Raw genomic sequence first — 144179 nt, 5'->3', positions numbered from 1 at the left:
AGCTGTGACCAAACCGCTGAGGCTCCAAGTGGGAGCTCTACATTCCGAGCTGCTATCGTTTTTTGGTCTTGTCCTAGGCCGTTAACCCCGTGCTGCTTGGCCTGCCTTGGCTCCGACTACAGTCCTGGATTGGAACTCTGGAGAGATTCTCCAGTGGGGTCCCGAGTGTTACAACCGTTGCCTCGGACAGATTAGCTCGGCTCAGCCTCCCCTGCCTCGGTCCTTGGCAGGATTGCATGGTCATTATGCGGCATTTTCGGACGTCTTCAGCAAGAGGGAGGCGGAGACGCTGCCCCCACACCGGGCGTTTGACTGTCCTCTCGACCTGATTCCTGGTGCATCCCTTCCCTGTGGTAGGGTATATCCTCTCTCCTTACCAGAGACTCTAACATAGGCAGACATTGACAAAGAGAACTTAGAGCGGGGCTTTATACGGAAGTCTTCCTCCCCGGTAGGAGCTGGGTTCTTCTTCGTCAAGAAAAAGGATGGTTCTCTGCGTCCCTGTATCGACAACCGGAGTCTCAACCAGATCACGATGAAAAATAAATATCCGTTGCCATTGATCTCTGAACTATTTGATCGTATACATGGTGCCAAGATTTTTTCCAAACTAGACCTGTGTGGGGCTTACAACCTAATCCGGATTCGCCAGGGTGATGAATGGAAGACTGCATTTAACACCCGTGACGGACACTATGAATGACTAGTAATGCCCTTCGGTTTGTGTAATGCTCCCGCGGTCTTCCAGGAGTTCGTTAATGACATCTTCCTTGACCTCCTCTATGTTTGTGTAGTAGTCTATCCTGATGACATCTTGATTTTTTTCTCCAGATCCTATAACTCATCAGAGACATGTCCGTCAAGTTTTGCTGCGGTTAAGGGAGAAGTGCGTGTTTGAGAGAGATGCTCTACCCTTCCTGGGCTACATCGTCTCGAATCGAGGCCTCAAGATGGATCCTGAAAAGGTAAAGTCCGTCCTGGAATGGCCACGCCCTCAAGGCTTGAGGGCCATACAGCGCTTTCTGGGATTCACCAATTTTTACAGACCAGTCATCCCAAACTTCTCCTCACTGACATCTCCTATTTCTAACCTCACCAAGAAGGGAATGAACGCCAAGGTGTGGAATCCTGAGGCAGAGTCTGCATTCAATATCCTGAAGAGTGCCTTCACGTCAGCCTCTATCCTCCATCATCCAGATGTTTCTCTACAGTTCTCACTGGAGGTGGACGCCTCCTCTGTCAGTGCTGGTGCACTCCTGTTCCAGAGAGGTTCCAAGGTCAACTCAATGATATGTGTATATTTCTTGAAGCTCTTTTCTTCCGCAAAACGCAACTACTCGATTGGGGATCAGGAGTTACTGGCGATCAAATTGGCTCTGGAGGAGTGGAGACATCTACTAGAGGGCACAGCTCATTCCATCCTAATTTTTACGGACCACAAGAATCTCACCTATCTCCAGACGGCCCAACGGCTGAACCCTCGTCAGGCTAGGTGGTCGCTGTTCTTTACCAGGTTCCAGTTTGAGCTCCATTATCGCCCGGCTGACAAAAATGTGTCCAGGTCTTTCGAGACAGAAGACAAAATGGAAATTCCACAGAACATTATTGATCAATCTTGCATTGTCTCTGTCAACCCCCTGCAAGTTGGGGACATTCCTTCAGGGAGGACTTTTGTGCGCCTGGCTGACAGAGGGAGAATCCTCCGCTGGGGACACTCCTCTAGACTGGCAGGTCACGCGGGTACTCTTAAGACCCGAGATCTGATTGCTCGTCATTTCTGGTGGCCCACGCTGCCCAAGGCCATTATGGACTTCCTGCTCAGTGTGTGCAGCTAACAAGGTCGCTCTCTCCAGACCTGCTGGCCTTCTCCAGCCATTGCTGTGCCCGATGCTCCCTGGCAACATATAGCTATGGACTTTATCCCTGACCTGCCTCTCTCTGTTGGATGCAGTACTGTCTGGGTGGTGGTGGATCGATTTTCGAAGATGGCCCACTTCGTTCCTCTGACCGGTCTTCCTTCTGCTCCTCAACTGGCCAAGCTTTTCATCCAACACATCTTCCGCCTGCACGGCTTGCCACAGCATATTGTGTCTGATCGGGGGGTTCAGTTCACATCGAAGTTCTGGAGAGCCCTCTGTGGACTCCTAGGTGTAAAGTTGGACTTTTCCTCTGCCTACCATCCTCAGTCCAATGGTCCGGTCGAGAGGATCAATCAGATCTTGGAGAACTACCTACGCCACTTCATCTCTAAGCAACATGATGACAGGGTGCAGTTGCTCCCGTGGGCTGAATTCTCATACAATAATCACACCAGCGAGTCCTCAAGGAATACACCGTTCTTTATTGTCTATGGCCAACACCCACAAATTCCTCTCCCGGTTCCTGATACGTCCGAGGTACCAGCACTGCTTTTAGGGACTTTCTGCAGATCTGGCAACAGACTCGATCCTCCATCCTGCTGGCGGTCAACCGCATGAAACGGAAGGCGGACACAAGGAAAGAGAACCTTCTCAATTTCTCCCTGGCACGAAGGTCTGGCTGTCCTCTAGGAATATTCGACTGAGGGTGCCATTGTGCAAATTAGCTCCCAGGTTCCTCGGACCCTTTGAGATCCTGCAGCAGATCAACCCTGTCACCTACAAGCTTCGGCTGCATCCTACCCTCAAGAGCCCCAACTCCTTCCATGTCTCTCTCCTGAAACCTGTGGTTCTGAACCGCTTTACCAAGACTCCTAGCCCTGTGGTTGCCTCCAGCGGTCCTTCAGACACCTTCGAGGTTAAGGAGATCTTGGACACCCATAAAGTAGGAGGAAAGACTTTTTATTTGGTGGATTGGAGGGGGTTTGGTCCTGAAGAGAGGTCCTGGGAGCCAGAGAACCTCAATGCTCCTACCCTTCTGGAGAAGTTTCTCTCTCGCTCTAGCCTCAAGAAAAGGGGGCGTAAGAGGGGGGATACTGTCATGTCCATGGCCCGTCAGGCTCACTCACCTCCTGACTGCCGCAGTCATGGTTCTGCGAGTGCTGGCCCCAGTCTCCTCCTCAGGAAACGCCAGCGCTCACTTACGCTCGTCTCGGCCGGGTCCTGTAGGGTGCGCGCGCACGCTCATGCCCGCTCTAAAAAGGGCAGCGTGTGCTCCGGACTTTAATGTAAAATTTGGCCATGAGTACCATGGACTATAAGAAGGGCCCAGCCCCTTCCTCCCATGCCTGAGTGTTGTTGTCGTACCCAAAGTTTGTCTATGCAAATGGTCTCCTAGTGTTTTCCAGTTCCCAGTGTTTCTCGTACATGTATCCTGTATCCCGTGCTATCCTGGTCAAGTGCCGTGCTGAGCTGTAGTCGTGCTGTGCTGCATACCACGCCTGTCCTGCTACACCACGCCTGACGTCTGCCTGCTGCCTAGTCACAGCTGAGCCTGCCTTGCTACTGTCCGAGATGCCACAGGTGACCTGCACCCTGTTGGCCAGCTGCCATACCGTCAAGGCGGTACGGCCCAGTGGGTCCACGAACCCAACGTGACAATATATATATATATATATAAAACTCTGTATTATGTTATTGTGAACAGTTTTTAAGTAGGTTTTTATTAAAAAATGGTGTTCATTTTTGAGGTACAGCGTCTATGTATCCTGAAAACATAGAAGCTGTATCTTGCTAACAAAGCCGAATTAGTCAGGTCAGCGGGACTGACGGCTTTGGTAAGCACCGGTTCTGTGTGTCTAGCTATTATTGCTCACATTTAAGTTCATGAACTTAGATGTGATCGATAACAGCTTATATAGCCTTTAAAGATGAATAAGGGAATGATGTACTCTACCAGGTTTACACTGGTAAATGAATGAAGACAATGATAAGAACATGAACTTATTAACAGGAGTTTTGTTTAGATTGTAAAACTATCAGAGCTGCTGCCAACTGAAACTGTCTCAGCTTTATCTCTATCCTGTATCACCTTGAAGAAGAAAACTGATGACTCCCTTTCATGACAGAAACTGATCAACAGTTGGTATCCTCAATAGGTCAGTGAACTCTAAAGCCCAGTTCACACAAAAACGCTCCAAATCTACGTCCATTAATTTCAATGAAAGCTAGGGGCATTTTTTTCCAGGGTGTTATTTATCCGGTCACGGAAAAAAAAAAAACATGCCATATCTTGGAGCGGTTTCCCCTGACATCACATTCCGGTCCAGGAGGATCTCCTGACGTCACTGTGTATGAACAGTGACATTAGGGGGTCCTCCAGCAGAGGAATCTCTGGCCAAAGCATCGGCAACGCTCTGGCTGGGGATTCCACTCCTAGAGGGAGCCCCAATGGAGCTATCTACTGGGGGTGTCTGTCCACAAGGGGTGTGTTTGGCATTATCTACCGAGGGCACTGTGGCAGCATCTACAGAGGGCACTGTGGCAGCATCTACAGAGGGCACTGTGGCAGCATCTACAGAGGGCACTGTGGCAGCATCTATAGAGGGCACTGTAGCAGCTTCTACAGAGGGCACTGTAGCAGCATCTACAGAGGGCACTGTGGCATTATCTACAGGGGGCACTGTGGCATTATCTACAGAGCGCACTGTGGCATTATCTACAGAGGGCACTGTGGCATTATCTACAGAGGGCACTGTGGCACTATCTACTGAGGGCACTGTGGCATTATCTACCGAGGGCAATGTGGCTGTAATGCCGGGGTAGGGAGACAGACAGGTGAGCCCTACTTGCAACGGCCCGTCCTAGGTGACGGCGTACAACAGGGCGACGGTCCCTACGCTCAATAAGTGCACGACAGACAAGGGTACACAGAAGCTAGGGAAATGGGGCAGTTGCCCACGGCAGCACCATGAGCAACGAGAGTAGTGAACGAGCCGAGTCAAACCAGGAGTGTACGAGGTACCAAACGAAGAGCAGGAGAGTAGTGAACGAGCCGAGTCAAACCAGGAGTGTACGAGGTACCAAACGCAGAGCAGGAGAGTAGTGAACGAGCCAAGTCAAACCAGGAGTGTACGAGGTACCAAACGCAGAGCAGGAGAGTAGTCAGTAAATCCAGGGTCAAAATGTAGCAGAGGACAAATAGTTCAAGCAGCAGCAGCAGAGCCAGGAAACAGGCAGAATCACAGGCACTGGAGGAGAAGGAAGTGAAGGTATAAATAGACAGAGGGCGGGAGCTAGCTCCGTCTGGCCAGGCTGTGATAGGCTCTCCCACTCCTAAGCCTCCCAGCCTGACTGGTAGAAGATGGAGTCACTCTCTTAGACTTAGGAGCAGGTGCAGACTGATTACCCATGGGCGTCGACACAGAAGCTGTGTCTGGCAGATCCTTTACAGTGGCATTATCTACCGAGGGCACTGTGGCATTATCTACAGAGGCCACTGTGGCATTATCTACAGAGGGCACTGTGGCAGTATCTACAGAGGGCACTGTGGCAGTATCTACAGAGGGCACTGTGGCAGTATCTACAGAGGGCTCTGTGGCACGATCTAAAAAGGGGCTGCCTAATTTTGACATTTGTGTGTCTGCCAAACACTGCCAACTGAGCTGCCGGACTGCATTTAGCGACACTTAAACTGTAAAACTGGCTTGTTGAAATAAGCACGTGGAGAACTCTCACAAATTTCCGTTAAGTTTAAACCTAGCGCTATTATTATAGTAATGTAGAAATGTAGTATTGTTATAGTAGTTCAAATAACTAATTAATTAACAATAATTTTGTAATGTATCAAATTTGAAAGTAATGCGGCCCGCCAACTTCACATTTTTTCTATATATGGCCCACTTACCCGGCCGATTTTGAGATCCCTGCTCTATATCATTAATAAATAAGATGAATAATAGTGGTCCCAGTACTGAATCCTGTGGTACACCACCTATAACCAGGGACCACTCAGAGTAGGAATCATTTACAACTCTCTGGATACGGTCCTTGAGCCAATTCTCAATCCAATTACAAACTATACTGTAATTTACCCATTAGACGTCTATGAGGGACAGTGTCAAATGCCTTTGCAAAGTCCAAAAACACTATATCCACAGCGGCCCCTCTGTTGGGGGTTCTGCTCACCTCTTCATAAAAAGAAATCAGGTTGGTTTGACAGCTTCTGTCCTTAGTAAAACCGTGCTGGCTGTCACTTATAATACTATTTATTGTCACATAATCCTTTATATGGTCCCTCATTAGCCCCTCAAACATTTTCCCCACAATGGATGTTAAGCTTACTGGTCTAATCATGGGCCGTGTACATTCATTTCAATGTGCCCAGGCCGCAAAATGCGGCCATAATAAGACATGTCCTATCTTTTTGCAGTCCAGGCTCCCGGCCAATATACGGACCGTGGAAACCACGGTCGCGTGCATGGGCCCATAGAAATGATTAGGACCGCAAAAACACATTGGTGTGCATGAGGCCTAAGGCCTCTTCCAGATGAGCATATTTTGCATCCTTATTCCATATTAACCTAGGCATATAAAATATGTGCGTATCTTACGCAGAATTCACTACTTTAATAACACCCATGGAGAGTGATTAAAATACAGTTGCAAGTGTATTTGGTCAGTATGTCATCCGTATTGAATCCAGTTTTTGAAGGGGCTGTCTTATGCCATTACATTTCCTCCCAAGAAGACAGCTCATCAGTAATACGGATCTAAAATACTAAAGAAATACGGATGACATAGTGATGCAATATATCAGCCGTAATACCTCCATATTACAGATCCGTATTACGGACTTTTCCAAATACGCTTATCTGAAAGAGGCCTATATGCTAAGAGTTTGCCACAAGATTTGAAAAACTGGTAAGCCTCAAAAATAGGAAGACCAAAATAGAGTTTTTAAGAAAAAGATCCAAAACAACATCTATACGGACAGACGATCAACTTGTGCCAGAGTCATGAAAAGAGAACAGTATGGAGAAGGGAATAAAAGGCTCATGATCCAAAGCAGACCACATCATCTGTCAAACATGGTGAAGGTAGTGCTATGGTTTGGGCAAGTATTGTCGGCGAGTTCCAGACATCAGTCATTGACTGCAAAGAGTGTGCAACCAAGCATTAAAAATGACAATTTAATTATTTTACTTTTACAATAGACAAGTTTTCCTCTTTATTCCATGGATGCCTATTTTCTCTGCCCTCCCAACTGGGTTGTGATTCGCCAGCAACTAAGGGTTTCGCTTTTAGTGAAATTTAGGTGAATCTATTCTCTCATTGTATTCTATGGACTGGTAAATATGCAAATTGGCGAATCTGGCTAAATTATTTTTATATCTCTAGACCTGATGGCATACACACACTTAGGGTATGTTCACACGGCCTCTTTTCGGCCGTTTTTCGGGCCGTAAACGGCCGAAAAATCGAAGGCAGAACGCCTCCAAACATCTCCCCATTTATGCGTAATAACACGGCCGTGAAAAAGAAGTGCAGGACACTTCTTGGGACGTTTTTGGAGCCGTTTTCCATAGACTCTATTAAAAAAAGCTCCAAAAACAGCCGTAAAAAAACGCAGCGAAAATCGCGAGTGGCTTAAAAAACGTCTGAAAATCAGGAGCTGTTTTCCCTTGAAAACAGCTCCGTATTTTGAGACGTTTTTGCTCACTGCGTGTAAACATACCCTTACAGTTAGGTCCAGAATTATTTGGACAGTGACATAAGTTTTGGCATTTTAGCTGTTTACCAAAAACATATTGAATATACGGTTAGATAATCAATATGGGCTTAATGTGCAGACTCTCAGCTTTAATTTGAGGGTATTCACATCCTAATTTGAGGAAGGGTTCAGGAATTACAGCTCTTTAATATGTAGCTGCCTCTTTTTAAAGGGGGTATTAGGACAATTATCTCAAAAGCTATTTAATGGGCTATTCCCTCGTTAATCAATCATCAATTAAGCAGGTAAACGGTCTGGAGTTGATGCCAGGTGTGGCATTTGCATTTGGAAGCTGTTGCCAATGCAAGTGAAACAGACCATCGGTAGGCTGAAAAAAAATTAAGAAATCCATCAGAGAGATAGCACAAATGTTAGGAGTGGCCAAATCAACAGTTTGGTACATTCTTAAAAAAAAAAAAAAGAGCTCACTAGTGATCTCGTGAACTACAAAAGGCCTGGACGTCCACGGAAGACAACAGTGGTGGATGATCGCAGAATCCTTTCCATGGTGAAGAAAAACCCATTCACAACATCTACCCAAGTGAAGAACACTCTCCTGGAAGTAGGTGTATCAGTATCTAGCTCTACCATAAAGAGAAGACTTCATGAGGGCAAATACAGAGGGTTCACCACAAGGTGCAAACCATTAACCAGCCTCAAAAATAGAAAGGCCAGATTAGACTTTGCCAAACAACATGTAAAGAAGCCAGCCCAGTTCTGGACCAGCATTCTTTGGACAGATGAAACTAAGATCAACCTGTTCCAGTATGATGGGAGGAAGAAAGTATGGAGAAGGCTTGAACCGGCTCATGATCCAAAGCACACCACATCCTCTGTAAAACATGGTGGAGGCAGTGTGATGGCATGGGCATGCATGGATGCTAAAGGCACTGGGTCGCTAGTGTTTATTGATGATGTGACGGAAGACAGAAGCAGCCGGATGCATTCGAAAGTGTTCAGGGATATACTTTCTGCTCAGATTCAACTAAATGCAGCAAGGTTGATTGGAGGTCGCTTCACAGTACAGATAGACAATGGCCCAAAACATACTGTGAAAGCAACCCAGGAGTTTTTTAAAGGGAATGTGTCACGAAAATTATTTTTTTTATATATTGCTTTTAGTATGGTATTAAAATTAATTTTATTTATTTGTGTTCTTGTGTTGTACTTTTTTCTTTTTTCTTACTTTTACTTCTCTATGGGGGCTGACATTTTTTTTTTCATCTCTGTATGTGTCGATTAACGACACATACAGAGATGGAATACGGCACATACATCCCCATAGAGAATGCGAACGGGAGCCGTTCCATTCACTATAGCGTATGCCGTCTGTGTGGGAACGGCTCATGTGCCCCTCCCACACAGACCAAAAGGAAGGTCTTTGGCAGAGCGACATCCGGTGCCATTTTCATGTGGGCTGGAAGCCGCGGCCGAACAGTAAGATGACTACTTCCGGTCGCGGCTTCCGGCCATATGTTCAAGGCAGCGAAAACGCAAGGTGTAGGAGCGGAGGCGGCAGCAGGAGTAGGTAAGTTATGTTCGTGTATCTGCTGTGTGTATTACGTTTGTGTATGTTTGTGTTATACTGTCTGATTACCACAGTATCTAATCCTCCTACACTGTGCATTTGCTCAGAAAATGGCGACACACAGTGTAGGAGGTTTGAAGATTCAACCCCCTCCTTATCCTGGCACTAGCCAGGATAAGGGAGGGGGGATTGTGTGAGGACACTAGAGCGAGTGTGTCTACCCCAAATTTGCAGCATAAAGCAATGAGGTTTATTTACCACATTGCCAATGCTGCAATTTCGGGAATTGCTCCCTCTAGTGACCAGCACATGGAAATGTTATAAATTAGAATCTAATTTATAATATTTCCTGACTTGTGAAAAAATTAAAAAAAATAAAACAATGTGTAATCATTTATATACTAACTGTTTAACTGAAAAAAAATATATATATAATTTCTAGCGACACATTCCCTTTAAGGTAAAGCAGTGGAATATTCTGCAATAGCCAAGTCAATCACCAGATCGACTGGTCACTCAACCTGATCGAGCTGCATTTTACTTGCTTAAGGGTATGTTCACACGGCCAAATTTCAGACGTATACGAGGCGTATTATGCCTCATTTTACGTCTGAAAATATGGCTCCAATACGTCGGCAAACATCTGCCCATTCATTTGAATGGGTTTGCCGACGTACTGTGCAGACGACCTATTATTTACGCGTCGTCGTTTGACAGCTGTCAAACGACGACTCGTAAAAATACAGCCTCGTCAAAAGAAGTGCAGGACACTTCTTTCAGACGTTTTTGGAGCTGTTTTCTCATAGACTCCAATGAAAACAGCTCCAAAAACGGACGTAAAAAACGCTGCGAAAACGGCGCGAAAAACGCCGCGAAAAATGCGAGTTGGTAAAAACACGTCTGAAAAGCAGGGTCTGTTTACCCTTGAAAACAGCTCTGGATTTTCAGACGTTTTGGTTGACTACGTGTGAACATACCCTTAGACAAAACTTAAGGCAGAAAGACCCACAAACAAGCAAAAACTGAAGACAGCTGCAGTACAGTTCGGGCAAAGCATCACAAAGGAGGAAACCCAGCGTTTGGTGATGTCCATGGGTTCCAGACTTCAGGCAGTCATTGCCTGCAAAGGATTCTCTACAAAGTATTTAAAAAAACAAACATTTTATTTATGGTAATGTTAATTTGTCCAATTACTGAAATGAGGAGGCTGTGTAGAAAAATGGATGCTGTTTCTAAACGTTTCACAGGATATTTTTGTTCAACCCCTTGAATTAAACCTGAAAGTCTACACTTCAATTATATCTCAGTTGTTTCATTTCAAATCCAATGTGGTGGCATGCAGAGCCCAAATCATGAAGATTGTGTCACTGTCCAAATAATTCTGGACCGAACTGTATGCTATATAAGTTCTGGCAACAACACACACACAACAAAGTCTTGAGGTCTAAGCAGTCTTCAGGGCCTACACCTAACGCCCCTGGTAAGGGGCTTTCCAGAAAGCAGCTGCAAGACGTGTCACTTTAAGGGTACGAACATACACAGTGTAAACACTGCAGATTTTCTGCAAAGGATTAATTGCGGAAAGCAGTAGCAGCACTGTGGGAGAGATTTCAACAAATCTCGTCCCTACACTGCGTAAAAATTCCACCGAAAAAAAACGCACAAAAATTGACCTGCGGTCTTCTGTTGTGGGTTTTTCCATTGAATTCATAGGGGTGCTTAAACCCGCAACAAAGTGTTGTGTGTTGCGATATTTGCGGTGGAATCACATTGATTCCGCTGCAAAAAACGCAAGTAAGAAAAAATAAAAATAAAGTTATACTTACCCAGAGTTCCCTGCTTCTTCTCCAGTCCGGCCTCCCTGGATGATGTTGCATGGCATGTGACCGCTGCAGCCAATCACAGGCTGCAGCGGTCATATGGCCTGCCTTGTCACCCAGGGAGGCTGGAGCGAACATCAGAGGAGGGAGGGGGGAAGTATGTGCGATAATTTACGCAGCGGAATTTACGCCCGAAAAAACGCACCACAGTGTGGTGTGGGTTTTCGGACATTTCCTGTGGTGTTCAGGGCGGATACACTGCGCAGCTTGACACAGTGTATCCACCCTGAATACGCTGTGTGTGTTCGTACCCTTACAGTAGGGATGGCATTTGATCTCATTTTATCCTTGGCAGGGGCCAAAGCAGACAACAAATTATACCCAGAATATAAAATGCTCCAGTGCCAAGTAGGGGCGTCGTTAGCACCAAGCACCCTGGATTTTTTGGCTAGTGCGCTGAATCTCCAGCAAGTGCTTATAATAAAGTTGAAAACAGTGGCTCCATGCCCAGCGTTCAACTAGCTACAGCACTGCCAGGGACGTTAAATCTGCCTGTTGTGCACCAGGTATATCTGGCAGTGTTTTTGTTCAGACAGAAATCGGAATGAAAGTTCGTGACATCAGCACAGGTTCTGGGTGAGAAGAGCTGCAAATACTCTCATCGGGCTATGCTGAGAAGTGTAGAGAAGGATTATCCCTTCAGTACCCCTCACCTATCCTGTGTACACTTCAGCTCTCAGCCAACAGTCTTTGGGTGTTTTCCAGAGCTGAGTTCCATCTTCTTACCAGAGTCTCTGCCTGTCCACTCTCTGCCTGTGATCATATAAGCCCTTATTCACACGAGCGTATTTCATGTCCATGTGCTGTTCGTTTTTTTCACGGACACCATACGGACCTATGAAAATCAATGGGGCTATTCAGACATGCGTTGTTTTTCACGCAGCGTGTGTCCGTTGCGGTGGTAATATATGGTCATGGTGTGGAGTTATTATTTAGTAACAGTATGGAGATATTATTCATTCACTATGTGGTCATGGGGTGACGGTATTTTTCAGTAACAGTATAGTGGTATTATTCAGTCATTATGTGTTGGTAATATGTGGTCATGGTGTGGTGATATTATTCAATAACAGTATGGTGGTATTATTCAGTCACTGTAAGGGTATGTTCACACGAGGTCATTACGTCCGTAATTGACGGACGTATTTCGGCCGCAAGTACCGGACCGAACATAGTGCAGGGAGCCGGGCTCCTAGCATCATAGTTATGTACGACGCTAGGAGTCCCTGCCTCGCTGCCGGACAACTGTCCTGTACTGTAATCATGTTTTCAGTACGGGACAGTTGTCCGGCAGCGAGGCAGGGACTCCTAGCGTCGTACATAACTAAGATGCTAGGAGCCCGGCTCCCTGCACTGTGTTCGGTCCGGTACTTGCGGTCGAAATACGTCCGTCAATTACGGACGTAATGACCTCGTGTGAACATACCCTAATGGTCGCGGTTGCGGACCGCAGCTTCCCATTACCTGCTGACGGCCGCAACCGCAGACCTCCTTCCTGTGGCTGACGTCTCCTTCCCCAGAGACGTCAGCGCATCCGGCCGCTCTGTCCTGCAATGTCCACGAGGGGGCGTGCGCGTGCTGTTTCCCAGCCTTAAAGGGCCAGCGCGCATATGTAATTAATTAATAAATTATTTACCAGACCACCCTGGACAATGAAAAGGGCCCTGCCCTTTCACTCCTTGCCTGAGCGTTGTTGTAGTCTTCCCATGTTTGTATTGCAAATGGTCCCTTAGTGTTATCCTGCTCCCAGTGTTCCCGTGCCCTACTTCCTGTGTCCTGCATCCCGTGCTGTGTTTTGTTCCTGAGCCTGTCTAGTGTTGGAGTCGTGTTGTGCCACCTGCTGTTATACGCCACATCTGGTGTCATCTGCCACACCTGATATCATCCGCCACGTCTGGCACAACCTGCCACATCTAGCCCCATCCGTACTAAAGCCTCTGCCATTGTCTGGACTATCTCAGGTACCCTTGTGCTATGAACTCTTTTTATAGACTTTTGCATAGACTGTGACTTGGCCAGCTGCCTCTCCGCTACGGCAGAGCAGCCTAGTGGGTCCACATACCCCTAGATCGTGACAGTCACTATTTGGTGGTAATATGTGATCATAATCTATCCATCTACTTGAAGGCATATGTCTTGGGGCTTGTGCCCCTGATCTTTTAAGACCTTAGCAATGCCTTTGGCACCAAGGTTTTTTGAGACAGGAATAATAATAGGGGTTCTTTGGGAGTGGACATTTTTTAGCGGCTCTTCCATGGTAAAAAGGTTGGGAATGAGTCATCACCACCAGAAACCCCTGTCCCAGACTATCAGATAAATTCCCTTTAAGGCTGGATTCACACATGGTGTATTTTTCCGCCGTGTATTTTTTATGGTTTTGGCCATAGCAAATCCTCCGCAAAATCTGCATGTGTTACATGCAGATTTTGATGACAGGAAGTCCACTGCAAATCCTCGGATTCGCTGCGGCCAAATTTACGGTGGAAACATACGCCACGTGTGGATCCAGTCTAATTTGGTAAAGGGCTATTCTTGTTACATGTTGGATCAGCAAAATTTCTAGACTATTGAGTACAAACTAAGGGTATGTGCACACACACTAATTACGTCCGTAATTGACGGACGTATTTCGGCCGCAAGTACCGGACCGAACACAGTGCAGGGAGCCGGGCTCCTAGCATCATAGTTATGTACGATGCTAGGAGTCCCTGCCTCGCTGCAGGACAACTGTCCCGTACTGAAAACATGATTACAGTACGGGAGAGTTGTCCTGCAGCGAGGCAGGGACTCCTAGCATCGTACATAAGTATGATGCTAGGAGCCCGGCTCCCTGCACTGTGTTCGGTCCGGGACTTGCGGCCGAAATACGTCCGTCAATTACGGACGTAATTAGTGTGTGTGCACATACCCTAAGAGTAATAATAATGATATCTGGCCAAGATGGGGAAATGCCATAAAACAATCAAAGGCCCATTACTCACCTGATAAATGCTCTGGCGTTCCATCGCTGCAGCCAATCACTGGTCTCAGTGGTATATTGCGGCAGACCGCTGAGTCCAGTCATTGGATGGCAAGATCACGTGGGGATCACTGCAGGACAGTAAACAAAGAGCGGCAGGAGCACCGGAGCGGCTGTACTGGAACGTCAGGGGATTTATCAGGTAAGCAATGCGTCTTTTATTGTTTTATTTACAACTAAAAGGTAGAAATTATCACAGTAATAAAAATATAATATTACTAGCAATAAGTAATAATATGTGTAGAAATAATCATAATAATAAGTAACAATAATGATACTATTAATAAATAAGTAATATTAATAATAAGTAATCATAATAATCAAAATAATAATAATACTAGTAGAGTTAATAATAAGCACTATTGAGAATAATACTAGAAGTAATAATCAGCACTATTGAGAATAATACTAGAAGTAATAATAAGCACTATTGAGAATAATACTAGAAGTAATAATAAGCACTATTGAGAATAATAATAATACTATAAATAAATAGCAGTAATGATTCCTGTGCAGCAGAGCTGAGAGCAGATCATGTGACGTCACACATATACTGAGGGGAATTCCTGATTTTGGAACAGGAAGGATCAGCAACTAAAGTCTAATAACAAACTAGTCTGTGGGAGTATTGGCGGGAAGGAGCCGCTGATATATACGTATGTGCCAGAAAAGACTACACTGAGGTGAAATAAACAAGCGCAGGGTACATACTTTTTTTTTTTTTAGCTGTCACCATTGAAAGCCTGTGCCCCGTCCCTTACGCCTGTCCGGGAAACTGCCTTCCACATAGCACTGGAGGGAGGCGTCAGTCATGTGACTGGAATGGGCGGGCTCCAGGCGGTGTGAAATACCAGACAGCAGTGTGGAGATTAGTCGTATCGCACGGATAAGGATAAGGACGGTGTCTGAGGTAACGTGTTTGGAGTTTATCACAACAACATACAGGTAAGCAGAGTAGCATGCTGGATGTGTGCGCTAGTCATGGCTGACAGACCGCCTGCCTGTATACAGCTGCTATGTCTACGCTGCAAGGAATGGGGCTTTAGTGCTAAGCTTAGGACACGGCTGTTCTTGTTCCTTTCAGTTTTCTGTAAACTCCCTGCTGCCATTGTAATCTGAGCTAAATCATTTCATAGAAAAGCTTTTCTACTGCGGTCATATAGTGGGAGCTGATTTGAACAGAAAATCCCATTATGGAAAATATTGGGATTTATTTATTAGAGCCTTGTTACAACTACGCATTATGTGCCCACCTATTGATTTCGGAGGGCTTTTGATTGTCAGGAGACACTTATGGGGTTACCATCTATTCCACCCAAAAATACTGGCCCGTTTTAGGGTGTATTTACACGTGCCGGCTTTCTGGTATTTTTTGCAGCAGTTTTGAGTAAAAACTGTACAAAATTCGCAGTGTGAATACACCCCAAAATGGGTAAAATGAGGATGTGGTTTTGGGGGCAAGACTCTCTATGCTGGGTGTGACTTGTCACTTAGGTCTTGGGACCTCAGACAATGGGGGAATCTATCAAGACTGACGGTACATACGCCACTCCTTAATCTAAAGAGCGCTGGGGTAAGGCACGACTAATTTATTAAGAGGTACATCTCTGGCCGCAAGTAGAAGTCTATGCTAGTTACGAGCTGGTGTCGGTTTCTGGCGCAAATTATAGTTAATTTTTCTGGCTGTTGGTGCCCCCCCCCCCCATTTCACCTATTCGACCAGCAATACCTGGTGGTAGTGGGTGAAAAATCATTTCTATATAACCTATAATTGTCTTCTTAGTCGTCTCTGTAGATTTAGTATTCCGTTTTTTTAGTGTTCCCACACCGTATGCTAATGAGCAGAAAAGAGTCAAATCCTCATTCAAGTCTTTCCGAGTTTCCCCCGCCTCCTTACTTTTGATTGACAGCTCCTCGCCACACAAATTCCCGCGCTTGTGCATTGATGTCCTATTCTGGTGTGTGCGCACAAAGGGACACCGGATTATTACAATAAAAAGCATGAAATGTTTGCAGACCGTTATTTAAATTCAGAGGAGGAGCCTAGGAGAGGGGAAAACGGCAATGAACTATTGATAGCAGCGACCAGTGAGGGATAAGTAAAGTTCAATAGGTGAAATGCTGGTGACGGGTTCCCTTTAACCAAATTTTATGATTCGGCATTCCTAAGGCAATATATATAGTGTGAAAACAGAACCGCCAGGGTGCTCTTAAAGAGACCCCCCCCTGCCTCTTTCGACCGTGTCTGCATCCCCAGGACGCGGATACAGTTTAATACTATTGCTGTGTTAGGGGTAGTAAGGGGGGGGGGGTGCTATTGCTGTGCAGGGACCCGTCTATCTGTGGCAGGGGGTTGAGCCCACAGCTCATGAATACGCCGGACAAAAGGTAGCGCAGTGCCACGTTGTGTATCTTGGATTTAACCTGTATTCTGGGTGGTTTTTAGCTTTTATAAACATGTACATTTGCTTATTTACAAAGTGTATCTACCCTTGTAAATGGCTAAATGTAGAACTTTTCTATACGTTTCTATTACTGCCCTCTTCGTGTTGACATTTACTGTAGTTTCTTCTGTCACTCGGTTCATTATTGTAGTGTTCAATTCAGTGATGAGGTAGTTTCTGGCTTTACTTTCTCTTGAACGTGCATTTCAGTTTGGTTGCATCATGTGTGGGAATTTCCTAGCCGCTTTCTATAGGGTGGGAGGCATCCGTGACCCCCCCCCCCCCCCCCCCCCCCACAGAACAGCTGACAGTTGTACTCTGAAGATGTTCTGTAAACACCTAGGAGCAGAGACTAAATTACATCGCTGGTCATAACTTAGGTAGTTACCCCTGCATAAAGGTGCCACGTTGGCATGCCTAGAAAAAGTGGTAACGTTACATCTTCTGCTGTATATAGACTGACTGTATTAACCAGAAGATTATGGAACCTTTTAAGTGTGAAGTGAACATTTTTTTTTTTTGTGGATGTTTGTAGAAATGAATCTATCTGAAGCCGCTATTTCTCAAGGCACCCTCCGTGGCAACACCACCGGAGGTAGGACTCCGCTTCTAAGGCCCCACACAGTGTTTTTTTTTTTAAATATATACGGCCGACATTGCCTCCTATTGATTTCAATGGGAGGTGGATGCGTTTTTTTCCTGCTCGTGGGAAAAAGAAGCGACGTGCCCTATCTTGAGGCGTTTTCCGCCTCAAAAAACCCATTGAGATTAATGGGAGACGGGAAAAAACTCAGCAACTGGCCGTGGCGGTTTTTGACGCGTTTTATGGAAAAAAAACGCCTGTGGTTTTTTCCTTTTGCCTGTTGAAGAAAGAGGTAAAAAAAAAAAAAAAAAAAAAAAAAAGGCGGCAAAAATGCATTAAACGCCTGTGGTGCAAAACCACTTAAAAAAAAAAACAAAACAAACCACTAAGCATTTTCTGCCAGCAAAAAAACTCTGTGAACAGGATCTAAGGGCCGGTTCACCGTTTTTTGACGGGGAAAACGCGTCTAAAAACGGCCGAAAATGCCTCCCATTGATTTTCAATGGGAGGCGTTTTGGAAAAACCGTCTCGCGGGAAAAAGATTTGACATGCCCTATCTTTGGGTGTTTACGTCTGACCTCCCATCGACATCAATGGGAGGCAGAGAGAGTATTTCGTGGCGTTTTTTGCCTGCGGCGCTCAATGGCCGCAGGCGACATACGCCACGAAAATCGGCGTGCAGGCAGAGAAAATCTGCCTCACAATTCCAAACAGAGTTTTGAGACAGATTTTCCTCCTGCAAAAAACTGTGTGAACATAGCCTAATAAGGAAAGCAAAAAGCACAAGAGGTTAATTAGCCCCTCCCCACCATTCCTCTGTGTCTAGTTTTTTTGGCAACAAGAGGACACTACTGTGGCAGGGATGGTTAGTGATAACTAAAGATCCACCAGGCAGCAGTAGGGTTTTTGGGTCTTACCTGCTCGCTTGGGCTGCTCCCATTCTCTCTTGGTCCGGGACATGTGACAACTTCGGGATTAGCAGATGTTCTCCATGCTAATCCCGGTCATCTGGTTTAAAGGTTTCCTGGACAGAGGGTCTCTGTCTCAAGGTAGGAGCTTTGCCACTGCCAGCTGTTGTATTGTCAAGAGTCCTTCGGGATGGATAGTCTGGCCCTGAAACTGGTTCTTCTGAACCTAGCGTGGCCTCTGGACCTGTAAATTTGTTCCGGGGGGGGGGGGGGGCATTCCTTTGTACACTATGTGGGCTTATTATTGTTGACATTATCTTTTTATGTGTAGGCGGAAAAAGAGCTTCCTCCCAAAACTTTTTTTTTTTTTAAAAAAGCCCAATGTTGTAAAGGTACTATTTGCACAAAAAAGTTCTCCTCGAGTAAGGTGTTATGTCAGATATGTAGGGAAGTGCGTCCATCTTCACTGTGATGGTTGCACTTCCCTGATGGATATCTATCCCTCTCTCTCTCATTCTGAGTTCTTACTTAAGGGCTTATTTAGACGAACGTGATATACGTCCTTGCAATGCGCGTGATTTTCACGCGCCTCGGACGGATCTATATTAGTCTATGGGGCCGTGCAGACTGTCCGTGAGTTTCACGCAGCGTGTGTCCGCTGCGTAAAACTCACGACATGTCTGTTATGTGTGCGTTGTTCGCGCATCACGCACCCATTGAAGTCAATGGGTGTGTGAAAATCACGCCCAGCACACGGAAGCACTTCCGTGTGATTCGCGCAAAAAGCAGTAAAAAGTATGAATGAAAACAGAAAATCCTGAGGTTTGCAGTTCAACAAGGTCAAAAAAATGTATCCTTAGCAATTCAATGTGTTCCATGTCAACAAGAATTTTTACCAAGGTAATGGCAGAATTGGTGGCCCATCTCAAAAATTTAGGGATAAATGACATCCCGTATCTGGACGACCTCCTTCTATTAGCTCCATCTTCCGATATTTACAAATGACGTATACTACACCCGTCTAAGGGTATGTTCACACGGCCTATTTACGGACGTAATTCGCTCGTTTTTGCCCCGAATTACGTCTGAAAATAGCGCTGACAAACATCTGCCCATTGAAAGCAATGGGCAGACGTTTATCTGTTCACACGAGGCATATATTTACGCGCCGCTGTCACTTCTTTGGCCGTAATTGGAGCCGTTATTCATTCACTTCAATGAATAGCAGCGCCAATTACGGCCGTAGTTGACGCGGCGTTCAAGCGCCTGCACATGCCGTTACGGCTAAAATTACGGGGATGTTTTCAGGCTGAAACATCCCCGTAATTTCAGCCGTAACGGACGCCCTCGTGTGAACATACCCTAACACTCCAGAATTGAGGCTGGGTCATCGAGGAAAAGTCCAATGTGACTCCAGAGAGACCATGTGTTTTTTTTGATACCCACAAACAAATGTCTTTTCTACCCCAAGACAAAAAAATTGGAGAGGGTAAAAATGTCCTATTTCAGGGGTCAAAGGCAATGTCTGTATTGGGGTCAATGACCTCTTGTATTCAAGCAGTTCCATGGTCTCGGGCCCATTCCAGAAATCTCCAGACCTTGATCCTGTCAAAATGGAACAGACCTGGTTAGTGGACATAAACAGAGGAAGAATGCTGGGGATGGGCTATTTAACCTCTTGTGCTTTTTGCTGTGCCCATTAGAGGCAGGATCCTACCTCCTGTTGTGCTGTCATGGAGGGTTTAACCCGTTAGTGACCGCCAATACGCCTTTTAACGGCGGCCACTAACGGGCTTTATTCTGATGCATATGCCTTTCCACGGCACTGCATCAGGATAAAGTAAACAGAGCAGGGAGCGTCAAATCTCCCTGCTCTCCGCTGCTAGAGGCAGCTGAGGGCTGGGGGCGTCCCTGCTCTGCCGGGTGAGATCAATATTAGTATCGATCTCACCCGTTTAACCCCTCCGATGCGGTGCACAATAGCATGCACCGCATCTGAGTGGTTTTGGAGAGAGGGAGGGAACTCCCTCTCTCTCCCACCGACACCCGGCGATACGATCGCCGAGTGTCTGTGTCTCTAATGTCACCCGGGGGCCTAATAAAGGCCCCCAGGTCTGCCTGGAGCGAATGCCTGCTAGATCATGCTGGAGGCATGACCTAGCAGATGGCTGTCCGTTTTAAACGGACAGGCAGTAATACACTGCAATACAAAAGTATTGCAGTTTATTATAATAGCGATCGGAGAATCGCATATTAAAGTCCCCTAGTGGGACTAGTAAAAAAGTTTAATAAAGTTAATAAAAAAAAAAAAAGAAAAACCCAGCTTTTCCCCTTACAAAATGCTTTACTATTAAAAAAAACAAAATAAAGTAAAAAAGTTACACATATTTGGTATCGCCGCGTCCGTAACGACCCCGACTGTAAATCTATTACATTATTTAACCCGCACGGTGAATGCCGTAAAAAATGTAATAAAAAACTATAGAAAAATTGCGGTTTTCTGTGAATCCTGACTTAAAAAAAATGTGATAAAAAGTGATCAAAAAGTCGCATCTACTTCAAAATGGTACCAATAAAAACTACAAGTCTTCCTGCAAAAAAAAAGCCCTCACACAACCACATCGGCGAAAAAATAAAAACGTTACGGCTCTTCAAATATGGAGACAAAAAAACAAATTTTGGAAAAAAAAGCGTTTTTATTGTGTAAAAGTAGTAAAACATACAAAAACTATACAAATTTGGTATCGTTGCAATCGTAACAACCCGCTGAATAAAGTTATTGTTATTTATATCACACGGTAAACGGCGTAGATTTAAGATGCGAAAAAGAGTGGCGAAATTTCAGGGTTTACCCCCCCCCCCCCCCCCCCCCCCAAAAACAAAGTTAATAAAAGTTAATCTCAATAAATAATGTCCCCCAAAATGGTGCTATTAAAAAATACAACTTGTCCCGCAAAAAACAAGACATTATACAGCTGTTAACGCAAAAATAAAATGGTTATAGCTCTTGGAATGCGACGATGGAAAAACGTAAAAAATGGCTTGGTCATTAAGGTTTAAAATAGGCTGGTCATTAAGGGGTTAAATTACCAGTAAATCTAATCCTATTTTTGTAGCAGAGGAACCTGCTATACCACCTGCAATGCTATTGTGTAGTGTAGCTGTTGGCATTCTTTTGCAGCAGTGGCTTTTAACCCCTTCAGGACACAGCCTGTTTTGGCCTTCAGGACGCAGCCAATTTTTTCAAATCTGACATGTTTCACTTTATGTGGTAATAACTTCGGAATGCTTTTACCGATCAAAGCGATTCTGAGATTGTTTTCTCGTGACACATTGGACTTTATGTTACTGGCAAAATTTGCTCGATACATTAAGTATTTAATTGTGAAAAACACCAAAATTTAGCGAAAAATTGCAAAAATTAGCATTTTTCTAGATTTATATGTATCTGCTTGTAAGACAGATGGTAATACCACACAAAATTGTTGCTAATTAACATCCCCCATATGTCTACTTTAGATTGGCATTGTTTTTTGAACATCCTTTTATTTTTCTATGACATCACAAGGCTTCGAACTTTAGCAGCAATTTCTCACATTTTCAAGAAAATTTCAAAAGGCTATTTTTACAGGGGCCAGTTCAGTTGTGAAGTGGATTTTAGGGCCTTATATATTAGAAACCCTCTAAGTCACCCCATTTTAAAAACTTCACCCCTAAAAGTATTCAAAACAGCATTTAGAAAGTTTCTTAACCCTTTAGATGTTTCACAGGAATTAAGGCAAAGTAGATGTGAAATTTTCAAATTTCTTTTTTTTTTTTTGCAGAAATTAATTATTCATCTATTTTTTTTTTTTGTAACACAGAAGGTTTTAACAGAGAAATGCAACTCAATATCTATTGCCCAGATTCTGCAGTTTTTATAAATACCCCACATGTGGCCCTAGTGCACTTATTGACTGAAGCACAGGCCTCAGAAACAAAGGAACACCTAGAGGATTTTGGGGCCTCCTTTTTTTATTAGAAAATATTTTAGGCACCATGTCGGGTCTGAAAGGCTCTTGCGGCGCCAAAACAGTGGAAATCCCCCAAAAGTGACCCCATTTCGGAAACTATACCCCTTGAGGAAATCATCTAGGGGTATAGTGAGCATTTTGACCCCGCAGGTTTTTTGGAGAAATTATTGGAAGTAGGCCGTGAAAATGAAAATCTACATTCTTTCAAAGAAAATGTAGGTTTAGCTAATTTTTTCTAATTTCCACAAGGGCTAAAAGGAGAAAATGCACCACTACATTTGTAAAGCAATTTCTCCCGAGTAAAACAATACCGCACATGTGGTAATAAACTGTTGTTTGGACACACGGCAGGGCTTAGAAGGGAAAGAGCGACATTTGGTTTTTGCAGCTCAAATTTAGCAGGAATGGTTTGCGGAGACCACGTCGCATTTGCAAAGCCCCTAAGGGACCAAAACAGTGAAAACACCAAAAAAGTGACTCCATTTAGGAAACGACACCCCTTGAAGAATCCATCTAGGGGTGTAGTGAGCATTTTGAACCCACAGGGGTTTCATAGATTTAATTAGAATTGGGCAGTGAAGATAAAAAAAATACTTTTTTTCCAATAAGACATAGCTTTAGCTCAAAATTTTTCATTTTCTCAACAAATAAAGGAATAAAGAAAAAACAACATTTGTAAAGCAACTTCTCTGGAGTACGGCAATACCCCATTTGTGGTCATAAACTGCTGTTTGGGCACACGGCAAGGATTTGAAGAGAAGGAGCGCCATTTGGCTTTTGGAGCACAGATTTTGCTGGATTGGTTTCTTGACACCATGTCACTATTGCAAAGCTCCTAAGGTGTCAGTACAGTGGAAACTCCCCAAAAGTGATTCCATTCACAAAACTACACCCCTTGAGGAATTCATCTAGGGGTGTAGTGAGCATTTTGACCCCACAGGTGGTTCATAGATTTTATTAGAATTGGGCAGTGAAAATTAAAAACAAAACTTTTTCTTCAATAAGACGTAGTTTTAGCTGAAAATGTTTCATTTTCTCAACAAATAAATGAAAAAAAGCACCACAACACTTGTAAAGCAACTTCTCCTGTGTACGGCAATACCACATATGTGGTCATAAACTGCTGTTTGGGCACACAGTAGGGCTCAGAAGGGAAGGAGCGCCATTTGGCTTTTGGAGTATAGATTTTGCTGGATTGGTTTCTGGGCGCTATGTCGCATTTGCAAAGTCCCTCTGGGACCAAAACAGTGGATTCCCCCCAGAAGTGACCCCATTTTGGAAACTACACCCCTCAAGGTATTCACTTAGGGGTGTAGTGAGCATATTAACACCACAGGTGATTGGCAGAAATTGGTGTGCACTCGATGTTGCAGAGTGAAAATTTGATTTTTTTCTATAGATATGCCAATATGTGGCGCCCAGCTTGTGCCACTGGAGACACACACCCCAAAAATTGTTAAAAGGGTTCTCCCGGGTATGGCGATGCCATATATGTGGAAGTAAACTGCTGTTTGGGCACACTGTAGGGTTCAGAAGGGAGGTAGCGCCATTTGGCTTTTGGAGTGTGGATTTTGCTTGTAGTAGTCTTGTATTGAGTCTTACTGGTGTTTCCGTTTATAATGTGGGGGTACATGTAAGCCGGGCGGAGTATATAAGGGGCATAGTCAGGTGGTATAATAATGGGGTAAACAAAAACAATAAAATAATTCATAGATGTGTGTTACGCTGTGACACAATCCTTTCTGCACAGGCCGGTGTCGCACTGATAAACTGTGTCCTTTCTTATGCCCCTTTTGGTCCGCACTCCGCACCTTTGCAGTTTGAGGAATTTTGCTGAGAAGTGTTGTCCTGGTATAATACGGGCACCCTCGCTTTCAGCAGATATGTTTGGGCCCTCCCCTTCCTGGATCCCTAATTTTAGGGGCCTTGATAATTCGCCACTTGAAACAGAAGAAATGTTCCCCTCTGATCTGCACAACTGCATATTTTTATTTCCTGGCTTATTGGAGCCTTAACTAATTTTATTTTTCATAGACGTAGTGGTATGAGGGCTGTTTTTTTTGCGGGACGAGCTGTAGCTTGTATTGGTACCATTTTGGGGTACATGCAACTTTTTGATCACATGTTATCCTTTTTTTTTGGGAGGCAAGGTGACCAAAAAAACAGCAATTCTGACATTATTTTTTAAATTCTTTTTATACAGCGTTCACCACGCGTTATAAATTACATGTTACCTTTATTCTGCGGGTCAGTCAGATTCCGGTGATACCTAATTTATGGAACTTTTTTTATGTTTTACAACTTTTTGCACAATAAAATAACCTTTGTAAAGAGAATGGATTTTTTCTGTCGCCAAGTTGTGAGAGCCATAACGGTTTTAATTTTTTCGTTGACGGAGCTGTATGAGGGCTTATTTTTAGCGAGACGAGTTATAGTTTTTATAGGTACCATTTTTGGGTACATGCGACTTTTTGATCACTTTTTATTTCAATTTTTGGAAGACAAAGTGACCAAAAAATAGCAATTATGTCAGTATTTTTTAGTTGTTTTTTTTACGGCGTTCACTGTGCGGAATAAATAACATAATATTTTTATAGTTAAGGTCGTTACGGTCGCAGCGATACCAAATCTATATGGCTTTATTTTTTTCAATAATAAATGACTTCATAAAGGAAAGGGCGATTGTGTTTTGTGTTATTATTTGAAACTTTTATTGTATTTTTACAACTTATTTTTACTTTTTTTTACACTTTTCTTTAGTCCCATAGGGGACTTGAAGGTCCAACTGTTTGTTTGATGTTCTAATACATTGCACTACCCATGGAGTGCAATGTATTAGAACTGTCAGTTGTTCACTGACAGCAAGCCGATCAGGCTCCGCCTCCGGGCGGGGCCTAATCGGCTAACGTAATGGCAGATAGGAAGCCTTTGTTAGGCTTCCGTTTGCCATAGCAATCGGCCCCCGCTATCGCGTAGCGGGGTGCCGATGTTGCTATAAGAACTTAAATGCGGCGGTCACTATTGACTGCCGCAATTAAGGGGTTAATCGGTTCGGATCACCGCTGTGATCCGACCCGATGTTTTCCCCCAGTACTAAGGCTGCTAGTAGCAGCCTGTACTGGGCGATGCTGGGTTGCGGGGAGCGTCTGTGTGCTCTGTTAGGAGCACACGTGGATTAACGGGCTGCAGGCACAACGACCAGCTTTGCAACCCGTTAATCTACGTGGGGTGGTCGTGAAGGGGTTAAAGGACCATTAACCTCTTCACACCTAACCACTTTTGGCCCTCAGGAATATTTTTAGGCCGTACCGCTTTATTTTGACTCAGAAATAACTGTATGGGCTGTTTTTTGTTCTTTTCTTTGTTTTGGCTGTATTAGGACCTGTTCACACTGAGTTGTTGTTTTTTTTTTGTTTTCAGGCAGAAAAAAAACTCTGCTTCCGAACTCCTTCAGGAATTTTTGAGGCAGGTTTTGACTTACCTGTGCTGTTTTTTTTGCAGCGTTTTTCGCTCGTGACCACTGAAGCTAATGCATGCCAAACGCTTGTGAAGAAACGAGCGCTGCAGGCTTTTACTGCCTCCCATTGATTTAAATGGGGGGGGTCAGAGGTGGAAACTGTGGCAAGAAAGGATATGCTGCATTTCCTGGAGGGGAAAAAAAACGCATCTGCCTCCCATTGAAATCAATGGGGGGCGGCTTCGACTGTTGGGTGCTGATTCCGACGTGGTTTCTGTATCAAAATCCGCACCAAAAAACGGAGAGAACAGGGCCTATTTATTTTATAGTATTTTTACATTCGCATTATATTTTTACTAAATTCATAATCTAGACAAAATAGTTTTTTTTTGTTTTTTATATATATATATATATATATATATATATATATATATATATATATATATATAGTTTTTCTTTCTTTTTTACACCATTCACCTATTATGAAGTCTTATACATTTATTGTTGTACTGATTTTCATGGGGGTACCAATATGTTTATTGTGGGATGCCTGGTATTTTTAATAGCACCATATTAATGTATTGTATCTATCTAATCTCCAACAAAATGAAACTAAACGCGTATACAGGTGCAAGGAAGCCTAAAACTGCAAACCATACAATATCCAAAAATAGCGACTGCACTCTGAACACTAATGCCACCTAAAGTGTGTGTGTCTGTCTTGTTTTTGATTTCTTTGTTTTTCCATCCTCAAAAAAAAAAAAGACTGCCATTCCATCCAAAGTGACCCTGCCAGTGGTGGATTAAGTAGGCCCTGGGCTGTTACCCAAACTTGGGGGGGCCTACCTTTTTGTGTGAGCATTAACAAATGGGTGTTAGGGTATGTTCACACGCACTGTTTTCAGACGTAGTTCGGGCGTTTTACACCTGGAATTCCGCCTGAAAAAAAACGCTCTATTACGCCTACCAACATCTGCCCATTGCTTTCAATGGGTTTTTATGATGTTCTGTTCCCACGAGGTGTAATTTTACGCGTCGCTGTCAAAAGACCGTGTAAAAAGACGCCCGCGAAAAAGCTCATGTCACTTCTTGGGATGTTCTTGGAGCTGTTTTTCATTGACTCCATTGAAAAACGGCCCCAAAAACGTCCATGAAAAACACGAGTTGCTACAAAAAACGTCTGAAAATCAGGAGCTGTTTCCACCTGAAAACAGCTCCATATTTTCAGACGTATTTTGCGAAGCCATGTGAACATAGCCCTTTGACAATGTGAATCGTAAGGGTGTGTCCCTACTTACTGACAGTCTCCAACCATCGCTGACCGTAACACGTTGTGCAGGGACACGTCTTCCTGACAAGGGGATTATTAACACCCATTTGTCTATCAGTCCTGGACTGCTCAAAGACATTATCTGGAATACAAGGATTTCCTATAACAAACGTGTCAGGAGAGGTGACAAATACTCTATAAATCCTGTGACTCACAGGTGAGTCAGATTCTAGTATTTTATTTTTTATTTTTTTTTCCTCTTCTCTTCTCCATCCGGTCCAGACCTCCATGATCACTTCTCCCGGCCATGACCCATCTCTGCAGAATTTGCCACTCCGATGTCTTCGGCTCCTCACTCTTACAACATTGCCACACCTATAAAGGAAGATAAAATTATCATGGTGCCACTAAATATAATTGTCAAACACTGTAAAGTAAAGCACCACATACACCGTGCCCCCTGTACATAGTGCAACACACAGCCCCAGTAGATGGCGCCACACAACCCCTGTAGATTCCACACAGCCCCTTTGTAGATGGTGCCACACACAGGCCCTCCCTCCCTTGTATATAGTGTTACACGACTCCCCAAAAAAAAAAAAGTATTATATTTACCTTGCCACGTACCCGCGACAGACTGGGCACTGCACGTCCTCCGGCCGGGATGCCTGCGCAGACCAGCGTGACGTCATCACGCTGGCCTGCGCTGGGAGTCTTCCCAGCGCCTTCTAGGCCTGCAGCCTATAGTGTTTGTTTGTATCTGCATCCCGAGGACGCTGATAAAAGTGTATGTGGCTGTCACTAGCACCGGGCCCCCTCTGGCGCTAGCGACGCCACCGGGCATGAGGGGGGCCCTGGCAGCCTTAGGCCCCGGGCAACTGCCCTAATGATCCGCAACTGGACCCCACAAAAAAAAGTATACTGCGCTGTATTCATGTGTTTTTTTTTTTTTTTAACGTGGGAGCCCATGTGTGAAAGACGCCAATGTATGGCATCCCTCCGAGATATACGTTAAACGTATACCTTGGGGAACTTCCCCAGGGCTGAAATCTCCAGCAAGAGCATCCAGTGATTCCGACTCATATATAGGGAGTGACGTCAGGGACTTCAGGAGCGGAATTCCCGGCCATGCTTCTGATTCTCTGGCTGGGAAAACCCATGATATCACTGTCTATGTATGAACAGTAATGTCAGGGACTTCCCTGGGCACAGTGCTTCAAGTACTGCTGTGCCTGGGAAGTTCAAACCAATACAGTGGGATACTGTGCTACCTTTCAGAGGTATACGTTTGGACTTCTCTAGGCAAGGCTCTGTAAGCTATATAAATCAGTAGCAGCAGAACAAAAATCTACTTTGCTAGAATGTATCGATGGAGTCCAGGCTATTTAGGCCCCATGCACACGAACGTGCTTTTGCGGCCGCAATTCCCCCGAAAATCCATGGGAGAATTGCGGCCCCATTCTTATGGGGCCATGCACACGACCGTGGTTTTCACCGTCCGTGCATGGCCCGGGAGCCTGGACCTCAGAAAGAACAGGCAAGTCTTATTTACGGCCATGTTCTGCGGTCCAGGCTCACTGAAAATAATGGCCGCAGCCATGTGCATGGCCCGCGATTTGCGGGCGGCTCGCGGCTGACGGTCCGCTGCCGGCCGACCCGAAAATCCCGGCCGTGCACATGGCTACGGTCGTGTGCATGAGGCCTTAGCTCAAGCTGTCTGCACTGGATACAATTGTATCCACCTCTAAGTGGAGAGCAGGACTAGCTACAGTAAGGCTGGGTTCACACGACCATGTTACGTCCGTAATGGACGGAACGTATTTCGGCAGCAAGTCCCGGGCCGAACACACTGCAGGGAGCCGGGCTCCTAGCATCATAGTTATGTACGATGCTAGGAGTCCCTGCCTCGCTGTAGGACAACTGTCCCGTAATGTAATCATGTTGTCAGTACGGGACAGTAGTTCCACGGAGAGGCAGGGACTCCTAGCATCGTACATAAGTATGTGGCTAGGAGCCGGCTACCTGCAGTGTGTGCGGTCCGGGACTTGCGGCCGAAATACGTTCCGTCCATTACGGACGTAATATGGTCGTGTGAACCCAGCCTAATGCCTTATTCACACGACAGGGTCCCGTCCGACCCCAGTGTCGGACGTTTTTCCCGGCCGGTTTGCATGTTTTGCATCTGTGCCGGGCATATCTGGACAGTGACATCAGGGGCAACTCCTGAAGGGGAATCCCCATGTGGCCGGTGATTCCACTTCAGGAAAAGCCCCTGTCGTCCATTTATGGACACTGAACGTTACTGGCTTCGCCTGGTGTGGAATCCCCAGTCAGAGTGTTCGGGGATTCCGCTTCAGGAGTTTCCCCTGATGTCACTGCCCAGATATGGACAGACATCAAGCGCTCTGTCCAGGAGCGGAATCCCCGAACACATGGGGATTCCGCTCCTTCAGGGAGCTAAAGTGGGGCTAGCACATAGCAGAGCAGGGAGATACCTCCCTGCTCTGCTATAGTGGCGTCGCTACAGTAGTAGCAGCCGCAGCAACTGCTAGCGGCGCCGTCTGCCATGGAAGATATTGCCGGGCCAGGGCGCTTTTAAAACCAGCAGGGGAAGCGAGCCAGCGCAGTGCTCCCTTCCACCTGCTGTACACCCCAGCCCTGCCACACAGTGTATATACTTACTTCCAGCGTACAGCCATTCGTCCGAATGGCATAAACTCCTCCTCCTCACATGCACTCTTCGCTGTGAGGAGGGAGCGAGTGACGGAATACATGGCCATCACTCGGGACACATTCCGGTGGCGGCCGGGTAAACGGCCGAAAATAGGACACGTCCCATTTTTTGATGGCCAGGTTTCCCGGGTCGTCAAAAAATCGGTCGTGTGAATAGCCCTATTAAGGGTCTACTGTTCCTACTGCAGCCGGGTGACGGCTATTTTATGAACGGCCGTCACCCGGCCGGGAAACCCTGTCGTGTGAATAAGGGTTTAGACTGAAAATGCAACAAAAACATACAATGTGAACCCAAACGCATCTAAAAAAAAAAAACAACTCTTCGTCTGGTTCTTCAATAAATGGCCTCTCATGGCCCAACAGTTAAACACAAGCTTATGATCAAAATTTGCAATGCCAAGTGTCGACTGAACTGGTGTAAAGCCCGCTACCAATAAACTCTAGCGGTGGAAGCGTTCTCTGAAGTGATGGATGCCTACTAGAATAAATAGTTCCTTCTGTAAAAATTTGGTGGGGTAGGGATAATGGTTTGGGGCTGTCTTTTTAGGATTTGGGACTCAGCCTTACACTTCACTGGAAAGGAGATGTTCACACGGGGTATTTTGCCGAGTTTTTTGACGCGGAAACCGCGTCGCAAAACTCGGCAGAAGCGGCCCGAGAACGCCTCCCATTGATTTCAATGGGAGGCGTCGGCGTCTTTTTCCCGCGAGCAGTAAAACTGCCTCGCGGGAAAAAGAAGCGACATGCCCTATCTTCGGGCGCTTCCGCCTCCGACCTCCCATTGACTTCAATGGGAGGCAGGAGAAAGCGTATTTCTCGCTGTTTTATGCCCGCGGCGCTCAATGGCCGCGGGCGAAAAACGGCGCGATAATTGCCGCGAAAATCGGCGTGCAGGGAGAGGAATATCTGCCTCAAAGTTCCAAACGGAATTTTGAGGCAGATATTCCTCCCCCAAAATACTCCGTGTGAACATAGCCTAAAGGGGTTGTCTGGTTTTAGCAAATGAATGTTTTTTTGTATCCTTAAAGTTATACAATTTTACCAAATATTTTCTGTATTAATTCCTCACGGTTTTCAAGATCTCTGACTATTCCTACTGAATAACTGGCAATTATTACTTCCAGTGGCTAAAATTTGGTCCATGGTCATGTCATGGACACACGTGCTGGGATTGTTAGAAGACACAGCTCAAACACCTACTATAACAAATGGTTTCATCACCTGTGTGGACATCACAGGACCATGGACAGAATTTTATCCACTGGAAGTAAACCATGAATGTTCCTACTGAATAACAAATAAGCAGAGATCTTGACAACCGTGACTCATTAATACAGAAAATTATATTAGAAAATTGTAAAGCTTTTTTAATTCTACAAAAAATAATAATTTGATAAAACCAGACCACCCCTTTAGCGCACAGGATACAAAGACTTTTTAGACAATTGTATGCTCCCAACTTTGTGGCAACACTAATTGGCGAAGGCCAATCCTGTTCCAGTTTGACTGCCCTTGTATATAAAGTAAGGTCCATATGGACATGGTTGGGTGAGTCTGGAGTGGAGGAACTAGTGGCCTGCACAGAGCCTTAAACCCCATCAAACACCACTGGGATGACATGCAACGCCAATTGTGAGCCAGACCTTCTCGTCCAAATCCGATGCCTGGCCTCGCAAATGCTCTTATGGCTGATTGGGCACAAATTACCACATACACACACAAATCTTGTGGAAAGCCTTTCCAGAACAGTGGAAGCTGTTACAACCACAAAAGGGGCCCATATCTATATTCATACCCATGAGTTTGGAATGGGATATCCCACAATCCGATATAGGTGTGATAGTCAGGTGTCCACATACTCTTTGCAGAGTGTATGTACCAGTTTGTTACCTCTGGATGTAGACGAGTGTTCTCATTCACTGACAGCAAACAGACAAATTTAAAACGTTCAGAAATTTTAAAATGTCTTAAGTCAATGTTCTTTTCCAGCTCAAGCACGGCTCAGGTACACAATAGGAGGGTAAACCTTGCATCTATTCTATTCATTGAGTGAGCTAAAACTTCACATGTTATGGGTGAATAAAGGACCCACTTTATCTCCAGGAAATCTGGAGTGTTGCCTTATCCATTTAATCTGTCTTGGATTTCCAGGTTATCTTCCAAACAGCAAACTGATCAATTTTATAGGAAGCCAATTCATTTATGTGTGTGTGTTGCAGCGCTATATAAGCAATTGGAAATAAGTCAAATGGATTTAAAAAAGGGCAGCTTCAGAGAGCTTTCACGATGCCCATCAGCATGTTGCGACTCACTCTGCTATCCCCTTGATGAGCACCATTAACCGCACCAGTATTCCGTAACTTTTTTTTTTTTGCGGTACTCGGAAGTGTGAGGGCTTATTCTTTTGAGGGCAGAGTTGCATTTTTAGTAGCACCATTTTTTTTTTTTTTATTTTTTTTTATTTTTTTTTGTGGGGTGGAGATAATGGGGGGGAAAAAAATCAGCTATTTATTTTTGTCTTAAATTTTGTTTATCGTGTTGTGTACAGTGCATTTGGAAGTCTTCGTACCCTTTTACTTTTTTCACGTTTTATGTTGAGGCCTTGTGCTAAAATAAAATGAAAGGTGTTGTGTTTTGGTTTTTTTCCCCCCATTTTGCACTCCATACCCCATAATGACGAAGTGAAAACAGAATTTAAAAGTTTGCAAATTTTATTAAAAATGAAACACAAATTTCGCATGGACATGTGTATTAAGACACTTTGCTATGACACTTGAAACTTGGCTCCGGGGGCCTCCTATTTCTCTAGATCATTTTTTTAAAATGTTTCTACACCATGATTGGCATCCACCTGCAGGGAATTCATTTGATCGGATGTGATTTGGATCAACACACCCCTGTCTATATAAGGTCTCACAGCTGACTACGCATATCCGAGCAAAAAAACAAGTCAAGAGGAGGAAATAATTGCTTGTAAAGCTCAGACAGGATTGTGTGGAGGCACAGATCTGAAGAAGGGAACTTTCAGTGCAGCAGACTTTTTTTTTTTTTTTTTTTTTTTTTTAACCCAAGAGCACAGTGGCCTCCATAATTCCTAAATGGAAGAAGTTTGGAACAACCAGGACTCTTCCTTGAGCTGGCCGCCCCACTAAACTAAGTAATGGGGGAGCCTTGGTGAGCTCCAAAGATTCTGTGTGCAGATGGGAGAAACTTCCAGAAGGTGCACAATCACTGCAGCACTCCACCAATCTGGGCTTTACGGCAGAGTGGCCAGGAAGAAGCCTCTCCTCGGTAAAAGACAAATATAGAAGCCTGCCTCGAGTTTGCAAAAAAAGCACCTAAGGGAGTCTGACTGAGAAACAAGATTGATATTTTGGCCTTCGTTCTAAGAGTCATGTCTGGAGGAAACCAGGCACTGCTCATCACCAGCCCAATACCATCCCTACAGTGATGCATGGTGGTGGCAGCATCCTGCTGTGGGGGGTGTTTAAGCGACCTGGGACAGAGAGACTGCTCCATTCATCTTCCCCCTCCTCAACCCCGACTAAAGTAGGGTGATTTTCTAAATGAAAGCGCCTGATCCAGAGTGCTCTGGGCTGCAGGGTGATCCTCCAACAAGACAATGACCCTAAGCACACCGCCAAGACAACATAGGAGTGGCATAAGGACAACTCAGAATGTCCTTGAGTGGCCCAGCTAGAACCCTGACTTTAATCCAATTGAACATCTCTGGAGAGACCTGAAAATGGCTGTCCACCGACTGTCACCATCCAGACAGACAGAGCTTGAGAGGATCTGCAGAGAAGAATGGCAGAAAATTCCCAAGTCCAGGTGTGCAAACCTTGTGGCATCATACCCAAGAAGACTGGAGGTTATTGCTGCCAAAGGTACTTCACCTAAGTACTGAGTAAAGCGTCTGAATACTTATGTCAATACAATATTTTAGTTTTTTCCTTTTTCAATAACTTGGTAAAGATAACTGACCTTCTGTTTTGACTTGGTCATTATGGGATATTGAGTGCAGAATGATGGGGGGGAAAAAACTTGAATTTTATTTTAACACAAGGCCTCAACATAACTAAATTGTGTTTTTGTGTTGCCATATTTTAAGAGCCAAAACATTTTTATTTTTCTGTCGAGGTAGCTGTAGGAGGGTTTATATTTTGCTGGGCGACTTGTAGTATTTATTGGGAGCATTTTAGGGTTAATGTGACTTTTCGATCGCTTCTTGTGTTATTTTTTTTTTTTTTTTAGAAGATTGAAAACAGCAATTCTAGAATCTTATTTTTCACTGCAGATCAAATGATATCAGTTTGAGGGTATGTGCACACGAGAACTGTCTTTTACGTCTGAAAAGACAGTTTTCAGGAGAAACCAGCTGCGTCGTTTCAGACGTAATTGCTCCTCCTCGTATTATGCGAGGCGTCTGACGCTCGTAATCTTGAGCTGCTCTTCATTGAATGCAATGAACGGCTCAAATTACGTTGCAAAGAAGTGTCCTGCACTTTGACGAGGCAGTCAATTTACGCTTCGTCGTTTGACAGCTGTCAAACAACAACACGTAAATGACAGGTCGTCGGCACAGTGCGTCGGCAAACCCATTCAAATGAATGGGCAGATGTTTGCCGACGTATTGGAGCCGTATTTTCAGACGTAAAACGAGGCATAATACGCCTTGTTTACTTCTGAAAATAGGTCGTGTGAACCCAGCCTGACCGTTCGGGTCGGTACGGTTGCGTCGATACCAATTATATGTAGCTGTTTTTGTCTTTCATAAATCGTTTTGTAAAAAAAGAAAAAAGTTCATGATACTTTTTTTTCTTTTGGTATTCAAACAAATACATCTGACATTGCTCAAACATGATGTGAACAATGCATTTTATTTTTTGCTTATATCGTTACAAAAGATGTTAGCCAAATCTTGCGTGATTGATTTATTCCATGTTAATATCTATGAACTGTTGTACTGTTATCACTGGGACGAATATTCCACTCCATAAAACAACTTTATGTAGTCACCCAATGATAAAACAAATAATGTTATTTATATTTATCTGTTCCCCCGTAGTAATGGCCTCCGGAGGTGTGGACCTTGATGTGGACACAGAGCAGACACTCACATGTTTGCAAATGAAAATGTACCATCCTCATCAGCATGACAGAAGAATCTTCAGTGCCATTGATTTGTGCAAAAGACAAGAGATCAACGCGGAGGAAGTAGTTTTATTTGGGCGGGACATTAATTTCTGCAAATTCAAGTTGCTACATAACAAAGTCTCTCGGCTGCAATTCGCTTTGCAGTTCTTCAAACCATTGAATAGTTCCACAACATCCTTTGAGATAAAAAACCTCAGCAGGAAAACTAAGCTTTATGTTGATGGATTGGAACTGAGCTACCTCAATAAGGTTGACCTTCCACCCAAGTGCATAATTCGTTTTGGTGAATTTCATGTGTTGATGGAGAATGAAGTGGGAGAGTCTGAGAACAAATTTGCAATTTACTGTGAAGTGTCTCACTTTTCTCTTCTACAAGAAATAGGCCATCCAGTGATGCAATCCATTCCTGAAAATGGCCCCATTAATGATGCATACTATCAACCTTTAACTATCCCATCAACTCCTCCTCCAGTGGAAGTTGATGAGAACGATGGATAAGAAAACTATTACCAATCTGTATTAATATTTACACATGTGAAGAGCTGGAGAAATAAGAGTAGTTTGGACGCTTTGGGGTAAAAGCCATACTTTACTGATTTATTTCAGAAGTCTTTATGAGCTACTGTATCCACGGATGATGTTATATGGACTAGATCAACTTGGAGTCATCTAACAGGATTAAACTATTTAGAAAACATCATTGCACCACCTTTTAATAATCCTGCTTTTGTGGGTAGGCAGAATTAGGGGGTCCTAACTGTTTAGGTCCTGTTTGCTACATCTCCCACACCTATAGCTACTCCAATTTTACCTAATGAAACGGTAAGGCGTCATGCACACGACCATAGTTTTGCGGCCGTATACTATCCGCGATTGCGGATAGAGTAAAACACATGCTTTCCTATGGGCCAATGCACACGGCTGTGGTTTCCACGGTTTGCATTGGCCGGAGCCCAGACAGCATAAAAAAAAATAGGACCTGTCATTATACGGTCCTCGTTTGCGGTCTGGACTCATTGAAATAGTGTGTGTGGACTGTCTGTGGATGACACTCCACGGCCTATCTGTGCCGTAATCACAACTACGGACGTCTGCAGGAGGCCTAAAACTGATTTTCAAAATTAATTTATATAACTTTTTTTAAAAATACTTTCTACTACGTTTTCTACATGTAAACTAAGATTATACTACCATGTAATATTTTACTTTTCGCTTCGCTATTAAATGTTTTTTTTAATTTCAGATATATTTTCGTTGACTTTTTTTTTTAAATTTTATTCCGTAAATTAGAAACCAACCACACAAAAAGACGCCTTACAAACCCCCTTTGTTCTTTTGAAACCTACATTTTTCACTTCAGTAAACCAATCTGCTGTTATCAAACAAATATTTGTACTTTACCCTTAAATGGTCGCCCCTGCTTTCTAACACCTTAGATGTTGTGGTCACTTCACTGTATTAAGTGGATTGCGCAGTCAAGTGTCGGCTGTACCATACAACCGACACCTGCGACGTATGGAGGCTCAGCCCATGAGTTTGCTCCATACTTCACCTACCCGGCTATGACGTAAGCAGGGCTGCCATCAGGAATTTCTGGGCCCCATACAGCCAAGATGTCTGGGGGCCCCCCTCCCCTCCATTACCGAGGGTGGGCAATGGAAAGTGTGGCACTCACTTTTGTACGTTTTATATGAATTAACTGATTTTGGTGCTGATATCAATTACAGTGCATGAAACCATGGAGCAGGCAGTGACCGGTTAATGCTCTGGATTTTGCTCTATTTAGCCAAAATGTATCTGACTGTATGGCATACAGTGGGATATGTCGACTGGGGAATGGCACAGGGGAAACTCCTGAAGTCACTGTCCATGAACAGGGTTGGAGCATTCTACTAGCGCTCTGCCCAGGGACTATGGTGCTGTTCCTGATGTCCATGTACGTGAAGTGACGGCCGAAGCTTTGCAAAGCCTGAGTACACAGCCGGAGCGTCGGCAACGTGTAGAGCTAGAGCGGCCAGGGATTCCGGCCCTGGAAAATGCCCGGACTTAACTTTTACGTATATGGACAGTGAAGTCAGGAGCTTTCCCAGGGACAGTCTACTACGCTTCAAAAATAAAGTATACCGACGTCCTACCAACCTGACGTAGGCTAAAAGGACGTAATGAAGCCCTGTGAATTACCGTCTACGTTGTTCATAGTGTATGTTCGGAGATTTCCTGACACGATAAACTTAAGGCAACAACATGATGTGAAGGGAGGGGGAAGCGCTTGTGCGGATGTAAGAAGCCTTAAAGAGGCTCTGTCACCAGATTTTGCAACCCCTATCTGCTATTGCAGCAGAGAGGCGCTGCAATGTAGATTACAGTAACGTTTTTTATTTTTAAAAAAAAGAGCATTTTTGGCCAAGTTATGACCATTTTTGTATTTATGCAAATGAGGCTTGCAAAAGTCCAACTGGGCGTGTATTATGTGCATACATCGGGGCGGTTTTACTACTTTTGCTAGCTGGGCGTTCTGACGAAGTATCATCCACTTCTCTTCAGAACGCCCAGCTTCTGGCAGTGCAGACACACAGCGTGTTCTCGAGAGATCATGCTGTGACGTCACTCACTTCCTGCCCCAGGTCCTGCATCGTGTCGGACGAGCGAGGACACATCGGCACCAGAGGCTACAGTTGATTCTGCAGCAGCATCGGCGTTTGCAGGTAAGTCGATGTAACTACTTACCTGCAAACGCTGATGCTGCTGCAGAATCAACTGTAGCCTCTGGTGCCGATGTGGCCGACACGATACAGGACCTGTGGCAGGAAGTGAGTGACGTCACAGCGTGATCTCTCGAACACGCTGTGTGTCTGCACTGCCAGAAGCTGGGCGTTCTGAAGAGAAGTGGATGATACTTCTCATCAGAACGCCCAGCTAGTAAAAGAAGTAAACACGCCCCGATGTAACACACATAATACACGCCCAGTTGGACTTTAGCAAGCCTCATTTGCATAAATACAAAAATGGTCATAGCTTGGCCAAAAATGCTCGTTTTTTAAAAATAAAAACGTTACTCTTATCTACATTGCAGCGCCGATCTGCTGCAATAGCAGATAGGGGTTGCAAAATCTGGTGACAGAGCCTCTTTAAGGGAGGGGGAAGCGCTTGTGAGGATGTAAGGAGCACGAATGATCCGTTTCTTACGTTGCCATTAAAGTTCAATGGTTTTTTTTTTTCAACAGCAAAAATCTGAGGCTTTCCCTTTGATTTCTGATGCAGATGTGTCACAAGCGTGCAGCAGATCTGCATGATAATAAGGCCCTGGTCACAGGTTTTTTTGCAGCGGAAACCGCATTGGAAACTGCGTAAAGAAAACAGCTGAGATCGGCGGTGATTTCAACGGAAGGTGAAGGCTGGAGGCAGAGCTTCAAAGATGGCAGACTTGGGGCCTTTGAATAGGCCCCCAGGCTACTATAACAACCGTTGTTAAAATCTGATTGTGGGGGGAGGGGATGCAATGGCTTGTTTCAGGATGTGCCCCCTGATTCTAACACCTTAATTGACGCGATTGACCGACATTTAAGGTGTTTAAACGGGCAGAAACAAAGTGATCTTTGATTCCAACCGTTGCAGTGAGGTATCGGCCGTCACCTGCTGTGTATGGAGCGAACTCCGCTCGTGATCTCGCTCTATACTTCCCCCTACATATCTAACCCTTATCGTGTACAGTTATGTGATATTGTGTTAGGGTTATAAATCAGCAGCAGGTCCTAAATTCTATGCACATTCTTTTTCTGCTGCATGTGCATGGGGTTTTGACAAACCCCCATTCACATGAGTTAGGGCTTATTCAGACTAATGTGTTAATCGTCCGTGTGAAGGATGGTTTTTTTTTGCTCCATGCCCACTTCAGTCTTTTCCTTCAGGGTGCTATCCGGTTTTGGCACTGATCGCACCCTGAACCCATTCATTTCAATGGGCCCATGCACACTTCAGTTATTTAAACGGATCCGTTGTTCCATCAAAAGTAGAGCATATCCTACATTGGTCAGTGATTCAGTGACCGTGTGGCCCATAGAAGTCAATGGGTCAGTCAGAAAAACTGATGGCACACGGAAGGCTGCCGTGTGCTGTCCGTTTTTTGACGGATCCGTTGCCATAGCAACGGATCCGGTTTTTTGACGGATCCGTTGCCATAGCAACGGCTGGGTGAGCCAAAGTTCACAGGCTACAGTACACATTCATTCCTGAAGATGGATGTGGAGAGACTCATAGCATTGGTGTATGATCACCCAGAACTGTGGGATACGCGGGCAGAATGCTACCCCGACCGCTATAAAAAGGACACCAAGTGGGAGGAACTTGCCAAGGAGCTTTTGATGCACAGATGGCAGCAGGGAACTAGTGCCCAGCGTCACAAGATAAGTAAATGCACACATTTCACTCCAAAAACACCAAAGCAAGCCAAGCAGAGTAATCTGAAACTGTTCTCTATGCTCTGAAAGCTACAGAAAACCGCACCAAAAACTTCTTGTAACCTTTCTATGGGTGTTTCCTGGGACATGTGACAAGTTCAAATGAAGTTTACCTTCCGTTTTATAAACGGAAGCACAACATCCGTGTAAAACGGAAACACGGAACGGAAAAGGAGTGCACACGGAAACAAAAACGGACACACGGATTCTTCAAAAATGGCTGATAAAATGGTGATGGAAGTGTGCATGAGGCCTAAGGGTATGTTCACATGGCAGACAAAAAAGGCTGTAAAATACAGAGCTGTTTTTCAGCCGTTTTTTTATGCATCAGGCGTTTTTAACGGCCATTTTTGGAGCTGTTTTTCTATTGACAATGAAAAACAGCTCCAAAACCGGATCAAGTAGTGACATGCACTTCTGCTTTACAGAGAATTTTTTTTCACACACAGTTTTTAGAAATGGCCGCGTAAAAAAAAGCGCCCCCTTAGGGAACGAAACGCTGTTTTTCCCCATTGAAATCAATAGGGAGGCGTTCAGCCGCCCCGTATTTTCACCTCATTTACGGCCCGAAAAATGTCTGAAAATAAGCCATGTGAACATACCCTTAGTGTACAAACTTCAGAGAAGTATATATGGTCTAAAGCAGGCTGCAAGAGCATGGAATGTTAAAATAATTGAAGTGCTTTCAGAAGAGTAAGGCCGACCCCTGCTTATACACAGAGACTGACAGACAGATGGATTTGTGTGCTTATATATGTGGATGATCTTCTAGTCTGTTTTGAGCAAGAAGGAGATGAAACAAAAACACTACAAACTCTAAATGGAGAATTTTGAGCGCAAAGATCTTGGAAACATAAATCATTACCTCGGTATTCAAATTGAAAAAGAGAGGAAGACGGCCGCTTTCTTCTGGAACAAGATTCAAGAAATGATCTACATTTTTGGCCTTAAGGATGCAAAACCAGTAAAGTCTTCTATGGAAACCAACTACTTGAAGGAGATGACCAGCCGAGGTACTTTACTACCAAATAACAGTCAGTACAGGAAGGCAATAGGAAAATTGCTATATGTTACCACTACTACAAGGCCTGACATTGCAGCAGCAGTAGGAATCTTATGTAGAAAGGTCTCAATGCCAAGTCAGATGGACTGGAATGCTGTAAAAAGAGTCATACGTTATTTAAAGGGAACCTTGCATTTCAAACTAAGGTTACCCGCAAGTAATAAATGTAACATGACTGGAAAACCAGAAACCAGAGGTAGACTACGCTATTGCTTCCGGTAAAACGACTGGTCCGGTGCACAACAGACACAAACGGAAACCATGGGCACCGGATCCGTCACCATTGAAATCAAACGGTGATGGAAACGGAAACTTTGGTTTCAGTTTGTGTCTGTTCAGGGTCCCGTTCTGATGGAATGCTCAGACGGAACCCCAATGCAGATGTGAACAGAGCCTAACACTTTCATCAACAGAGTATGTTGCAGCAGCAGCAGCACAGACAAGTCAAGAGGTTATATGGCTGAGACAACTGTTGGCAGATTTGGGTGAACAACAGTCAGAACCAACCAAGGTTGCCTTGCACAGATGGAAAGAACCAAGCATATTGATGTGAAGTTCCATTTTCTGAAGGATGTTCAAGAACAAGGACTCCTGGACTTGCAGTACTGCCCAACTGAAGACATGATCGCAGATATATTCACAAAGCCTCTGAACGCTGAAAGACATTCCAGACTGGTGAAGAAGCTGGGACTTATGGATTAAGGCTTAGCTGTTGAGAAGGGGTGTTGGCATATTACATCTGCAGCTTAATGCTGGAGGAACTATCTCTGACAGTAGATGGCGCTGTGTTAACCATTAGTTATTATCCATGTGTAGCTCCTCTGGTGATGATGTGTAGGTTCTCTCTTGTATTCTCCATTTTGATGTTGTTACTGATAATGATGCCATTTGTCCCAAGTAAAAAACAGTTTTATTCTCCCACAATGTCGAAGTGCTGTTGAAAGCTGCAAATACTGCAATAAGACACTTAAAATAATAAAAATAAATCCTAGGACACCTTTCCTTTAAGGCTGGGTTCACACGACCATGTTACGTCCGTAATGTACGGAACGTATTTCGGCCGGAAGACCCAGACCGAATACAGTGCAGGGAGCCGGGCTCCTAGCATCATAGTGATGTACGATGCTAGGAGTACCTGCCTCGCTGCAGGACAACTGTCCCGTACTGTAATCATGATTACAGTACGGGACAGTAGTTCCACGCAGAGGCAGGGACTCTTAGCGTCGTACATCACTATGATGCCAGGAGCCCGGCTCCCTGCACTGTGTTCGGTCCGGGTCTTCCGGCCGAAATACGTTCCGTACATTACGGACGTAACATGGTCGTGTGAACCCAGCCTAACAATGGAGAAGATGCAGTGCTCCATCTTTGTACTGATCAGTGGGGACCCAGGTTGTCCAGCAATCGCACTCTCAAGGCCAATACAAATATGTCTGCAAGTACATAGTACTCATATAATGCTGTTAATCATTGGGCAATGAGAATACTTCATATCTGATATGCTCAGTTTTCACATATACGGTTTGGTTAAAGTGTCACTCTCATATACATTTTATTTTTTTATTAGATAGATTTATACCTTTATAATATAGTATGTTAACAAGTTTGGCCTCTGTACCTATTTTATTCCTCTCTAACCCCAGTTTGTTAACTGGCATTATCCTAGTAAACAAATAATCTGAGGGACGTGGTCAAGAAAAATCTGTATACCCAACTCCGTTTATGTGCAGACGCATTTCCTCCTGTCCTCCTATGTGTGCACGCTCCCATGAGTTCCCCAAAGTACTCTCTGCTTGTACAGACAGTACTTGAAATAATTTCGGCTGCACTCGTCTTATTTGACGTCATCTGCAGAGGCATCTAGTTCCACTGAGGATTACAGTAATAGCCAGCCTTAAATTAGTCATTGCAGTACGCGTTTCCAATTCAGCCGCACTGAACTACGGGCAGTACTGGCACACAACGTACGAGAGTGATCCTGCCTCCTCAGCCATGCTACAGTATCGCTTTTGAATGGAGAAAACAACTCATAGGCAGGACAAAAACTGAAAAAAAACAAAACATTAAAGGTAAAGAAACTGCATAGGATTGATTGTAATGGCATTGTAGCACAATTGTTTTTTGTTTTTTTAAGTTTAAATAAATAAGTACACTTTAAAAGTATTTTTCTTAAATGGGCACTAACTTTTCAAAAAAGTATGCTGATCTAACAGTATAACCGATATAAAACAACTTTGTAATTTACTGTCTAAATTTAATTGTTTTATCCATACAAATTCTGTAAAAAGTTACTGCCAATAGGTGTCTCCCTTCATGTAATCTGCTGTCAAACTCCTGTTGTCAAGAATTGGTTGTCCCTGGTTACAGAGCAGTATTGACCACTGCAGAAGTTGCGTGTATCTCTTCACTTCCTGCTATAACTTTCTATGGAGGGGGGGGGGGGGGGGCAGGGAGAGTGAATCAACAATACATGCTGCATGTAAGTCTATGGAGGGGGCAGGGGGAGGAAGCAGGAACAGCGAGCAGGGAGAAACACATAGACATGATGGTAAGCTTTCTATGTCACCCGAGTGCTAGATTCTCACCCACAATGCTGTATAATTTCCTCCATGCTTTATACACAGCATTCCAAATTATTATGCAAATGTTATTTTTCGCTGATTTTCCTAAATAGTCGATGCAAATGACAGTCAGTATAATCTTCAAGCCATCAACCGTTGGAGTATAATGCAAATTTTATTAAACAAATCTAATAACTGATTTTTTTTTAGAAGTAAAAAACTCAAAATGCACTTTTTCACATTATTATGCACAACAGAGATCAAAACATTTTAAAGGTTGTAAAAAGAGAACTAAAATGGTAATTTGTTGAATTTGCAGCATCAGGAGGTCATATTTACATCAATCAAAAGCTCTTTCAATAAAAAACAACTTAAAGGGGTTGTCCCAAGTTGATAAATGTAGCTAGTTAGCTCCCCCATGTAAAAATAAGAAGAATTCTAATTACCTGTCCGTCGTCCAGCGATGTCGTTTTCTTGATATCGTTGATTGAAGTTGCGGTCGGTCCCTCTTTGTATCCTGCTCGTTGCCTAGGTTCCCGGCCACCGCTATTTACCCTTAGCGGTGGCCGCGCATGCGTAATGACATCCTCTGCGCCCTGAGCAGAGGATGTCATTTGCTCGTGAACGCACATCTCGGCGCATGCGCAGAAGATGCAGTGGAAGGCACCCGTCGCAAGGAGAAGTCTGCGCTCTGCTAAAGGTAAGTGTGTATATGTTTGTGTGTGTGTGTGTCTGTGTGTATATATGGGTGTGTGTGTGTGTGTGTGTGTGTGTGTGTGTGTGTGTTTATGTGTGAGTGTATATATGGGTGTATTTGTGTGTATGTGTATATGTATGTGTGTGTGTTTGTGTATATGTTTGTGTGTATATGTGTGTGTGTGTGTGTGTGTGTGTGTGTGTGTGTGTGTGTTTTTGTATGTGTGGGTGTGTTTGTGTACATGTTTGTGTGTATATGTGTGTGTTTGTGTATATATGGGTGTGTTTGTGCATATGTGTATAGGTTTGTGTGTATGTTTGTGTGTGTTTTTGTATACGTGTGTGTTTGTGTATATATGGGTGTATTTGTGTATATATGGGCGTGTTTGTGTATATTTGGGTGTGTGTGTATATATGGGTGTGTGTGTATATATGGGTGTGTTTGTGTATATGTGTGTGTTTTTGTATATGTGTGGGTTTGTGTATATATGGGTGTGTTTGTGTACATATGTTTGTGTGTATGTTTGTGTGTATATGTGTGTTTGTGTATATATGGGTGTGTTTGTGCATATGTGTATAGGTTTGTGTGTATGTTTGTGTGTGTTTTTGTATACGTGTTTGTGTATATATGGGCATGTTTGTGTATATGTTTGTGTGTGTGTGTGTGTGTGTGTGTCTGTTTTTGTGTTTTATATGGGTGTGTTTGTGTGTATATGTGTATATATTTGTGTGTATATATGGGTGTGTTTGTGCATATGTGTATAGGTTTGTGTGTGTTTTTGTATACGTGTTTGTGTATATATGGGTGTGTTTGTGTTTGTGTATATGTTTGTGTGTGTGTTTTTGTATATGTGGGTTTGTGTTTGTGTATATATGGGTGTGTTTGTGTACATATGTTTGTGTGTATATGTTTGTGTATATATGGGTGTGTTTGTGCATGTGTATAGGTTTGTGTGTGTTTTTGTATACGTGTGTGTTTTTGTATACGTGTGTGTTTGTGTATATATGGGCGTGTTTGTGTATATATGGGCGTGTTTGTGTATATATCGGTGTGTTTGTGTATATGTTTGTGTGTGTGTGTGTGTATTTGGGTGTGTTTGTGTACGTATGTTTGTGTATATGTGTGTGTGTGTGTGTGTGTATATATGGGTGTGTTTGTGCATATGTGTATGTTTGTGTGTATATGTTTGTGTATTTTTGTATATGTATAATTGTGTGTTTGTGTACATGTGTTTGTGTATAGGTTTGTGTGTATATGTGTTTTTTGGAGTTTGTGTGTGTGTTTGTGTGAATATGGGTGTGTTTGTATGTGTATGTTTGTGTGTTTTTGTATATTTGTGTGTTTTTGTATATGTGTGTGTTTGTGTATATGTTTGTGTGTATGTGTTTGTGTATATATGGGTGTTTGTGTGTATGTGTTTATGTAATATATGTGTTTGTGTATATGTTTGTGTGTGGTTGTTTGTGTGTGTGTAGGTGAGTATAAGTATCGGTATTGTTCACATTGATAACTTTTTTTTATGTTGTTGCAGATTTTGATGTACCAATTGGACTACGTCTTCGATTCGTTGGACTACTGCGTAGATCGACGTTTTTTGAAAATTTTAATAAAATGGTTAACGAGGGTTTTGTTGGGGATTTCTTATTTCAATAAAAAAAAATTGTCTTTGTATTTTTTTTTTCAAACTTTATTAGTGCCTAGATAATGGCAGTTGGCTGATTGACAGCGTCCATTATAAAGGCGGTACTTAGTGTTAGCCGGTGCAGAGGCTAGCACTAACCACCCATTATTACCCCGGTACCCACCACCACCAGGGGTACCGGGAAGAGCTTGGTACGATCCAGTACCCGACCATCTGTTATGATGGTCGGGTACTGGGGCGGCCGTAGGCTGGTATTATGAGGCTGGGAAGGTCCAAAAACAGTGGACCTTCCCACCCTTGTAATGCTAGGCTGCTGCTGCTGTGTTGTATCGGGCTGGTTATAAAAATGTGGGGGACCCCCACGTCGTTTTTTTTTTTAAATTTAACAATAGACGTTGGGTCACCCACATTTTTAATAACCAGCCATATACAAGGCCGCAGCAGCCTGGCATTACACGGGTGGGAGGGGCCACTGGTTTAGTACATTCCCAGGCTAATAACACTGTTTGTGGCTGGTTATGATAAATTGGGTGGAACCCCATGTCTTTTTAATAAAAATAATAAATAAAAAAATGACGTGGGGTCCCCCCCATTTTTATAACCAGCCAGATACAACACAGCAGCAGCAGCCTAGCATTACAAGGGTGGGAAGGTCCACTGTTTTTGGCCCTTCCCAGCCTCATAATACCAGCCTGCGGCCGCCCCAGGGCCCGACCATAACAACAGATGGTCGGGTACTGGATCGTACCAAGCTCCTCCCGGCACCCCTGGTGGTGGTGGGTACCGGGGTAATAATGGTGTTTAGTGTTAGCCTCTGTACCGGCTAACACTAAGCCTCCCCTTAATAGGACCTTGTCACTCAGACAGCGGCCATTACTAAAGTGATAGTAATAAAACTTGAAAATAAAACACAAAGATATAGATAAAATATTTTATTGAAATAAAGCACCCCCAACACAACCCTCATTAACCATTTTATTGATGAAAAAAAAGCGTCATCTAAGTAGTCCTCGAAACCGACGTAGTCCAAACACCAAACCTGTAAAAAAATCAAAAATATAAAAAAAAATATGAAATAAAACATGTCGTAGGCTTAGTTTCACTTTCATGTGTGATACTGACTGTTATACCATGTATAGAAGCCTACGGCAAAGTTGGCTTAGATACAGGGCGCCAGCAGACAGTATCATACATGACAACATACATACAAGCAAACATGACAACATACATACAAGCAAACATGACAACATACATACATGCACATATACACATACACGCATATACACGCACATATGCACATACACGCACATATGCACATACACGCACATATACGCACATATGCACATACGCACATACATGCACATACGCACACATACACACATACAAGCAAACATACATACATACATACATACAAGCAAACATACAAGAAAACATACATACATACATGCAAACATACACATATACACATACAAACAAGAAAACATACATACATGCAAGCAAACATACATACATACATGAAAACATACATGCACATACACATACAAACATGACAACATACATACATGCAAACATACATACATACAAACATACATGCACATATACACACATACACATACAAACATGACAACATACATACAAGCAAACATACATACATACAAGCAAACATACATACACATACAAACATGACAACATACATACAAGAAAACATACATATACATACATACATACATACATACATGCAAATATACACATACATGACAACATACACACAAAAATAAACTCACCTAAGACGTTCCCACGAAGAGCTGAAAGGTCCCGCCACTTTTCTTCTTACTGCTCCCATTCACAATAACATAGCGGTGGGCGCAGATGACGTAATCACGTGTGCCTGATATGATTACGTCATCAGCGCCACAACGCATTGTTACTATGAATGCGAGCGGCGCCAAGAAGAAGTTAGATGGCAAGTGACGGGGCCGTTCAGAGCGCCGTTAGAACGTCTTAGGTGAGTTTATTTTTTTTATATATTTCTAGTTGTTCGCCGGGTGCTGATGCAGCACCGGTGCGGCGGGTACACAAATTACATGTAGTGACAGGGGGAGAGAGAAGTTGTTTGCCGAAACGGGGTGAATGTAGTGTAGTGTAATGTAGTGTAGTGTAGTGTAGTGTATTGTAGGGTTGATGACATTCACGGTAAGTTAGTCTCAATCGGGCTTACCATGCCCGCTTGAGACGAACATTCTCCCGATGTTGCTAGAACTACAGTATCTAGCAACATCGGGAGCGCGCACACTGCAGAGCAGAGCGGCTTGATTGACATCGAGCCGCTCACGCCCCTTTTTAGAAAAGATAACCAGCACTTGCCGAGTTATCAAGTGTAAAAAAAGGCACTTAGGAAATGAATTTTTACATTTTTTTAACAGCAAATGTTTTAAAATTCATTTCCTGCTTAGAATGTTTAAAAAAAAAAAATTTGAGTCAACTTGGGACAACCCCTTTAACAGGCCAAGTTACATGTTAACATAGGACCCTTTCTTTGATATCACCTTCACAATTCTTGCATCCATTGAATTTGTGAGTATTTGGACAGTTTCTGCTTGAATATCTTTGCAGGATGTCAGAATAGCCTCCCAGAGCTTCTGTTTTGATGTGAACTGCCTCCCACCCTCATAGATATTTTGCTTGTGGATGCTCCAAAGGTTCTCAATAGGGTTGAGGTCAGGGGAACATGGAGGCCACACCATGAGTTTTTCTCCTTTTATGCCCATAGCAGCCAATGACACAGAGGTATTCTTTGCAGCATGAGATGGTGCATTGTCATGCATGAAGATAATTTTGCTACGGAAGGCATGGTTCTTTTTGTACCACGGAAGAAAGTGGTCAGTCATAAACTCTACGTAGTTTGCAGAGGTCATTTTCACACTGTCAGGGACCCTAAAGGGGCCTACCAGCTCTCTCCCCATGATTCCAGCCCAAAACATGACTCCGCCAACTCACTTGCGGACGTCGCAGTCTTGTTGGGACATGGTGGCCATTCACCAACCATCCACTACTCCATCCATCTGGGCCATCCAGGGTTGCACGGCACTCATCAGTAAACAACACGGTTTGAAAATGAGTCTTCATGTATTTCTGAGCCCACTGCAACCGTTTCTGCTTGTGAGCATTGTTTAGGGGGGTGGCCGAATAATAGCTTTATGCACACTTGCAAACCTCTGGCGGATCCTACACCTTGAGGTTCGCGGGACTCCAGAGGCTTTGCAATGGCATTTTAGCAGCTGTTCTCCTAATCCTATTAATTTGTCTGGCAGAAACCTTCCTCATTATGCCTTTATCTGAACGAACCCGTCTGTGCTCTGAATCAGCCACAAATCTTTTCACAGTACGATGATCACGCTTACGTTTTCTTGAAATATCCAATGTTTTCATACCTTGTCCAAGGTATTGCACTATTTCATGCTTTTCGGCAGCAGAGAGATCCTTTTTCTTTCCCACATTGCTTGAAACCTGTGGCCTGCTTAATAATGTGGAACGTCCTTCTTAAGTAGTTTTCCTTTGATTGGGCACACCTGGCAAACTAATTATCACAGGTGTCTGAGATTGATTACAATGATCCAAAGAGCCCTAAGACACAATACCATCCAGGAGTTTAACTGAAAAACTGGATTTAAGTGTCAAACATTTAATTATTAATGTGCATAATAATTTGGAACACGGTGTATGTGATAGATAGAGATAGGAAAGCAGGATTCTCCTCGTGTGTGCAGTATATAGAAGACATGATAGAAGTTAGGCTCAGCTCACTTGAGACAACTGAGAATTAGAGAGCGAGAGAGCCTGCAGAGAGGAAAACTGCTAAATAATGCCACATTCAAGTCAATGGCCATAAATAGTGTTATTCCTCATGTACACACACACACACGACAGCCTATTCTGAAAAGTTTGGCATGCTTTAACCCTTTCCTGTCACTCCATCGGCAATTTACGTTGGGAAAGGGTATTTAAAATTGCCACCCGCTCAGAAGCCGAGCGGGCGCCATAGCCCTGCTGTTACACAGCAGGTACCCAGCAGCAATGCTTGCGAACAGACACATCTCTGATCGCAAGCAATTAACCTCTCAGATCCCGGTGTCAGATGTGACCACCGGCATCTGAGAGGTTTTTTACTACCCCTTTCACTTCGGGGCCGGAGTATGAGGCTCCTTGTGTAGTCTAAAGTAGGCATTATACATGTTCTGTTTTGACAATCCATTAACAACACGTTTTCTAAGCCATTTTAGGCTACATTCACACCACTTTTGATCACTACGTCAAACGTATATGCGCAAAAAATAAAAGTATTCAGGCGTAGACTGCCTTATACAAGTCTATCATCTTTTTTTGTACAGGGGTATGCCAAGAGAGTGATCTTTTAGCATAGGTTTGACTTTTTAATGTCTGGTTAACTTGGTTTTGGCACCATCAAAAAACAGACTGCTACGCTTTTCATACCAAAAAAAACAAAAAACAGAAAACAAAATATACGTTGGTCCTAGGGCACACTACCATGCAGTATCACATGCATGAGGCCCTAATCTATACTTTTGAAATTGGTAGTTAATGGGAGATGTCTGCATACCATTGGACAGTATACATTTTTGGAAAGAAAAACAAAAACCTAGTGGGAAGTTATGTAAGGCTACATGCAGACAGCCGTAATACACCCCCACGTTGAAGCCGTATGTTTAGTACTAAGAACAAATAAAGCGTGGTCAAGGATCGGTTAGGGCCTGGGGGTGAAAACGCTTGAAAACAAATGGACGAATTCCTTCATGAATTGTGTTTGGACACAGATGTAATAGGAGTACAAAGATGCTGCAGACGTGGGGACCTTCATTAGGCAACAAGGCTGCCATGACGGGGTGCCGATGGTCTGTCAGAGGGGTCCAGCTCCCTCTTTATAACCTTTTAGATGCAGCATTTCATTACGGACTGCTGCATCTACACTACCGTTCAAAAGTTTGGGGTCACCCAGACAATTTTGTGTTTTCCATGAAAACTCACACTTGTATTTATCAAATGAGTTGGAAAATGACTAGAAAATAGTCAAGACATTGACAAGGTTAGAAATAATGATTTTTATTTCAAATAATAATTTTCTCCTTCAAACTTTGCTTTCGTCAAAGAATGCTCCATTTGCAGCAATTACAGCATTGCAGACCTTTGGCATTCTAGCTGTTAATTTGCTGAGGTAATCGGGAGAAATTTCACCCCATGCTTCCAGAAGCCCCTCCCACAAGTTGGATTGGCTTGATGGGCACTTCTTGCGTACCATATGGTCAAGCTGCTCCCACAACAGCTCTATGGGGTTGAGATCTGGTGACTGCGCTGGCCACTCCATTACAGATAGAATACCAGCTGCCTGCTTCTTCCCTAAATAGTTCTTGCATAGTTTGGAGGTGTGCTTTGGGTCATTGTCCTGTTGTAGGATGAAAGTGGCTCCAATCAAGCGCTGTCCACAGGGTATGGCATGGCGTTGTAAAATTGAGTGATAGCCTTCCTTATTCAAAATCCCTTTTACCTTGTACAAATCTCCCACTTTACTAGCACCAAAGCAACCCCAGACCATCACATTACCGCCACCATGCTTGACAGATGGTGTCAGGCACTCTTCCAGCATCTTTTCAGTTGTTCTGCGTCTCACAAATGTTCTTCTGTGTGATCCAAACACCTCAAACTTTGATTCGTCTGTCCATAACACTTTTTTCCAATCTTCCTCTGTCCAATGTCTGTGTGCTTTTGCCCATATTAATCTTTTCCTTTTATTAGCCAGTCTCAGATATGGCTTTTTCTTTGCCATTCTGCAATGAAGGCCAGCATCCCGGAGTCGCCTCTTCACTGTAGACGTTGACACTGGCGTTTTGCGGGTACTATTTAATGAAGCTGCCAGTTGAGGACCTGTGAGGCGTCAATTTCTCAAACTAGAGACTCTAATGTACTTGTCTTGTTGCTCAGTTGTGCAGCGGGGCCTCCCACTTCTCTTTCTACTCTGGTTAGAGCCTGTTTGTGCTGTACTCTGAAGGGAGAAGTACACACCGTTGTAGGAAATATTCAGTTTCTTGCCAATTTCTCGCATGGAATAGCCTTCATTTCTAAGAACAAGAATAGACTGTCGAGTTTCACATGAAAGCTTTCTTTTTCTAGCCATTTTGTGAGTTTAACCGGTTAAGGACTAGGCTGTTTTACAGCTAAATGACCAGAGCAAATTTCACAATTTTGCTATGCGCTTCTTTACATGACTATAACTCAGCAGGTGAATAAAGTTCATCTTTGAATTTTACACTCTTTTTAAAGGACAGATAGGGCTTTGTTTTAGTGGCATTTGTCAGTATATATCATTTTTTTTTTTTTCACTAAAGTGGGCAAAATTGGAAAAAAATGCAAGAATTTAACAATTGCGTCGGTTTATGCTAGCATTTTTCACACACGGTATGAACCACGGCCAAAATTAATCTCCTTTCACATTCTTCCACTTCTCCCGTGCATGGGGATACCAAATATGTGAGCCTTATTCACTGTGCGGGCATGTGCCAGGGCTTGGCATAAAAGGAGGCTTTTTGGCCTTTTCGGTCCAGGAATTTTGCATTTGATTTTATAGCCGCATACTGTTTTCTGGGGGGTGTAATGCTGCTGAAACATTAGAATCACCTCATAAATGACTTCATTCACACAAGTAGACCCCACAAGGTTTCCTTCAAGGGGTTTATCATATTTTTAGCAAGTCCAGTTTTCTTCTGAAAGTTTCTTGAATAAGATGGAACAAAATAAAATCAGCACTTTTTTAGCAAATGCGTCAGTTTAGGCTAGTATTTTTCACACACGGTATAGACCACGGCCAAAATTCATCTCCTTTCACGTTCTTCCACTTCTCCCGTGCATGGGGATACCAAATATGTGTGCCTTATTCGCTGTGCGGGCATGTGCCAGGGCTTGGCATAAAAGGAGGCTTTTTGGCATTTTCGGTCCAGGAATTTTGCATTTGATTTTAGAGCCGCATACTGTTTTCTGGGGGGCCTAATGCTGCTGAAACATTAGAAACACCCCATAAATGACTTCATTCACACAAGTAGACCCCACAAGGTTTCCTTCAAGGGGTTTATCATATTTTTAGCAAGTCCAGTTATCTTCTGAAAGTTTCTTGAATAAGATGGAACAAAATAAAATCAGCACTTTTTTAGCAAATGCGTCAGTTTAGGCTAGTATTTTTCACACACGGTATAGACCACGGACAAAATTCATCTCCTTTCACATTCTTCCACTTCTCCCGTGCATGGGGATACCAAATATGTGAGCCTTATTCACTGTGCGGGCATGTGCCAGGGCTTGGCATAAAAGGAGGCTTTTTGGCCTTTTCGGTCCAGGAATTTTGCATTTGATTTTATAGCCGCATACTGTTTTCTGGGGGGTGTAATGCTGCTGAAACATTAGAATCACCCCATAAATGACTTCATTCGCACAAGTAGACCCCACAAGGTTTCCTTCAAGGGGTTTATCATATTTTTAGCAAGTCCAGTTTTCTTCTGAAAGTTTCTTGAATAAGATGGAACAAAATAAAATCAGCACTTTTTTAGCAAATGCGTCAGTTTAGGCTAGTATTTTTCACACACGGTATAGACCACGGCCAAAATTCATCTCCTTTCACGTTCTTCCACTTCTCCCGTGCATGGGGATACCAAATATGTGTGCCTTATTCGCTGTGCGGGCATGTGCCAGGGCTTGGCATAAAAGGAGGCTTTTTGGCATTTTCGGTCCAGGAATTTTGCATTTGATTTTAGAGCCGCATACTGTTTTCTGGGGGGCCTAATGCTGCTGAAACATTAGAAACACCCCATAAATGACTTCATTCACACAAGTAGACCCCACAAGGTTTCCTTCAAGGGGTTTATCATATTTTTAGCAAGTCCAGTTATCTTCTGAAAGTTTCTTGAATAAGATGGAACAAAATAAAATCAGCACTTTTTTAGCAAATGCGTCAGTTTAGGCTAGTATTTTTCACACACGGTATAGACCACGGACAAAATTCATCTCCTTTCACGTTCTTCCACTTCTCCCGTGCATGGGGATACCAAATATGTGTGCCTTATTCACTGTGCGGGCATGTGCCAGGGCTTGGCATAAAAGGAGGCTTTTTGGCCTTTTCGGTCCAGGAATTTTGCATTTGATTTTAGAGCCGCATACTGTTTTCTGGGGGGCCTAATGCTGCTGAAACATTAGAATCACCCCATAAATGACTTCATTCACACAAGTAGACCCCACAAGGTTTCCTTCAAGGGGTTTATCATATTTTTAGCAAGTCCAGTTATCTTCTGAAAGTTTCTTGAATAAGATGGAACAAAATAAAATCAGCACTTTTTTAGCAAATGCGTCAGTTTAGGCTAGTATTTTTCACACACGGTATAGACCACGGCCAAAATTCATCTCCTTTCACGTTCTTCCACTTCTCCCGTGCATGGGGATACCAAATATGTGTGCCTTATTCGCTGTGCGGGCATGTGCCAGGGCTTGGCATAAAAGGAGGCTTTTTGGCCTTTTCGGTCCAGGAATTCTGCACTTGATTTTATAGCAGCATACTGTTTTCTGGGGGGCCTAATGCTGCTGAAACATTAGAAACACCCCATAAATGACTTCATTCACACAAGTAGACCCCACAAGGTTTCCTTCAAGGGGTTTATCATATTTTTAGACAGTCCCGTTTTCTTCTGAAAGTTTCTTGAATAAGATGGATCAAAATAAAATTAGCAATTTTTTAGCAAATGCGTCAGTTTATACCAGCATTTTTCACACACGGTATAGACCACGGTCAAAATTAATCTCCGTTCACATTCTGCCACTTCTCCCGTGCATGGGGATACCAAATATGTGGGCCTTATTTATCACATAGAGATGTAGGAGGGCGGACGATAGAAGAAGATTATTTCACAAATCGCTTTTTTTCAAAGCTGGTTTTACAAAACTCAACAGAGTTTCTATAACACTTCCAAAATATCTGCTCTCGAAGCAGAGATCCCAAAATATTCATCTAGGGGTATAATGGGAATTTATTTTTTGGGGTTTTCTAAAATAAGAAATTTCAGGTTAATGCAAATGGAGCTCTCCAGCAGATGAACTTTAGAAAACATCAAACATGACATCCACCCCCCACCCATTCCCTCCCTCACCCTTGGAGTAAAATCAGGGGAAAAATAAAAACGTAATGTAGGGCAAATATATTTTCAACAAATTAACTAAAATCTAATAATTCAGAACAGTGTGGTATTTTTTAAAACATGGCTCAATGCACAGGCCTGGTTGCGAGGGACATGAGGGACAGAAATATCGGGAATCTTTGCGGTGCCCGTCTTTTCTGCAGACGCGGCACTTTTTCTGGGGGTTGCTTCTGGTTGCTGTTGGGGGAATCCGACTGACGAAGTGTCTTTCAGTCAGTCGCGTGACATCCTCAGACTGGGGGCATTCTCGGGTGTCCTGAACATCAAAAATGAGGCCTTCAATAATTTTCTCCTGGAAATCCAGGTATGTGTCTCTGCCTCTGTTTTTTTTATAGAGCACAAATGAGTTGTGGATGGCCACCTGTAACAAATAAATGGCCACCTTTTTGTACCAGGTTTTAGTTTTGCGTTTTACTAAATAGGGCTGTAAAACCTGGTCGCTTAAATCCACCCCCCCCATGTACTTGTTATATTCGGACACGCTCACTGGTTTGTGCTTGTCCGATGTTGCCCCTCTTTCCCTCACTGCCACTGTTCCTGCGGTATGAATCGTGCTTAGCACATACACATCTTTGCGATCCCTGAACTTGACCGCCAGCAATTCCTCAGATGCATAAGCACAGGAGTCCCCCTTTACCATGCGCTTCCCCACTAATTGCTGTGGAAAACCAATTCTGTTTTTGCGCATGGTACCACATGCCCCAGTCCTTGCAGCATGCAAATGCCTAAACAGGGGCACACTGGAATAAAAATTATCACAGTACAGGTGGTACCCCTTGTGAAGCAGAGGCTGCATTATCTCCCACACGATCTTACTGCTGGTGGAAAGATCAGGGGGGCATCCAGGAACATTTATTGTGCGGTCCCGCCCTTCATAAATCCTGAAGGCGGTGGTATATCCTGACCCGCTTTCACACAATTTGTAGAGCTTAACGCCATATCTTGCCCTTTTTGAAGGTAGATATTGGCGAAAGCTAAGTCTGCCATGGAAGTTGAGGAGGGATTCGTCCACACTTACATTCTGCTCAGGGGTGTAGAGTTGCAGAAATAAATTATTCAGGGAATTTATTAGCGGTCTTATTTTGAACAACCGATCCCGGTTTGCATCGGTACTTGGGGGGGCCTGTGCGTTGTCATTGAAGTGGAGGAACCTCATTATTGTCTCATAACGAGACCTGGGCATTACTGCAGAATATACTGGGGTGGCTTGGGCGGGTCTTGTTGACCAGTAAGACCTAATGGAGGGCTTTTTGACAATACCCATATTTAGGGTGAGCCCCAAAAAATTTTTTAATTCCTGCAAATTGGTGGGCGTCCAATCTCTGGCATGGGTGGATGAAGGTTTCTGCCTTATATATTGCGTGGCATATAAATTTGTTTCGTGGACAATCTGATTTAGGATGTCGTCCGTTATAAATAAATGGAAGTAATCCATTTGGACAAAATTTGTATTGTCCACGGTTATGCCAGGAGTGGCCGTAAATCCGTGGATTCTAGGCCCAAAAGATGGGGCAGGTGCCCATACAAGAGCCTGGACTGGAGGGACCAGGCTGTCCCGTGCTACAGCGCTACTTGGCCCTGCACTTTCATGTTCTGCAGTTTCGACTGCATCAGGGACAACGTCCCCTGAAGATGAACCTGAAGTGACGCTGTCATCGTCACTACCTAAAACAGGTTCCATCTCGGACGCCATCTCTGATGCGGTCTCCGACTCAGACCACAGCATGGCGTATGCCTCCTCGGCGCTAAACAACTTCCTCGCCATAACGTAACTAACACTAACACTAACTAAACAAATTTTTTTTTTTTTTTTTTTTTTTTATAAAACACACAAACTAACTGCTATATATATCTACACTACCGCTAACAAAAAAATAAACCGCTATTGCTATATATATTATATATATGTGGATATATATATAATTATATACTCCCTACCTGCCTATTCTAATAGAATAAAAGAAAGAAAGGTAGATAGATAGAAAAAAAGATAGATGGATAGATAGATTGTATAGATAGATAGAAATCTATCTATACAGAGAATGTTTTAGTGTAACTGTATTTTTTTTCACTGTATTCTTCTGGCAGCAATTCTCCCGAGTCTCTTCTTCTCCTCAAACTGAAACAATGTTTGAGGAGAAGAAAAGAGGCAGGAGATTTACTGCCAGAAAAGTCAAAATAAAACAAATGTGGTCGCTGTGATAGGTTTTCACAGCGACCACATGATCAGGGACCATCAGATTGGTCCCTGATACTCTGCCCAGTGCCCAGAGCTGTTGGTAACAGCGAGGGCACAGGGCTGTGTGCACGCGATCGCGTGCACACTGTTTTCTATGCAGAAATGCATGTGATCGCTGTGATTGGTTGTCACAGCGATCACATGTTCAGGGGCCAAAAGATTGACCCCTGACATTCTGCCCAGTGCCCATGGCTGTTAGCAACAGCCAGGGCATAGAGCTGTGTGCACGCGATCGCGCGTGCACAGTCTCTGAAGTGCGGCCGTATATATACTATACGCCGGACTTTAGAGACCCTGACCGCTGGCCGTATATTTACGGCCAGCGGTCGGGAACCTGTTAATCGAACTCACAAATGTAATGCTCCAGATTCTCAACTAGCTCAAAGGAAGGTCAGTTTTATAGCTTCTCTAAGCAGCAAAACTGTTTACAGCGGTGCTAACATAATTGCACAGGGGTTTTCAAATCATCCATTAGCCTTCTAACACAGTTAGCAAACACAATGTACCATTAGAACACTGGAGTGATGGTTGCTGGAAATGGGCCTCTATACACCTATGTAGATATTGCATTAAAAACCATACGTTTGCAGCTAGAATAGTCATTTACCACATTAACAATGTATAGAGTGTATTACTGATTAATTGAATGTTATCTTCATTGAAAAAAAAACTGTGCTTTTCTTTCAAAAATAAGGAAATTTCTAAGTGACCCTAAACTTTTGAACGGTAGTGTAAGTAGTTAAACAGCCGAGATCGGCATGCTCTCTCATTCTGGACGTTTCATTCAGGTGTCGGCTGTATGTTACAGCAGACACTGGCTGAGTGTAGAGCAGACTCAGCCCGTGAGCCCGCTTCATACTCCCCCTTGGCGGCGGTCACGTATATTTACGTGACATGTCTGCGAAGAGTTAGAGTAAAACTGTAATTTTACGTTTTGTATCAGGATTGATCAGGCGGATTTTAATAAATGTAACTTAATTACCGGATTGTGCTTCCTTTTATCCTCAATTTGCTCCTGAATCACTGCCCATTCCCTATTAAATAGATCCAGCAGACGCATGTTGCTATGTAAAATCCGTATTCAGCTCTGTAGACGCTGAATACGGCTACTTGCTCTGGTGGACGAGTTCTCTGCAGCATGCGCGCTTTCGTAGAAAACTTGATGCTGTGTCTCAGTGCATCAAGTACTTTCATAGGGGCTTGTTCACGTGTACTATTTATTTTCCTCCCCCAGTGGACGCTCAAATACTCCTCCCTATTAATTGAACTAAAGTGGATGCGTGCACCCGAGTGAGCCGTGCGACAGTTTGGGAAGTGAGGAAAGTCATCGTGGTACTCTCAGTACTGGCAGAGGTCATAGGAGAGCTGTCTCACCCCTCCATCTTCCTTCCACAGCCTTTTTGAAAATCTTAAAGGGCATGTTACTATGGAGGAGAAAAAGTACAAAAAGATGTGTAAACAGGCAGATTTTAAATTGGCTGTGATACTTTAAGACAAGCCTGACAATTCCACTCATAGATTAGATCCGTATTTTGTCACAGGTCTCAGGCCGTCGGATTGAAACTGTTCTATTTCAGGAAATGCAAGGCCTATATTGGATTCAACCACTGCCAATCTGGATTAACTCATTAGGAACAGCACATTAACTTTCTAAGGCTGTAGATTTTATAAAATAAACACACAGATGGCAATTTTTAGTCCATTTTTTTGCACAGACAAGGACCCAAGAGCTGCTTTGGAAACGTTAGCCAACAAAAGCACATCTTCAATATGCAATATGACAGGGGAATGCTCAGAACTATGGCTGAGGAAGAAAGAATAACACTGAAACCGGATAAAAAAAGATTTATTAATCAACATGCCTATAATACAAATTTATGTGCATTTATTCATTATGATGCAGCAAAAAGCTGCATGAACTTGTAGAGAATACATTTAAAGCAACCCAACATTTTCTTTTCAATTACAGAATTACATTCCACCTTCTGAAAGGAGAGTTCAATAAGACCCTTGATTTTTCACCAGCCCCCAAAGTATGGTTTTCACAAGAAAACTCATCCATCCAATTCTGGATTTTAATTATTTATCTTGCGGTGTTTAAAATGTGGCTGTTAAATACGTATGAATGAAAAAGAAGATTCTGGCATTAATGATACCGGATTATCAAATAGTCGGAATTATTTGACAGTAATACAAAAGTCTATAATTCTCACTTAAAGGGGTTTTCCCATGAAGGACATTTATGACATATCCACAGGATATGCCATAAATGTCAGATAGATGCGGATCCAACCTCTTGGACCCGCACCTATCTCTAGAAGGGGGCCCCCTAAACCACATTCTACCTCTGTGCTCTGGCTGAAGCGTGCGATTCCCGACCATGAAGGGAGCTACGCGTTTTCTTCTTCATGGTAGGGAATCACACGCGTCAGCCAGAGCACAGAGAGGTAGAACACAGTTTAGCAGGCCCCATTCTAGGGATAGGTGCAGAGGTGGGACCCGCATCTGACATTGATGGCATATCCTGTGGATATGCCATAAATGTCCCGGATGGGAAAACCCGTTCAATGGTAGAGACTTCAGGAAGAACAGGAGCCCAAAATAAAATATGTTACCACAAAATTTGCAGCTGTTACTTTATATTTTATTAACAGAATTTTCTCTTCTGGTCTTATTTATACATGACTTTGCAGTTATATGCTGTAAAAAAGTCCTGAATTCTAAGACTTTCTGGATAACCAGGTGGCAGATTAAAGAAAACTCACTGTACTGTGCTCTTTTCTTACAGGTCACAGATTATATTACTGTTCAGTGATGTTGGTAACAGTGGTGGGCATTAAATGACAATTTTCTGTTCATTGACACCAAAACACTTGAGGACAGCATCCGTATGGCAAAGTAGTAAAAGGTGTTTATTAACACATCCCAATAATAAAGTGCTACGTTTCGACTCCGCAGGAGTCTTTGTCAAGCTTTTATGCTTGACAAAGACTCCTGCGGAGTCGAAACCTAACACTTTATTATTGGGATATGTTAATAAACACCTTTTACTACTTTGCCATACGGATGCTGTCCTCAAGTTTTTTTGGTATCAATCGAGCGTCCGGAAGGGATCCCTGGACTAGGAATTTGCACCCTGCTGAAATTGAATGGATATATTCTGATCAAGCGAGTGCTGTGGATAACTATTTTACAATTTTCTGTTCATTGTCATTAAATAAAAGGGATTGCCATAACTAACGCATGATATATCTACCTGATCAAGATGTAAAAATGGTCATACAAGCACACAGTGGATAAACTATAGAAATTATACATTTTTGTGAGGTAACCCTTTAAAGAAAAGCACTTAAAATAGAGTATTGCACTTGCAGGCAGGCCTGCCACCCCTCCAGAAAAAAAACAGGCATCTGTTTTACTATGTCACCCATTGAAACGGCAGTCAACAATCTGCAGCCTACCTGGAACATCCATCTTATATGGGATATTATGTATCACAATAGCATAGGATGCTGTAAGGTCTTGTCTCCGGAGTTCTATTCACGTGACAGGAGTGTTTCACAAGTGTGTCCGTTGTGAAATCCCATCATGCAGTATAAAGTGTCCTGCTAGAGCCAAAAAAACACTGGCTGTGCTCACCTGTAATTGAACAGGATTTGCATACTGACATCACTACATCTTAAAGTGTTCTATAGTGGAATGTACAAGAGATAAGGCAGGCAACAAACTCATGAAGATCCGATCACTTGATATTACACAACTTTTACTCAGCTCCAAATTTGGCTTCAGGTTTATCAACAGCAACCACAATTACAGTTAAGAGTGCTGCCAACAAAACCCATATAAAATCACAATCCGTAATCTATAAAGTCAATGACTCTAGAAGCCAAAGTGCAAAACAACTGCCAAAGTATCAAGTTCTCAAATAGTGCATATAATTTATAAGTGAACTACTTACCCTCCTATGGTCTATCATAAAGAAATCTTTTCAAAAGAAAATGAAAATTGCACTTTGTTGAATATAAAAGGCTCCCAAAAATCTGTACATTCGTGACACCCATGAGGGAGAGGAGAAAGCTTTCTTTTGTGTTGCAATCACAACATTTCTTGGTGCTTGGTGCTTTTCTACCTGTCCTGCTGCCCAGCAGAAAGATCAGTCACGGGGTTAACAAACCCTTCATATTCTGAGTTACCATTGTCATCCATCTCTGCACTCACAAAATCATTCTCCCACTCGAGCCCATTTGAGTCATCGGAGGCAGAGGCTGTGTGGCTTCCAGGTTTGCCACCGGATTTTAAAGCTGCGCGGAGGATGTCTTCTTCTGTTTTTGAGCGCTCTCTCATTGGAACCATCCTGTTTATTCCTAGGTAAATAGAACGATTGCGATTATATATAACTTTAAATTTTAACCCGAGTTATCATGCTCCACTGCATTGCTTTTAGACGGTGAAAAATAACGCAAACCATAAACAATTAAAACTACATATAAATAAAATTGGAATTACCGCTATGCTTACTTACAAAAGTGAGGTTCTAAATGCACATTTTGATTAAATTGTGTGAGCCCACCTGCCACGATAGGACGTATCCCTACACAGTCTGACAATGTCCAATCGGTGCTGACAGAGCTCCTGCTCCCTCTTCCCCTCTCCATAGAACTCTATGGGCAGCTGTAACCTAATGCCTTGATGAACCGATAGTCCATCTTGTCTTGAGGAGACAGATTTAGCAGTAAATTCAAAGTGAGTGAACAATTTGGAGGGAGAGGGGAGTAAAGGAGCCTGGTAAGTAATAAGATATATTACAAAGTGTCTTATATTCACTTTTACTATTGATTCATGCAAAGCTTTACTTTCTGGTTTTGGGTGCGTGTGAAGGAGGGAGAGACTGAAAAGCTCTGGAATGAGCTGCACAGAATAGGAGCAACACAGTGAGGTGTTTTTTTGATCGACAAAATTTGTGTGTCGGCTTTCTCCTACTGGAGCTTTTCGGTCAGTCATAGGAACGTGCCGCACACATTGTCCATGCTGGTGTATGTAAAAAACGAAGAGACATTTTCTATTACTGCAAGGTTGCAGTTTGCAATTTAGAGTAAGTGCTGTGACATATTTGTTTTCATTAATAACTGGAGGCACACTGTAATGACAATTGAGGCGAGATTACTGTATGATAAAAAAAAAAAAAACAGCAAGAGGTGGTGTTTTCTACTCATACAAGATCTACAGGTGTCTCCCCGTCAGGCACCTACCCACAAAGGGCTGACCATGAAAATAATTAGCTGAGACCAATAAGACCTTTGTAGGGAGATTACTCACCTTCTTCATCCTCCCACTCAAGGTCAAGGGATGTGCTGTCATCATTCCCACTTGTAGACTTTGTTCTGGTTGTAAGGTCACAGCTACTCTCTGTGTTAGGAGTCAAAAGGTTTGCATCGGAAGATAATCCTAATTGAGAGAGAAACTATAAATATTCAGGCTTTTTAAACAGACATAAGCAATGCCAGTTTTAACATAAATATCTTGTACTGATACTAAATTACAGACTGTTATAGCCCAGAGCTACATTAACAATTCTGCTGGTTTCTATTGGAGACAGTCAAGAAGCTGGTTATAAGACACATCTTTAAGATCGGAGATAACTCAAAGCAAGCATTGGGACATTTTGTTCTACATAAAATTACTGTACAGTGACAATGAGCCAGCAAAAATTGCTGGGAGATTTCAGCTGTGAAGTCAGCAGGCTTGTGAATACAGCCCCGGACTATAATACAGACTGTAACTGAGGATCAATACACAATGATAAGTAATGCAATATATTTCCATACTTACTGAAAGCATACCTCACTATTCAGGTGACTTCAGAAAAAGCTGCCATATGTGCGTACATGAGGAATAACACAATTTTTGGCCATTATATGACTTGCTTATGGCATTTTTTTTTTTAAACAGTAACCCTCTGCAGGCTCTCTCTCTAATTCTCAATTTCCTCTGAGCAAGTGGAAGGAGCCTAACTGGTATCAGGTCTTCTATACACTGCACACATAGAAGAGAAGAATCCTGCTCGCCTATCTCCATCACAAATATAGAAGCTGCAGCAGCATGGAGGAGATTCTAATGCAGTAATGATCAGTGTAGCTGAGAATCCAGCACTGGGGTGGGATAAAACACTTACCAGCAGCCTGTGTCTCCTCTCTCTGCTCCCTCCGCCCCTCTTCATAGACTTCTGTGGGCAGTGTCTGTGTCTCTCACTCTGCTCCCTCCTCTTGCCCCCCTTCCCTCTCCATAGACTTCGATGGACAGCGTGTCTGTCTCTCTATGCTCCCTGCTCTCCCTCTCCTCTCCAAAGACTTCTATAGCCAGACTTTGAAGCGACACCCCCACTTCCTGCAGTCTGTTTTCTCTGTAACTAGAGACAGATTTTGCTTGACAACAGGGTGGAGAGCATATTACAGGAAGGGAGACACTTAGTAGAAGTCACTTCACATAGAATTTGCATAGACAAAGCAACTAATTTTTAACAGTAAGTAAATTTCAAAGATGATCTATATCTGGTATAAGATTAGACTCGCATAAGTTGCTTGAAATGTTCGTGTCCATTAACCCTTTGACGATCACCAATACGCCTTTTTATGGCGGCCGTTAAGGGTACTTATGCCAGAGCGCCGCCTTTTCACGGCACTCTGACATAAGCCCGGCACGGGTGTCCTGTGCCGGCTAGAGGGTGTCCGGCTGTCTTCAGACCGCCCGACACCTGCTCTAGTGGGTGGGATCGATTTCAACATCGATCTCACCCGTTTAACCCCTTAGATGCGGCGCTCAATAGCGATCGAAAGATTCAAGGGGTTTTGGAGGGAGGAAGCTCCCTCTCTCATCCCATCGGTACCCTGCAATCGCAGGGTGCCAATGGCTTCTATGGCAGCCGGGGGCCTAACAAAGACCCTCTGGTCTGCCTGTGGTGAATACCTGCTAAACCATGCCTAGAAGTCGTCCCGCAAAAAACAAGCCCTCATACAGCTGCATCGGCGTAAAAATAAAACAATTATGGCTCTTAAAACATGGCGACAAAAACAAATAATTTACAAAAAAAAAAAGTGTTTTTATTGTCGAAAAGTAGTAAAACACAAAAAAAACTATATAAATTTAGTATCGCCACAATCGTAATGACCCACTGAATAAAGTTATTTATACCACACAGTAAACGGCATAAATCTAAGACGCAAAAAAAGTGGCAAAATGTATGGTTTTTTTTGCATTACCCCACAAAAAAGTTAATAAAAGTCAATAAATTAGATGTACCCCAAAACAGTGCTATTAAAAAACACAACTTGTCCTGCAAAAAAACAAGACCTTATACATCTGTTTCGACACAAAAAATAAAAAAGTTATAGCTCTTGGAATGAGATGATGGAAAAACGCAAAAAATAGCTTGTCATTAACCCCTTCCCGACATTTGTTGTAAGTATACGTCATGGAAAGCCAGTGCTTCCTGCAAAATGTTGCATATTTACGACAAATGCATGGCACAGATTCAGAAGCCGAGTCGGTGCCATCATCTCTGGATGTCAGCTGTATCTGACATTCTGCTGTAACGGCGGAGACCGAAGTAGCGTCAAAAGCGATCACTGCATTTAAGGGGTTTGCAGCTCATCAACACCCCAGCAATGAAATCGCCGGGATCTCGGTGGCTGCAATGGCAACCAGAGGCCTAATACTGGCCTCCCGGTGTGCCTAGCACAGAAAACTTCCAGCTCCTGCCCGGAGGCAGGGCCTGAAAGGCTTCCGTAGCCACCGGCAAGATGGCGCTGGCTCAGGAGATGAGCCGGCGTCATCAGCGGTGGATATCAGCTGTATGTTACAGCTGAAATACACCTGTAACGGAAGGAACCGGAGCTAGCTCCGATCCCTGCCATTAACCCCTCAGATGCAACGATCGGATGCGATCGCTGCATCTTTGTGGTTGCTAGCAGATCGCCAGCTGTGCCCTGCAATCACACGACTGCCGACTGCTATTATGACACCAGGAGACCTAACAATGGCCTCCTGTTTGCCATTACGGAAGCCGATTAGGACCCGCCCGGAGGCGAAGCCTAATCGGCTTGCTGTCAGTGAATGACTGACAGATCTAATACATTGCACTACGTAGGTCATCTGATAGTTGGACCTTCAAGTCCCCTAGTGGGACTAAAGTAAAGTGTAAAAAAAAAAAAAGTTGTCAAAAAATAGAATAAAAGTTTTAAGTAATAAAATAAAACACAATTGCCCTTTTTCCCTTATCAAGTCCTTTATTATTGAAAAAAAGAAATAAACCATACATATTTGGTATCGCCGAGACCGTAACGGCATAAACTATAAAAATATTATGTTATTTATTCCACGCGGTGAACGGAGTAAAAAAAAAAAAAAACATTTAAAAATAATGCCAGAATTTCTGGTCACTTTGCCTTACAAAAATTGAAATAAAAAGTGATCAAAAATTCACATGTATCCAAAAATGGTGCTTATAAAACTATAGCTCGTCTTGCAAAAAAACAAGCCCACATACAGCTCCGTCGACGAAAAAATTTATAAGTTATGGTTCCCACAACATGGCAACAGAAAAAATACATTCTTTATACAAAAGTAATTTTATTGTGCAAAAAGTTGGAAAACATAAAAAAGTGCTATAAATTAGGCATCGCCGGAATCGTACTGACCCGCAGAATAAAGTTAACATGTAATTTACAGTATAACGCATGGTGAATGCTGTATATAAAAAAACCCTAAAAAACGATGCCAGAATTGCTGTTTTTTGGTCACCTTGCCTCTCAAAAAATAGGATAAAAAGTGATCAAAAAGTCACATGCACCCCAAAATGGTACCAATAGTAACTACAGCTCGTCCCGCAAAAAAACAGCCCTCATACCACTACGTCTATGAAAAAATAAAATTAGTTAAGGCCTCCATAAGTCAGGAAATAAAAAATATGCAGTTGTGCAGATCAGAGGGGAACATTTTGTCTGTTTCAAGAGGCGATTTATCGAGGCCCTAAAATTAGGGAACCAGGAAGGGGGGGCCCAAAGGAGCACCTAGTGGATTTATGAGGCCTCCTTTTTATTAGAATATATTTTAGAATAAAATGACCACATGTGGGGTAGTGTTTTACTCGGGAGAAATTACTTTACAAATTTTGTGGTGCTTTTTATCCTTTATTCCTTGTGGAAATGAGAAAAAAATTAGCTAAACCTACATTTTCTTTGAAAGAATGTAGATTTCCATTTTCACGGTCTGCTTCCAATAATTTCTGCAATAAACCTGTAGGGTCAAAATGCTCACTATAACCCTAGATAATTTCCTTGAGGTGTGTAGCTTCCCAAATGGGGTCACTTTTGGGGGATTTCCACTGTTTTGGCACCACAAGAGCTCTTCAAACCTGACATGGTGCCTAAAATATATTCTAATAAAAAGGAGGCCTCAAAATCCACTAGGTGCTCCTTTGCTTCGGAGGCCGGTGCTTCAGTCCATTAGTACACTAGGGCCACTTGTGGGATATTTCCTAAAACTGCAGAACCTGGGCAATAAATATTGAGTTGTGTTTCTCTGGTAAAACTTTGCGTTACAAAAAAAATGGATTAAAAATGAATTTCTGCAACAACAAAAAATGAAATTTGTAAATTTCCCCTCTACTTTGCTTTAATTCCTGTGAAACGTCTAAAGTGTTAAGAAACTTTCTAAATGCTGTTTTGAACACTTTGAGGGGTGAAGTTTTTAAAATGGGGTGACTTTTCTAATATATAAGGCCCTCAAACGTCCTAGAAAAATTAAAGTATGTTCAAAAAACAATGCCAATCTAACGTAGACATATGGGGGATGTTAATTAGCAACAATTCTGTGTGTTATAACTGCCTGTCTTACAAGCAGATACATTTAAATTGAGAAAAATGCTAATTTTTCACTAAATTTTGGTGTTTTTCACATTTAAATACGGAATGTATTGAGCAAATTTTGCCAGTAACAAAGTCCAATGTGTCACGAGAAAATCTCAGAATCGTTTGGATAGGTTAAAAGCATTCCGAAGTTATTTCCACATAAAGTGAAACATGTCAGATTTGAAAAATGAGGCTCTATCAGGAAGGTCAAAAGTGGCCAAAGAGGGAAGGGGTTGAAGGGGGTTTTCCAACATAGTTTTTTAAATTTAATAAACATTTATATGTGTTACTTTTGTTCAACCTATGTTCCCCAGCTGTTTTTATGACTCAATTTCTTCATTGTACGCTCCCTGAGGTTATTTTCCAGTTTGTTTACAACGCTATTTTGCTGTGACCGGCCGTTTCCTGTTGTGAATACAGACTACAAATCCCATGAATCAATGCGCAGATGTTTCCTCCCCTAGTATTTTCTCCCCACGCAGATCCTGTGTTTCCACCCGCTGTGCCCGTCTCCACGGTCTTCCCTTGTCTCTCCCCACTCTGCCCGAGTCTCTCCCTGTGTTCAGCGCTGCAGCATACAATGACGCTGAACATGGGGAGAGCATGCCAGTGAGTCTCCCCGTTCTGCCCCCGTGTCTCTCCGCTCTGGCACGGTGTCTCTCCGCTCTGCCACTGTCTCCTCTCCCCGCTCTGGCGCTTTGTCTATCCGCTCTGTCCCTGAGTCTCTCCCTGTGTTCAGCGCCGCAGCATACAACAGCGCTGAACAAGGGGAGAGAATGCCAGAGATCAAGGCCCGGCGTGCCAGCTGTTGCACGTGTACGTGAGGTGGCTGAACCCTGGAATAGAGCATGCATGTTGGACAGTGTTTATCAACCACGCATGCTCTGAATAGGAGTAAGAGAACATGGTACAACCCCTTAACACAGTGTACAGTTACATCATTTATGACGTGACCGTACACTCAGACTGCCGGAAAACGGAAGTTAGAGCTCATGGACGGGGCTGAGGCGGAAGTTAGGATTTCGGGTCAGCAAGGCATCACGTGACAGAAGATTAGATACGCTGCTAGGAACATCTTTTCAAACGCAAGTACATTGCAAACAGATTCGGTGTGACATGTTTAGTTTAACAGGTTTGGATTAATTGGTTCCGGAAAACCCCTTTAAGGTCTAAAATAGGCTTGTCATTAAGGGGTTAAACTATCTATGAAGATGGATTCTATATGTAATCTGTAAAAAGGTGTATAATATATATATATATATATATATATATATATATATATACACATACATACATACACACACATACACACATATACATACATACGTATAATATATATATATTTTTTTCCCAAGGTCAAAAAAACAGGACAACGTTTCTTGACAGCAAGTAACACAGGGGGCTATCCCTGTTTATCCTGTGTGAATTGTCATTACATGATTAAGGGACGCACATTTACACATCCCATCACAGACTAGACAACCCAAATCAAGCATGATCTCACCTGTAACTCATTTGTGATTTACTTACTGGAATGTCCCTGCGGACTGTGGTACATTGGGGAGACCACCCTAGAACTAAAGGTGCGACTAAACAATCATCGTTTCACCATTAGAAATAAAAGGTTAGACTTGCCTTTTTCCAAGCACTTCGCTGAACTGAACCATACGGAGAAACAGTTAGGGTATGTGCACACGATAACGTCAATTACGGCTGAAATTACGGAGCTGCTTTCAGGAGAAAACAGCTCCTGCATTTCAGACGTAATTGCTCGTACTCCGCGTTTTGCGAGGCGTCAATTACGGACGTAATTTGGAGCTGTTCTTCATTGAAGTCAATAAAAACGGCTCAAATTACGTCCCAAGAAGTGTCCTGCACTTCTTTGACGAGGCTGTTATTTTACGTGCCGTCTTGACAGCAACGCGTAAAAATACAGGTCGTCGGCACAGTACATCGGCATACCCATTGAAATGAATGGGCAGATGTTTGCCGACGTATTCGAGGCGTAAAACGCCTCCAATACGTCTGAAAATAGGTTGTGTGAACCCAGCCTTAAAATTCAGGGTAATCGACCACATCCCACCCCTATGTCGAGGTGGTGACAGAGTGGCTTTTTAAAAAAAACGGGAACTCGAATGGATATTCAGGCTGAATACCCTTAGACTATACCTAAATGGAGGACACCAAACAGTTCCCTAGAAAGTTCATGGTTGATGGCCCATCACAATGATGTGCGGGCTCTATCGGGAACCGAGCCTCAGGCCCAAAATAAGCATGGCGGTAACGGTGGACCCGCTGAATATACAACAAAACCTATAACTAGGAGTCTGACACACGAAGAATGGGTTAAAAAATATGAAAGTTTATTGAATCAATTAAAATAAACACATGTATAAAATTTATAGAGATGAGAACCACAAGAAAAAATGGACAACCAGAACACATGTCACACAGAACACATGTCACACAGAACAGCACTGTGCGAACAGGCTGAGCACACCTATGTTAAATAACAGTCATAATGGTGTTCAAACAGCCAACTATGGGTCACTAAGAGGTACTGGGAGACAAATGCATCAAAAGTATATGCACATTGGTGATTAATCTACACAGTATATCTAGGGCAATAGTACATACACAGTTCCAGAGAGAACAAGTACAGCGAGTGACGGGAAATAGAAATATATCCCAATGAACTGTGCATGATATGCACATGTCTCTTACCCATGGCAAAGTGCAAGTGACTGGCGTCCACCCCGACGCGCGTTTCGGCCCGGAAGCCTTCGTCTGGGGCCGAAACGCGCGTCGGGGTGGACGCCAGTCACTTGCACTTTGCCATGGGTAAGAGACATGTGCATATCATGCACAGTTCATTGGGATATATTTCTATTTCCCGTCACTCGCTGTACTTGTTCTCTCTGGAACTGTGTATGTACTATTGCCCTAGATATACTGTGTAGATTAATCACCAATGTGCATATACTTTTGATGCATTTGTCTCCCAGTACCTCTTAGTGACCCATAGTTGGCTGTTTGAACACCATTATGACTGTTATTTAACATAGGTGTGCTCAGCCTGTTCGCACAGTGCTGTTCTGTGTGACATGTGTTCTGGTTGTCCATTTTTTCTTGTGGTTCTCATCTCTATAAATTTTATACATGTGTTTATTTTAATTGATTCAATAAACTTTCATATTTTTTAACCCATTCTTCGTGTGTCAGACTCCTAGTTATAGGTTTTGTTGAATACCCTTAGACCCTATGGCCTTAACCCCTTAACGCCGAAGGACGGATATATCCGTCCTCAGCAGCTGCTAGTTCGCGCAGGAGGACGGATATATCCGTCCTGTGATCGCGCGGGTACTGACAGTTTACCCACGCGATCAGCGGCAGGAGCACGGCTGTTATACACAGCCTGGCTCCTGCTGCAACTGCCGGAATCGAAGCACGCGCCGATTCCGGCAGTTTAACCCATTAAATGCCGCTGTCAACAGTGACAGCGGCATTTAATGTGTTTGACAGAGGGGGGAACTCCCTCTGTCTCCCGATCGGCGCCCCCGCAAACAAATCGCGGGTCGCCGTCGGGTTTCCATGACAGCCGGGGGTCTAACAAAGACCCCCAGGTCTGTCTTCAGCATCTGCCTGTTAGGCGATGCCAGAGGCATGACCTAATAGGTTGCCTGTCAGTTTTACACTGACAGGCAATAATGCTTTGGTATACGAAGTATACCAAAGCATTATATATGCGATCGGCATATCGCATAGTGAAGTCCCCTGGTGGGACTAAAAAAAAAAAAGTAAAACCGTTAAATAAAGTTTGTGAAAAAAAAAATAAAAAAAATTACAGTCAAAGTCAAATAAAACTACTTTTTTGCCCCAAAAAGTGGTTTTATTTAATAAAACGGTCAAAACAAATCACACATACACATATATGGTATCCCCGCGATCGTAACAACTTGACCAATAAAATGAACACATTAATTAAACCGCCGGATGAACGGCGTCCACAGAAAACGCAAAAAACAACGGCAAAATTCTCTCTTTTCTCCCATTCCCCCCATAAAAAATAAAATAAAAGTTCATCTATAAGTCCTATGTACCCCAAAATAGTACTAATGAAAACTACACATTGTCCCACAAAAATCAATCCCACGTACGGCCACATCGACGGAAAAATAAAAAAATTACGCCTCTTGGAACGCGGCGATGCAAAAACAAGTAATTTTTTTCTAAAAGGGTTTTTATTGTGCAAACGTAGAAAAAACATATAAAACCTTTACACATTTGGTATCCCTGTAATCGTGCCGACCCATAGAATAAAGTTAACATGTTATTTACGCTGCATAGTAAACGGCGTAAATTTATAACGTGAAAATTAATGCTGGAATAGCTGCTTATTTTCAATTCTCTCCTAAAATAAAGTTAATAAAAGTTAATCAATATGTTATATGCATCTAAAAATGGTACAATTACAAAATACAACTCGTCCCGCAAAAAACAAGCCCTTATACGGCTATGTCGACGGAATAAAAAAAGAGTTACGACTCTTGGAATGCGACCGTGGAAAAACAAAAAATAATCCTTGGTCATTAACGTGCAAAATGGCCCGGTCATTAAGGGGTTAATGTTGATTTCAAGGTGGGCGCTGCTGGTTTAGGTTGAGGACTCCTTTGGATCCCACTGATGTGCTCTCTTACCTTCGCTCGCTAATGGTTTAGACATGTACTGACATTCTTTACATTGCTTGTATCAAATTGTATTTTGTTATTCAATAATATTTCTCTATTATTTTCTAGGGATTTGTTTTCCCTGCTTGTTTCCGGGAGTTTGACCCTCACCCCCATTGGACACACATACAAATGATGTTTCCCCCTTTTTTCAGTCTGGCAACTGTATTCATTTTTTTTTGTCACCAGATATGCCGTATCGGGACCAAATAAATAGTTTGCATTATAATCATTATTATTCTGTTTACGGTAACTCAATAATTAATGCATACTTATTACACTTGATGTCTCTGTGTTTTTGCATTCTTGAATTGGAAGTGCCTCCACAATATCTACACTACCACCCTATACAGACACTGGAAGTTGGGATACTCACTTGTGTGTACACTAATGAGTTACCCCTTTTTCCTTTGTACACCTAGGAGTGGACCCCATCACGTGGGGACCCTGCGACGGGTTGTGTTCTGTGTAATTGGGTCCTGGTTTTTAATAAGTATTAGGCCTTCCTAGGGTGTCCCCTCTTTTGCTATTTTCATAGGACATAAGTGTTATAGTTTTAAACGGGAATGTCACCCAGCTTTCCCAGACCCCTGAATGGCAAATCTGCCTAAGTATCCGGCTTTACCAGACTCCTGAATGGCAAATCTGCCTAAGTATGCAGTAATACTGCAGCGGTTAGTAGCATTGTCTTGAAAATTGGTTACGCACTAGTTCCGATTACTTACCTGGTCCTGTTATCTGCCGTTCTTGGTACTCTTTCTTCTTTTCTTTCTTTTACCCTGCCGCACTGAAATCATATTAGCGGTGCGCATGCGCAGTACGTTCGTACTGTCATCGCCTGTCTCCTCCCCTTATGCATCACGTGCTCGCATGCATATACGTGAGCCGGGGACGCTGATGTAGTGAGTTTCTGTTCATTGATTGATGTCCAACGGTGAGTATCGTCTTTCCTGTACTGAACGTTTTATTGTAAATCTGCCACTTCACCAATGTTTACTTAACACTGTATACACTGTACCGCTATACACACTGTTATAACAGAGGGCTCTCTGCGCAGATGCCTCACGCTCACTTAGGTTGTTAGGTAGTAACCACAGTAACCACTAATGGGATCACCTGTTCCTGCTTGTTAACTCCGGTTGAATCACTGATTGTATTACCACACTGGGTTATATATACCCTGTTAAGATTGTTGGTCATTGCTTGACAAAGATCCCATAGAGACGGATCGAAACGTTGCCTGCCTGGGGTGAATAAACACACCACTTTTTTCACCAATTTCCTTGGAGTGCTGCCTCTTCATTTTTTGGGGATTTCATTAACAAGGGTTCCTAGGAGGCCTGCACCCACTGCTGTTGCTGTGCTGCTTTATTCTTTTTCTCAATATATATATATCCCACATATGCTTTAAAAAAAAGGAAGAGCAGAAAAGAAAAAAAAAAAAAAAAAAAAGAAAGGAGAGACAATACTCACCCAACAGAGCCGCATAGGGTTCCAGAATAGCCACTTCTCCTTGCTGCTGTTTGTTGACATGACTGCAGCGATGATGTGCTTGTTACTAGGCCAATCACAGGACCGCTGAGGCTAGTGATTGGTTGCAGCGATCACATGGGTATAATGGCAGGTCATCGCAGCAGCCATGTCAACAAAAAGCGGCGGCGAGGACCAGCTTCGCTGGAATGACAGGGCATCTGTCAGTTGAGTAATGCCTCTGTTTTATTGCAACCCCTCACCCCCAAATCTGGTAAAAAAAAATATGAACTCCGAAAACCCCTTTAATTTCCTATTTGTTCCAAGTGTTTGTACATAATTGTGTGTTATTAGTTATTTTAGTATAAACAGATTCTTAACTATGATCTAATGTATAGGTAAAAAAAATGACCGGAAACTTCTCATACTGCTGAGCCATATATGTACCGATAACTGCTGCAAACGGATGGGTATCTGCTTATTTTTTTTAACACCTTAACCCCTTAGTGACCAAGCTTGTTTGGACCTTAATGACCAAGCCAAATTTGTCAAATCTGGTATGTGTGACTTTATCAGAGAATAACTCTGTGAAAGTTTTGAATATCCAAGTAATTCTGACATTGTTTTTTCGTCACATGTTGTACTTTATTTTAGTGGTAAAAGTAGACTGATACGATTTGCGGAAATAACTTAAAAAATTGAAAAATTGAAGAAATTTTGTAAAAATTATCATTTTTCCCTATTTTTAACTGCAATATGTCACATATGTACACACATACTGTACAATTTTTTTTATTAAATATATATTTCCATCTCTTTACTCTATTTTGGCAGCACTTTTGAAAAAAAAAAAATTTTTGAGCAATTTAGAGGACTTACAAGTTAAGTAATAATTTTATAAATTTTGTAGTACATTTTGTTTTCCTGCACCAAGCCAGGTTTTCATAGGCTCATAGGTGTCAGAATGGTGGAAACCCCCACAAGTGACCCCATTTTGAAAACTAGACCCCTTAAGGTATTTATTAAGGGGTGTTGTAAGTATTTTGACCCCACAGTTTTTTTGTAAGAATTCATGCAAAGCAGGCATAAAAAAATATAATTTAACTTTTTTAATAAAAGTATCACTTTGAAGACCGATTTCTGTGTAAAGCGACTATAAGAATGAAGAAACACACGCCAAAATCTATCACCCTGTTTCTCCTGTTTTCAAAAATGCCCCCATTGTGACCCTAATGTGTTGCCTGGACACACAGCAGGGCCCGAAAGAAAGGGAGCACCCGGTGGCTTTCAGGACTCCTATTTTGCTTGAAATTGTTTTAGGCCCCACTGTACATTTGGAGAGGTTTTGAACTACCAGAACGATAGAAACTCCCCATAAACGACCCCATTTAGAAAACTAGACCCCTTAAGGTATTTATCTAGGGGTGTAGTGAGTATTTTGACCCCACAGTTTTTTGCTAAATTTAATGCATAGCTGGTGAAATAAAATAAAAAAAACACTTTTTATATAAAAGTATCACTTTGAAGACCGATTTCTTTGTAAAGCGAACATGAAAATGAAGAAACACACCCCAAAATCTATCACCCTGTTTCTCCTGTTTTCAAAAATACTCTCATTGTTGCCATAATCTGCTTATTAGACCTGTGGCTGGGCCAAAAAGAGAGGGAGCACCCTTTGGCTTTCAGGGCACAATTGAATAAATTCTCGGCCCCATATCATGCATTTAGAGGCATTGAGCAGCCTGAACAAAAAAAAACCACGCAGAAATGACCCCATTTTAAAAACTAAACCCCTAAAGGTATTCATCTAGTGGTGTAGTGGGCATGCGGACCAAAAATGTTTTAAATGAGGAAATAATGGGTATCATTTCAGACACTATGGGTATATAATGTTTTCTTCAAGCTTTTATTACGTTTCCACATGAAATAGAGGAGAAGTGGTAGAAGGTTATTTTGTTAGAAATCTGCCACATTAATAAATTTGTGCGGCACAGAATAGAAGTGAAGCCGTGTATTCATAACGGATACATGTTGCTATAGACGTATTTGCCTGTACTTATGACTATGTCTTGCTGAAGAAGCAGTTGGTGCCATTATGATGTCATTGTGGACAGAATTCTGTCCTAATATAAAATCAGTCAGAGAGGAAAAAATAAACTGTACTGGAGTGACGGGCAATATCTTCAAACAAATGGAGGAAAATGTATCCAACTATGTTGCAAACTCGAGTCTGTTCACTAGATAGAAGAACACCTGCAGGGCTGTCATGACAAGGATTTTTTTTTTCAGTGACTGGTTGTACAACGTCTCTTTAGCTCCATCAATCCTTATGAGGGACGAATGTGCCAAGTGACGCGGTACACCATAACAGACCCCTGCCCGGCAAGGTAGGAACCGCTATGTGCACAAAACAACCAATCACCTACAGAATATATAAAAGGACAGTGTCCAAAACCATCTATAGGAACAGTAAAGGATCACTAATCCCCAAAATGATGTCAGTATTTCCAGAAGAACCGTAACAAAGCCCATGGTGTATTGATAAGGAACAGCTCAATTATTAGAGATCCTCCAAATAAAAAAAAAAGATCATGCCCGTATCACGGTACAGAATTAGGAATGTAACAGCTGTATGTGGCAGGACATAGTCATAAGAACAGTCAAAATAAAAAAATTGTGGATGTGGGATTTTGTACTGGACAATTAATTCCAGCACTTGATCACCCACAAATAAATAAAAAAAATAATAAGGGGTAAAATTAGTTTCACGGTCTGAAAAAAATGTGCTCTACAACCTCTCCCACAAGAAATAATCCCTACTTGGAAAGCCCACGAACTAAAAAGAAAATATAAAGAAATTGACTCCCTAAAAAGGCCCCCAACCCATTATTTTTTTTTGTGTTAAATTCTAGTAATTTGCAACCGTGTGAAAGGTTTCGAAACAGGGATAGTTACAAAGGGCTGGTTTTGATGGACACATGGGGCAATAAAAGCGGGTATCCCTCCTCCTGCCATGCCTGCTACATACCCGACACCTTTTTTGGGGATATTTTTGGGTCTCAGTGGAGGGAATAGGGTGTAAAAAGTGGCGCTCTGAAAGCCTGCGCACATCCTCAGATTCGCAGGATTGTGCCGGTATAGTGGACTCAAAAAGGAGATGCTCAATGACCTTCTCCTGAAATTGAAGGAAAGTGAGCGTTCCTTGGGCTTTTTTGAAAATAACAAAACTGTTATAGGTAGCAACCTGGATGAGGTAGATTGCTACCTTTTTGTACCAGGCCTTATTTTTGCGCTTCACCAGGTAAGGCTGAAGCACCTGGTCGGAAAGGTCTACACCCCCCATAAATTTGTTGTAGTCTGTTACACAGACAGGTTTCTGCTTTGCAGTGGTAGCCCCCCTCTCCGTAATTGCCACAGTGGTGTCCGTGTGTACGGTGGACAGCATGTAGACATCCTTCTTGTCGGCCCACTTCACTGCAAGCAATTCCTGACTTGCAAGGGCCATGGATGTTCCCTTTCCCAAACGCCTGGACACCAACTGTTGTGGGAGTCCCACTCTGTTCTTCCGTACTGTCCCACAGGCCCCTGTATTTGCAGCATGGAGGGCTTTATAAAGGGCAACGCTGGTATAAAAATTGTCTGTATAGACGTGGTACCCCTTGTGCAGAAATGGCTCCATTAGGTTCCACACAATTTTGCCAGAGGTGCCAATAGTTTCTGGGCAGCCTGGGGTATAAATTTGGCAGTCCCTGCCTTCATAGATTTTGAAACCGCAGGTGTAACCCGTTGTGCTCTCGCAAACTTTGTACAATTTCACCCCATATCTGGCTCGTTTGGAAGGGATGAATTGACGAAAGGAAAGACGCCCTTTGAAGCTCATGAGCGATTCATCTACTGACAAATTTTTGTCAGGGGTGTACAACTTTAAAAATAAATCATTTAGAAGGGTGATTAATGGCCTTAATTTATTAAGCCGATCATAAGCTGGGTCACTTCTTGGGGGGACTTGGGAATTATCAGTAAAATGCATGAATCGCATTAGGGCCTCATAGCGGTTTCTGGACATCACTGCTGCAAATACAGGGGTAGCGTGGACAGCACTACAAGTCCAGTAGGACCGGACAGAGGGTTTTTTAACCAAACCCATATTGAGGGTAATGCCTAAATATTTTTTTATTTCTGGGACACTTGTGGGGCTCCACATTCTGGAGTACATAGATGCAGGCTTTTGTAGAACAAACTGCCTAGCATACAGATTAGTCTGCTGGACTATCAAGTCTAGGACCGTATCACATATAAATAAATTAAAAAAATTATAGGGGGTAAAATTTTGGACGTCGACACTAATTCCTGGGGTCGCTTCAAATTGGGGTACTTGGGGGGAAAATGATAGTGCAGGATCCCACATCACGGGAGGGACTGCAACACTCGGCCCTGCACTTGACACCTGACACCCTACAGCGACTGACGTATCCACCACCATAGGACTATGGGGTTCAGCGGTGGAATTAGAATCGTCACTGTCACTGTCTGGAACAAATTCTGAAGCGGTGTCTGTTTCGCTTTCAGAAGTGTCGGAACATAGCAAGGCGTAGGCTTGCTCCGCGCTGTACATACGCTGAGACATATTTATAGATATGTGTATGTATATATATATATATATATATATATATATATATATATATATATATATATATATATATATGCCCTATAAGTCCTAACCCTAAAGTAAACCTAAAATCCTAAAAACGACACAAATTTTTTATTTTTTTTTTATATACTTTTTTTATATTTTTTTTTTTTTTATATAACAGACGTAAAATTAATTCTAAACGGCCCTAAACACGAACGCTAAACTAGCCCTAACCCTAAAGTAACGCTAAACTAACGGTAAACTAGCACTAACGCTAAACTAGAACTAACGCTAAACTAGCACTAACCCTAAAGTAACGCTAAACTAACGGTAAACTAGCACTAACGCTAAACTAGCACTAACGCTAAACTAGCGCTGACGCTAATCTAGCGCTGACGCTAATCTAGCGCTGACGCTAATCTAGATTTGATATATTATATATATATACATATATGTATGTATAAGAACGATGATTTTTTATCACTTTTTTTCTTTCTTCACAGCACAGGACTTAGACTGATTTCTCTCTCCTCTCAGAACAACTACAATGGGAGGAGAGAGAAACACAGCCCATGTCCTGGCTGTGTTTTGAAAATAACTGTCAGTGATCTCTGTGATAGGTTTTATCACAGAGATCACCTGATCAGGGACCAGTCACAACGGTCCCTGATTGTTGCTGTGCCAGATGACGACACAGGTAAGTTATGAAGTTATGCAAAGCGCACTCGGGCGCCATTTTGGGGGGGGGGGAAATCGGACCGTGGGGGGGGGATCGGACCGGGGGGGGGGGGGGGGATCGGACGTGAAGGGGAATCGGACGGGGGGGGGGGCGCACTATTTACCCGTTCTCTCTCCTCTCTAAGGAGTTATTCCATGAGAGGAGAGAGAAATGGCGATTATCCGCCGGTTTAGCGTGAACGCCGTCAAATAGCGATTCACGGCGATCACGTGACCAGAGACCACTCGTTATGGTCTCTGGTCGTTGCCCCGAACTCTCAGCTACCTCCGGTAGCTGAGAGAACGGAGCCCCGATCTTTAATTTCGGCGCTACTTTAGGCTAATGCGATCACGTTAAAAGGCGTCGCATTAGCCTAAAGCCCATTAGTGAGGAACGTAAAAAGGCGTACTGTTGGTCACTAAGGGGTTAAAGAGGCTCTGTCACCAGATTTTGCAACCCCTATCTCCTATTGCAGCAGATCGGCGCTGCAATGTAGATAAGAGTAACGTTTTGTTTGTTTTTTTAAAACGAGCATTTTTGGCCAAGTTATGACCATTTTTATATTTATGCAAATGAGGCTTTCTAAAGTCCAACTGGGCATGTATTATGTGTGTACATCTGGGCGTTTTTACTTCTTTTACTAGCTGGGCGTTGTGAATGGGAGTGTATGATGCCGACAAATCAGCATCATCCACTTCTCTTCGTTAACACCCAGCTTCTGGCAGTGCACAGACACAGCGTGTTCTCGAGAGATCACGCTGTGACGTCACTCACTTCCTGCCCCAGGTCCTGCATCGTGTCGGCCACATCGGCACCAGAGGCTACAGTTGATTCTGCAGCAGCATCAGCGTTTGCAGGTAAGTAGCTACATCGACTTACCTGCAAAAGCCGATGCTGCTGCAGAATCAAATGTAGCCTCTGATGCCGATGTGTCCTCGCTCGTCCGACACGATGTAGGACCCGGGGCAGGAAGTGAGTGACGTCACAGCTTGATCTCTCGAGAACACGCTGTGTCTGTGCACTGCCAGAAGCTGGGTGGTAACGAAGAGAAGTGGATGATGCTGATTCGTCAGCATCATACACTCCCATTCCTAACGCCCAGCTAGTAAAAGAAGTAAAAACGCCCCGATGTACATACACAATACACGCCCAGTTGTACTTAACACGCCCAGTTGTACTTTAGAAAGCCTCATTTGCATAAATATAAAAATGGTCATAACTTGGCCAAAAATGCTCATTTAAAAAAAAACAAAAAACTTTACTCTTATCTACATTGCAGCGCCGATCTGCTGCAATAGGAGATAGGGGTTGCAAAATCTGGTGACAGAGCCTCTTTAAGAATGAGGCCATTTTTTGTTTTTCTCTCCCTGCCTTCTAAGAGTCATAACTTTATTTTTCCATTAATGGAATGGTGTGAAGGCTTCTTTTTTGAGGGGCAAGCTGTAGTTTTAATTGGCACCATTTAAAGTACCATATAATGTACTAGGAAACGGAAAAAAATTATCTGTGGGGTGAAATTGGGAAAAAACTCATTCCTCTATTTGTTTTTACGGCGTGCGGTATAAACGACAACTTGACTTTATTCTGCAGGTCAATTTGGTTACGGCAATACCAAAATTTATATAGTTTTTGTTTTTATCTTTTACAAAGAAAAAAACGTTTTGTGTCGCCATATTCTGAGACAACTTTTTTTATTTATCCGTGTGAGGGCTTATTTTTTGCGAGGCGAGCTGAAGTTCTTATTGGTACAATTTCTTGGTGAACTTTTTAGCAAATCATTGTTTTTTAGTTAAGACAACCTAAACGACAGAAATCTTGTCATTTTTTATGTCGTTCAACCCTGGGGGTAAATAATGTTATATTGTAATAGTACAGAATTTTACAGACGTGGCGATACCAATTACGGTTTGTTTTTTCATTAGTTTAGAGGGAAAAAATGGGAGAAGGAGGGGCCCGATTATATTTTTTGTACAATATTAAAAACGTTATTTACCTATTTTCAAAATATTTTTCCCTAGGAGACTTGAACCAGCTGATACAATACAGTGTAATACTTAAGGGGGATGCCTGATGAGCTGTCAGATGGGGATAACCCCTTCTTTCTAACAGTCAAGATGCCGGGGTCGCTATTGACCACGGCATTTAAGTGGTTAAACGGCCAGGATCAGAGTTATCTCTGAGCCTGGCAGTTTGTGCAAGGTGTCAGCTGTAAACACACAGCAGACACCCGCAGCTTATGAAGCAGGCTCAGCCAGTGAGCCCACTCCATACTTCTGCCCCTGCACCATGACTTACAGTGTCCTCATGGTGCGTCAAGTAGTTAAAACTGCTTGAATCCCCTCTGGGGAGGATTATGATGGACACACAGGTGCCGGAATTATTAGCAGACACAGCTCTGATACACACACTGTAACTAACTGTGCACCTGTGTGTACATCACATGACCATGGACAGAGTTTTATCCACTGGAAGAAAACAATGAATGTTCCTACTGAATAACAAGCAGAGATTTTGAAAACCCTGAGGAATTCATACAGGAAATATATTGGAAAATTGTATAGCTTTTAATTATACAAAAAAATAGCACTAATTTGTTGAAACCGGACAACCCCTTTTAAGAGGATCTAATTACTAATGTATAAATATAATTCGGATAATCTTTTTATACTTCACCCCTTAACGCTCCAGGACATACTATTATGTCATGGTAAGTGCATCGTTCGCGCTCCATGACATAATAGTATGTCATGGAGTAAACACGGCGCCGTTCGCGCGGGGCGCGTTCATGAGCTGTGATAGCTGCTGTTTCCGACAGCAGACTATCACTGCTCAATGTGCCGGGACCGATCGCGGAGCTCCCCCGCCGATTAACCCCTCAGAAGCCGCGTTCAATAGCGATCGCGGCTTCTTAGGGGTTAATCCGCCATCGCCGGCCTGCTACACGATAGCGGCCGGCGATGGTGACTATGGCAACCGGACACCAAACAATGGCGTCCGGCTATGCCATAGACGGAAGCCTAGTGGGTCCTGACAACGTCAGGACCCACTATGCTTGCTGTCAGTGAGTAGCTGACAGTTCTAATACACTGCACTACGCATGTAGTGCAGTGTATTAGAATAGCGATCAGGGTCTCCTGCCCTCAAGTCCCCTAGTGGGACAAAGTAATAAAGTAAAAAAAAAGTTAAAAAAAGTTGTGTAAAAATAAGAAAATAAAAGTTTTAAAAGTATTAAGTGTAAAAATCCCCCCTTTTCCATTATCAGTCGTTTATTATTAATAAAAATATATAAACAAACAAATAAACTATACATAATTGGTATCGCCGCGTCCGTAACGGCCTGAACTACAAAAGTATTTTGTTATTTATCCCGCACGGTGAACGCCGTAAAAAAAAATATAATAATAATAAACCGTACCACAACAACAATTGTTTGGTCACTTCACCTCCCAAAAAATGGAATAAAAAGAGATCAAAAAGTCGCATGTAACGAAAAATGGTACTGATCGAAACTAGAGTTTGTTACGCAAAAAATAAGTCCTCGCACGGCTTTATTGATTGAAAAATAAAAACGTTCTGGCTCTTAGAATAAGGTAACACAAAAAGTGAATGATTGTTTACAAAACGTATTTTATTGTGCAAACGCCATAAGACATAAAAAAATACTATAAACATCTGGTATCGCCGTAATCGTATCGCCCCGCAGAATAAAGTGAATATGTCATTTATAGCGCACGGTGAACGCTGTAAAAAAAAAAGAATAAAAAAACAATAGTAGAATTGCTGTTTTTTAGTCACCACGCCACCTAAAAATAGAATAAAAAGTGATCAAAAAGTCACATGCACCCCATGAAAACTACAATGAATTCCTCAAGGGGTCTAGTTTCCAAATTCGGGTCACTTTTGGGGGGTTTCCAATGTTTTGGCACCACAAAACCTCTTCAAACCGGACATGGTGCCTAATAAAAAAAGAGGGCTAAAAATCCACTAGGTGCTCCTTTGCTTCGGAGGCCGGTGCTTCAGTCCATTACCGCCCGAGGGCCACATGTGGGATATTTCTCTAAACTGCAGAATCTGGGCAATAAGTATTGAGTTGCGTTTCTCTGATAAATCTTTTTGCGTTATAAAAAAAATGGTATAGAGGATTTTCTGACAAAAAAAAAAAAGTACATTTCACCTCTACTTTGCTCTAAATTTCTGTGAAACACCTAAAGGGTTCATAAACTTTCTAAATGCTGTTGTGAATACTTTGAGGGGTCTAGTTTCTAAAATGGGGTGTTTGATAGGGGTTTCTAATATATGGGCCCCACAAAGCAACTTCAGAACTGAACTGGAACCTAAAAATATAAATAAATGAGGCAATACTTCGCTTCTTACATTATACTGATAATGAGCCGTGCCCACTCCGAGATGGCCCCAGTTTTGACCGTTTGTATAAACGGAGACCCCTATTAGACCGTTTCAGTGCCCGGTTTTCCCAAGCATACACCCCCGAGAAGTGTATTTCTATTGATGAGTCCCTGGTACATTTTAAAGGGAGGGTTCAATTCCGCCAGTACCTGCCGGGTAAGAGGGCAAGGTATGGCGTGAAGATGTATAAGCTGCGAGAGTGCATCAGGGTATACCTACAGATTTAGGATATATGAAGGAAAGGCCACCCCCAAACCAGACTGCATCCTGGACTACAATAGGTACATGGGAGGGATGGACTTGTCAAATCAAGTCCTGAAGCCCTACAGCGCCATGCGGTGTGGTATAAGAAGCTGGCCGGGCACATCATACAGATGGCTTTGTACAATGCGTACGTGCTACGTCGATGTGCAGGCCAGACGGGAACTTTCCTGGAATTTCAAGATCTAATCTTTAGGGACCAGGAAGGGGGGGCACCCAGTACTTCTGGAAGCGAGGCCACACGCATCGTACCAGGGCAACACTTTCCAGGAGAAGTTCCCCAAACCGGTGGAAAGGGAAAGAGTCAAAAGAGGTGCAGAGTCTGCTATAAAAGGGGGATAAGGAAGAACACAATATACCAATGTGACACGTGTCCCGAAAAACCAAGGCTCTGTATAAAAGATTGTTTTAAAATGTATCATACATGCCTTGATTTTTAATTTACCCTGATGCACTCCGCACAGCTTACCCCCCTCATCTTTCCCTTCTGAGCCCTGCCGTATGCCCAGGCAGCTGATAACAGCCACATGTAGGGTATTGCCGTACCCAGGAGAACCCACATTACAATTTAAGGGGTGTATATCTCCGGTGGCGCATGCTGGGCACAATATATTGGACACTGAAATGGCATATATATATATAAAATTGCAAATCTCACACTGCACCATCTGCTGCACATTATCTTTTACACAGTACCTGTGGGGTCAAAATGCTCACTACACCTCTAGATGAATGTCTTAAGGGGTGTCGTTTTTAAAATGGGGTCACTTCTCGCGGGTTTCAACTGTACTGGTACCTCAGGGGCTTCTGCATACATGACTTAGCACAGAAAAGCTCCAGTAGGCCAAATGGTGGTCCTTTCCTTCTGAGCCCTCCCATGGGCCCAAACGGCAGTTTATCACCACAAATGGGGTATTGCCGCACTAAGGACAAATTGGGCAACAAAATGGGGTATGTTGTTCCTTGTGAAAATAAGAAATTTTGATAAAAAATGACATCTTATTGGAAAAAATATAATTTTTTTCATTTCACAGCCCAATTCAAATACGTGCTGTGAAAAAAATGTGTGGTCAAAATGATAACAAAAACCATAAATGAATTCCTTGAGGGGTGTAATTTCCAAAATGGGGTCACTTCTGGTGGGTTTCCATTGTTTTGATACCTCAACACCTCTTCAAATCTGGCATGCTGCCTAAAATATATTCTAATAAAAAAAGAGGCCTCAAAATGCACTAGGTGCTTCTTTGCTTCTAGGGCTTGTGTTTTAGTCCACGAGCGCAGTAGGGCCACATGTGGGACATTTCTAAAAACTGCAGAATCTGGACAATACATATTTAGTTGTATTTCTCTGGTAAAACCTTCTCTGTTACAGAAAAAAATTGAATAAAATTGAAATTCAGCAGAAAAAATGAAATTTGCAAATTTCATTTCCACTTTGCTTTAATTCCTGTGAAATGCCTGATGGGTTAAAAAACTTTCTATATGCTGTTTTGAATACTTTGAGGGGTCTAGTTTTTAAAATGGGGTGTTTTATGGGGGTCTCTAATACATAGGCCCCTCAAATCCACTTCAGAACTGAACTGGTACCTTCAAAAAAAGGCTTTTGAAATTTTCTTAAGAATATGAGAAATTGCTGTTTATGTTCTAAGCCTTGTAACATCCAAGAAAAATAAAATAATGTTCAAAAAACGATGCCAATCTAAAGTAGACATATGGGAAATGTGAACTAGTAACTATTTTGGGTGGTATAACCGTCTGTTTTTCAAGCAGATGCATTTAAATTCTGAAAAATGCTATTTTTTGTAAATTTTCTCAAAATGTTGCAATTTTTCACAAATAAAGACTGAATATATCGACCAAATTTTACCACGAACATGAAGCCCAAAGTGTCACGAGAAAACAATCTCAGAATCGCTTGGATAGGTTTAAGCATTCCGACGTTATTACCACATAAAGTGAAATATGTCAGATTTGAAAAATGGGCTCTGAGCCTTAAAGAGGCTCTGTCACCAGATTTTGCAACCCCTATCTGCTATTGCAGCAGATAGGCGCTGCAATGTAGATTACAGTAACGTTTTTATTTTTAAAAAACGAGCATTTTTGGCCAAGTTATGACCATTTTTGTAATTATGCAAATGAGGCTTGCAAAAGTCCAAGTGGGTGTGTTTAAAAGTAAAAGTCCAAGTGGGCGTGTATTAGGTGCGTACATCGGGGCGTTTTTAATACATTTACTAGCTGGGCGCTGTGAAGAGAAGTAACATCCTCTTCTCTTCAGAACGCCCAGCTTCTGACAGTGCAGATCTGTGACGTCACTCACAGGTCCTGCATCGTGACGGCCACATCGGCAGCAGAGGCTACAGTTGATTCTGCAGCAGCATCAGCGTTTGCAGGTAAGATCGACTTACCTGCAAACGCTGATGCTGCTGCAGAATCAACTGTAGCCTCTGGTGCCGATGTGGCCGTCACGATGCAGGACCTGTGAGTGACGTCACAGATCTGCACTGTCACAAGCTGGACGTTCTGAAGAGAAGAGGATGTTACTTCTCTTCACAGCGCCCAGCTAGTAAAAGTATTAAAAACGCCCCGATGTACGCACATAATACACACCCACTTGGATTTTTACTTTTAAACACACCCACTTGGACTTTTGCAAGCCTCATTTGCATAACTACAAAAATGGTCATAACTTGGCCAAAAATGCTCGTTTTTTAAAAATAAAAACGTTACTGTAATCTACATTGCAGCGCCTATCTGCTGCAATAGCAGATAGGGGTTGCAAAATCTGGTGACAGAGCCTCTTTAAGGCCCAAACTAGGCTGCGTCCTTAAGGGGTTAAAAGAGGCTCTGTCGCTACATTATAAGTGCCCTATATCTACTACTGTGATCGGCGCTGTAATGTAGATCACAGCAGTGTTTTTCATTTTGAAAAACGATCAATTTTGACGGAGTTATGACCTATTTCAGCTTTATGCTAATGACTTTCTTAATAGACAACTGGACATGTTTTTACTTTTTGACCAAGTGGGCGTTGTAAAGAGAAGTGTATGACGCTGACCAATCAGCATCATACACTTCTCTCCATTCATGTACTGAGACATCTTGATCTGTCACTTACTCACACGTTAACATTATCGAAGTGCCTTGAGAGTGAATAGACATTGCCTCCAGCCAGGACGCGATGTCTATTCACAATCCCAAACTTCGGTAACGTTTGTGTGGGACTTACAGCACAGCACATTGAGATCACGTTGTGCTGTCATTTACAGCGTGACCTTGCGAGATCACGCTTGCTGTCATTAAGTCCATTCAATCTCAAGGCACTTCAGTAACGTTTGTGTGTGAGTAAGTGACAGATCACAATGTCGGAGTACATGAATGGAGAGAAGTGTATGATGCGGATTGGTCAAAGTCATACACTTCTTTACAACGCCCACTTGGTCAAAAACTAAAAACACGGCCAGTTGTCTATTAAAGTCATTTGCATAAAGCTAAAATAGGTCAGAACTCCGTCAAAATTGATTGTTTTTCGAAATAAAAACCACTGCTGTGATCAGCGCCGATCACATTATGTAAGAGATAGGGCACTTATAATGTGGTGACAGAGCCTCTTTAAGCCTGTAACCATGACAAGAGCGCATCCACTAAATCTAGATTTAAAGAAGGTTTTACCATCATCATAAACGTGGCTTCTTTACTTTAAGAGCAGTGAGATTATGAATCTCTCTGCCACAAGTTATCTAGATGTGATTGATGGATTGAGGATGTTGATCCAGCGATTTATTCTGATAAATATTTGGCAACTGCCTCATAGGGGTTTTTTCCTTCCTCTGGATCAATACGGTAGGATTATAGGTTGGACTTGATAGACGTGTTTTTGTTTTTTTTTCAACCTGATGATTTATGTAACCACTATTATAAGGTTTGAGGCACATAACACGCCGTTGACAATAGGTGATAAGCAAAGCTCCACTGTTCCCCCGCCCTGCAGTGTGACCTCTGCAAATGTCACATAGCATGGCCACAACAATCTCGCATAAAAGACAATAGGTTGTTTTCTGATTGATGTTTCTTCTATCCATTTGGCTGCTGTAAAGCAAATCTCTGCAGTGTGGTTTACAGCTCAGGCAAGATGACTGCCCCCATAATCGTATAAAGAAAAACATACAATCAAACTTAAACAGATTTTCATTAGTATAAAAAAAATGGTGATACATTTCCTTTAAGGGAGGTATTGCTAGAACAACAAAAAAAAGAAAAATAACCGAAAAGGAAAAAAAAAAAAAAAAACACGGTTTACTTACTGCTACTCCTGACCGATTCATACTGTGATCTCACATTTCGCAAATAGGATTCAAAATCTTCTGCTACCGAGCTGTAATGAGTAACCACAGAATAGTCATTAATATGTGTGTGTATTCAAGGCATTCATTAAAACAAGAGCTTCTGAATTATAAAAAAAATTACAACCAATGTGCAGACATAGTGAGGAATTTTCAGATTTTATTATTGGGGTGTAGATGGCAGCATAAGGCGGTTTTCACAACTGCGTCGCAAACTCTGTAAAAAAATAGCACAGCATTCAACGCAATTTTGTCTAGAAAATTATAGAAACCTGACAGAACCAATTAAAGTTTATGGGTTCAATCAGGCGCTGTTGGTGCCAATCATTAGATCCAGTGCTTCTGGTTTTTCGCTATTCTGTTCTTATGATGGAACAGGATAAGGAAATGAGAGCAGATATTAACAGAGCCTTACTTTAGTTGTGGCCAAAGCACCACATTAATGAGGCCTCATATGCAACCCTAGACACCAAGGGCCACACAGTGCACTCAATGTCCCATGTTTCCTGACAGGAAGAGGTGTCCACATGTTATAATCTATGGAGATGCAGGAAAAAGCGTTCTGACGCGAGAACACCCATCTATTTCTGTTGGACACTATAGTGAAGGGTGATTATGCACGTGCAGCTAGACACACAGGACGAATGATGAGGTTTACACAAAATAATCCTATATGGTAGTCTATAGTAAAATATATTTTCTTCAGTGCAAGCACTTAAAAGGAACCGGTCACCAGCATTTCACCTATAAAACCAGCAATACCTGGTGGTAGTGGGTGAAAAAGCATTTCTATATAACCTAGAATTGTCTTCTTAGTCGGCTCTGTAGCTTTAGTATTCCGTTTTTAGTGTTCCCACACCGTATGCTAATGAGCAGAAGAGAGTCAAATCTTCATTCATTTTGATTGACAGCTCCTCTCCTTCCCCCAGCACACAAAATCCCGCGCTTAAGCATTGATGTCCTCTTCTGGTGTGTGCGCACAAAGGGATACCGGATTATTACGATAAAAGGCGCAAAATGTTTGCAGACCGTTATTTACAGTCGTGGAGGAGTTTAGGAGAGGGGAAAACGGCAATGAACTTTTGATAGCAGCGGCCAGTGAGGGATAAGTTCAATAGGTGAACTGTTGGCGACAGGTTCCCTTTAAGGGACACATGTGACACCAAGGCCGACAGATACCCACAACTGAGTTAGGCCCCATGCACACGAACGTGCTTTTGCGGCCGCAATTCCCCCGAAAATCCACGGGAGAATTGCGGCCCCATTCATTACTATGGGGCCATGCACGCGACCGTGGTTTTCACGGTCCATGCATGGCCCGGGAGCATAGACCGCAGAAAGAACGGGCATGCCTTATTACGGCCGTGTTCCAGGCTTATTGAAAATAATGGCCGCGGCCATGTGAATGGCCCGCGATTTGCGGACGGCTCGCGGCTGACAGTCCGCTGCCGGCCGACTCGTAAATCCCACCCGTGCACATGGCTACGGTCGTGTGCATGAGGCCTTACAGGTAAAAGAAGGAAGAAACAGCTACTGTATATTATATATGAATAGGCTACAGATCATTGACAGTATAACATTACCTCTCTCCATTTTTAGCAGCTTGAGCTTTCTGCCTTAACCACTGTAATCGGTGTTGCTAAAAGAGAAAATTATATTGTAACAATTGCTAAGTTAGTCAGCTGAAAGAAGCATAAAGCAGGTTTTGAATAATGCTTTACAAATATACTCTTTGATTATTGGTTTGTTCACGACTTCCTATGATTTCCATACTTCCTAATAGCCATTTTATTTGAGGAGAGTCTAAAACGAACACCATCATCCATTGATTATGTGGACAGACCGCTGGTCTCTATCCTGTAAGAGAACTTGATGTGTTCATAGGCAGCTGGTTAACTTACTAAAAGCTGATCAACCAGCATTCAGGGTAGTAAAAAGTAATCCACTCCATCGCTACCCCCCATTGTATGTATGGAGTAGAGGAGGGATCTAGGAGCCCAATAGTACTACCTCTCAGTTTGCATGGTAAATATATAGAAGCACGGTGTTCTATAAGCCAAGTATTATTTGAACAGCCTTTTGATTTGTATCTATAAATTATACCAAATAAAACAATGGCTTTGGTTGGATATGAAAGAGTAACAAAAATCTAAATATGTTAGATGGTCAGCAGCGTTATGGGGCAAATCTCAGAAACCCCTTAAGGTGGGTAGTTGCTTTCCCACATGGATGATGGTTATTGGATAACGTTCCTTCAAATAAATACAATAATAACAAAGAAAGCTTTGGAGTTGAGTGATTAAAGCGCCTGAATTCTCCCAGAATACACAACAGCAAAGCAGCTACATAAAGACACTGAACCAACAGGAGCGGCTTGGAAACGTGAGGTCAGTACTAAGATGCTAGAAGTAGCAGAATGATGAAAGCAGTTCTATGCTATAAATAAAGATCAGTACATGATAAAGTAAAAATCTAAATTAAATCAGCATTATATGCAGTTTACAACAGAGTGGTGGTATTAGACAGGCTTAAAGCTCAGTCTCTGCAGAGGCCGTCAAACATTTGCCAAGATAGTCGGGAAGGCAACCAATCCGTTTCAGTTTTGCAGTTGTATTTCTGTAGGTTAGTACATTGGTGCTTTGAGTAACCAGATGCTTAACATTCATTCAAAATATTTTGTGCTAGTTATAAAATATTAGCTATAATAGTGGGGTTCCCATTCCCTCACCTCCAAAATCTTTTTCTGCTTGGCTGACCTGGCAGCTTCACGCTTTGCAGCATATAAAGTCTCTTCTTCTAGTCTTAACTTCTCCTCCTGTAAGGCTAACTGCATATGAACAAAATAATAAGGGTTAACAAAATGAGAACCTGTCTAGCTGCCCCTACTATTATAACAGAACGTAGGGAAAAATGAATACATGCAAACAAAAAAAATTATAATTATACCTACACCACTTCAAGTAACACGTGCATTTATATCAAAGTAGAAATATAGTAAGTAAAGCTCCATTTTTCATTAACATTGAGTCTATACTCGGCAAAAGGTAAAATCCTGTTCCAGATATATCGCCCACTGTTGTGTTCACTAACCGCAAATTAGAATAGAGGGAGCCAACAGGGCGTGAACTACCCTCAAGCTGCCTCGCGCTGAATGGTCAGCATCAGAGGCAGGGAAGCTAGCTCCAACCTGTTGGCTAACTACAGCAAATTAGCATATAGGGAGGCAACACAACAGTAGGCCATATCTCTGCAATGGGAGGGGGGGGCATGAAAAAAACAAAAAGGCATAGGAATCAGGGAGACAGCGCAATTTAGGTCAGTTAACCAGTTCATCTTATATGACTTAGTGAGAGGTCCTCTTTAACAGGTTCTGTGAAAAGTTTCTTCCAAGAAGGACTACAGCTTGCTTTTTTATGGACAAATAAGCGAAAAATCGCAGACAGCCTAATTTGTATTTCCAGATTTGAATACCGACAACCCTCTCCACAAGACCTGATCTTAGGACCGTTACTTGTTGCACTTGGTGGTACTAGGGATGCCACCTGGTATATGTACAAAGGCTTAGATATGCATATTACAATCCATTTGCAGCCAAGCTGGATTTTTAGCCCAGAACAGAAGTAATACTATGAATTGACTAATCTTAGATTTAATGTTGCCTACCGACCGATGCATTTACACAGAGCAAATATTGCATAATGCATGCAAACTGATTTGTTGCAGTGATATATTTCGAATGTAATGGACTGATCCATAAATATCTCTCACCTGCCTATTTTTTTTTTTTATGATGATAATCACAAATATTTTAACAATGTAAATATGCCCATATACACTAGATACATTTTGTTGGATACTTGTATATGGGAGCTGCCCATAGACCCCCCCCCCCCCTCCAATGCCCAAGCCGGGGGTTGGAGAATACATTTGACAAGATGGAGTTCCCGTGTCCCATTCTATTGTTTCCCTAAGATAAGCAGTGCATGCAGTGTCAGACAGCCACTCATCTTTGCAAGCCATCAAGTTTTACGTGGTAGTTTGCTTGAACAAATCAAGAATGGTATGGGGCAATTGGAATTGTTGGCCAAAATCTTTAGGACTACTGTAAATATTAGTCTCTGAGAAGACTATAATGGGAGGTTTTATTTAGCCAAGATAGGAAAACCGTTGGTTGTTTTTTTTTGTATGCACAATTTGCTTCCTACCCCAACCATACATCCCACTACATAAACGATCAGTAGAGACCAATTTTCCCAATATTGATTAGTGGGTAAAATCTGTGTGTGTAAAGCCTAGCCCTATTTATACATCTGAAGACAAAGTTAAATATTTCTAGGATGGTAATAGTTCATTATTTTCTTTGTTGCTGAGAACTGAGCCAGTATACACTGGAATCTTCACACAATATACGTAGTATTTTACTGGAAATGTAAACAAGCAAGCCCAGCGCAGGAAGATTAATGCATTATATAACATTGCTGTTTTCACATCCATATTTACTCTAGCAAAACACATCAAGACCATACATTTCAGTTCTTTAGAAACCTGGGTTGGGTCATTGATTTGCAAAAGAGTATTTTAGAACAAGCTGTAAACTGAAAAAAGAAAAGTATTAAAGAATGTGGGACATTTATGGTTATCAGTAGAGTTTTGCTTTAACGTTGCAGGAATGAGGCATTTTTGCGAAGAATTAGGCCCTGTTCACACAGTTTATTTTTTACACGTTTTTTGACGCGGAAACCGCGTCGGAAAACACACCAAAAAATGTCCGAAAATGCCTCCCATTGATTTCAATGGGAGGCGGAGGCGTTTTTTTCCCGCGAGTGGAAAAAAACAAACACTCGCGGGAAAAAGAAGCGAAATACTCTATCTTGACATCAATGGGAGACAGAGAAATCGTATTTCGCTGTTTTTGCCCATGCTCAATGGGCGCGAGCGAAAAACAGCATGCAGGCAGATCAAAATCTGCCTCAAAAATCCAAACAGAATTTTGAGGCAGAATTTTCTGCCGGCAAAAAACTCAGTGTGAACAGGGCCTAAGGCTTTGTTCACAATACTATCATAGCTTCAGTTCTGAATAGAGCCATGACAGATTCATTTTTAAACGGGTTCCAATGAATCCTGACGGATCCCATGGACTTATAATGGGGTCTGTCAGATTTCCATCAAGGTTCTGGTGTCTTTGCAGACTGCGCTATTCTTTCTGTCCAAAATACAGGAACCCAGATGGAACTGGAAGAAACATGAATGAGAACAGAACCTTTAACCATTAGATTTCGATTGCTACGGACAGCAGTCTGCAGTAGAATTCTGCCTGGTAAAAAAAAATTATGGAAACCTGGTGAAAGCCTGCCTGATTCCATTAGAAGTCATTGGGATCAGTCAGGATCTGTCATAGATCCTTAAAAACCAGAAACCATAATGCCAGTGTAAACAAAGCCTTATAGAAGCATGAAGAATACATGGAAGTCATCCATACCTTATATTCTGACTATAGTATGGAAATTATCATCATCATCCTACAAAGTGATTCATTGGCTAATTTAATGTAAAATCACTTGTGCACTTGCTGGTAGTGGTGGTATAATGGCGTTGGGAATGCATTCTTGGTGCAGATCAGGCCCCTTAGTAGCAACTAAGCAAAATTTCCATGACCAAGTATTATTGCTGAACAAGTTCATCCTTTTTAGCCACAGGCTACCAAGAGTCTAATGGCTACTTTCAGCAGAATAAATGTACCATGTCAAAAAGGAGTACTCAACTCAGGCTGGTTCCATGAGATGTGTAGTACAAAGTCCCAGGAAGGCACATGTATGAAAAGAGGAACTCCAGCAGAGGTAAGAAATCATACCTAGCCACCCACTAACCAAGCATCACATTCACTATACCAGAGATCTTCACTTGCAATGACTTTATATGATCGACAGAAAGAAGCCTCAGGGAGATTCAGTGACAATAGCAGAATACACAGGGCAAAGAAGAGATGTGTTAATAACCCAGTGCATTCCTTTTGTTGCTTAGTTATATTCTACCTTATATCGTATTATTCAGAAACCTATAATAGACAGCAGTAGTATCAAACATCATGAGTACAGGCGAGAAAGGTCATGCTAAAAGAAGGTTTTTCACTGGAGTTTCCCTTAGTATAAATAACCCTCCAGTGACTTTTCAGAAGAAGTTATCATATCTATGTACATAAGGAATAATACTATTTCTGGCAACTTTGTGACTTGTATTCTGCATTTTTTGGCAGTTTTCCACTCTGTTCTCTCTCTATTTGTCAGTTTTCCCGGAGCTTGTGGACGGCTATCATGTCATCTATACACTGCACACATAGAAGAGGAGATCCAGCTTTCCTATCTCTATCATATATATATATATCTCTATTATATATATATATATATATATATATATATATATATATATATATATATATATAAGCTGCAGCAACATAAAAGCACATTATACAGCAGTAACGAGCAGTATAGCTGAGAATCCAGCACTGGAGTGAGATAAAATACTTATTTTGCATCAGATATATAATACACATTAATCGTACATATAAATGTATTCACTATTGCATTCGTTTAAAGAAAACACTGACAAAAAAGGCAGAGTCTACAGTGGTGATGACCACCTCTCCAGTATTGCACATCACATTTACCACATACTCACGTGTGTAATTAACATTCTTAGCAGGTAGACAACATAACGGTCACATGGTTTTATTTTACAATAAACTGCGTATTACAATAGGAAAACGTGTTTGCACAGCTAGTAAGGGGTGTCCACTTCTTGAAGGTCCAGGGCTGCACATAGCACACACAATGGCTGTGCAGGTCTCACATGTTAGACATTAAAGTAACACAAAGTCTTCGTAAAAGTTAAAGGGGGTCTTCTGATTTAGAAAACTATTAGGGAATTTTAAGTTAATAGAACGGTCTGACTCTCCCATTCAGGACCCTCATGAATTTGCCAGAGCAGAGAGCAGCTACAAAGAGTGGCACTTGCTCTGCAGGACAAGGCATTTCCATATATTACTGCATAACACTTTATTTTCCCTGCTGTGGCACTGTATGGAAATTGAACACTTGTGTTACAGCACAAATTGCAGCAGAGGACACCCTGTAATCAGCCCTTCGAGACCATTGTAACAAAATAGTATTTTTTAAAGCGGTTAACCAATTCCCACCCCATAACTAAATAGTTTGTCGTGGTGAGTGGGTCGTTCCCACAAACCGCCGTAGTATTACATCTTCGTGATGGTGCCGGCACAGGAGTTGTGCCTACACAATCACCAACAGCCGTCGGCTGCAGCTAACAGCCAACATCCCGCGGTATCGGCCGGACAGTGGTTGGAAGAGCACGACCAAGACTTCTAAGTACTTCCCTGGCCCCTAATTCGCCGGACTTTAACCCAATTGACGGACCACCTCGATAGTCTTTTTCGCTCTACGGATTCTTCATCACGCACCCACAAGTAAATGTGGGATGCTCGGCAATCAGCATGGCTCCAGATACCTGAGACAACCTAGCAGCACCTTATTGAGTCACTCCCAGCCCATCTAGCTGCTGTCCCAGCTGCACACGTCCGCTATTCTGGATATTGGCTGGTGGTCATAATAATGTGACTCGACTGTGCATTAATGGGCTCTTCTAGGGAGGAGTTGGCCACACTGCCAATATAGAATGCAGCTTACATTTTCAAAAAGAGCTTTGAAAAATGAGAGCCCGGGACTAAAAGGTTGCTATGGGCAACTACTTCACATTTCCCTTGCACTAGTCTTGATAACAGACTGTTCATATTCTCTCTTGCCTATGGAATTAGAGCACTGTCAATCTCATTTAATAAAGAGCATCTAAGGCTGAGTTCATACGACTGTTCCTTTTAGAACGGAAGCCGCAACACTCTGCCAGATCTGTCCCTGGGCAGATACCACTGGCGCCCGAGGGCACCCATTGACTTGTAATGGGGTCACTCATGTGCAATCATGGTTTCCGTCATATTGACTGAAGAATAGCACTGCATGCAGCGCTATTCTTTCCATCAATCCTGCCGAGATTTCCGACAGACTCTTCCAAATAAGCTTTTGAGGGCAGTGTGAGCAGAGCCATAAAGATGTGCTTTATAATGTGATTCAGCGGGGTTGTTCTAATTGCATCATCTCCCAGCTTGATTGGTAGCGGCTCAAATTCCCTCTGGCAAATAATCAGGCCAAAGTGACGTAAATAAAATACAGCGCACTCTTTTGAAATGCGCCCCCAGACTCCAGCTTGAGGCGCCATTTAATGGGTGCAATACTAAAGAACACTAAATATATACATATCCCGTACCGATCCGTATTACAGCCATCTGAATGCAGCCAAATAATAGCAGTTTCTCACTTATTCCAATTATCTTTTCCTTTAGGAGTCGATTTTCCTCATCAGAATACAGGAAGGTGTTTTCTGCAACCTGTATTGTGTTTATGGGGCAGCAGACATAGAATTATATAAAACAGTGTGTTTTACTGGATCACTCCTGGTTATAAAGTACATATGTAGGTTCCTCTACGATATACCGTAAAATAGAGGTTGGCTTTTTCAGGAAAAAGGGCTGTGCAATGAATCGAAAAAAAAATCAAAATCGAAATTCAGCACAAATCAAGGTCATCTTGCAAATTTCAGTTTTATCAATTATTTTCTCCAGTTTTAAACTGTATCTGCATCTTCAGGACGCAGATACAGTTGAATCCAAATGGTAGAGCAGGGGACTGTAAGGTCAGTGCTCTACCATTCACTATGTAGCACCAGACGCGAAGAAGCGACATCACGCCGGTCTGCGCCGAGCCGCACAGATCAGAGGGATCCCCTCCACTCGTCATTGAAACGGGGTTAGGGGAAAGTTATATATATATATATATACACACATATACATATACACATACACACACACACACACACACACACACACACACACACACACACACACACACACACAGCAACACCGCAGAAGAACTGCCTCCTGATCTGACCCCCTTAGACTTTTATCTTTGGGGTCATCTGAAGGCAATTGTCTATGCTGTGAAGATACGAGATGTGCAGCAACTGAAACTACGGATACTGGAAGCCTGTGCTAGCATTTCTTCTGCGGTCTTGCTATCAGTGTGTGAAGAGTGGGAGAAGAGGGTTGCATTGACAATCCAACACAATGGGCAGCACTTTGAACACATTTTATAAGTGGTCACAAACTTGTAAATAACTCATGAAAGAATAAAGTAACGTTAAAACCAAGCACACCATTGTTTTTCTTGTGAAATTCTCGATAAGTTTGATGTGTCACATGACCCTCTTCCCATTGAAAAAACGAAAGTTGGATACAAAATGGCCGACTTCAAAATGGCCACCATGGTCAACACCCAGCTTGAAAAGTTTCCCCCCTCCCATATACTAATGTGCCACAAACAGGAAGTTAATATCACGAACCATTCCCATTTTATTTAGGTGTATCCATATAAATGGCCCACCCTGTATATATATATTATTATTTTTATCAGGCACTATTGGGAGCAGCTGTGCAAGCATTATAGAGCATGGGGTGCATATATGGGGGCATTATACTGTGTGAGGGCAGCTATGGGGGTGTTATACTGCGTGGAAGTCAGTTATAGAGGCATTATACTATGTAGAGGCATTATCCTATGTAGAGGCAGTTATGGGGTATTATACTGTGTGGAGGGCAGTTATGGGGGGGCATTATACTGTGTGGGGGCAGCTATGAGGGGCATTATACTGTGTGGGGGCAGCTATGAGGGGCATTATACTGTGTGGGGGCAGCTATGAGGGGCATTATACTGTGTGGGGCTAGATATAAGGGCATTATACTGTGGAGGCAGTTATAGGGGCATTATAATGTGTGGGGGGCAGCTATAGGGGTATATTATATACAGTAGTATACAGCTGGCTCAGGGGATAAATATTAATTTAATGGCGTAGCATGTAAATAGGGGGCGTGACATGCAAAAGGGTGTGTAGCCTAAATAATTGTAATCGAGTTTACAGGATCAATTAATCGTGATTTTGATTTAGGTCATAATTGCCCAGCCCTAGTTGTATGCACTGTTTTTGTAAAGTAGTAATAAAAAAAAAAAAAAAAAAAGCGTGCCTGTAATAAATGTGTCCAGCCATGGCAAGATCAATAAAATCAAGAATACAACCATGCAATCTCCCCAAAAATTAACAGAAGCAGCAGAATCGGTTGTAATTAGGAGCTTAGTGACTTTTAGGCCGGGTCCACACGAGGCGAAAATGCAGCCTTTTTTCCGTGCGGACTTGCGCACAGAAAATCTGCAATGAATTACAGTACCGCTTACGGATTTTAAGGCTATGTTCACACGTAGCGGAATTGCTGTAGACTTTCAATACAGATGTGGGCAAAATTTGAGGTCGACGATCTGCATCAAATCAAAACAAGATTTCCGTTGCAAAAACTTACCCTTAATTTCTGTTGCAGATTTTTACAAGAGGATTTCACCCCTTTGAATATAGAGGGGTGAAATCCGCAGCAAAATCTGGCATGTGGTCACCTACCCTGAACATGACACGGTCATGGGATGTCATCTTTCCAGCAAGTCAGTTTTACATATCTGGCCTGCTAGTTATCCTGGTAAAGTATGCAGTTATTAAAAGGAGCAAAGTGGTAGGCCACAAACTCACCAAACATTGGGCCAGATTTACCAAGACTGGCATTTCATATACCATTCTTAGACTGGAGATTGCAGGAGTAAGATGCGCCAAATTAAGAAGCGGATACCTCTTAATAGATTTGTTGCATCTTGGCCTGTCCATGCACCACAAAGTGAAATCTACGCCAGCTATGAGTTTGCCTAGATTTGACCTATAATTTACACCAATTTATGGAGTAACATACTAAATTTGTCTGCCTGCGGGTGGTCCTGCTTATCTTGCTAAGCCCCGCCCACTTTTCAGTTTTTTTTTAAAGGTGGTGGGAGTAGCATATAGGATAAAAAGTCGCAACAGGTTTGTGCAATTTAAAACTTTTGCGCAAATTGCAGCTTTTCTATGCCAGAAAAAATGGTGTATAGTATTTAATTAATTCCCCCCATTGTGTGTAACGATCTTCTATCTTGTAAAGCCCACCACCAAGTTCCATGCTGCCTCTGGAAGCAGCTCTAGCATAAGAAACATATGAACTTTTCCTTGAGATTAAATTTTGCCTGGCAAGCAAATGCACAAAAGCCTGATGTCCCCATGTGCAATGCCAAGCATCAACTCGGCTGGTGTAAAACTCAATGGAGCTAAAGAAAAACTCTCTAGAGTGATGCGTTTCCACAATTGTGATATCCCTTAGGGAAGGCTATATCCCAACAAAGAAAAAAAGTGTGGTCTTTAGCCATACAAAGCCATGACCTTAAAGGACACCTCTGGAATAATTTGAGCTGCCAACTGAGAGTCAGGCCTGACCACACACCATATGAGCATCACTGGCTGAAGAAAGGCTAATGCTCACAATCATATTCTGATATCTGGATGGAAAGCCTTCCCAGAAGAGTTTAGTCTAGGAAAACAAACTCTATATGAACAGCTGTAGTTTGATGTGAACTGTTCCGCGAGGAAGTGATCTTTTGTTGTTGTAATACTTTAGACATTACACAGTGAAATATATTGAATTTTGCAAGTCAACTTGTCATTTAGGATCATTACATTAGCCTTGTTTAGTATTACGGAGTATTTGCCACAAACTAACAACTGCATCTATTTTGGCGCTGGAAGAAATGATCATTACCTCATTCTGTATCTTGACATCGTCATCTTTCTGTCGCTCAGTAATGGAGTTGTAGTGCCTTTCCTTAAGATCCAATATTTCTTCCTCGCTTAAGGGTCTGTCGAGAAAGTAGCAAAATGAAATTTTTCGGGTGTTTTTTTTATTTAGCCAGTGGCTTCATCTGGTCACATCCCATGTGGTGTGTACAGAGAATACAAAACCTTGGAGAATTTAGATAAATACATATAGTTCTTTATTGTGGAGAACAACGCAGTTCTTCAGATTATAATCCACTTGCATTGCTCAGGAGACATTTTTACTGCAATTTCAAGCATCAACATTTTACCTCGGTGACCAGATGTGGGGTGTTGGTAAAGTGAATTCCTATTCACACACGGCTGTTTTGCGGCAGATTTAGTGCACTTTTCCCAACTGACTTCAAAAGGGACAAACTAATGGGAGGGCTTGCTGTACTTTTTGCCAACTGCGTACATAGTAATACACTTATTGTGACTCCAAAAATCAAACAGTCATGCCTCTTTGGGACGACCACCCAAAACAACATAAAAAAAAAAAATGGGCCTCTTGAAGAAAGTGTCTAATATAAATCGGATATGATGAAACTGTAAATCGGTCACATGAAATCTGGTCTAGATAAAGAGGTGGCGTTTTGAGGTTTTCATTGTATTTTTTAGTGGTATACAGTTGATCGAGCTATAGTTATGTAGAAGTTTTACTTTTTTCTAGTAGTTGCTTAGGTCCAGTGAAAAGCTGAACGATCACCACATCTGGCCGTCCTTCATATTCTATCCCATCTTGTACATGACCATGAGCTTTGTGTAACGGGCAGCATTTACACTTTTTAGAGCCTTCAAACAGAGTTGAAGAGGTCATGGACTCTAAAGATAGATCGGATATTTGGATGAAGTTCAGTCATCTACATATACAATAAAAACCATAGCTGAATGGCTAAAAAAAAAAAAGAGGATACAAAAAAGGATATTTGACAGACAATGTGATATACATTCCTACATCCTGCCAAAGTCAAAGGATCGGCCACTTCTCTAATAAGCATTTCTGTAGAACAGGAGACCAGAGACCACATTAGCATCCCCTAGGGGATATCTACAAGGCGTCATCCCTGCATTGTGCGGCGCTTAGCTAGCCTGCTTAAACAAATTGAAGTAATAGATTTTCCCAGGTTCCTCAGATTACTTTAGAAAAAAATAATGACGTCGGCTAGGAGAGCTAGAATTTATTTGCAAGCAATATCTTTCAAAAGAGTGTGGTAGAGAGTATATGCGTCGGTAAATATGAATTTCATTTTTCAAATCTCCATGTAACTTTTGCGTAAATCGAGTGGCTGAAAACCTGTCCCGACCTGGTCTTGCGCACAGCTGAGGGTTTGTTACCATGTCTAAATGTAAGAGAAGTCACTCAGGAGTCGAGGGGTGGAGAGTGTTATGTGCAGCTGCTAGGTTTATCTCACAAAAATACACCAAGTTACTAGGTCAGGACTGTTTATCAGCGTTTTCACTGACTGACAACAAATATTAAAAACTATAAGGAATTCATACAAAAAGTATATTCAAAAGTTGCGGAGCTTTTCACTAGACAGTGAATATGCTTTATTTACAAAATAGCAGACAGCCGTCTTAATGTGATATGCTTTATGTATTATTAATATTTGAGAATTTCCCTAATGTATATCTATCATCCCAGATGTTACCTTTATGGAGTGGGGGAAATATGGATATTAAGAGCAAGGCAGCCTTGGGGAATTGAAAGGCCCAGCTCTCCAGAAGCTATCAGCACACACAGGCACTATCTGAATTTCTTGCTTCTGCCTCCATAACCTCATTACGATTCTGGTAATAGATGAAACAGCTGCAGGAAATACAAGAGTGCTATATATTGCCTGGTATATAGTGGTCCCAAGGTGATGGCTTACTTTAAAGAGGTTGTCCAGTGTCAGCAAACTAATGTCATTGGTGTATAATAAAAAGTTATACAATTTTCTAATATACTTTCTGTATTAATTCATAAGAGTTTTCAAGATCTCTGCTTGCAGTTATTCAGTAGGAACATTCATTGTTTACTTCCAGAGTTGCGACCCACATCTTTCAGACATTAGGAGCGTATCCTGTGGATATGCCATGAATGTCTAAGATGGAAATAACCCTTTAACTTTACTTGAGTGACAAACATAATATAAGAGCAATAGGTCTATTTGGTGGGCTTCTGGATAACTCACGTAAAGGAGCCCCTGCCCTCAATAAAGTAGATACACTTTGTAATTCTTGTATTAATGGAGTTATCCAAGGACCAAAAATTGCATAGCATTAATATTTTTATATAAGAAGTAGTCACTTGCTAATATACTTTAATTTAAAATTCGGTACTAAATGGTGCAGTTCAAACCCAGTGAATTGTTCCTGGAAGTCCTGTAGCTTTTCTAATATTGAGGACATGCAAATGTAGTTCTAACAGCTATAATAGATCAAAGATATATGCTCTGTAGGAACTATTTGTTAGGCTGGCTGCATATGTAGTGCAAAAAACACACTGTGGAACTAGCCTTAAGGGGTTGTCTGGTTTCAGCAAATTAATGTTATCTGTATAATGAAAAGTTATAACATTTTCCAATAAACTTTCTTTATTAATTCATCACGGTTTTCAAAATATCTCTGCTTGTTGTTATTCAGTAGGAACATAAAATCCTGTCCATGGTCATGTGATGGACACAGCTGCGGAGATCGTTAGAAGACACAGCCCTGACATACTATAACGAGCCGTGCACCTGTGTGATAATCACATGACCATGGACAGAATTTTATGTTACTACTAAATAACAAGCAGAGATCTTGAAAACCATAAGGAATTAATATTGAAAGTTCATTGGAAAATTGTAAAAATCTTAAAATTATACAAAAACCACCATTAATTTGCTGAAACTGGACAAACCCTTAAAAAGATCATTAGTTATGAACATAAATCAGGTTATAAAATAAATTGACATGGTACCTTTGGCTGCTTCCTGGACTTTCACCCTGGCAAAAAAAAGAACACAGATTTCAATACACAACATGTTACTTACATTGTTAGAATGTTAATTTCTATTAAAGAGAACATGCCCAAAAAAGTTTACATCTCCATTGGATTGCAGACTCCTCACAGATTCTGCCACTTTAAATTTTTTTTCTTCTAGCCCCCACTGTTGCAGAGATAACGGTTCCATTAGTTCTGGTGCCTGATATGCAAATGAGGCCTTTATATGTCAAGTGGGCGGGTAACACCGATTACTTGATAAAGGGTTACCGCCCACTTGACAGTCAAAGGCCTCATTTGCATATCGGACCCCAGAACAAACGGCCCCGATATCTCAGGAACGGTGGTGGCAGATGACAGCCGATGTAAAATGGCTGGTTTTACACTTTTTGATACACGACCTGTATAATAATAAAATCATCTTCCTACTTTTAGCATTAGAGCAAAAAAAGAAAGAAAAAAAAAGGAATTACAAAATAGATGCCTCTGAAAAAATTTGCTTAGGGCTATAGGCGAGGCTTTGTAAAATGTTCTGTTGTGAAAAAGAGCCTTTATTCAGACTGTACACACTTTACAGTAGAACATACTATATACCAGTACCTCACCAGTGAGGCGCCCTCCAGTTGTTGATGAGGCAAAGCTGGTGGGGGTAGTTTTTACAGATGATTATACCCTACGCAAGACTATCCCTGGCTCCAGCAATATCTGGCTTGTCAACAGGATTGATTTTTTTTGTGCTTATTTTAATGTAGTATTGGGTTCATTAGACAAACGCGAGGTAAATAGAGTAATAATTTAAATGTTTGCAATGGTGGTGAGGCCCAGGTATCACCATGGCCTGGCTGTTGAAGACCCAGTAGAAAAATGTTTGAGAACCCCTGCTATATACAATACTTGCATTGCCTGATGACTATTTCAAAGCATCTGCCCCCAAATGTTAGTGGATGCAGAACATCTCCCAGGCCGGCGTTCAAGACAACATTGTTTTCATGGTTAAAATTTTAAAAGAAAGTTTGCCCAGGAGGAATGTGGACACTAATGCAATACGTCCCACAAGCATACGGCATAGGTAAATTAGGGTCAAAGCACAGCAAATAATCTCCAATCCGGAGTTTGGTCTCCTATGCAGGATCTCAGGACTTCATTTCCCTTCACTGGGGCAAGAAGGGAGCTTGCAACCCTTTACCATCACAAAATAATACTCAGAGCTGGAGGTTCACATGGAGGTTAAAGGGGTTATCCCACAAACAAAATCACTGGCTAAACAATAGATCACCGAAAATTAACCCTTTCATGACCAAGGGTCATGGATGCCCCTGTGTCCAGGCCAAATTTTCCATTTCTGATATGCACTTCTTTAAAGAATAATATCTTTGGAACCGCTTTGAACATCACAACTATTTTTACTTTGTTTTTTTTACAAGACTTATGAGGCTTTCATTTAATAGATTAGTTTAATTATTTCAGTGTTTTTAATTTTTATTATGAGCAGACAAATCACTAAAAACACTTTTTGGTAATTTTTTATATATATTTATCTATATACAGATACACTGTAGAGCTCTGTAACAATTAGCCCTCTTCTCTCTCCGTCACCCTGGATCGCTGTGAGGGGGAGAGTGAAGAGGGCTATAAGGTTATATACACACGACCGTGAAACAAATGGCAGTCAACAACTAACCAACGGTCAGTTTTTCATGGCTGTTTTGCATCAATGTGTCTCAAAATTTGAATCCATTTCCCGGCCGGCTGACCGTTCTTAACCGGCATTTTCCATCCGTTTTTCATGAACGTTAAAAAAAATGGATGAATTTTATTCGTTATGGTTTATGGTCCCAACCCCCTGAAAACACTACAGTGCCCATGTAGATAGTGACGCAATACCACTGTAGATAGTGCCACATTGCCCACATAGATAGTGCCAGTGCCCACATAGTGCCACAGTTCTCCCTGTAGATAATGCCCACATAGTGCCACACAGTGCCCATGTAGATAGTGCCATACCCCCTGTATATAGCACCCCCTTGTAGATAGCACCACACCCCCTATATATAGCGCCACCCCCCTGTATTTAGCAATATTCCCGCTGCAGATAGCCCCCCCCCCCTCTGTAAATGCAACCCACTTCCTGTAAATAGCACCACTGTAGCTCCCTGTAGGAGCGGAATCCTCCTGGCCGAATGTTCCGCTCCTACAGGAAGCCCCTGATGTCTCTGTCCATATATGGATAGTGACAACAGGGGCTTTTCCAGTAGCAGAATCCCCAGGCTGAGTGTGGGCCGGGGATTCCAGTCCTAGAGAGAGCCACTAACGTCACTGTCCAAATCGACAGTGACGTCAGGGGCGCTCTCTAGAAGCGGAAACCCTGGCAAGTGCGATCTGACACAGGGGATTCCGCTCCTAGAGTCCGTTCAGGTGGCGCTATCTACAGCGGGGATGGAGAGACGACGGAGGCTCCCTCTAGGAGGGGAATCCTCGGTCAGAGCGCTGGCCGGGGTTTCCAGTGCTGGAGGGAGCTTAAGTGGCACTATCTACAGAGGGTTTTACGCTGCCTACAGGGGGTAGTGGGTGTCACTATGTACAGTGGGGGGTGTATTCCGGGGCTCTCAAAGCCCTGGCCGACATGAGAGTGCAGTGCTGCTCACACTGAACTTATTAAACCCGTTCCAGGCCGTCAACGTTTATACACGTGCTAACTGCGCGGGCATCGGCAGTTTAAGACGGTAAAAAGCTGTATGGCAGTCGTGAAGGGGTTAAGCAGTTTCACAATTTGATCCGTTTAAAAAAAAAAAAAAATTCTATAAGGAGATATTGCTATAATAAACTTAAAATGGCGCTCCCGGTGTGTTTGTGTTAGAATCTGTGCACGTCCACGTAGAAAAGCTTTAACTGGTGGAAACACATGGACAGTTTATAAAATTGGCAGTGGCTGGATCCTCATTTATTATACTATTGCATTGATGCGTAAAAAAATATACAGCACACTGATGTCGTCCGTGTGCTGTCCGTGTTTTTTATGCATCTATAGACTTCAGTGGGCGAGTCTGATCTAGAAAAACAGACCAGAATAGGATATGCAGTGAGTTTCACACAATTAACACACGCTCTGTAAAAAAAAAAACAGATGTGTAAATAGCCCCATAGAATTGCATTGGTCAGCGCACTGTTCGTTATTTAACCGGACAGCACATGGACATAAATTATGTTCATGTGAATAAGGCCTAACAGAAACGTATAACTTACCTCATCACTTTCTACAAGGTTTTCAAACTGTTAAGAAAAAAAAAAAAAAAAGGTTGAGATTAAAAACAAATTTAGATTTAAAAAAATAAATAAAAACAATGCCTCAAAATATCTTCTATCAACATACATAAACATATCGTAAGGGCCTGTTCACATCACCGCTTGGGCTTTCCATTCATCTGTTCGGTTAAAGGAACAGATGAACAGAAAGAAACAATACTTTCCGTTTTGTCTAGTTGCAATACCATCGATTTCAATGGTCTTTTTTTTTTTTGTTTCAGTTTGTGTTCGTTCCGCTAGGTTTCCATTTTTTTCACAGAAAAAATAGCGCAGCACACTACGCTATTGTTTCCACAAAAAAAAAAAAGCTGGAAACCTAGCGGAACGGACGCAAGTTGAAACCCAAAAAAACCACTATTGAAATCAATGGTATTGCAAATAGAAACAATACTTCCCATTTGTCTTTCCGTTCATCCGTTTCTCTGACGGAACAGATGAACGGAAAGCCCAAATGTGATGTGAACAGGCCCCAAGTACTTATGTGTAGAAAAAGGTCTTTAAATCCAGAATCAACAACACAGAAAAAGGGAGTTCACGCTGAGTTTTTTTACGAGTTTTTTTTACGTGGAAACAGCGTCGTAAAACGCGCCTAAAAGCAGCCGAAAATGTCTCCCATTGATTTCAATGGGAGGCAGAGGTGTTTTTTTCCTGCTAGCAGAAAAACCGTCTTGCGGGAAAAAGAAGAGACATGCCCTATCTTCGGGCGTTTACACCTCTGACCTCCCATCAATGGGAGGCAGAGAAAGCGTATTTCGCGGCGTTTTGGGTCAATGGCCGCGGCGTGCAGGCAGAGCAAAATTTGCCTCAAAATTCCAAATGGAATTTTGTGGCAGATTTTCCTCCTGCAAAAAACTCTGTGTGAACTCAGCCAAAAGGTCCCATACCAGGAGCCACTTCAGGTAATTAAAATAAACACATAAAAGTAAATAGAAAATATTGTTAATGGTAGAAATTTTTCCAGGGAGACTGAAAGCTTAAAAAACCCAACAACATAATTTCGGAGAACGTTGGAAAAAGTGCGCTTAGGATGACTTCAGTATGGAAAAAGACTAATAAAGTTGAATGCATTGCATATAAAAAAGGTGTGGATGAGATAGAAGGTTCAAGATGTGCATCAGATTATAGCACAGGGATACACCAAGCCCAGTTAAAGAGCTTTTCCTAGAATTGACAATTATCACCTATCCACAGGATAGGTGATAATTGTCTGATCACTGGGGACGCCACCGATCGCGAGAACGGGGGTCCCGAACAACTATTCCTCCTCACTGCACTGCCCACAGTGAGAAGGAGCTGAAATGGTGGCTGAGCATGCTCTATTCAATGTCTTTGGGAATGACGGAAACAGCCGAGTACAGCACTTGTATCTTCCCGTCATTCTAATAGACTTTGTATGGAACGGCAGCGTGCATGCTCAACCTCCGCTCCATTTAACGTCCTCCTTACCGCAGACAAGCAGTTAGCAAACAGGGGGTTCGGGATCACCGTTTTCAGGGACGGTGGGGGTCCACGTAGTGCGACCCCAGCAGTCAAACTATTACCACCTATCCTGTGGATAGGTGATAATCGGCGATTCTGGCAATACCCCTTTAAGGGGAAGTTTGAACTGCCTAGCAATATGCTGTATAGTGATTTAAGTTCGAAAGGTGGAAGAACCAGAGTTTGTGGACATGCTTTTGACAAGGAGGGGAAAAAAAGAAAACGGATATTGCAGATATATAAAGGAGAATGAGGTACAGAGGAAGAGATTCTTATGTGAAAAAGCGTGAAAAAGAAACTGGGAACATGGTTATCACGGTACAATGGTACGAAGAGAGGTTAAATGGATTTATTTTTTCCCATTTCTGTTACCCATAGATCCGAGTTTTGAGAAATATCTTTATACCATGAGAAAGAAAAAGAAAGTGATAAGACATTTTTGTTGGTTGCTCCTTGAAAAGAAGAGGGAGGGTGGGAAAGGGTAAGATAAAATGCTGTTTGGGAACGTATAAATATTGGTGTAATATTTAGTTTTTGTATTTGAAAAAAAATCAAAACTATTTCAACGTAACATATAAAAGAATAACTTTGTTACTGTCCACAGGTACATCGAGAGTCAGCTACATCTTTTGGTAGCCACACTCGGGCAGATTTACTAAAGCATCAGCGTGCTTCGCGAGTGGCACGTGTTTTTCACGCACTCGCAAAGCACTTTTTTTTTCAATAGAATTGATGCGCAAATCACGCACAGCACACGGATGTGCATCCGTGCACGGTTTTCACGCACCCATTGACTTCAATGGGCGCATAGGTGCGTGAAAACGCACCATTATAGGACAAGCAGTGAGTTTCAAGCAATGGACTCTCGCTACGTGAAAACTCACGCATGTGTGAACAGCGCCATTGAAATCAATGGGTCCGTGTGCTGCGAGTGATTTCCACGCACAGCACACGGACGAGTTTTACGCTCGTCTGAATGAGCCCCAAGGGTATGTTCCCATACACAGGATACGCTGCAGATTTTTTTGCAACAGAAAATCTGCAGCAGAATCTCTAGAAAACCGCTGGTAAATCTCACGGAAATCCGCACCAAATAGTGTATTTTTCCTGCTCATATTGCTGCGGAAAAGCTGCGTTTTATTCCGCAGCAGTGTTGCCTGTGGATTTAGTGCTAAACATTGGTTATAGAAAAATATATGTGAACCTGTGGATTTCCAGCAGTTTTTACGGCTTTTCCGCTGCGTAAATGCTGCAAAAACTAATCTGTTGCGGAAATTCGGTTCTCCATTGAAGTCTATGGGCCAAACACGCAGCATCTCTGCACAGAACACGTAACATAAATTGACATGCTGCGGAATTGAAAAACGCACCGGACACTTTCGGCCGGTTTTTTTCTGCAGCGTGGGCATGAGATTTTCTAAATCTCATTCACTTTGCGGCTACTGTAAATGCTGCGGAATTTACGCACAGAATTCCGTTGCGGAAATACAGCAGCGTTTACGCTACGTGGGAACCCGGCCTTAGGGCATGCTCACATGTAGCTTAAACACTGTGGGGCTGAGTTCACACGTGGCGGATACACTGCATAATAGTACGCAGCGCCGAAAGGAATTCCAGGCGTAAAACTGATCTAAACTGTGGTGCAGCATTTCGCCTGGAATGTCCGCTTCGAAAAACTGCAGCACTTAGTCGGCAAGCTAGCAGACCAGTCTCATCCCAGGGGGCCGCTGCAGCCTGTGATTGGCTGCAGCGGCGGTCACATGAGATGAGCGTCATCCCAAGAGGATGAAACACAGACTCCTAGGTAAATTTCTTTCTTTCTGAGTTGTTATTTGCGGCGGGATCGCTGCGTATCCGCCGCAAAAAATGGAACTACTGCTATTTGATGCAGGATTTACATCCCCATTGAATTCAATGGGGAAATCCCGCAACATATAAGCAGCGTTTACGTGCTGCGGAATGAATTTCCGCACTACAGGTCAACTTCTGAGCGTTCAATCTCATCCACTTTGCTGCTACTGTATTTGCTGTGGATTTTCTGCAACTAATTCCGTTGCGAATAATCCGCAGTATTTACGCAACGTGTGAACTAGCCCTGGAATTTACGACCGTATTTTCAGTGCAGAAATTCTGTATTGTTTTTGCAAGAGAAATTAACAAGTTGCAGGTAAATTTTTGCACTTCTTTTCTCCGTATTTTTTCCTTACAGTTTGTGGATGAGATTTGTTCAAATCTCATTCTCTTTGCTGCTACACAGAAAATCCGGTGGGAAATTTTTCCAGTGTTTCCGTTACGTGTGAACATACCCTTCGATTTAGCCCGTCCTGCCGTTAATTGGCAAAGGACCCGCAAATAACAGACTGCGCACGGATGCCTTCCGTGTGTGGTCCGTTATTTTGACGGACCTATAGGCTACAATGGCTGAAAAAAGCCAAACTTACTCACAATGGCAAACACACACACCAATTTACATGAGGTACAGGCAGACTACAATGCTACATGGGCGAGAAGAAACCTCAAAAACAGACAGGAGTAGGACATGTTCTATTTTTGGGTAAACTGACACACGGATCCGCGAAAGTCACGGAAGTGTGCATGGTCTCATAGAATTGAATGGGTCAGTGTTCTGTCCGTTAAAAAAAACGGATAGCACACTCAACAAAATAACTGAAGTGTGCTTGAGGCCTTACTGGGTTATTGGTCATATTCAGCAAGCAAATGGAAATTTGACCAGGCAGACAGTCAGAAGATATGCCCATAAGGTATCTACAAGTACATGTATAATTAGAGGAGTCATCTATTTGTTTGCCTATACAAAATTTAGTTTAGTGGAGACTAAAACATATAGCAGAAACATTCTGGGTCTGATGTGACTAAACACATAATAAATCACCACTTTACTGTTAAAGGGGTTGTTCACTACCGGACAACTGATGACCTATCCACCGGATAGGTCATTAATGTATGATCGGTGCGGGTCCGACACCCGGACCCCACACCGTTAAGCCGCTCCGGATGCCTCCGGGCACCGGACATACATGCCGGAAACAGTTGGCTCCAGCCACGGAATAGCGGCCAAGCTGCAGTACTGCAGCTCGGCTGCTACGCAATGTACAGAGGCAACTGTACATTGCATAATGTGTACTAACATCCGGCGCCCACAGGCAACTGGAGCAGCTGAATGGTGTAGTCCGGATGTCGGACCACACCGATGATATACTGATGACCTCTCCGGTGTATAAGTCATCAGTTGTCTGATAGTGGACAACCCCTTTAAGTTACAAAACTGGGGCAAAGTTAGTCTATAGGGAAAAGGATTGGCAGTGGTCAAGCAGAGAAATATTGTATGACCGACGTAGAAATGGTTGCATCAAATTTCTTACCTCAATAGTATAGTGCTCTCCTCTTGAACAGCTTCTAAAATATTTGGATCTGCAGGGGAAAAAAAAGATAAACATTTGTAACATATACGTAAATCTGTACACATACAAATATAAATTTATACTTTAACGAGGAAAGTTCAAATAAACGTTATTCTAGCAGCCGACACTGACACTTTCTACATACCGTATGATTCCTATGGAAGCATTCATTGAACACTAGGGGGAGATTTATTAAGCTTAATGCTGCAGAATTCTGGCTCAATGTACACCAAAAAACTGGTACATGCCTTGTGGCAAATTTTTTATGTCTTTAGACACTTTTTGCGCCTCACTCGACAGTTTTGAAAAGGGTCTAGAAAAGGGGCGTGGAGTAGCAAACAGGGCGTGGCGTAAACGGCACTAAATATTGGTCTAAATTAAGGCAACCACTTCCTTACACCAGAGGTGGTGTAAGAAACAGAGACAAAAAAAAAAAGTGTCTAACACGTCTAGAAAGGTGCACCAAATTTATCCTACAGCATGGGCTTCTGTGATACATTTGACGCATCTCCTGACTGCCTGGGCTAGCAATAATAAATCTCCCCCAGCATTCATGCTTCATTTGTGGGCCCTTGTGGTTTCAGTAGGAACCACTAGTCTCTCCTTCCTGCCCCCTTTCCTTTTCCTCATGATGTGCCTCTCTTGTTTTCTTACCTTCATCTCTCTTTCCAATATATGGAAAATATATATTACAGTCTGGATAAAACAACCTGCATACAGTTGTATAGGTTCACTGCTGGATTGTACTGCAGGATGTCTATACTGTTTCTATAAAACGAAAAGATTCCACAGCACTGGACTGCAGGTGGGTGCACGCCTCAATTAGACCTGGTCCGCGGTCCTGGATATCAAGCAGACAAAGAATGGACAGAGGCAGCACTTCCAAAAAGAGCAAGAGCTATTTATTCACCCATGCGACGTTTCAGCATGCTTGAAAAAAGTCCAGTTGGACTGAAACGTCGCATGGGTGAATAAATAGCTCTTGCTCTATTTGGAAGTGCTGCCTCTGTCCATTCTTTGTATACTGTTTCTATGTCATATTTTATCCTTTTTATTTTGCCCAAAAAATATATAATCTATGAAATGACTTTGAATGTGATCATTTTCTGCACGTGATGTCCAACCCTTGTTTCTGGTACAGAGCTACTAGATAATCTGAAGTCTAGCAAACGCATGAAGCAGCGAATGGGGGAGAAAAACATTTATAAAGCTCTGCTTTAAAAAAAAATAAATATATATATATATATAATAAAATATATGTATTATGTTAGCCTTTTACACTTGGTGTCTTCCTAGAAGTTTTCTACCTTAATGCCTCCTTCACACAGCGTATATGTCTGGCAATTTTACATAAATGAAAAATTGCATGTAAAAAAACGCCAGCGTTTTTTTAAATGTTACATGAATTTTTGGTGGCGTTTTTTTTTATTTTTTTTACTTAGTGTCTCGCTTTGTACATGCAAAAATAATGCCATTCATCCCAAAAACACTACAAACCAAAACTCTTTGTATGTAGCTTTTTCAATATTTCACTTGAAAGTAAAATCTGGCCGCAGCATTTTTTTTTACCTAAAAGAGCGCTGTGAATTAGGCCAACGAAAATGCCACGAAAAATTCAGCAAAACAGTGTGTGGATCCAGCCTCAAGGGTATGTCTCATCTCATGAACCCCTGGCCAAACAATCAGCTGATCAAAGGGAGTTTGGCTTCAGAAACACCCAGCGATCAGCTGTTATCACCAGGGGAAGTTGTATCCAGCCATAGATTACCACTGCGAGAAGGAATAGAGAAATAGAAGCACTGAGAAACGCGACCGTCATCGCTGGAGAAAAGCGCTAAAAAGAAAATTTATTTATGATTTGTAATAATAACACGAACGGTTGGTAACGAATGAGGACAGTTCTCCCTGAAGATCTGCAGATGCAGCTTATTCCAACCATTGTGTCCCCAAGAAGTCAGTGCTAAAGATAAGGCAGCCGTAGATGGCTGTACTTCTAACCCCTCCTGTACACGCTGCAGATTTTGTTGCAGAAATTTACGCTACTAAAGATAATTTCCATTAAACTGAATGGGGTCGTTTCTAAAGCAAGCACGAAATCTGCAACAAAATCTACCGCATGTGGAAAAAGGACACCAACAGACAACAAGATGTGTGCTTGTCCCCAGATCCCCTATGCAATGTTAGCCAGATCTCGCTGGCCGCATACAAGTGATGGAAAAGTGAAGGATCAAGTTCATTGAACTGGAATTTTCCCATATTGAACAACAAAAATGATACTATACATAACATAAATGTAGATCGCAATAAACATTTTATCCAGTTACAGCCCTTTTGTAACCCAAAACAAGTTAATGAAACATCACCGGGCTACAGAATGTGAAAAAGGAAGCACATTAATTAATAAAGTCATTAAATATTTCATGATTTTTCGGCTGCTGATGCACACGTCCCTAGTTCAGTAAAATCCCATATGTAGCCTGTGGTTGTTTCTGCTCAGGATACAGGGAACATGCAAGACAGGAGAAGGCAACCCTGGAGCCGTGGATATCAACTGTAATAATATGTAAGGCTCTGAAGATCTTCCGCAGTTAACCCCCATGCACACGACAGCAAAAAACCTCAGTTTTTGCGGACCGCAATTGCGGTCCGCAAAAACGGAGCCATTCACTTTCATTGAACACTGACACCTTTCCGTAGTACTGTCCGTTCTTTCGCATTTTGCGGGCCGTGCTCCCATACTTTGTATGGGAGCACGGCCCGAAAATGCGGCTGTCAGTCAGCGGCCGGCCGTGCCCGCAATCGCGGGCCGTGATTGCGGGCACGGTCGTGTGCATGGGGCCTAAGGCTCTATTTACACGACAGGATCCGACACGAGTCCGAGTGTCGGACGATAAAAACGGCGGTTTTGGTCCGTTTTTCTCGGCCGTTTTGCATCCGTTCCGTTTCGGGCCGTGCTTACGTTTTTAACGGCCGATTTTGACCCATTTTGCATCAGTTTTTTTTTCAAAAACGGACTAATTTTATTTGCCAATTTTTGCCACACACTCCCCTCTGTAGATACAGTCATAGCCACCCTATAGATAATGCCACACCCTGCCCCCCTGTAGATAAGGCCACACACTGCCCCCCCTCTAGGTAGTGCCACACACTGCCCCCCCTCTAGGTAGTGCCACACACTGCCCCCCCTCTAGGTAGTGCCACACACTGCCCCCCCTCTAGGTAGTGCCACACACTGCCCCCCCTCTAGGTAGTGCCACACACTGCCCCCTTGTAAATAGCACCCCCATAGATGGCACCCCCCCCCCCATAGATAGCGCCACTGTAGGGGACAGCTCCAGAAGTACCTGACGTCACTGTCCATATATGGACAGTGACATTAGGGACTTCTCCTGGAGCGGTCCCCTGCTCCTGAAGCGGAATCCCCTGCCACAGCGGCCCGTGATTCCACTCCATGAGAAGTCCCTGACGTAACTGTCCATATAGGGACGTCAGGGACTTCTGGAGCGGAATCACAGGCCACAGCAGTGTTTAGAGGGCTGTCAAAAAAAAAATCAGCCGTGTGAATAGCCTCATTTGGGGTCTATTGTTCCGAGAATCCCTGTCGTGTGAATAGGGCCTAAGGCTCTATTCACACGACCGGGTCCGAGTGTCGGCCGATAAAAACTGACGTTTTGGTCCATTTTCCTCTGACGTTTTGCATCCGTTACGGGCCGCGTTTCAGTTTTTAGCGGCCGATTTGGACCCGTTATGCATCAGTTTTTTTCCCTGTTAGTTTTAAAAACGGATTCATTTAATTTGTCAATGTTTTTTTGCCACACACTGCCCTCTGTAGATAATGCCACACACTGCCCTCTGTAGATACTGGCACAGCCCCCTTGTAGGTAGTGCCACACAGCCCCCCCCCCTCTAGGCAGTGCCACACAGCCCCCCCCCCTCTAGGCAGTGCCACACAGGCCCCCTCTCTAGGCAGTGCCACACAGGCCCCCCGTACGTAGCGCCCCCGTATATGGCACCCCTCCCTTCCTGTAGATCGCGCTACTGTAGGGGACTGCTCCAGGAGAAGAAGTCCCAGACTTTACTGTGGCCGGGGATTCCACTTTACATCCCTGACGTCACTGTCCATACATGGACAGTGACGTCAGGGACTACTCCTGGAGCGGAATCACCGGCCATTGTGGCCGGGAATTCCGCTTCAGGATTAGGGGACCACTCCAGGAGAAGTCCCTGATGTCACTGTCCATATATGGACAGCGACTTCTCCTGGAGCGGAATTCCCGGCCACAGCTTCAGCAATGCTGTGGCCGGGGGAATAAGGATTTCGCTCTTACAGGGAACAAAAAAATTCTCCTCCTCCTCCTCACATGCACTTCACACTGTGCAGAGGAGAAGAGAGCGAGCGTCAGAAAGCATGGCCGTCACTCGGATCACATCCAAGTGACAGCCGTGCTTTACTCGGCCCCGTAGACTTCTATGGGAGCCGTGCGGCCGAGAGAACGGCCCCTAATAGGGCAAGCTTCATTTTTTTGATGGCCCGGGCCGTCAAAAAACCGGCAATGTGAGCCCCATTTGGGGTCTATTGTTCCCCGAGAATCCTTGTTGTGTGAATAGGGCCTAGGAATATAAAAATTTTTTTTTAATCATAAACAGTACTAACAAAACAAAACATGCTTTTAAGAAAACAAAACAAATGTTTCATTTAACCCCTTAGTGACCAGCCCATTTTAGGCCCAAGCTATTTTATTCGTTTTTCTATAGTCGCATTCAAAGAGCTATAGCTTTTTTATTTTTTCGTCTACATAGCTGTATGAGGACTTGTTTTTTGCGGGATTAGTTGTACTTTTTAATGGCACCATTTTTGGGTACATATAATTTTTATATTAACTTTTATTAACCTTTTTGGGGGGGGGGGATTATAAAAAAAAACAGAAATTCCGCCATTGTTCTATGCGTTTTTAAATTGACGCCGTTCACTATGCGACATAAATAACATGTTACCTTTATTCTATGGGTCGGTACGATTACGGCGATACCACATATGTAGAGGTTTTTTTATGTTTTACGACTTTTGCACAATAAAAACACTTTTGAACTAAAAATTGTTTTTGCATCGTTGCTTTCCAAGAGCTGTAGCTTTTTTATTTTTCCATCAATGTAGTGATTTTTTGGGCTTGTTTTCTGCGGGATAAGACGTAGTTTTGAATGGTACTGTTTTGGGGTGCATGGGACTTATTGATTCATTTTTATTATGACTTTTTTGGGGGGCAATGGAAAAAAATTGCAATTTTGCCATGTTTTTTTGCGTTTTTTTTTTTTACGGTGTTCACTTTGCGGTTTAAATTACATATTAACTTTATTAATGGAGTCATTACGGTCGCGGTGATACCACATATGTGTACTTTTTTTTTTTTTACACTTTTACTAAATAAAAACACTTTTTATGGAAAAAAATGGATTTATTTTTTTACTGTACTTTTTATTAATAATCTTTATTTCACTTTGATGACTTATTTTATTAGTCCCACTAGGGGACTTTACTGTGCGATCTTCAGATCGCTGCTATAATGCTCTGGTATACTTCGTATACCAGAGCATTATTGCCTGTCAGTGTAAATCTGACAGGCAATCTGTTAGGCCGGATTCACACGAGCGTTGCGTTTTTGCGCGCGTAAAAAACAGCGCAAACACTATTTGACAGCTGCGTGTGTCATCCGTGTCTGATGCGCGGCTGCGTGATTTTCGCGCAGCCGGCATCATAGAGATGAGGCTTGTCGACGCCCGTCATTGTCCAAGGTGCTGAAAGAGCTAAATCTTTCAGCACCCTCGACAGTGAATGCCGAACACAACAGCGAAAAACCTGTTAAAAAAAAAAGATAAAGTTCCTACTTACCGAGAACTTCCCGGCCGTTGCCTTGGTGACGCGTCCTTGGTGACGCGTCCTTGGTGACGCGCCTCTCTTGACATCGAGCCCCACCTCCCTGGATGACGCGGCAGTCCAAGTGACCGCTGCAGCCTGTGATTGGCTGCAGCCTGTGCTTGGCCTGTGATTGGCTGGAGCTGTCACTTGAACTGAAGTGTCATCCCGGGAGGTCGGACTGCAGGAAGGAGACAGGAGTAATCGGTAAGTTAGAACTTCGGTTTTTTTTACAGGTTCATGTATTTTGGGATCGCAAGTCACTGTCCATGGTGCTGAAACAGTTTAACTCTTTCAGCACCATGCACAGTGAATGTCTCCCGACGTCGCGGACCGGAATTTTTTTTGCCGAGTTTGGCCGAACCCGGTGAAGTTAGCTTCGGTTGTCAGGTTTCGCTAATCGCAAAGACACTCCGTTTGGATGTTCGGAAACAGAAAAGCACGTGGTGCTTTTCTGTTTACATTCATCCTTTTGACAGCTGTTGCGCAAACACGCAGTTCGCACGGAAGTGCTTCCGTGCGACATGCGTGGTTTTCACGCACCCATTGACTTCAATGGGTGCGTGATGCGTTGAAAACGCTGAATCAACGGACATGTCGTGAGTTTTTTGCAACGGAGCAACGCTGCGCAAAAAACGCTGCCATGTCTGCACGGCCCCATTGTCTAATATAGCTACGGGCAACGCACGTGAAAATCACGCGCGTTGCACGCGCGTATTTTACGTTCGTCTGAATAAGCCCTTAGGACGTGCCTCCGGCGCGTCCTAACAGGCATATGTCCAGGGCAGACCTGGGGGCTTTTATCAGGCCCCCGGCTGCCATGACACCCCATCGGAGACCCGCGATTGCATTCGCGGGCCGCCGATGGGTGACAGAAGGAGCTCACTCCCTCTGTAAACAAAGTTAAATGCCGCGGTCGCTATTGACGGCGGCATTTAATGGGTTAAACGGCCGCGATCGAAGTAAACTTCGATCGCGGGCGTTGGAGGAGCTCAGCTGTCGTCAGACAGCAGAGCCCCGGCTCCTGCCTGCACGGGAGACCCGTGCAGGACTTAGACTAGGCTGACGTGAAAAGGCGTCAGCCTAGCCTAAAGCCCATTAGTGAGTCACGTGAAAAGGCGTATTGGTGGTCACTAAGGGGTTAAAGTAATAGTGCTTTTTTAGTGCCCCACAGTAATGGTGCCATCAGAATACCTTTATTAACATTGTCATCAGGGTACCCCTATTAATAGTACTGTCAGAGAACCCCATTAATAATGTTATCCTAGGGCCCCATATTCAAGATGCTGTCAGACTGCCTCCATTAACAATGCCACCAAAATGCACTCATTTACTTCAGGGTGCACCCATAAATCCTGCCATTAGTCAGTTTAAATTTACAGCGACAATCCCTAGTAAAAAGAATACTTTAGCGGAGGCATCAGAGCATAGTGAGCTGAATGTCTCGTGTCAGCTCTTTAGCCTGCTCTGATGTTTCAATAACTCCTATAGAAGTGAATGGAGAGAGTCGTGTACATGCTTGGCCACCTCTCCATTCATTCTCCGCCTGGATGCAGACCCCCAGTCCCGATATAGGTGCGGGTCCCAGAGTTGCGACCCACATCTTTCAGACATTAGGAGCGTATCCTGTGGATATGCCATGAATGTCTAAGATGGAAATAACCCTTCAACATTACTTGAGTGACAAACATAATATAAGAGCAATAGGTCTATTTGGTGGGCTTCTGGATAACTCATGTAAAGGAGCCCCTGCCCTCAAAGTACCGTAGGTACATTATGTAATTCTTGTATTAAGAATTTTCACATCAGGTTTCATCAAACTATTTGTGAACATTACTATTTGGGCACAAAGCAGCACATTACTGACAAAGACCAAATGGGGGATATGCCAGTCTGTTAGGACTATTACACTGAATTAGCTATGGAGGATTTCAAGGTAACCATACCACGTGCTTCAATACTGAGTAATACAGCAATCTGAGCCACACACATATACAGAACCGGTGGAGAGGCTTGGTCTTCCAATCAATAGCGTTAGGGGGACACGCAAATGTAGTAACAGCTATAATAGATCAAAGATATATGCTCTGTAGGAACTATTTGTTAGGCTGGCTGCATATGTAGTGCATAAAATACACTGTGGAACTAGCCTTAAGGGGTTGTCTGGTTTCAGCAAATTAATGTTATCTGTATAATGAAAAGTTATAACATTTTCCAATAAAACTTTCTTTATTAATTCATCACGGTTTTCAAAATATCTCTGCTTGTTGTTATTCAGTAGGAACATAAAATCCTGTCCATGGTCATGTGATGGACACACAGGTGCTAAGATCGTTAGAAAAAACAGCTCTAATGTAAATACTGCAACTTAAGTACATCACATGACCATACGGAAATATTAGAAAATTTGATATCCTTTAATTATGCAAATAACAATAATTAACCCTTTAAAATCTACGTTAAAATTCCCAATGAAATCCATATGTATTACATGCCTATTATGTTGCAAATTTCTATGAGCACATGGGTGATTATTTTACTTATTGCAAAAATCGACATCAGAAAGGGCATGTGCTGTAGGGCAGGTCAATACTGGTTCTGAAAAGAAAAAGGGGACACAATCTTAATATACTTTTTTGTTTGTAGGCACATTGGCTACGGGGATGTGGGTGGTTTGGTCAATGAGATTTTGAGAAAAGACCAATGAACTGCATTGAACATATTCAATAAAAGGACTACTGAGTTTCCAGATTAATGGCAGAATTCTTGCAGAAAGAAATAAGTGGACTACAGAACTGCTGAGTGGTCAAATTAGGATGTCCCCTGTGAAAATCAAAGAGCACTAACATGAAGACCATTAGTGATTCGAGGAGACCTACTGCAATATTTCAAGACGTTTCAACCATCAGGATGGAGAGGGAAAAACTGAACGTGAAATGGACAAATAACCATAATCATAAAAGTAAATCGTTCTATCTGGTTTAGCTACACTCTAGCGATTAACTGTTTTAGTAGTCACCAATGTCCCTGACGTCTTGATATCCTGTATATAATGTATTGAATTTCTGCACATTTGGAGCTTTTATTTATCAGAGGCGCCATTAGAACTTGGACTATCCCACTAGATATCATTTAAATAAAAACATTCAAGAAAACAACTCTTCAATTAATGTTCTTTCTGACCAAACTATTCCCATAAATGTCCTTGGCTTCTGTTCAGCTATGGGAAAAGTAGTTTCCATCTACTTAGGTGGTAAAAGTGTTCTTATAAATAATCAAACTGGCTGTAAACTGCAGCTTCATCTTAAAGGAAAGAGGTCATGATTTTTTTTTTTATTATATTGCTTTTAATATAATATTAGCAAAAATGTTATTTAATTGTGTTCTCATTTTTTACTTTTTAATGTATTTTTACTTCTCTATGGGGGCTGCAATTTTTTTTCATCTCTGTATTAACAACACATACAGAGATGGAATACGGCACATACAACCCCATAGAGAATGCGAACGGGAGCCGTTCCATTCACAGAAGCGTACGCCGTCTGTGTGGGAATGGCGCATGCTCCGCTCCCACACAGACCAAAACTAAGCTCTTTCGTAGAGCGAAAACCGGCGCCATTTTCATGTGGACCAGAAGACGCTGCCGGACAGTAAGATGACGACTTCTGGCCACATGTTCAACGAAGCGAAGGCGCGAGGAATAGGAGCGGAGGCGGCAGCGGCGGCAGGAGCAGGTAATTTATGTTCGTGTATGTGATGTGTGTATTATGTTTGTGTATGTGATGTGTGTATTATGTTTCGTGTATGTGATGTGTGTATTATGTTTCGTGTATGTGATGTGTGTATTATGTTTCGTGTATGTGATGTGTGTATTATGTTTCGTGTATGTGATGTGTGTATTATGTTTCGTGTATATGATGTGTGTATTATGTTTGTGTATGTGATGTGTGTATTATGTTTGTGTATGTGATGTGTGTATTATGTTCGTGTATGTGATGTGTGTATTATGTTTCGTGTATGTGATGTGTGTATTATGTTCGTGTTATACTGTCTGCTGATCACTGTATCTAATCCTCCTACACTGTGCAGTCACTCAGAAAATGGCGACACACAGTGTAGGAGGTTTGAAGACATTCAAACCCCTCCTTCTCCTGGCACTAGCCAGAAGAAGGGAGGGGGAATTGTGTGAGGACAGTAGAGGGGGTGTGTCCACCCCAAATTTGCAGCATAAATCAATGAGGTTGCTTTACCACAGTGACCATGCTGCAATTTTGGGAACTGCTCACTCTAGTGGCCAGCACATGGAAATGTTATAAATTAGAATCTAATTTATAATATTTCCTGACTTGTGAAAAAATTAAAACAATGTGTAATCACTTAAATACTAATTGTTTAACTGAAAAAAAATATATTCTAGCGACACATTCCCTTTAATGCTTCGTTCACATTCGTCAGGGCTCCGTTCCGACTGAGATTTCCGTAGTCGACTACGGTATTTATTCCGTCAAAACGACAGAACCCTTGCACAACGGAGACAATCAAACCATTGGCACTGGATCTGTCACCACTGAAATCTATGGTGATGAAAATGGAAACCTTTGGTTTCAGTTTGTATCAGTTAGGGCTCCGTTCTGACGGAAAGCTCTGACGGAACATCAGAATGGAGCCCTGACGCAGATGTGAACATAGCCTAACAAGGATACCATTGATACACTATTGATAGTAGGGAATAGTGTATGTTGCAGTTCCCTAATATATTCTTTTTAAAGGGGCTTTACAATCTTAGACATATGCCCCCTGATTCCTGTCCTACCTTATCCTGCTCCAGCGTTTCCACGGCCACTGTCTGACAAAGTGGTCGTAAGTATGGAAACAGCCGAACTCACTGAGCTGCATTGTTTCCGTAACTCCCACAGAAGTGAATGTTACGCTATGCTGTTTCTGTAACTTCCATCAACTTCTATGGGAGTTACAAAAACAGCATAGCTCAGCAAGTTCAGCTGTTTCCCTACTTCCAACCGCCTTGTCAGACAGTGGCCCGCACCGGAGGTGCGAGATAGTGCGAGGGAGAGAGATAGTTGCGGGTCTCAGAGGCGGGAGCCACATCTATCGGACATTTATGGCGCATCCTGTGAATATTCCATAAATGTCCTAGATTAGGTTCAGACTGTCAGTGAATTTCACGCAGCGTATGTGCTCCGTGCTTCCACGCTGCACGCACCCATTGAAGTCAATGGGTGCGTGCAAATCGCGCTCGACACATGGAAGCACTTCCGGGTGCCGCGCGTGATGTGCGCTACTGTAGTAAAAACTATGAATGAAAACAGAAAAGCACCACGTGCTTTTCTGTTTGTAAACATAAAAACAGAGTGTCATAATGATGCCGGCTGCGCGAAAATCATGCAGCCGCGCACCATATGCTGATGATACACGGACCTTTTGCGCGCGCAAAACGCAGCATTTTTTTTGCGCGCAAAACGCACACGCTCGTGTGAATTCGGCCTAATGGAAATGTTCCTAAAATAACCCGCAGGAGTGCAGAGAATTTGAAATTACACCATAATTTCCTGTAGAATATCTTTGGTAAATTTACAATTATATAATAGGGAAATGCATAAATAAATATTTCCTATTATATTGCTATCATTAAAATCCCTTTATTTACGAGCTTCAGCTTCTTACTCTCATCAGGTGTTTGAACTGGGAATACACATACAATTTCAACAGGCCCGACATTACGGTCCTTGAGCATAAAAGAAGCTTTAGGCCTCATTCACACGACAGGGTTACCCAGCCGGGTGCCGGTCGTTCATAAGTCGGCCGGCACCCGGCTGCATTAGGAATAATCGACCCCTAATGGGGCTATTCACACAACCGAGGAAAACCGGCCGTCAAAAAATGGGACATGCTCTATTTTCGCCGGTCGCTGCAATGGCCGGTTATCGGGCGGTGTATTAGGCCCTTAACACATAGCGTAAATACTGCAGATTTTCCGTGACAGATTTCATTGTGGAAAATCGGCAGCGTACTATAGTAGCAGCAAATCTCGCCCACACATTGCATAAAAAAACTTTTCTTAAATTGACCTCCGGTGCGGGTTTTCAAGCATGTTCCCACCCCCCATTAAATTCAATGGGGATGTAAAACCTGCAACAAATAGCAGATGTTGCGATTTTTGCACCGGAAAAGAAGCGATTCTGCCGCAAAAATTGCAACTTTGAAAATAAAAAAGTCAATACTTACCCAAATCTCTATGCTCCTGCGTGACGCCCGGCCTCCAAGGATGACATTTCATCCCATGTGACTGCGGCAGCGTCATCCCAGGAGGCCGGACTGCTCGACAATGGTGGGACACGTCACCATGACTACAGCCGGGGTAAGTATGAACGTTATTTATTTTTCTAGCGCTGCACAATGTTTTTTTGGACAGAATGTGCTGCGGGTTCTAGGTCAGATACGCTGCGTAGATTTACGCAGTGTATCCGACCCGTGTGAACTCGGCCTTAGGCCCTCTGCAGATTTTGCCTTAAAATCAGTTCCATTCATCTTAATAGGGTTGTTTCAAAATCTGCAGCGTGTGCAGGGGGCCTTAGGCTGGGTTCAATGATTTCAATGGGAGGCGGTTTTCTCCCGCGAGCGGTAAAACCGTCTCGCGGGATTAAGAAGGGACATGCCCTATCTTCGGGCGTTTACGCCTCTGACCTCCCATTGACATCAATGGGAGGCAGAGAACGCGTATTTCGCTGCGTTGCTCAATGGCCGCAGGCGAAAATCGGCGTGCAGAGAGAGCCCATCAATGCCAAAACTCTGACACAAACTAAAATGGTCTAAATTTTAGAAGTGGCCAGAAAACTGCTGGTAAATTAGCCACCAGCAAGTTATACATTGCGTAATAAACAGGTGGCTTTTATACAACAAATGTCACATCTATTCTTCCCTGTTATCAGCCATTTCAGACTGGGAGGAGGCTCACTCTTCCCAGTCTGAAATGGACCATTACAACGAACCATGAAAAATAATATTAGTCAGTGTCAGGCTCCTCCCCTCATGGGATTTCCCCTTTATGGCAGGTGTATGTACCTTGTCATGTGAGCGCTAAGCTCCGCCCAGGATGGAAAGCTTTAAAAACATGGTGGTTTATAATGACACATCATGCGACTTATATAAAAGATGATATTTATATATATTCCCATACCCTGCTATCACTGCTGTCCTACAGGGGGTCACCAGCGTAATGTTAGGCGATGACTGGAGTTTTCCTTTAATTATAACTTATCAGGTAGTCCGCTCCAGCTGTCACCTGGTACAAAGGAGTGATATAAGCCGCTGTCAGACAAACGCGGGTATAATCGCTGCGACACCTGAAAACCGCAGCCTGGCTTAACCACATCAGTGCCATGACACCGCAACACCATCCACACACGGAACTAGGCTTTCTACTAGCCCACACACTATCTCCTACCCGCATATCCCTTCAGCTTACCCTCCGCCCGATCTCTGGATGCGGTTATTTTCTCTTCTGAAGAGACTCCAGCAACGTGTCCAGCAGATCCCCATGGCATACTGAGCCGGGCGCGCACACAGCAGCCTTGGGGACGAGGAATGCGCGGACACCCACCATGAGTGTACCCGCCTCACCTAGCCGGCATTCTGAGGGCGCCGCTATCTCCTGTCACATGACACAATCCGCCTTCTAGAGGCCAAACTGCTGTAGAAAACGACTTGGGTGTCATGTTGCTGGAGCCTAAAGTACAGTCATGCTAAATGATAAAATACGAGAACATAGCCACTGCCGGAGACAGGTTCTTACTGCGGTGTGCCGTTACCGTAATTATTCAAAGAAGGTGTCATCTTTAGCTAGACTATAGGAACAGTGCATGTCCCTTGGTTCTATTACGGCTTATGACTGTGTTTTGTTCACATTTCTGAGGGATGAAAAAGGGACAACAATGTGCAGAACTCTTTGTAGTACACAACAAAACTTTTCATACTTATATGTGAATATATTGCCTTACAGTGCCCTGATAAATAATACATAAATTGCATAGTTCTATGTTGTAAAGTGCTGCGGAATATGTTGGTGCTATCTTTCTAGGGACACTTTGGCTTTGACGGCGTGGTTTATCGTGGGGGAGTTTCGTGTGCGTGGTTTACCATGGGACAGGCTTTGCCCAAATATAAATTATTTTTTTTTACAAAATATTCTCGGTACACTGTCCTCCCCCTAAGGACAATATAGAGGGAGGGGATGGCCCACCACAGTGATCTCAGATGCCGTTTGATGGTAAAACTTACAGCCTGGATAGCCCCTTTAATCCCGACCAGACCCCAAAATTGTACCAGACCCCAATATTCAGACACCTTAATTCACACCCCAGACTAGACCCGTCCGGATATCATATGCAGCAGTGTCAGGAGCCAAAGAGTAGCTGGGCCTGCAGAAGAGGAGCCGGAAGCGAGGAGAAGTTATCTATTAAATGAATCCAATAGTTAATGGGAGATTTAGGAAAAACTGGCAGTATAGTTTTGGTGGCACCCAAATCTACCCATGCATTTGCGGGACATTGCCTAAGGGAAATATTTGGGATTGCCCTTAAAAAATAAGTACAGTCCCAGAAAAGTTAGGGACTGTTGGTAACTAGGAAATTGTCAGGAAAGTGCGAAACAACACCGATTTACTGCATACAGTTAGTACCATCCAGTGCCTATGTACGTAGTGCATACTACACTACAAAACCAATATGGAGGACAACCAAAATCCCCCACCCCATCATCGGAAGAAGGTCATATTTATAATGTGTAGTATATGTTGGGGGGGCGGCCCAATCTACACATGCTGTAAATAGTGGAAACTCACTAAATGAGACTGAAAACCTACAAGAAAGAGGAGTATATGATCCACCAGTGTCAATATAATACATATCATTTTATTAAATACAATAGAAAAAATGCTCACTTAAAATCAGAGATGATTGCCACAGGATGTAAAAATGGATAACAGGCAGTGAATAGGCTATACGACTTTGGTATTATGTCACATGTAAAAATACATACAGCACTTTGCATGAACATATTTTAGGCATAGTTCAGACATGAAGGGTGGAATCCCAATATTATGAAAAATGATCCACATCTATAATAGCAGTGATCCTGGGAAACCCATCTACGTTAGTGTCATAAGCATCATGAACATGCAAAACAAGATATTAATGTATGACTAAGAGCATCTTACCCATCAGTGTAAGAGAGGGAGGAACCAGCCTGGTATCACACCCCGACGCGTCTTTCGCACCACAGCCTTCGCCTGCATACTACACTGCCTACCTTTTCAAACTTTGTATCATAGTGTGCGCACATAGGGGCAGATCTATACACCAGGCTAAAAAGAAAAGTGCTTTGGAGTGAATTGAACAAAATTTGTTAAAAGGCACACCTATTTGCAAATATTTGCTATTGATTAAGTCCCCCAATACTGCCTAACATTACCCACATAATTCTTACAGTCAGCGTTGGACTGGCCCACCAGAGCATTCTCCGGTGGGCCCAGGCTGCAAACTGCATCTCTCCGCTCCCTGACACTTAATACCCTTGTAGGTCACAGCCTTTTAAAGGCAGAGTACGTCAGTGTACCTGTCACGATCTAGGGTATGTGGACCCACTAGGCCGCCCCACCGTAGCGAAGAGGCAGCTGGCCAACTCACAGTCTAAGCACAGTCTTGTGAAAGAGGTGTGTAGCACAAGGGTACCTGAGGTAGTCCAGCAGCGGCAGGGCTCTGGCACAGATGGGGCTAGGTGTGGCAGGTTGCAACGGACGTGGCGGATGGCACCAGGGATGGCAGATGAGACCAGAAGGGGTGTATCCAGCAGGCGGCACAACATGACTCTGATACATGGCAGGCTCAGGAATGAAACACAGCATGGGATACAGGAGATAGGCTTCAGGAAACAGAAACACTGGGAGCAGGAAAACACTAAGGGACCATTTGCAATACGAACATGGGAAAAGTACAAACAATGCTCAGGCAAGGAGTGGGAGGGCGGAGCCCTTTTTATAGTCCAGGGTTCACTGGAGATAGGATAGGGAACTATTAGGGAGTGTGTGCACTGGCCCTTAAGGCCGGGGACAAGCGCACGTGCACCCCATCGCACAGTCCAGGAGTGGAAGGTCGCATCAGCCGGCATCTCCGGGGAGAGGGACGCCGGCAGAGGGCCAGGTAGTTGCGTTCGTGGCCATTCGCCGAGGTTGAGCTGCAGCGGTCCGTGAACGCAGCCATACCCCCCTTTTGCCCCCTCTTGGGTCCGGAGCAGAAGAGGAACTTTTTAATGAGGGCAGGTGCACTAATAGCTGTTCAGGACCACAGGTTTAAGGAGGGACACGTGGAACGAGTTAGGAATCTTGAGAGTAGAAGGCAACCGAAGTTTATACAGGGTTAATCCGTTGTAGTACCTTGAAAGGACCGAGGAACCTGGGAGCGAATTTGTGGGAAGGCATCTTGAGTCTAATGTTTCTCGAGGACAGCCAGACTTTGACTCCAGGAGAGAACTGAGGAGGGACTTTTCTTCTTTTATCGGCATGCCTTTTCATGCAGTCCATTGCTTGCAGAATCGCAGCCTTAGTTTGCTGCCAGATGTGAATAAACTAGCCAAAAGAAGAGTTAGCTGCCGGTACTTGAGTCATGGCTGGCACAGGAAGAGGAACTCAAGGATGCTGGCTGTACATGATGTAGAAAGGAGATGAGGCAGTAGACTCACTTGTGTGATTGTTGTATGGGAATTCCGCCCTAGGCAGAAGTTGTACCCAATTGTTGTGTTGGGCGGAAACAAAATGACGGAGGTAATTCTCTCAAATCTGGTTGGTCCTCTCCACCTGACCATTGGACTGAGGGTGATAGGCAGAAGAGAAGTCCAGTTTAAAGTCTAGCAGGTTGCACAGGGCTCTCCAGAGCTTGGATGTAAACTGTAAATCCCGGTCCGAGACAATATTTAGAGGAATATATTGATTTCCATCTGAAACCCTTGGTTGAGTGTTTGCCATCCTACCTGCGTGACTCAGCTGATCTACTATTAAAAATAGAGGGGATTCATTTAGATTTAGACCATCTACTAGTCACATGTGATGTTGAGTCTCTTTACACCAGTATTCAACATAGTGATGGTCTGCATGCAGTCAGGAATTTTTTGTCAATGAGTGATATTGAAAGTGAGATTTCCCAACTCATTTTGTCACTTTTAGATTTTACACTCAAGCATAATTTCTTCACCTTCAATGGTTAATTTTTCCTACAGCTATGGGGGCAGCCTGTGCACCCTCGTATGCCAATTTGTTCCTGGGGCTGTGGGAGAGGGACCTTTTTCTGTCAGATCATGGGCCATCAATGAGCCGTGTCCCCTTTTGGGCACGGTTCATTGATGACATTTTCATGATCTGGCAGGGCACTCCCGATGACCTCCTATCTTTCATCAATGTCTTGAATTGCAATTCGCTCAATATTAAACTTACACATAAATGGAGTTATTCTAGCATTGATTTTTTGGATATTCTAATTAAGAAAGATGGCAATGGTCTCTTACAGACGGATTTGTACCGAAAGGAAACTTCTACCAACTCACTATTGCATGCCACCTCCTCACACCCTCGACATACGATTGATGCTATTCCAGTGGGTCAATTTTTACGTATTAAGAAGATTTGCTCCACTGATCAAGATCTTAAGTTCCGTTTTGAAGAACTGGGAGATAGATTCACTCAAAGGGGTTACAGTCAACGCAGCATATGTAAAGCTCGGAAGCGAGCATCAAAAGTTGATCGACAACAACTACTGCAAGTTATCCCAAGAACTGGTACACAACCCAAGGTGAGGTTTATTACCACCTTTAACTCACGGTGGACAGAAATGCGTAGCGTTTTGAACAAATTTTGGCCTATATTGCTGACTGACCCCATCTTGTTGAAGGTTCTTCCCCACTATCCAGCCATGGCGCCTCGCAGAGCTCCCAATCTGCGGGATGCCATGGTACGTAGTTATCTTTCACCTACTAAACCTGGTAGAGTTTTTGGCACCAAGGGGCCAAAATGGGGCTGCAAACCATGCGGTGACTGTATCAGTTGCCCCAACATTGAGCGCTCAGAAAATTTTACGGATTCTAGTGGTAATCATGTCTTCAAAATCTGTTGGCCTATATCCTGTGGCACTAAGGGGGTTATATACTATGCCATTTGCCCATGTCCGAAAATATATGTGGGTATGACCACTCGCGAACTGCGCTTGAGGGTAAGGGAGCATGTCAGGGACATTGAAAATGCAAAAACGGCAGACAATGTTGAACAGCTCAAGACAATTCCTAGACATTTCCGACTATATCATGCCTGTAACTCTAAGATGTTAAAAATCAGGGGCATCGATCACATTAATCTTGGCCTGCGTGGGGGTGACCTAAAAAAACGCTTATTGCAGCGGGAATGCAAATGGATCTGGAGGCTTCAGACTATGTACCCGGCAGGTCTCAACGAGACCGCAGGGTTTTCTTCATTTCTCTGACTGTCAGCAGTTTTTAGTGGTGTTGGATTTTTCTTATTGTGCATATGAAGGATCCTGTGTGTGTCTTTGTGATTTTAACAGTCTTTCATTCTTTTACAGATTAGACCTTTGACACGAGTTTCTGTATTTCATTATATCTGGATTCCTTGTTTTCCACTTTTTGGGATGCCGCCGTACATTACTACTGATCTTGTCCTTTCGTGATGCACAGTGACCAGTCAACAGGCAGTTTAATTTCTGTATTTGCTGATATGGCTTCATGACCATCGTTGTTAATACAATAACCAGTGTTATGTTATTTTATTTATTTTTTATTATCTATTCTTGCGAAGTCTCTTATAACGACACCTGTGTATGATCTAATATATTTTGTTCTTTCATTATTCATGTTCCCTTATCATCATGCACTTTTTTCAATTGTTCAATGTTTACTTATACACTGGACTCACCGTCCAATAAATTTTATGTAACTATATTCTTTTTCGTTTCACCTTTATACTCATTCATTCATTTCTGACCCCTTTTGTGTCTTCTTTCACTCTCATCATTATTATTCTCACATAACATTTTCACGTTTAAGCATACTGCATTTTTCACTCATTTATTATTTCATTCAATATGTTCACTTACTTCCATGTGTTTGTTACCCTTGATCGTTGCACTTAATACATCTCCACAACATATATTAAGTTTCACGCATATATGTTCTCTTATATGGGAGTTTTTATGACACACAATAAACATTTCATGCACATATATTTCTTTGCATTAGAATCATACTTGAATCATACTCATGACGCGCCGGACTTCGGATTCATGTGAACGCGTCCATCGACGCGATGACGTGTATCCGGCTCCGGCCCCTCGTGACCGGCGCTTCCGGTAGGCGCGGCCATCTCCCTCACCACGAGGAAAGCGAACGGTAAATATGTGGCGATATATGTATTATTATACCTTTCACACCTGGGTCCCCTGTTTAGGATATTCTCTGATTGGTTGGCCTTTTCCCATAAATAGTGGAATGTATATCATTCAACGCTACCCCCAGACGAAGGCAGTTGCGCCGAAAGGCGCGTTGGGGCAGACATATTGCTGTGCAGTTTACCTGGTTCTAAAATGGGTATGTGTATTACCATCAGTCGTTGTGAACACTTTTCATATATTGACATTGCTCATTGTTTTATGGCACTATCTTCATATTTGTTGAGTACCTTCTCTTAGACCATTTTATATGGCATATACCTTCAGATACTTGTACTCATTCAAATGTTCAATATTATCTGCCGACGTATTTCAGTACCAGGTTATGCCACTTGGCTTCTATTATTTTTCTTCTACTTTAGACGTTACCTACCTTGTATATTGCATGGCTTGTATGTCTTTTTTAACCTGTTGGTTAATGGATTCTTTTTTAATCATTGTATATTAATGTGTCATTTTCAATAAAGTATTTTTCTATTTTTTCATATTTTCTAGTCTTGTGGCATCTTTTCTCTTTTGGTCATATATATTCATGCTTTGGATGCTTTATGGGTATACGCCCTAGGATCTGATTCACACTTGAACATATGCTTGCCGACGGCTGCATTTTACCCCATTTGAACCATTCTAGATACATGCTGTGTTTTTCGGTTATATAATTTGCTTTGTTTCTGCTTTTTACAGATACTTCCAGCAATCCAACTATGGACTTTCGGGCCAGGGAACAATCTTGGCTTTCCCAAATTTCGAATGTTTTTAAAGATGGATCCATGGCCACAGGTGCTGGCAGTCAGAGAGATGTTAGGGAGTCTCAGAATTATTTTAAAAACCTCATGCATAAAAGAATGAAAATATGGTGGAATCGCACTTTCCTACAGAATTACCTCCAACACAACCTCATCCCTAGGGGTCTACGTGTCCAGGTGTTTCCATTGTTTCCCATTGAGGATGAGTGCTTCACATCCTCGTGGGAAAACAATTGCAACGCCTGCTCACGCAAAATGATGGATTTACTTATTGATCTCAATACCAGATCACTCAATACAATGGATGTGGAGTTGGAATCCATCCAATCACGTTTCAAGTCGGAAATGTCTAGGGAGAGTCTTGAGATTTTCAATGGTCACTTGGAACAACAATGTACTATTTGGGAGAAAGAAATTGAGTCAATTAAAATTAAAAAATTGATTTGCGACCATGATGATTATATAATTCACTGTATTTTAAAGATATATTCAATTGTGCTCCCACAACATAACAATTTTAAAGGATTCACTGGTGTGATATGAGTAAAATATAACATTTATTTATAACTCTCTAAAAACAGGGGTACAATCACCACTGTGAAAAAGCCCCACCGTGTGTATAAAAACTTATTAAATAGTAAACACTGAGTTCTAATTCAATTGTGAACCTACTATAGCTCAGTGTTAAACAAGAATATCAATACGGAATCAGCATTTGAAAAGTGGGCATAACAATAGTCTTGACCCTAATTCACACTAGAGTCCGTGATAACCGCACCGGAAGCTCCTAGTGTTGAGGTAAACAAACAATGCTAGTGTTCCCTATGCTAAAAAATTCCTATTCACAACCGACCATGATGATTATACCCAAAAACGGATGTATAGATGGAACCGCCGGACACCAATTTTGAGTGCCAGTCGTTCTCCATCTATTTCCTCTATATCATCTCTCAGTGACCAATACGATACGACGACACGCAATGCGGGTCCGGGACGTATTAACACCAGACAAAAACGTAAAGTTAATTATAACAATTCAGTATACCCCAAAAGAAGAGCCAATAGAGGTACTGAGTATAATCCCAGACAAGTGCATCCTACTTCAACCTTGGAGCTTAATTTGGGTCATCAACATCTGAAGGTAATTAATCTTTCTCAACACTCACTCACACCTAGTGATATGTCTCTCTTGGAAAGGGGGTTAACTTTTTCCCCCGCCTCTTCTTTTGACCATTTCTCAGCAGTAAAAGACTTACAACTATTTGGTAGATCTCTGATCTTTAAGAAGTGGTACTTTAGGGAGGAGGATAACATCTTCACAACATCACAAGAAAAAGAGACACTGCGTGTGTTGGAAGAACTGCTTGATCAAGAAGAATGTACATCTAAAGGTAAGATACCGACGTGTATAAAGAATAAGTCCACCAAATTTCCCCCCTTGTCCATCTGCCCAGCAGTCGACTTAGTCGTGAAGCTTGTTTCCAATGAATGGAACACAATATCTAGGGGAATCGGTCATGACAATTTGAATCGGTCAGAGCGAGCAAGTCTTGATAAAATTAAAGCTTGGGATGATGTCATAGTGAAACCGGCGGACAAAGGGGGTAACGTAGTACTTTGGCCACGTCAATTATACATCCATGAAGCTAATCGTCAACTACGGAATACAGTTTGTTACCAAAAACTTAAGTTAAACCCCTTGTCATCTTTTAAATTGAAATTTCATAAAATCTTGCAGGATGCTGTGGAGAATGGCACTATTACGAAATCTTTGAGCGAGTCTTTATTTGTGCCGAAACCCACTATACCAACGATGTACTTATTGCCCAAAATTCACAAAGATGCAAAGAACCCGCCAGGTAGGCCTATCATCTCGGGCACTGGGGGTCTTACGGAAAAAGCATGCAAATGGATTGATTTCCATCTGAAACCCTTGGTTGAGTGTTTGCCATCCTACCTGCGTGACTCAGCTGATCTACTATTAAAAATAGAGGGGATTCATTTAGATTCAGACCATCTACTAGTCACATGTGATGTTGAGTCTCTTTACACCAGTATTCAACATAGTGATGGTCTGCATGCAGTCAGGAATTTCTTGTCAATGAGTGATATTGAAAGTGAGATTTCCCAACTCATTTTGTCACTTTTAGATTTTACACTCAAGCATAATTTCTTCACCTTCAATGGTTCATTTTTCCTACAGCTCCAGGGGACGGCTATGGGGGCAGCCTGTGCACCCTCGTATGCCAATTTGTTCCTGGGGCTGTGGGAGAGGGACCTTTTTCTGTCAGATCATGGGCCATCAATGAGCCGTGTCCCCTTTTGGGCACGGTTCATTGATGACATTTTCATGATCTGGCAGGGCACTCCCGATGACCTCCTATCTTTCATCAATGTCTTGAATTGCAATTCGCTCAATATTAAACTTACACATAAATGGAGTTATTCTAGCATTGATTTTTTGGATATTCTAATTAAGAAAGATGGCAATGGTCTCTTACAGACGGATTTGTACCGAAAGGAAACTTCTACCAACTCACTATTGCATGCCACCTCCTCACACCCTCGACATACGATTGATGCTATTCCAGTGGGTCAATTTTTACGTATTAAGAAGATTTGCTCCACTGATGAAGATCTTAAGTTCTGTTTTGAAGAACTGGGAGATAGATTCACTCAAAGGGGTTACAGTCAACGCAGCATATGTAAAGCTTGGAAGCGAGCATCAAAAGTTGATCGACAACAACTACTGCAAGTTATCCCAAGAACTGGCACACAACCCAAGGTGAGGTTTATTACCACCTTTAACTCACGGTGGACAGAAATGCGTAGCGTTTTGAACAAATTTTGGCCTATATTGCTGACTGACCCCATCTTGTTGAAGGTTCTTCCCCACTATCCAGCCATGGCGCCTCGCAGAGCTCCCAATCTGCGAGATGCCATGGTACGTAGTTATCTTTCACCTACTAAACCTGGTAGAGTTTTTGGCACCAAGGGGCCAAAATGGGGCTGCAAACCATGCGGTGACTGTATCAGTTGCCCCAACATTGAGCGCTCAGAAAATTTTACGGATTCTAGTGGTAATCATGTCTTCAAAATCTGTTGGCCTATATCCTGTGGCACTAAGGGGGTTATATACTATGCCCTTTGCCCATGTCTGAAAATATATGTGGGTATGACCACTCGCGAACTGCGCTTGAGGGTAAGGGAGCATGTCAGGGACATTGAAAATGCAAAAACGGCAGACAATGTTGAACAGCTCAAGACAATTCCTAGACATTTCCGACTATATCATGCCTGTAACTCTAAGATGTTAAAAATCAGGGGCATCGATCACATTAATCTTGGCCTGCGTGGGGGTGACCTAAAAAAACGCTTATTGCAGCGGGAATGCAAATGGATCTGGAGGCTTCAGACTATGTACCCGGCAGGTCTCAACGAGACCGCAGGGTTTTCTTCATTTCTCTGACTGTCAGCAGTTTTTAGTTGGATTTTTCTTATTGTGCATATGAAGGATCCTGTGTGTGTCTTTGTGATTTTAACAGTCTTTCATTCTTTTACAGATTAGACCTTTGACACGAGTTTCTGTATTTCATTATATCTGGATTCCACTTTTTGGGATGCCGCCGTACATTACTACTGATCTTGTCCTTTCGTGATGCGCAGTGACCAGTCAACAGGCAGTTTAATTTCTGTATTTGCTGATATGGCTTCATGACCATCGTTGTTAATACAATAACCAGTGTTATGTTATTTTATTTATTTTTTATTATCTATTCTTGCGAAGTCTCTTATAACGACACCTGTGTATGATCTAATATATTTTGTTCTTTCATTATTCATGTTCCCTTATCATCATGCACTTTTTTCAATTGTTCAATGTTTACTTATACACTGGACTCACCGTCCAATAAATTTTATGTAACTATATTCTTTTTCGTTTCACCTTTATACTCATTCATTCATTTCTGACCCCTTTTGTGTCTTCTTTCACTCTCATCATTATTATTCTCACATAACATTTTCACGTTTAAGCATACTGCATTTTTCACTCATTTATTATTTCATTCAATATGTTCACTTCCATGGATTTGTTACCCTTGATCGTTGCACTTAATACATCTCCACAACATATATTAAGTTTCACGCATATATGTTTTCTTATATGGGAGTTTTTATGACACACAATAAACATTTCATGCACATATATTTCTTTGCATTAGAATCATACTTGAATTATAAAAAGTCTTTTGCTGCCATTTTAAACTATATCAGGTTTCTGGCCGTTCCTATAAACACTGCGTATCCAGGGTTACCCATTTCTTCGCCGCGTCGCTTCCTCTGATTGGTGCACGGGTGACCGGCCTCCGTTTCGCCGCTCATGACGCGCTGGACTTCGGATTCATGTGACCGCGTCCATCAACGCGATGACGTGTATCCGGCTCCGGCCCCTCGTGACCGGCGCTTCCGGTAGGCGCGGCCATCTCCCTCACCACGAGGAAAGCGAACGGTAAATATGTGGCGATATATGTATTATTATACCTTTCACACCTGGGTCCCCTGTTTAGGATATTCTCTGATTGGTTGGCCTTTTCCCATAAATAGTGGAATGTATATCATTCAACGCTACCCCCAGACGAAGGCAGTTGCGCCGAAACGCGCGTTGGGGCAGACATATTGCTGTGCAGTTTACCTGGTTCTAAAATTGGTATGTGTATTACCATCAGTCGTTGTGAACACTTTTCATATATTGACATTGCTCATTGTTTTATGGCACTATCTTCATATTTGTTGAGTACCTTCTCTTAGACCATTTTATATGGCATATACCTTCAGTTACTTGTACTCATTCAAATATTCAATATTATCTGCCGACGTATTTCAGTACCAGGTTATGCCACTTGGCTTCTATTATTTTTCTTCTGCTTTAGACGTTACCTACCTTGTATATTGCATAGCTTGTATGTCTTTTTTAACCTGTTGGTTAATGGATTCTTTTTTAATCATTGTATATTAATGTGTCATTTTCAATAAAGTATTTTTCTATTTTTCCATATTTTCTAGTCTTGTGGCATCTTTTCTCTTTTGGTCATAAATATTTAGAGGAAGTCCGTGTAGCCCGAAGATGTGCGAAATAAACAGGCTTGCCGGGCGAGGAGCAGATGGAAGGCCAGTCAGAGGAACGAAATGTGCCATTTTAGAGAACCGATCCATTACTATCCAGATCGTAGTACATCCAGCTGAAGGAGGAAGGTCCGTGATAAAATCCATAGCAATATGCTGCCAAGGGGCATCAGGAACAGGCAGGGGTAGGAGCAGACCACTAGGTTTGGAGCAAGAAGACTTGTTCGAGGCACAGTTCGTACATGAAGAGATATAGTCCGCAACATCTCTCGGCAGTGTGGACCACCAGGACTGATGGGTTATGAAGTCCAGAGTCTTTCGAACACCTAATTGCCCTGCCAATTTGAAGCTGTGTCCGCAGTGGAGAATTCTCTTCCTGTCGACAAGGCAGACAAAAGTCTTTCCGGGAGGAATGTCTCTAATTTGCAATGAGCTAGCGACATTAATCCTAGACGGGTCTATAATATATTGAGGAATTTCCTTAGTATCAAATGATCGGGACATGGCGTCAGCCTTCACATTCTTAACAGGGTGGAAGTGAAGCAAGAATTGAAACCTGGCGAAGAACAACGACCACCTGGCTTGGCGAGGATTTAGTCATTTTGCTGAATGTAAGTATGTAAGGTTCTTGTGGTCCGTATAAATGACATTAGGGTGTACCGCGCCCTCCAGCAAGTGTCTCCATTCCTCTAATGCCAACTTGACGGCCAGCAACTCCCGATCCCCAATGGAATAGTTGCGCTCAGCCAGGAAAAACTATTTCGAGAAGAAGCCACGGGCCACCATCTTGCCCTTAGAGTTCTTTTGACATAATAGTCCTCTAGTATCCACGGAAGATGCGTCCACTTCTAGAAAGAACTGCCGAGAAGCATCAGGGTGGTGAAGAACAGATGCTGAAGTGAAAGCGCTCTTGAGCTTAGTAAATACCAATTCTGCCTCTGGAGGCCAAACCTTGGCGTTCACCCCCTTCTTGGTGAGGGCCGAGATTGGAGCAGTCAGAGATGAGAAGTTCTGGATAAATTGCCAATAGAAGTTCGCAAATCCCAGAAATCTTTGTATGGACCGAAGACCCTGTGGGCATGGCCACTCTTAGACGGATCTCACCTTCTCTGGATCCATCTTGAGGCCATGGTCAGATACAATGTAGCCCAGGAAGGACAGAGAGTTTTTTCTAACACATATTTCTTAATTTTAGCATATAGGCCATTCTTCCTCAACCGTGACAGTACTTGGCGAACGTGCCTTCGATGTGTCATCAAATCAGGTGAGTAAACCAGGATGTCGTCCAGATAGACCACCACACCGACATACAGCAGATCCCGAAAAATGTAATTGACAAATTCTTGGAACACAGCTGGAGCGTTACACAGTCCAAAGGGAATCACAAGGTATTTGTAATGGCCGTCACAGGTGTTAAATGCAGTTTTCCATTCATCTCCCCTGCGGATATGGATCAAATTATATGCTCCGTATAGATCCAGCTTTGCAAATACCTTGGCCCCACGAATTCTATCAAAAAGTTCTGAGATGAGCGGCAGGGGATACTTATTTTTAACCGTAATTTGGTTTAGACCCCGGTAGTCAATACATAGATGAAGAGATTCGTCCTTCTTTTTCACGAAGATGAATGCTGCTCCGGCCAGGGAGGAAGATTTCTGAATGATCCCTCTCTCGAGGTTCTCCTTAATGTAGGCGGACATGGCTAGGGTCTCTGGCAGGGAAAGAGATTAAAAGCGCCCTCGAGGAGCTGAAGTGTCAGGGAGTAAGTCAACAGGGTAGTCGTAGATGCGATGAGGAAGAAGAATCTCTGCTTCCCTCTTACTGAAGACGTCCGCAAAACTAGCATAAGGGAGATGGAAGATCGGAGAGTGACTGAGACAGTGGAGGCAAAACAGGACGAACCTGTGGCATCTGGTCCCCATTGGAGGACCTCTCCAGAATTCCAGTCAAGGACCGGGATGTGGAGACGAAGCCAAGTCAGGCCCAGCAGGACCGGGTTGATGGCTTTAGGCAGGAAGGGGAAGGTGATCTGTTTCCGAGTGCAAAACTCTGATTTGTAACGTCAGTGGTTTCTTGATAGACACAATACGATCGGGCAATGGTAGTGTAGCGTCCATGGCCACGGGCCGTCAGGTTTACTGACCTCCCGACACCCGCAGCCATGGATCCGTGAGCACTGGTCCCCATGTCCTTCCAAGAAGATGCCAGCGCTCACTTCCGCTCCGATCTGCTGTGTCCCATAGGCCTTAAAGGGCCAACGTGCGCACAGAGGAAATCGTCATCATCATCAACTGCTATGATTTCCAGGTCTATAAGAAGGCCCCAGGCCTTCTGATCCTTGCCTGAGCGTTGTTAGTTTTCCCAGCCTGTCTTGCAAATGGTCCCTTAGTATTTCCTGTTCCAGTTGTTACCCTTGGCCTGTTACCTGTTCCTGTATCCCGTGCTGTTATTGTACCTGTGCCTATTAGTATCGGAGTCGTGTCATGTCCTGTGTCATCTGCCACGTCCTGAGGAATTTGCCACATCTGCCGCAACCTGCGGCATCTGTGTCATCCGCCACGTCCTGTGTCTTCTGCCACTTCCGGAGGAATTCGCCACGTCTGGCGCAACCTGCGGCACCTGTGACATCCGCCACGTTTGGTGATACCAGCTGCAACCATCTCCATCAGTGCCAAAGCTGCGGCCACTGTCTGGACTATCCAGGTACCCATGTGCGGGACTTTGTATTCTGGGGTTCCTGTTGTTTGGCCAGCTGCCTCCCTGCTACAGCGATGCGGCCTAGTGGGTCCACTAACCTGCTACGTAACAGTTACATCAGCATTATTAGAACTCTGTCCTAGGGTAAATATGCTTTATTAAACTTAGATGAGAAACAAAACTTAGGATGAGGATTAAGTAAAAATGCAGGATGAAGACAACCGTCTGCAGCTTCTCCTCGACTGCCCCTTTCTTTAAAGTGGCGTCTCAGTGTTTTGGACTCTGTGCATTAGCATCCCATGGGTGAACTGTTTTTCTGTCAAAAAGATTTAGGTTAGCCAATCCAACCAAAAAATTGATTAATCTGTCACCTAAATTTTACATCAGTATTAGTAGAACTCTGTCCTAGGGTAAATTGTGTTTTTTTTAAAATTAGGAAAGAAAGTAAATTTAGGATGAGGTTTAAAAAAAATTGCAGGATGAAGACAACCGTCTGTAGCTTTGGCTCAACTGCCCCTTTCTTTTTAGTGTCCCCTTTAGTGTTTTGGAAATGGGTGGAGGCCTTTGTCTTCATTAGAATGGGCCACCCTGCGATCATGAGGAAGTTTGGACTCCACTCTCAGAAGGCCTAGAGTGGTGGTGATTTCACTGGTCCTAGACCCAGAGTGGACTCTGTGCATTACCATCCCATGGGCAAACTGTTATTATGTCAAAAAAATTTAGGTTAGCCAATCCAACCAAAAAATTGATTAATCTGTCACCTAAATGTTACATCAGTATTAGTAGAACTCTGTCCTAGGGTAAATATGCTTTTTTAAAGTTAGGAAAGAAACAATAGTTAGGATGAGGATTAAATAAAAATGCAGAATGAAGACAACCGTCTGCAGCTTCGGCTCGACTGCCCCTTTCTTTTGAGTGGCCCCTCAATGTTTTGGAAACGTGTGGACAACTTTGTTTTCATTAGAATGGCCCCCCCTGCGATGCTGAGGCAGTTTGGACTCCACTCTTAGAAGGCCTAGAGTGATGCTGATTTCAATGATCCTAGACCCGGAGTGGATTCTGTGCATTAGCATCCTATGGGCGAACTGTTGTTATGTCAAAAAACATGTAGGTTAGCCAATCCAACCAAAAAATGTATTAATCTGTCACCTAAATATTACATCAGTATTAGTAGAACTCTGTCCTAGGGTAAATATGCTTTTTTTAAACTTAGGAAAGAAAAAAAAATTAAGTTGAGGATTAAATAAAAATGCAGGTTGAAGACAACCATCTGCAGCTTCGGCTCGACTGGCCCTTTCTTTTGAGTGGCCCGTCAATGTTTTGGAAACGGGTGGAGGACTTTGTCTTCGTTAGAATGGGTCCCCCCGCGATGCTGTGCCAGTTTGGAATCCACTCTTAGAAGGCGTAGAGTGATGGTGATTTCACTGATCCGAGACCCGGAGTGGACTCTGTGCATTAGCATCTTATGGGCGAACTGTTGTTATGTCAAAAAAGATTTAGGTTAGCCAATCCAACCAAAAAAATTGATTAATCTGTCACCTAAATGTTACATCAGTATTAGTAGAACTCTGTCCTAGGGTAAATATGCTTTTTTAAACTTAGGAAAGAAACAAAAGTTAGGATACAGACAACCTCGGAAGAATCCATCTTGGTTCCTGTTTCCTGTTTGGGTCTGTAAATAGGTACTTCCTGAATATAGCCTTTGCTTATGTATCTGTTTGCTCTGCTCCTGCTGCCTTGCACTTGCTCCTGTTGAAATATTTACCTACTTGTGTACCGACCCGGCTTCATCTGACTACCTGCTTGTGTACCGACCCGGCTTCATCTGACTACCTGCTTGTGTACCGACCCGGCTTCATCTGACTACCTGCTTGTGTACCGACCCGGCTTCCTCTGACTACCTGCTTGTGTACCGACCCAACTTCATCTGACAACCTGCTATATCTATGTTTGCTCTTCAGCTAAATACACCAGTATCTTGACAACGGGTGGAGGACTTTGTCTTCATTAGAATTGGCCCCCTGCGATGCTGAGGCAGTTTGGACTTCACTCTTAGAAGGCCTAGAGTGATGGTGGATTCACTGATCCTAGACCCGGAGTGGACTCTGTGCATTAGCATCGCATGGGCGTACTGTTGTTATGTCAAAAAGATTTAGGTTAGCCAATCCAACCAAAAAATTGATTAATCTGTCACCTAAATGTTACATCAGTATTAGTAGAACTCTGTCCTAGGGTAAATATGCTTTTTTAAACTTAGGAAAGAAACAAAAGTTAGGATACAGACAACCTCGGAAGAATCCATCTTGGTTCCTGTTTCCTGTTTGGGTCTATAAATAGGTACTTCCTGAATATAGCCTTTGCTTATGTATCTGTTTGCTCTGCTCCTGCTGCCTTGCACTTGCTCCTGTTGAAATATTTACCTACTTGTGTACCGACCCGGCTTCATCTGACTACCTGCTTGTGTACCGACCCGGCTTCATCTGACTACCTGCTTGTGTACCGACCCGGCTTCATCTGACTACCTGCTTGTGTACCGACCCGGCTTCCTCTGACTACCTGCTTGTGTACCGACCCAACTTCATCTGACAACCTGCTATATCTATGTTTGCTCTTCAGCTAAATACACCAGTATCTTGACAACGGGTGGAGGACTTTGTCTTCATTAGAATTGGCCCCCTGCGATGCTGAGGCAGTTTGGACTTCACTCTTAGAAGGCCTAGAGTGATGGTGGATTCACTGATCCTAGACCCGGAGTGGACTCTGTGCATTAGCATCGCATGGGCGTACTGTTGTTATGTCAAAAAGATTTAGGTTAGCTAATCCAACCAAAAAATTGATTAATTTGTAATCTAAATGTTACATCAGTATTAGTAGAACTATGTCCTAGGGTAAATATGCATTTTTAAACTTAGGAAAAAAACAAAAGTTAGGATGAGGATTAAATAAAAATGCAGGATGAAGACAACCGTCTGCAGCTTCGGCTCGACTGCCCCTTTTTTTTGAGTGGCCCCTCAATGTTTTTGAAACGGGAGGAGGACTTTGTCTTAGTTAGAATGGGCCCCCCTGCGATGCTGAGGCAGTTTGGACTTCACTCTTAGAAGGCCTAGAGTGATTTCACTGATCCTAGACCCGGAGTGGACTCTGTGCAATAGCATCCCATGGGCGAACTGTTGTTATGTCAAAAAGATTTAGGTTAGCTAATCCAACCAAAAAATTGATTAATCTGTAATCTAAATGTTACATCAGTATTAGTAGAACTATATCCTAGGGTAAATATGCATTTTTAAACTTACGAAAGAAACAAAAGTTAGGATGAGGATTAAATAAAAATGGAGGATGAAGACAACCATCTGCAGCTTCGGCTCGACTGCCCCTTTTTTTTGAGTGGCCCCTCAATGTTTTTGAAACGGGAGGAGGACTTTGTCGTCGTTAGAATGGGCCCCCCTGCGATGCTGAGGCAGTTTGGACTTCACTCTTAGAAGGCCTAGAGTGATGGTGATTTCACTGATCCTAGACCCGGAGTGGACTCTGTGCATTAGCATCCCATGGGCGAAATGTTGTTATGTCAAAAAGATTTAGGTTAGCCAATCCAACCAAAAAATTGATTAATCTGTCACCTAAATGTTACATCAGTATTAGTAGAACTATGTCCTAGGGTAAATATGCTTTTTTAAACTTAGGAAAGAAACAAAAGTTAGGATGAGGATTAAATAAAAATGCAGAATGAAGACAACCGTCTGCAGCTTCGGCTCGACTGCCCCTTTCTTTTGAGTGGCCCCTCAATGTTTTGGAAACGTGTGGAGGACTTTGTCTTCATTAGAATGGGCCCCCTTTCGATGCTGAGGCACTTTGGACTCCACTCTTAGAAGGCCTAGAGTAATGGTGATTTCACTGATCCTAGACCCGGAGTGGATTCTGTGCGTTAGCATCCCATGGGCGAACTGTTGTTATGTCAAAAAGATTTAGGTTAGCTAATCCAACCAATAAATTGATTAACCTATCATTTAAATTTTACATCAGTATTAGTAGAACTCTTGTTTAGGGTAAATATGCTTTTTTAAACTTAGAAAAGAAAGAAAAGTTAGGATAAGGATAAAATAAAAATGCAGGCTGAAGACAACCATCTGCAGGTTCGGCTCGACTGCCCCTTTTTTTTTTGAGTGGCCCCTCAATGTTTTTGAAATGGGAGGAGGACTTTGCTGAGGCAGTTTGGACTCCACTCTTAGATGGCCTAGAGTGATGATGATTTCACTGATCCTAGACCCGGAGTGGACTCTGTGCATTACCATCCCATTGGCGAACTGTTGTTATGTCAAAAAGATTTAGGTTAGCCAATCCAACCAAAAAAATTATTAATCTGTCACCTAAATGTTACATCAGTATTAGTAGAACTCTGTCCTATGGTAAATATGCTTTTTTAAACATAGGAAAGAAACAAAAGTTAGGATGAGGATTAAATAAAAATGCAGGATGAAGACAACCGTGTGCAGCTTCGGCTCGACTGCCCCTTTCTTTTGAAAGTATTAGTAGAACTCTGTTCTATGGTAAATATGCTTTTTTAAACATAGGAAAGAAACAAAAGTTAGGATGAGGATTAAATAAAAATGCAGGATGAAGACAACCGTGTGCAGCTTCGGCTCAAATGCCCCTTTTTTTTGAGTGGCCCCTCAATGTTTTGGAAACGTGTGGAGGACTTTGTCTTCATTAGAATGGGCCCCCTTGCGATGCTGAGGCACTTTGGACTCCACTCTTAGAAGACCTAGAGTAATGGTGATTTCACTGATCCTAGACCCGTAGTGGACTCTGTGCATTAGCCTCCCATGGGCGAACTGTTGTTATGTCAAAAAGATTTAGGTTAGCCAATCCAACCAAAAAATTGATTAATCCGTCACCTAAATGTTACATCAGTATTAGTAGAACTCTGTCCTAGGGTAAATATGCTTTTTTAAAGTTAGGAAAGAAACAAAAGTTAGGATGAGGATTAAATAAAAATGCAGGATGAAGACACCCGTCTGCCGGTTCGGCTTGTCTGCCCCTTTTTTTTGAGTGGCCCCTCAATGTTTTGGAAACGGGTTGAGGATATTGTCTTCGTTAGAATGGGCCCCCTGCGATGTTGAGCCAGTTTGGATTCCACTGTTAGAAGGTGTAGAGTGATGGTGATTTCACTGATCCGAGACCCGGAGTGCACTCTGTACATTAGCATCCCATGAGCGAACTGTTGGTATGTCAAAAAAATTTAGGTTAGCAAATCCAACTAAAAAAATTGATGAATCTGTCACCTAAATGTTACATCAGTATTAGTAGAACTCTGTCCTAGGGTAAATATGCTTTTTTAAACTTAGGAAAGAAACAAAAGTTAGGATGAGGATTAAATAAAAATGCAGGTTGAAGACAACCGTCTGCAGCTTCGGCTCGACTGGCCCTTTCTTTTGAGTGGCCCGTCAATGTTTTGGAAACGGGTGGAGGACTTTGTCTTCGTTAGAATGCCCCCCCCCCCCCCCGCGATGCCGTGCCAGTTTGGAATCCACTCTTAGAAGGCGTAGAGTGATGGTGATTTCACTGATCCGAGACCCGGAGTGGACTCTGTGCATTAGCATCCTATGGGCGAACTGTTGGTATGTCAAAAAAGATTTAGGTTAGCCAATCCAACCAAAAAAATAGATTAATCTGTCACCTAAATGTTACATCAGTATTAGTAGAACTCTGTCCTAGGGTAAATATACTTTTTTAAACTTAGGAAAGAAACAAAAGTTAGGCTGCAGACAACCTCGGAAGAATCCATCTTGGTTCCTGTTTCTTGTTTGGGTCTATAAATAGGTACTTCCTGAATATAGCCTTTGCTTAAGTATCTGTTTGCTCTGCTCCTGCTGCCTTGCACTTGCTCCTGTTGGAATATTTACCTACTTGTGTACCGACCTGGCTTCCTCTGAATACCTGCTTGTGTACCAACCCGGCTTCATCTGACTACCTGCTTGTGTACCGACCTGGCTTCATCTGACTACCTGCTTGTGTACCAACCCGGCTTCCTCTGACTACCTGCTTGTGTACCGACCCAGCTTCATCTGACAACCTGCTATATCTATGTTTGCTCTTCAGCTAAATACACCAGTATCTTGACAACGGGTGGAGGACTTTGTCTTCATTAGAATGGGCCCCCTGCGATGCTGAGGCAGTTTGGA

General features: G+C 42.8%; 2 protein-coding genes across 3 annotated transcripts; one reads left to right on the top strand and one right to left on the bottom strand.

Moving 5' to 3' along the window:
• The first annotated feature begins 14642 nt into the window (after positions 1 to 14642).
• TIFA (TRAF interacting protein with forkhead associated domain) lies at positions 14643 to 35865 on the top strand. The gene is made up of 2 exons (XM_075849739.1): positions 14643 to 15001; positions 34533 to 35865. The coding sequence occupies exon 2, from the start codon at positions 34535 to 34537 to the stop codon at positions 35117 to 35119; it is 585 nt and encodes a 194-aa protein (XP_075705854.1). The 5' UTR covers positions 14643 to 15001; positions 34533 to 34534; the 3' UTR covers positions 35120 to 35865.
• Positions 35866 to 59571: 23706 nt separating this feature from the next.
• Positions 59572 to 123591, bottom strand: AP1AR (adaptor related protein complex 1 associated regulatory protein). Of its 2 annotated transcripts, XM_075849737.1 has the most exons (10): positions 123397 to 123590; positions 109964 to 110012; positions 105042 to 105068; positions 101775 to 101800; positions 98772 to 98868; positions 89715 to 89813; positions 88570 to 88625; positions 86948 to 87018; positions 61842 to 61970; positions 59572 to 60889 (listed from the first exon to the last, which is right to left on the bottom strand). In XM_075849737.1, the coding sequence occupies exons 1-10, from the start codon at positions 123468 to 123470 to the stop codon at positions 60651 to 60653; spliced, it is 867 nt and encodes a 288-aa protein (XP_075705852.1). In that variant the 5' UTR covers positions 123471 to 123590; the 3' UTR covers positions 59572 to 60650. The 2 variants fall into 2 exon arrangements, with proteins under 2 accessions (XP_075705852.1, XP_075705853.1); XM_075849738.1 differs by lacking the exon at positions 89715 to 89813 and having other exon boundaries at positions 123397 to 123591.
• Positions 123592 to 144179: the final 20588 nt, after the last annotated feature.

The sequence above is a fragment of the Rhinoderma darwinii genome, chromosome 1 (genome assembly GCF_050947455.1).
Source record: "Rhinoderma darwinii isolate aRhiDar2 chromosome 1, aRhiDar2.hap1, whole genome shotgun sequence".
NCBI lineage: Eukaryota > Metazoa > Chordata > Amphibia > Anura > Rhinodermatidae > Rhinoderma > Rhinoderma darwinii.
This window is presented reverse-complemented; position numbering and strand designations above follow the sequence as displayed.

Coding starts and splice junctions, on each gene's coding strand:
- AP1AR (XM_075849737.1), bottom strand. CDS start 123,470: ATGGGGATCTGCTGGACACGTTGCTGGAGTCTCTTCAGAAGAGAAAAT. Junction 98,869..101,774: donor AGTCCAGGAAGCAGCCAAAG/GTACCATGTCAA, acceptor CTTTCTCGACAG/ACCCTTAAGCGAGGAAGAAA. Junction 61,971..86,947: donor TGAATCGGTCAGGAGTAGCA/GTAAGTAAACCG, acceptor TCTCTCAATTAG/GATTATCTTCCGATGCAAAC.
- TIFA (XM_075849739.1), top strand. CDS start 34,535: ATGGCCTCCGGAGGTGTGGACCTTGATGTGGACACAGAGCAGACACTC.